This window comes from Lygodium microphyllum, chromosome 7 (genome assembly GCF_053477565.2).
Source record: "Lygodium microphyllum isolate KBCC chromosome 7, Lygodium_microphyllum_v1.1.10, whole genome shotgun sequence".
NCBI lineage: Eukaryota > Viridiplantae > Streptophyta > Polypodiopsida > Schizaeales > Lygodiaceae > Lygodium > Lygodium microphyllum.
In genome coordinates this window covers 164,035,606-164,179,784 of record NC_141141.1, presented here as the reverse complement: position 1 = coordinate 164,179,784, position 144,179 = coordinate 164,035,606, and the positions used below count along the sequence as shown (strand labels likewise).

Here is a 144,179-nt window from a genome sequence, read left to right as displayed (position 1 = left end):
AAAAAGTGAACACATCTTTTCTCTTTGCCTTTGTAAGAGGCATTGAATCTATCATTTTCTTGTAGTCACCCAAAAGCTTCGTGATGTCCAAATTTTTCTTGTGTCTCTCTTTTGGAAGGATCTATGGTGTTGGAAGCATAAGAGCACTTTTGATGATGTTGACAAAGTTTTCTCACCACCACCTTGCTTATTGTTATATACCTTGCTCTACTAATTAGACCATTATCACATGCCTCAAAACTTGATAGGGACTAACTATATTTTGATACTTGTTGTCACTGCTTACTTCTTTCCACAAATCTTTGTATAGAGATGTTGAAGCTAAATGCTTTAACAAATTCATAATACCATTTCTATTTTCATGGGCTATTCATTCCTTGAAATAAAAATATTTCAAATCAAGTTCAACTATATTCTTTTTCATTCATCGCTTGAAGGCTCCATTCTTCAGTGTTAAATTATCCAACCCTTTGATTTTCCTTTATCTAAACCTAAAACCAACTAATGTAAATGACGATTTCAACTTGCCTACCTATTTCTTTTGCAATCTGTTCTCCTCTTTGAGCTTCTCTAATTCTATCTTCACTTATTTCAACTATACATTTACCTCAACCAATGTACCTGCTTGTTGACCATATTCTATCTCCCATGAATAGTGGTTGTGATAAAGTGTTTGCCTCAAATTATGAGTCTGATCTTTATGATAAGGATAGAAACGACTATAATATCCTAGCAATCCATTTTTCCCATCTCCAATAAACCTAATTGTACCATGGGTGTTCGAAATTTGGGAGGTTGATCTATTTCTAGATTTGCTAAATGCACCCCTCCATTAATTCACAAATCATTGTGTTTCTTGCTGTCATCTCTTAGCATTTTGGCTTCATCTAAATCACTAAGAACCTTGTGGTTCTTTCCTCTCCATATGGAGTACCATTCCTCTACTAATATATAGATATGACTCTTTTTATTTGATGGAGCTTCATCCATATTTCCTGAAATGAAAAGAGAAATAAACAAAGAAGTGCAATATTCTAATATATATTTTTTGAGCGAATTCTAAAACAATGCAAGTGTAAATACGATGAAAATTTTAGACATTAGCATATCAATTAACTTGACAAGTTTCTTGTCTCTAAGGATCCAATTGACGCCATACTACTTTCAATCGCATAAACTAATAAACATAGGAGGAAATGTGATAGAAGGAAATGAGACAAAGCATTCAAAAGCATTTTCACACAAAAAAATGTGTGAAATAATACATTGGCAATTTTATTAGCTCTTGCAATAAAAATAGTTTCTCAAGAAGTTGGCATATTGTAAGAGAAAGAAAAAGAAATGTTAAGAAGGCTTCTTCCAATGCTAATACGCAAATGGAACACAAAGAGAAAAAATGAGAGGAAGAAGAAGATAAAAAAGTAAAGAAAACAACAAAAGAATATATTGAAGGTCAAAAGAGATATTTAAGAAAGTTAAGTTCTAAAATAAAATGTGATTAAAATTTAAGTTTGCATTTAGTGGTCATAATCAAATTTCTTGGGAAATGGGACATTACTTTTTAAGTCCTAATCAAAATCTTCAAGAATGGGCTCATTAAACATGAAAGTAAAGGGAAAAGAGTACAGAGAGTTGTCACCCTTATTTAATACAAATTCAACCTTAAAATTAGAGGAAATCAAGCAATTAATAAGGTGTTCTTCCTCCTCTATTTTAATCTAATTGAGATGTGATTGAAAAATTAATCCAAATCCTTAAAGTGCCTTTTTCAACTCAAAATCTCCCATCATGGTTCCTCACTCTCTCACAAGCTCTCTTGCAACTTCAAACTCATACACATTTTCTCACTCATGCAAATGGGATGAAAGAAGAAAAGAAAGAGATTGGGAAGAGTTTTACTATCCTAAGTTCCTCACTCATACACATGCTCTCACTCTCCCTCTCCTTCACTCCTTAAGAGGCCATTGACTTAGCTCCCTAATTTGCAAATTGCAATAGCAACAATACAAAAATAACTATCGATCAAGTTTTAACGGATACAATTAAGGACATTGCTACAATTACTTTGATGTGTTGCTTAAATACAAGGAATGAGGAGACTACTAATGAAAAGTTCCAACTGACACCTAAAAAAATACGAATATGTAAATATAATCATCATAGCATTGCCAATATATTTGCCAATACAAACCTCAATAATAAATATACATCACTAAACACATGGGTGCACATACCAATGGATATATTAGTTCTTTTAAAAATATTCTTCGATACACTTTTCAATGCACATATGGATGTGTATACATGTGCAATTTAAAATATTCTCTGATGCATATTTCAACACATATATGATGCTATTTAGAAATATTTTAACTAAGAGTTATTGTTTTGCTCATTTTGATGCCATCAACCTTGGTAAGCACTCTCCAAGCCCTACTATTCTTTTTTTTTACCCCACTTCCATGATATGGTTTTTCAATGCTTTGAGTATGAATATGGAATGTATGCTTAAATTAATGAAGGTTTAGGTATCTTCTGAAAGCTTTTGTTTAGAGAGAGAGGGGGGAAAAGAAGAGAGAATATTTAGATATAAAAATATTAATCATTTTGATATATAGAATTATTTTGACACAAGCATGCAACGTGATTGGTGAGGTACCTCTTCGAGTGTTTCATTGGAGCAATAAGCATCAGCAAGCATATCCAAGTATGTAAATTAAATATTTTTAAATTATTAGTTTAATGTGAAATGAGTCTTATTTATTAGTTGAATCAATTAACTAATTTTAAATATAAAATAAATGATACATTTTAAATTTTTATGTCATTAATTTAATATGAAATTAATGTTTACTAATTTAATAGATTAAATAATTTATCATGTATTTGGTTAAAAAGTATTTCATATAAATTTTTAAGATGAGTAGAGAGAGAAAAGATGGAGGGGAGAAAAAAGTATAGAGACAGGAGAGTAGAGTGTGTGGAGAAGAGAGAAGTAGAGAGAGGAGAGAGTAAAGTAAAGAGGGAAGAGGGGAGATAAAGTAGAAAGAAGAGAGCATAGAATGAAAGGTGAGGAGGATCGAAGCTTGTACGCGAGCTATGGCAGGAGAGCAAGAGCAAGAAAGAGAGAGACAAGAAACAGGAACTCCAACAGTCACAATGTGTGACCGGGCCTTCCTTTATTTACTAGTCACTAAAATGAATGTAAAGAATAAAGTGACGCGACGGGCGCCCGCCACCTGCAATGTGCAGTGGCAGGTACTGTCAGTGTAGTAATACACGGGGCGGCACGGCGGAGGCGCCTTTACCCAACAACCTCCCACTTAAAGGCGAATCTGCCCCAGTGAGAGAGAAAAGAAAAGAAAAAGACAGTATAACTGTACATAGGTACAAGGGATGAGAAAAGGCAACATCTCATCCAACGCCCATCAATCTCTTGAGGAAGGCAAAGCGCTCAGTAGTGAGGCTTTTCGTGAGCAGATTTGCAGGATTCTCGTCAGTGGAGATCTTGACAAGGTCAACAGACTTGTCCTCCACGACACCACGTATGAAGTGATACCTCACCTCAATGTGTTTCGTCTTCGCATGGAAGGCCGGATTCTTAGCCAACTGAATGACACTCATAGAATCCGAATGCAGTGTAGGTATAGCATCAATCCCAAGGTCAGCAACTAGACGGCCTAGCCATATGGCCTCCTTGCAAGCCTCAGTGGCTGCAACATACTCGGCCTCAGTGGTAGACAAAGCCGTACACTTCTGAACCCTGGACATCCAGGAGACAGCACTTCTAGCATAGGTGAATACATAGCCAGAAGTGGACTTCCTACTATCTGCATGTCCTGCATAATCAGAGTCAGTGTATCCCACGACCCTTGTATCCTGGCTGCCATAGCAAATACGCATATCTGTTGTGCCCTTCAGGTACCTCATGATACTTTTCACGGCATCCCAATGTTTCCTGCCAGGTGTAGCCATATAGCATGCCACAACACCAACTGCAAAGGCAATATCTGGATGAGTGGCTATCATGGCATACATCAAACTACCCACGGCTGAAGCATAAGGGATCTGGGCCATCTTGGCCCTCTGCTCATCTGTCTGCGGACAATCGGCTTGTAATACCTTCACATAAGAAGGCAATGGACAGCCAATAGGCTTTACGTCCTGCATGCGGAAGCGCTCAAGGACTTTATGAATATACTCCCTCTGTGACAAGTAGAGGAGTCCCTGATGTATGTCGCGTGTAATGCGCATACCAAGTATGTGAGAGGCCTGTCCCAAATCCTTCATCTCAAAGCTCTTCTTCAGCTGAGATTTAAGAGCATCTAGCTCATCGTGAGCTTTCCCTGCTATCCGCATATCATCCACATAGAGTACCAAAATAAGCAATGAACCATCACGGGCTTTCTTCGTGTAAAGACACGGATCCATAGCACTCCTGCTGTAGTCCTGTGACTGCATAAAGGCATCAAACTTATGATACCATTCCCTAGGTGCCTGCTTCAAGCCATAAAGACTTTTCTTCAACTTGCACACTAGGTGCTCCCTGTCAGGTTCTGCAAAGCCCTTAGGCTGCTCCATATAGATCTCATCATGCAAGTCCCCATGTAAGAAAGCCGTCTTGACATCCATCTGATATAGATCTAAGTCAAGCTGAGCAACCAAAGCAAAGACCAAGCGCAGGGTGGTCATCTTAACCACAGGAGAAAAGACCTCATCAAAGTCTGCACCATGCTCCTGCTTAAAACCCTTTACTACCAATCTAGCCTTGTATGCCGGCTTGGGGTATCCAGGGGTACTTTTCAGCTTGTACACCCACTTGCATGGCAAAGCCTTCTTGCCCTTAGGCAAGGCAACCAAATCCCAAGTCTCATTCTTATGCAAGGAGTCGATCTCAGATTGCATAGCCCTCTCCTACGAGTGACTGTCACCCCTGCACATAGCCTCATCATAAATGAAAGGCTCTCCTGCATCTGTAACCAAAACATAATGCATAGAGGGTTGAAATCTATCAGGTGGACGTCTGTCTCTAGCAGATCGTCTCACTGCAGGCTCAGTTGCCTACCCAGCTGCCTGTCCAACACCCTGACTATGAGCATTTGCTGCAGCTGTAGGCTGTCCAACTAGCTGTGCAGGAGCTCTAGGCTCTTCCTGAAAGATCACTCTGCGGATCTCAACCACCTTCTCAGGCTGCCTATGGATCTTGTCTTCATGGAATACTACATCATGACTGCGTACTATTTTCCGCGCCTGCGGATCCCATAGGCAATAGCCCATCTCTCTTGAATCACCATAACCAAGAAAGATGCATTTAATGCTCTTTGGATCCAACTTACTCCTCTTGTCCTTGGGCACATGGCAGAATGCCTCACATCCAAAGACACGGAGATGCGCATAAGAGGGTGGCTTACCAGCCTAAACTTCCTCTGCAACCTGGAAATCCAATCCACTAGAAGGCGATCGGTTTATGACATGCACTGCCGTACTAACTGCCTCAGCCCAAAAGCTCTGTGGTAGGCCTGCATGGCTAAGCATAGAGCGGACACGCTCTTGAATAGTCCTGTTCATGCGCTCAACCAAACCATTCTGGGCGGGGGTGTAAGGGGCGGTCAACTGACGCTTAATACCCCTGTCATCACAAAACTTCTCAAAAGCACGTGAGACATATTCTCCCCCATTGTCAGTCCTAAGGCATTTCAGCTTATACCCAGTCTGGTTCTCAACAAGAGCAAGCCAACGCTGAAAGACTGCCAAGACATCGGACTTTTGCTTTATGGGATAAGCCCATACTTTACTAGAAAAATCATCAATGAAGGTAACAAAGTACTTCGCGCCACCCATAGATATACACGGCATGGGCCCACAAACATCTGAATGCACCAAAGCCAAGGGCTCACTTATGCATGGCCTACTCGATTTCTTATGCGTAGACCTATTTTGCTTACCATAAAGACAATGATCACATGAGTCAAAACATGCATAGTCCAAAGGCAAAAGATACTGCAAACCAGATAACATTTTCATTCCCTTCAAAGACATATGCCCCAAATGGGCATGCCAAAGTGATACATGTGGAATAGAGCCCACTGCCAAAACATAGTCTACAGAAGACCCAGATACAACAAGAGGATAGAGGCTGCCAGCCTTGGCGTCTCTAGCAAGCACAAGTCTGCCTCTGGTAATCTTCCAAGCAGAATCCCCAAAACAGACATGAAACCCTGCATCATCCAACTGTCCTGCAGACATAAGACTGCGCGTAAGTGCAGGTACATGATGTACATCCCTGAGCAAAAAGAAACTGCCAGTGGAAAACTACAACTGAATATCTCCACAGTCCACAATATCAAGAGACCTGTCATCTCCAAGTCTGACTGATCTAGATACAAAACGGTAAGAGTAAAACCACTCACGGTAAGGCATCACATGGAATGACGCACCTGAATCCAATAACCATCACTGTGCATATATACTAGGTGTCTCAGTCAAGTGTGAGGCATCAGAAGAACTAGTTGCAAGTATGAACTCATCACTACCATCAGAATCCTTGGTCTGTGTGACTTTAATTTATTCAATCTTGACGCTGGACTTCCCAGGTACTATGCTGCGATCAGAGGACTTCTCCTGCACTTTCTCTTTCCCCTTATCCTTGCGCTTCTCATTGCGCAACTCATGACACTGTGGTGTGATATGACCCTTTTTCCCACAATGATGGCAAGTGACATTAGCGTTGCGCCCACGCGACTTTCCATGAGATTTAGACCGACCCTTCTAAGAGTCATGGCCATGGCCATTCCCACGTTCATTCCTGTCATTCTTGCCTCTAACTGTTAAAGTATGTGAAACAAGAGAGGCATCCAAGTTTTTGCGATTAACCTCTTCCTACAGAAGAGCACTCTCAACATCATTCAGTTTCAGAGTAGCACTAGAGGCACATAGGGCAGTGCGGAATACATCCCATGACTCATTCAGAGTTCCAAGCAAGAAAAGAGGAGTTACTTCCTCTCCAAAGGTGATATCCTGCGAAGTCAGGTTCTTCAGTATAGCATGGAACTGGCTCAAGTGAGCAGACATAGTCGCATTATCCTTCATGCGCAGATCCATAAGCTGCTTCAACCAGTACATATGACTCGCCGGACTTTTCTTATCATAAAGATTCTTGATCTTATTCCATAGATCCCATGCACTATGTGCTTCCTCAAATACATTATAATGTACCTGTTCAGTGAGAGACAATACAATCGTGGACTTGCATAGCTCATCAAGTTCAAGCTAGTCGTCATTGTCCATAGTTTCAAGCTACTCCCCACTCAACCGAAGTGGCTTAATCTGAGATTTCTGCACCAAGACCTGCTAAATTTGACTCTTCCAATAAGAGTAATTGGTACCATCCAACTTTGTGATGTTAAATATGGCATTATCAATCGAAGAGGACGCCATAATGCACCTTGGAAATGCACAGACAATGTAAAACTACTGGCTATTTTACTACAGAAAATGCCCAAAATCCACTGAAATGAGCTCCAAATGGCGAGAAAAGTGTGCCAAAAGATGCTGCCCACTTAGCACTAGGTATAGTACACCAAATCAGAAAATTTCAACATAAAAAAATATTGCTCAGTCCACCAATAAATGCTTGCTGTAATAAATTTCAGAATTGCAATAATGAGAGCAAACTGTCCCAAAGCTGAATCTAATGTCAACTAAACAATGCTAGGTTCAAAGCCGACATAAAAAGGACAAAGAAAAGCCAATTGACAGTGAAAATACATAAGCATAACACCGAGAGATGTCAAATAGCATCTGCCAGTAAGAGGCACACCCCCAGACAATCTAGGCAAAATGTAGAACCAACTGCCAAAACCTGACACAAATAGGTGTTTGCTCAAAAGAAAGCGGATCCAAAACTGAGACTCAGCTTATAAGCATCCTGTGAACCAATACATATACTCAATGCAACATCCAATTGTTGGAGTATAATCCCAAAGTCTCAATACATCTATAACTGCTCAATGACATAGACTGCTCCAATAGCATATAATCCCTGCTCAAGGTCAAGTAAGCATGCAAGATGCTCCCACTGGCACAAAAGATGTACAAACGAGTTAAGGGCTCAAGAAGGGCCTATCAAAGGCCTATGACAAGCCTCTTTGAGCCTTGATAGGTTTAAGGCACAATATGAGGGAAATAAGCTTCAAGGGTTTGAAGCCATGGCTGCCCTTGTTGTTTGCAACTTGTAGACTAAAATAAAACCCTGAAAGAATGATCAAATACCTCAGTACCAATGCCTTGAAGGTGCCTCAATAGGCCGGGAAGGTGGGAAGCCGAGGAGTGACGGGAGCTCGGGGAGATCGGATATGGCTGCCGGGATGGAGATCCAATGCGTGAAGGGAGTCGATGCGAAGATAGAGAAGCACCAAGTTGAGCTCAAGCAAGAGGAAGCCAAGCTCTGATACCAGTTGAAAGGTGAGAAGGATCGAAGCTTGCACGCGAGCTATGGCAGGAGAGCAAGAGCAAGAAAGAGAGAGACAAGAAATGGAAACTCCAACAGTCACAATGTGTGACCGGGCCTTCCTTTATTTACTAGTCACTAAAATGAATATAAAGAATAAAGTGACGCGACGGGCGCCCGCCACTTACAGTGTGCAGTGGCGGGTACTGTCAGTGTAGTAATACACGGGGCGGCACGGCGGAGGCGCCTTTACCCCAACATAGAAAAAAGAGGATAAGAGTAGATAGTAAAGAGTGAGGTAGTAGAGCGATGAAAAAGTAGAGAGGAGAGAGTAGAGAGAAAAGGAAAAGTAGAGAGAGGAGATAATAGAGAGTAAAGAGTAGAGAGAGAAAAGAGAAGGTAGCTAAATGAAGTAGAGTATAGAGATAAAAGAGAGGGGAGAGAAGAGAGAAAGTAGAGAGAGGAGAGTAGAAAGATAATTAAAGGAAGTAAAGAGTGTGAAGTAGAGAGATAAAAGAGGAAGTAGAGAGAGGAGAGAAAAAGTAGAGAGAGAGAGAGAGAGAGAGAGAGAGAGAGAGAGAGAGAGAGAGAGAGAAAGAGAGAGAGAGAGGGGGAGGGGAGGAGAAAATAAAATTAAGAGTATAGAGAGTAAAGAGTAGAGGGGATAAAAACCAAAGAGTTGAGAGGGAAGAGATGAGAGGGTAAAAAGCTAAAGAGATGAGATAGAGACAACAACTAAAGGAAGGAGAAATAGTAGAGAGAGATAAAAGAGGTAAAGGAGAGTAGAGAGTAGAGCAAAGGGAGGAGAGAGTAAAGTAGAGAAAGTAGAGAGAGATAGAAAAGAAAGGAGAGTAGAGAGTAAAGAATAAAGAAAGGAGAGAGTAAAATAGAGAGTAGAGAGTAAAGTAGAGAGTAGAGTGAAAAGAAATAGTAGAAAGAGAGTGGAGAGTAGAGAGAAGGCAGCTCAAGGGAATAGAGAGGGTAGAGTATGGAGATATAAAAGTGAGTAGAGAGAATGGGACTGGAGAGAGGAGAGAGATTTCTATTAGACTTGGGAGTAGGGAGTATGGATAACGTGTAATCAAACTTAGGATTTCCATTCCTCTTTATTATGGTATGGGATTTAACTTGTATAGTCATTTTTGACATGTCTATTCATTGCATGAAGTAACTTTAAATCTTTGGATTTCATGAATTATCTTTAAATCTTGTTTTAAGGATTATAGCATAGAGTGCATACAATTTAAATATTTATGTGACTCTCTTCAATGCAATCTCCATCCTATTATCTTCGTTCCCATAAGATATACTTGGACTATCGATCTCAATTCACATCTAGTTTATGTAAATCCTTATAATTTGGATATGATAACATATTGAAAAGATAATCTAGTCCATCTACATATGCTTGCATATAGTGATGGTAGATCAACCATGCTTTATTTTATTGAGACCTACCATTGGGTGGGTTTAAGCTACTGACGAATCTCACCTTCTATAATAAAGTGCATTGTTAAATCCTTACCCTCTTTCTTGAGTATCAAGAGACAAGGATATGTTGATGATTAGTTAGCTCCTATGATGACTCAAATCTTAAGAAGTGTACATATAGTTTATCGCTACAAAAGAGGACTTTGTTCTCAAAGAGCTACAACATTGGCCATAATTTGTACAGCACATGAAGGTATGAAGGAACACTCTTAGTTCTAGTGTAATTTGGCTCTTGATTGTAATGTTGAAATCTTTGAGCTTATATGCTTCTAGTATTTAGTAACATTATGTGTTTCTAATTATAAGCATTGTGATATTTTTCATATTATTGGTATGTAATATGTTTTATTTATTTATTTATTCAAAAGACATTGAGGGGGGGACTTGGAATTAACGGCAAGTGAATCAAATAGTTTTGGCAAGGATAGTTCTCATATTTTGCATGTAAGCTAAACTTTTTCTTCTAGAGCTTCATCTATACTCATGTACATATTATAATATAAAAAACAATACTTTTTGCTATTTTTGGTTTTTCGTACATTATCCTTTAAGATGGCAATGTGTTATGTTATTGTATATAATTTGTTATAGCATGTGATTGGTCATATTCACACAAATAATAACTAATGATAACTCATATAGGTCCTTTATAGGTCCAAATAGTGGTTCATGTTTGACAGGATAACAAACATGGGCTATAGAATGTAGCCCTTACAAGGGGCTAGATCCTAGCTAATTTTTTTGTCTATATATTTGTTTGTACATGCATCGATTTTTTTCTCTGCACACATCAAAATAATCATCAATATATACCAATGAATATTTTGACATAAATTTTATTATTTATTTCGATATTTATACCACCATATCAAGACCAAAACTCATACCGATGTATATTCCAATGGAGAAACTTGATATTGTGAAACAATTTCACATGAATTTGTCTTAAATTTCCACCGTATAGCCTTCATGTATTGAGTGCTTATCTATGGGTCAAAGAAATTTATATGTATTAGTCTTAATAGCACAAATCCTTTTAAAGTAGCATATACATTCACCATTTTTAACAAAACCATGTAAATGCTTATGAAGCTAGGTTGAGTCCTAGTTATATGAAACATCAGGAAAAAAGTAAACTATCTCTAGGGCCTTTGAGCCCCTCTCCTTAAGATGAGAAAAAGTGGAGAGGAATACTTTACAACACCTTTTCTCCACTTTTTCAATCTTGTTCTATCTTTTTCATATTATCCACAAAGAATTTTCTCAATTTCCTTCTCTCCTCATTTAATAAACCTTTTTTTACAAAATGTTATACGTAGATATAGAATAGTTATGGGAATGTGGTACTTTTAAATGATGTGCTTGGTTATTTGGATATTGTAAATTAGGGTGGTTGTCTCTCAATCCTCACCCTACCATCTCTCCATCCTCATTATAATCTTCTCCTCACATTTATCTCACCTCCATCTCCATGATTGATGCACATCTGTAAGCATCTTTATGGCTAACAACAGCTAGGCTCTCCATGATTGCCAAAATCCTTCTTTTCAATGGCCAACACACAAGTATCCATGACAATTACGTGATTGACTTCCAAAGATAAAACGTATGGTGTTCTCCACACTTGGATACTCACCACATCTCCATGATTACATGCACCTTGCTCTCCATGATTACATGTTCCAATTGACCTACATCACTCCTTGAAGCAATCTTAGCCTTGCTTTCTTTATCATCTCCAAGATTGTTTATTGATGGGTAGAATTGATTGGAGTAATGCTTGAATATCTTGAGTTGCTTCTTGAATTGAAAGTCAACATGTTAGATTGTCATGGAGTATACATTCAATTACTTGGACAATATCATAGTGATTCTTGATGGTTACATCAAATTGCAATGACTTGAGAAGAAGTATGTTGCACAAAAATAGGAATTTGCATTGAATTAGAAAGGGAAATTGAATGCATGGAAAGATTGAAGAGGTTCATGCATCACAAGTACAGTTGGAACGTTAAGGATTAAACACATTTCTCTTAGGACCTTAAAATCAATGCACCCTCAAAGCCATAATGCCTTGCTTTAAGACATAAGCTTTAAAAAAGGAGTTAACCAAGAGAAACCTCAAAGAGTTTATTGAACAACAAACCTCTTGAGTTGATCCTAACGTCAATGACCATAGGCAACAATGGAGGCCTATAATGACCAAGAGAACTCCAAGAACCCACCAAACTATCCTCTTATACTCTCATTAAGAACCTTCAAAAAGCTTCAAAGACCATCATTGATTCGAAACTAAATCAAACAAAGGAGAAAACTAAACCAAATTACAAATTAAATCAAAAAAAGGAGAAAACTAGACCAAAATACTAAGGGGCAAATCTAATCATTGCAAAAGGGACCCTCTTGACATATCTAGCTACTCAAAGCCTAAGACCAATTTGTATTCTTGTGAAGTGGAGGTGATATCAAATCCCAAGTGGCAAGTATATCTCATAGCCTTGTTGTGTTTACCTAATGAATATCGAGAGCATGTATTTTAGTAGCCCATCAAGAAAAATCAAGACTACTACTATTCAAAACTCATTAGAATGATTGAACATTTGTAATCTTGAGGTACTTGAGTCTACCCTACAAGGAAAGCTCTACCTTAACACCATAAGGATTGAGCTAAAAACGAGAATCTAATTTGAAAGCTGTAGTATTCTATCAACCATCTAGCATTAGCTTTTGAGGTGAATGCATTGCTATCATTCCTTAAGCCGAAGCAAATCATTGTCACACTTGGTTCAAAGAGAGTGAGAAATGATGGGGAGCAATGTGTATCAACCCCTCTACTTGTAAGGTAAAGTCTCAACTCTGAGCCCCTTGAAACAACATTGGTTGGGTTCTAATGACGACACAGTAAGATAGTTAGCACGTTCAACCCTTCATAGAGCTGCCTAATCTAATGCTTCAATTGTAATGAAAGCCTCTCGACAAAGAGAGACCACCTTTTCTTTGGCAATACCCGTCAAGGATCTAGCCACATGTTTTTCTCTAAGGTTTCCTTTAGTTTACTAATTAATCCTAGCATGATTGAATTTGACATATAGAAATCATATTCATTAATTAACCCTTTAAAACAATGTTCATTCGCATAAATTAGATACGAACATGAATACAATTTCAAACAATCTTTGAAAATGGTTGCAAACATTATATTTATTCGCTTCTTTTTCAAGGCACAATGCCGTGCTAGCATTTTGTCCCTCACATTGAGATCTATAGCCAAAGTACCTAGATATCCATGCATGGGCACAATCCACCAAACCACTCTTATCTATCATCAGGGCCTTTTGAGAAGACCATCCCAAGCTCGTAGGGGTTTAGGCTCGTCCTTGGTGCCCAAGGAATTTACGACTAGAGTCCCCTTGGTACCCTATCACTCCGTAGCTTAACATTCTTCCTATAGAGAGACCTCTCACATCCTAGGCTACTCCTAACACGCGTTGCAAACAAATTTAGCCCCTTCATGAAGGGCTATGCCAATATCCTTGGGGTAGGCCCAAAGCATATCCAACAATCTGCCCATGTGGGCATAATATCTCTTTTTCCAGAATCCACAAACAAGGTAATCAACCTATTCTTAATAACTAAGAAATCATCTCTTTTCCAAGTACCAAACATATCTTAAAACATTTCGTCGAAACCCAAACAATTTTCCTTAAATACAATTAACAACTTATTTCTCCTTAGAGTACACTTGCGTAAAAGGATACATGACAATCCTCCTTGTGTTTAGGATGCGATACTTCTCAAACCCTCTTCATAATTTTCAAAGGTTATAAGCTTTCCTCTAAATGATACAACACTTTAGCATACAACATATTAACATACATGGGTAAGGCATCTACTTTTACTCCTAGTAGTTTCATCATTTAAGAGATAATCATGATTAGTTCGTAATGGACGATACATTTCTGTAATCTAAGGACATTGTAAGTTGGAACTCCCTCCTAAATGCGCAATAATGTAAAGGATAGTCAAGGATAGACAAAAACTACTCTCTACCCTTTATTGTTGCAAGTAGTAACAATAGCCAATCAATCAATCAATCAATCTACTTAATCAAAACTACTTAATCTGATGGTATCTAAGTAGAAGTTGGTGTGGATGGGGCTTTGTTCACACATGCAACTTATTGTCCCGCTCCAACTTTTTGTCGTTTGTCATATGGGAGGGGGGGTGTGCCATGTCGTGGGGGGTTTGGATGGAGCAGAGTTGGTGGGCCATCGTAGCAAGTGAACTTCTTCTAACACGTTATTTGCTCTATCCCTTCTTCGATCTTTGCAATGCCTCCAACCCATGTCTTTGAAGTAAAGCTTAATGAGATAAAACAAGATATGTAGAGTCTTGACAAAGCACAAGAGTACTTAGGCTTGGAGAAGAGGATAATCTAAGTATTATATTTTCCTCTATTCCCCTATCTCTCCACTATCTCTCTCTAACTCCCTCTCTCTCTCTATACTATTATATATGTATACACACACACACACACACACACATACATACATACATACATACATACATACATTATATATATATATATATATATATATATATATATATATATATATATATATATATATATATATCCTCTCTCTCTCTCTCTCTCTCTCCTAATCACACAAGTAAAAATGTTTTTATGGTAAAGCCTTAATAACTAAGGCTTTTGTTAACCCTCAAACGAACAAAGGTGGAAAATCCGAAAAATCTGAAGCAGAAGACAAGGCCAAGGCAAAAACAAAACAGAAGGTGAAGGCACACCAAGAAGAATCTGAAAATACAAAAAGTGCAGAAAAGTCCTAAATCAAGGAGAAAGGTGCACAAGAGAAGCACAAGTTAATACTCATGTAAAAGAGCCAAGGCGCACCAAGATTTATTTTAAAGAGCGCCGGATTCTCACCCGTGCAAATTGTAAAGGTAGATGAGCGATAGGAAGGAAGCTAGGAAGATAGGAGGACAATGGGAAAAAGGGCCTAGGCCACGACCGGCCATGTAAAAAAGAGGATAAGGGGATGACCGCCCAAAAGGGATTTAGGGTTTTGTATATAAAGTTGAAAAGTGAATGAGAAGCTCATTCTTGTGTGTGGCCAAAAGTGGCTCTCTTTTTCTTCTTCTTCTTGCTTGCTTGAGAGAGGGAGTGTGAGAGTGTGATAAAGTGAGTGTGAGGGTGAGGGACCGGGGAGGAGAAGCTCTCAATCTTCTCCTCTCTTATTCTCTTCTCTTGCTCACGGCAATGGAGCTTGGAGCGGGGATGGAGCTCGCTTGAAGCTTGCACTTGGATTGTGGAGCTACCGGAGTGCTCAGGAGAGGAGGTAACTCGATCGGGCATGGAGGTAACCTTAGTGCGCCTGTAGAGATGGATGGCACGTCGGCTATGTGAGAGATAGCCATTATGCTCGGCTTGGAATGCTTGAAGCAATAAGCGGTCCGTGGGTCTTGGCGGTTGAGCGGGAGCTTCCACATTTTGGTTCCGTTGCCAAGACCAATGGATTCAAGCCTTGAGCACTTGTGTGCTTCGAATCGAGCATTGAAGTAGGGTTTTTCCCGAACCGATGCTTTAGATAGATAGGTAAGAAGCGAGGGAGTTTGAAGAGGTATTCGATCTCCTTAACAAGTAGGCTTTTGGTTTTTGGACTTGGAAAAACATGTTGGAGTAGTGTAGGTATTTCCCTTATGATTTTTTTTTTGCATTTAGAAAGGATAAGAACAAAACATTGGAGCACACAGTAGGGTTTTCTATTACTGTATAACAGGCTGAAACAAAAAAAAGAATGGCAAAAAAAAAAGGATTAAATATTGGTGAGGGGAGCAAGACTAAGGTGAGTGCAGGCCTGGGCAGGGTAATAAGGGGCCAAGAGTGGAAAGGAAGACCACATTTTGCATTGCAAGGTTTTAGGAGAGCTAGAGAGAGGAAGAGAAAGCTTCATTGTATGGACCTGCTTCGATCTTGCCATCGAGTTCTTTGCCAACCACATGTAATTCCACACCTTCCCCTACATGAGTAGCTTGGATTTGGAGATGCTCAACCAGTAGGAAGGCCTCGATCGCTCGACGCAACAAATTATTTGAAGTCTAGTGAAAAGACGCATCGTGCTCAGCCTGTCCAAGTGACGGGGATTCTGGGTCGAGTCCCAGAATTCGCCCTCGGCCCAATGTCCTATATTCGACCCTCGGACCACTCAATCCAATCGTCCACTCGGCCCTCGGCCCACTCAGACAAGTTGCCATTCGACCCGGCCGAATTCACCATTCAGCCCTCGGCCCAACCTGACTCGGCCCTCGGCCCACTCGGCCACTTGGCCCTCGGACACCCATACTTGGACTAGACAAATTTGACATTCGGACCAATTACATTCGGCCCTTGGTCATTTGGACGGACCGAATCGGACATTCGGCCCCTGCAATTCAAACCTATTTGGCCGAATTTGAATTTTTTCAAGATTCTAACCTGTAGATTCTAAAATTGACTAGAGACCACATAGAGCCAAAAGCACATCATAAATCTATTACTAGACTGAAATCTAGAGCAAGTAGTTCAAAACTTGGCTATAAACAATCCTTCAAATCACACATGGTATTTACTGTAACGGCCCTACCAACCGGGGGGAACTGTCCCCTTCCCCCCCCCCCCCCCCTCGTGGACCCCTTCAAAGGGGGCTGCCCCCTCCGCACCCCCCCAAGTAGGTTGGAGAGAAAACACATGCGGCAACAGGTGCTCCAAATTAGATCCTTGTGTAGTAAGGGCTATACACAAGCATAGATCCTCACTTGCAAAACAACAACCAAAAGCCCATGCCCAAACAAAGACAAACAGAGACCCTAGAATCTCAATGGGCCAAGCTAGCCAACAAGGGCAAAAAGGCCACACCGCAAAAACATGTATGTGTTGCATTCGGACTACATCTAGTCAAAGCGAAAAGCAACAACATCAAGCTACAATTGCGAGGATGACTAGACATGATAGTCTTGAAGATGGATGCACTTGAACGACACTGCACAGACGACCCAAGAAATCAGTGGAGAGTCCACATCCGGTCGTGTAATTGGGGACTTAGGGGTGTGTATCAAAAGGCTTGAATTTACAATCTAAGACCCGGAAGACAAAGACATAGTACTACCTACTTATCTTAGGGTCAAACTCACCGCAAAAGGGAGAACTGTGTTGATGCTCTCATCAATGGAGCTGATTTTAATATCTTGACTTATGAAGCATGGACTCTACTAGGCCAACCAGAGCTCACACCGACTCATGCAACTCTTAGTCCTCACGAGAGACACTCCCAAGCACTTATGGGGATGTGCAAAATCCTTGTAACCATTGAAACGGAAAGCTTGCCTATCCTATTCCATGTTCCTCCAAATAGTACTAATTGTGGGAAGGAAACCCTCGGGCGACCAAGTGTGAGGCCGATTATATAGCACAGAGGATATACTTGACACTACTAAGTGTGAGGATAATTGCAACCTTTAGTAAGGGTAACCTCATCGAACCTGGAGGGAAAGGCAAGGAAGGTGCTGACATAACAGTCAAGCCTACTAACGAGAGCAAGGACTTATTGAAAGAGTTAATACAAGCACAGGTTGAACAACGAGAACCAGTGAGTGAGGCTATGCTTGAAACAAGAAGGTTAGGAGACAATGCCAAGGACGGGCTTTGGACTTACAAATATCGTAGAAAACCCCGAAAGAAGCCCAAGCCTTATAGACGAAGGCATCGATGGAGAGCCAGCACAACGCCGAGATGGATATCCAAAGCGTTGCTACGTGCTCAAGGGTATTACGCAGGTAACCGATGGATTTGGATACCAAAACCCCTTGCTAAACCTCATCTATCAGCTGAAGGCCAGATCGTATCAAGAGCAAAGAAGCATAGAAGGAAATCTAAACGAAAAACCAAGTCTCAAGTCAAAAACATTGGAGTGGCTGAGTCCCTCACGATCGAAATCAAAAAACCAAACCGGACTATTCAAAGGGTAGATCCTTAGCCTAGCGTGCTTGATGAGCAGATATTAGATGTAATCGTTGAGGGTAAGAAAAAGTCACTAGTGGCAAAGGAGCCTTTAATTTTCCAAGAGGATAACATGCATCATAGGCACAACATTGCTCATGGCAAGGTTAAATGCTCAACAAAGCAAATGGCAAAATCATCTAACAACCACAAGTAAATCTTCCAGCCAGTGTCAAAGCCACTTAGGAGTCCCAAGTCTCCTACACCCTCTTTCCTGAAACGGACACATGAATCACAACAACAGTCATCAAGTGCAGCTGCTGAATCCCAATCTCTATCTCCATCTAAGCTTCCAAATGTCCAAGAGGTGGGACATGACACCACCCATAGCTCTCGGCCCAAGGATATGCCTATGCAACCTAATGTGACTAGATCAACTGAGACTCAATTTGCACAAGTGAATGCGCAAAGGACAAAAAAAGACACGGCCACTTCTGATATGCTTAAGGACTTGACACTGCAACCTACCAATAATGGCCAGTCCGCTAAACTAGTCGTTGCTACTTCCAATTAGGAACTGCAACAATCACAACCGTTGGCCGTGACGATGCCCCTTGCGGAATGTGTCCTTAGCCATTCACCGGTGGAAGAGGTGTCGCAACCAACATCCTTGATATCTCCAGCACTGCTGAAGCACCTAAACCCTACGCTTAAGGAGAAACCTCTCAAAGATGTGGCCAAGGAGATGGCGCATCCGACCAATCAACCTAGCAACGCTATTCAACAGGTCGCAGCTAAGTCCCATGAGAGCACACCAAAGAAAGAGGATGCTAAGGCCCAACCAAGCATATCAACGATTGACCTAGTTCAGGGTTTTAAGTCCTTAAAGGAGACACCGCAATTTCCCAAGAAAAAGAGGACAAAACAACGGAAACAACAACAGTTGCAAGCGGTGGTAGACGCCAACAAGATCGAGATCAGGAGCACAAAAGAACTTGGGAATAAGGCATCGAGTCCACCCACTAAGGAACCCATTGCCATCTCTCCTAATAGCAGTGAGACCTCAGAAACATCCATATGTTCTGCTAAGTCAAAGTGACCATTACCATCAGCAATTGCTCGCACCACTCAATCCACCGATAACAAAACTTGCATTGACCAATGAAAAGTGGATACAACACTGTCACAAGAGGGTGACAAATCTATACCAGTCACATCCAAGGAGAACCATGACGCAATAACAAAGCCTCAGGAGAAACATGGAAACCCCGAGGACATAAGCAATCCTAGAATTGACCAATCTTGCTTATCTAGGCTTGAGTCCCTCAACCATGCTAAAGCCTAGGGAAACTCCTAGAACCTTGCATGAGATAGCAATTGAGCAAGCCCTCATTGAACATAAAAGTGTCGCAGAATGCTTAACTGAGTTGGATGCTAAGCTCAAAGTGTTCGCACATGTCTACGTCCTAGGAAACATGGGCACATTCCTTAGGGGACAACTGAAAGAATACCTGCCATTTCCCCTATCCTGGGAAGAGCAAGAACATCTTAATGAGCACTATGACAGACTCCTGCATGAACGCATGCGACTTATCTCTGACGAGGAGGCCGACGAACTACGCTTAACTGTGACATTAAATGAGATACTCTGCCAATCAAATTTCTTGGAGATAGCAACTAAAGCGACAATCAAAGTGTCAAAGTCAATTCGAAGAACATTGGTTTGAAAACCGTATTACAATCGTCGAACTAGGAGCCCAGATTATGACAATCTCAGAGGAGAGATTGGTCAAATGGCAGTCTCAAAGAGACCCAACCTATGTGGCACCAACTTCCTTTGGAGTGCTAGCTGCCAATGGGGTACGGACTTAGCTGGAACTAGCCAAGAGAACTCTCTAGCTGATAAGGTTCTCACTGAGGAGGAGTTACATATTGCCAGTAGACTCGGACAAGGTGTCATGCTACTCGATGTTACAAAATATCTATTGTTATTGAGTAATCTGCCACGAGTACTAGATGTGTGTGCCACACTCCAGTACAATCCTGAGTTCTACAATTGGTTTTTATCCTCACAAAGTGACATGGATTTATAAATATGTACATAAATAAACAATGAATTTTGTGACCCTATATAGATAATATCAACACACACAAGCAATGATAGTCAAGCGCAGGGAAAAGAGTTGGGTTTGATAGGCTGAGCTCCTCAGGTCCTCCTCTCACCGCACATCTAGAAGTCCTGTGATCATTCCTGCCTCCAGGTGGAGGGCATGCAGCCCTCATTATCGCCATAGGAAGCCCTGACCAACATCTTTGATGGCGTTACACATTTTTCCTTTTTGGTCTATCCTTTCGAGGACGAGCCTTGCTCCAATCCATGACAACCAGTCCACGCAACTTAGCATAAGCCAAGATCTGCTAATGGTTGGAATACACCCTGCAATCGAAGCATGACGAATATCATCATAGGGGATGTCCCTCTATGACAAACACTGCATGCCTCACCTCACCCCTCCTCATATGCGCTTGATCATCCACTGTTTAATCCCTTTCATGCAAATAATTCTATCCTACCTCAAAGCCACCTTGATTCACATTTTACAGATTTCCCCACAATAGTCGTCATGGAGCACACAATGCAGTTGACATGCAAGGAAGCTCTCCTCCGTAGAAGGGAGCATAAGGCACAAGCGCCTCCACTAGAGCGATGTGCATCTACCCTTAAGAGGTACACACCAAAAGAGACCCTAAGCAACATCGCCTCGGACATAGGCCAAAAACTTCCCAAGCCAAGAAAACAAAGGCTCAAGGGAATGCCCGAGGGGGTAGCGACACCAGCCATGCAGGTGCTCGAAATAGGATAAGGCGGCTAGAAACAAGAGGGAATTTGATGAATTATTTAAAAGCATTCTTGAAACAGCTACGGCCAGGGACTACACTATTTGGGTCCCAGCCAATATATTCCCTGCTCAACCTGATGGGAGCCCCTCACGAGCACATACCCCAGTCGCTCGACCACCCGCACCCGAACTCACCACGCCTCATACAAATAGAATAGCCCCTATGTTCTATAAGCTGCTTAACAAAGGCCATCTTGCCATAACTTTTTGTCCTTAAGTGGTTAAAGAGGCAGACTCCCTAACTTTACAAACCTCCCTTACCTACTACTAATATATGTCATGTCTTTAACGAGCATCAATGATATGCATCGCAGTCAGTACCATAGGATTTTGATAAAGTAATATCTTTTTTTGTTGCGTCTGTTCATTATAATTCATACATGTGACTTGCATATACTCTCACGAAGTATCAAGTGGATGCAGGATGGCACAGGTCTTTGTACGAAAGTGTTCAATGCCCAAGTCACCACAAGACCACCAATCTCACAAAGAGCCATGACGAAGCCACACCGCTGAAAGTGAAAATCACCCTTGTCGATCACCCATATTGCATGGCCCAAAGCATGATTAGTGACCACTCTCTTCTTCTGGGTCAAACTCTACACCTGGTGCTCACGACATCTGTTACCTCAATTGTACCAACATCGCACGTTTCAAAGGGATTTTCCAAAATCTCCAATGTATCTCTCCATCTCAACAACTGTTCCTCTAGCAACAAGACTGGGACACAATCATCGCTGTAATATCTAGTTTTGCAGCCTTTGAATCTTGATATTTCCCAATCCAATTGAAAGGCTAATAGCCTCACAGTATTACAATGGTTGTACTCATATTAATCTTTTTTTTTTAAGGGAAAAAAAAGGAAAGAAAAAAAAGATAAAGAAAAAGAAAAAAAACAAACAAAAAGAAAAGAAAGAAAAGAAGCACCCACGATCACAGCATAGCACCTAGGGGTCCTCAAATTAGGTACGCCCAGTAAGGTCGGCTCGCTCCATCTCTAGTTCCCTACACTACATTGGTTTGTAGCAAAATAAAGCACATGATTGTCTCATCCATTTCGCTTTAGAACTATAAGATGAGCACGAAATATATCCATTGCTGATTCAATAGAAAAATATTTTTTTTATCATTGACAAAATGAAAGTGGAGCATACTAAAGCTGGAAAGATTTCCTATGACTATGATAACTTTAATAATATTCTTGTTGACTTGGTTCTATTGCAATGTAACGTGACTCATTTCTACAAGGTGCAAAGCTCAAAAGATATTGACTTGTCCTAATTTTACGTTATGGATTCAATATAGTACACTTATTTCTACTAAGTTTATGTCAACTATAATTGATAGATTTTGTTTCAACATTGAAGTTTATTATCAAGCTTTATGAATGTCAAATCATAAAGGGATGCAAGTTGGAGAGGGTGGACCTTACATTGATGAGTTACGCCATGGCTTATATAAAAGATAACACGCTTGTCCGACCATTTAGTGTGCGATCGAAAAAGGAAATTTGGTGTGGCTAGTAGCAACCAAAGTGCCCAAGGAGACCCATAATGTTCTCTCTTTAATCTTTCAACATACTCCATATTTGGATATAATTTCCAAGCAAACAAGTAACGAGAAGCTCTAGATGAAAGGAGTCTGATCTCAAGACTTTAAAGTGTATATTCAATTGTGACACTAAAGCATCAACATCATTGTCTCGTCCATTTTGTATAAAACATAGATAATATTGCATGAAAGGAAGCACTGGCCAACAATAAAAAGGCACCACCAAATAAATCACATCTTGATGAGATTTGAAAAGCCATATTTACAATCAACAAGATGAACAATGTCCATCTTTACACTTTGCATTGCCTCATGTGCATATTTGAGAATTTATTAAAGTTGCATATCAATTATGTATACACAATGGAGCCTCCCTCTAGATATGAAGCAAGTATTGAGAACATTGAGCTATTACATTCATTAGATGTACATGGAGGTAATGTAAACATTAAAAAGAACCATAAAACATCATGCCTAACTTATGACATAGCACAAAAATTATCAATGAGTAGAACAAAGGCGAAGAGATTCTTGAGCAATATAACTGTCAAGCCATCAAAGATAAAGTGGGAGCTATGAAAAGATTTATACAAATGCAATATAAATTTGGCAAGAGACCCTAGTCTTAAGAATACACGAGCAAAAAGTTAGCATTCTTTTGTCAAGCTATTGTGTATAATGATAAAATCATCAATAGATCATTCCACTCAAGTTAAATTTCATAGTGGTTAATGATTTTACAAAGCTAGTTGTCAATGCGCAGAGAGAAACCACCATCACACACTACATGGTACACCTTTAAACTAATATTTGGATACTCTAACATTCCAAATCTAATATCAATGCTCCATACCTTTGCAACATATATTATATGTTTATGGATCATATTTTTGGGAGGAATATGGATCTTTGAAAATGTGAAGCACCCAACGAATGAAAAACTCTCATTATCGAGCTTGTAATGCATATTTCAAAAACACTTGACATGGAGGTGGTCATGTTAAGAAAAGCTAGCTTGTAAACATAATCAACTAGTTTTATAGATACACCTTCGATCACTCCATTACATCGAAGAATGCTAAGGCTATTGCATTGACTAAATCTCTCAAGTAACAAATCCCAAAGCGTAATTTCAAAAAGTGGTGAAACACATGTAGTGAATGCATGTGTAGCATGGTCCATGACAAGACAAACAGAAGGTTAAAATGGATACGTATATAAAACTGCGTATGAACCTCCCTTAAACTTTGGCACTAGGTTTCATATAAATAGATCTCTTTTAATTCATTTTCAATTTTTATACTTCTATTGTTGTCTTCTATTCTAATCCACTACCACATGGCCTGCACTAAGTAAACTGTGCAATGATATTCACTACCAAGCAAAGACCAAGGACAAGTTTTCACTTCTCCACCATGGTAAGGCAAAGAGATCCCCAATTTCAACTAACAAGATGACTCCAATAGCAGCACAATCTCGCTGTCTCCATGTCCTTCCCTTGCCCCCATCCCTCCCTCTCGATCCATCCATGGGCTCGAAGACCCTCCCTAAATCGATCTTAGAGACTTTGAAAAGAGCTCACAAGCAAGAAGACTCTTTCAAAGAGAAAAAAGCAAGGATGTGGAAGCTAACAATAACCAGCCAAAGAACAATGAGAGTGACGCTTCTACAGATAAGGAAGATGGAAACAATGATGATAAGGAAAACATTAATGACAATATTAATAGGCCCCATGATAGGATAGAATGGCTCGAGGCTAGTGGAGATGCAATCAAGGAGCACTCAATAGGTGGTAAGGGCCCCATGCGATGTCCCAAGTTAAAAACGAAGTGACCCAAACAACTTTCTCCTCCTCTAGTACCCCTCCTCCCCGTTCCAAAACTAGACCCTATCGAGCAACCCGCACCCCAACCCCAAGCCCAAGCCCAATAAGCACAAGAATGACAACCTTGGTGAGGTTTAGTCGACAAGTAAAGACTAAAGCAAAGGAACAACTATAACTTGATGGCTCTTAGGGAGACCTGCAACTACCACAAGAGCACAGACTTGTTGCTTAAGAAAGTGCCCTTTGCACACTTGGTGAAGGATATCCTTCACTCTTACAGATGTCAATTTCACATGCAAGGGATTGCAATGGAGGCTATCCAAGAAGTCACAGAAGTGTACCTTGTTGCCCTTTTTGAGGACACATATTTGTGAGTGATTCATGCCAAGCAGGTGACCATCTTGCAAGAGACATGCAATGAGCTAGACGGATAAGAGAAGAGACAAATTAGAGATGCCAAGGACCTGGAGTTTTTCTAACACACTGCAATGCAATGTTCTTTGTAAACTTCGATATGTAATGAAAAACCTTTCATTTTATTATGCCTCGGATGTCTCATTATATGCATAATCGTGTAATGATTAAATTTGCAGCATCAATTGAAATCTTGACGATTAAGTAGAATGACCAATCCTTTCTACTTTGCCGAATGACAAGTTAGCATACGTCATACAAGTGACAAAGAACATGGAAATTTTATAAAAAATTTATTGGTAAAAATTTTGTGGTCGATAGGCCATTCTGCTTAGTTTTGCCTCAATATCCCTAAAAATGCAAAAAAAAGGGTGATATGAGTTGTATTGGATGCCCTATATCCATGGTACATGAATGGGTAAAAAAACACGACTCATAACCTTTTTTTACATTTTGGGCATTTTGAGACAAAACTAAGTACTCTGGTATATCAAACCATTAATTTTTCACAAATAAAATTTTAATGATATTTTTAATATCTATTATACTCTGAAAACATTAGCACTTGTATTACGTAACATCAGTTTGTAAAATACTTCAATCCTATCGTAGTTGAATACAAAAAAATAAAAAATATAGTTGAGAGATAGATTACAAGAAAAATACTCATAATATAGTACAAAGTACCAAGGGGCTTTTTCTTTACAAGACTCTACTTGAAATCCTAAGGGTCAATACAAGTTTTTAGGCCATTTTCAAGTGTCTGATATTTTCATGGATCTACTTATGTCTCTTCTTAGCCTCTAGCAACAACCCAACCATGACACTCTCTTGCATGGCCGCTTGGCTGGCTCTTATGGCTATCCCAATAACCACGATCTATAATATCATTTCACATAGACGTGTACCAAAAACGTGCTTTACCAAATGTTTTTTAATAAGAATGATTTTGTGCGCATTCAAGATGATGGATACACATAATCCTTTTAATAAGGACCTTCAGGATAAAGAGCCGAGCCCGTCCATCTGGGGTGAATGTGGCGCGGACCATACCTATATCACTACTGGGAATCCAACTAATGTGGTGCCCTATCAAAAACATCTTTTTCGAACACTCTCCGACCCTTCTGGTAACTTGCAAAATCATCGATGTTGAGCATGGCCTACATTAGCCTGAAGTTAGCTCAAAATAGTACGCATAGTAAAACAAAGTGTCTAGACGAACTATATATACACTGACTTCTTCATTGAGCATTAGTGACATAAAGAATTCATTCTCAGCTAACTCTTGCTTAATTTTCATCGTTTGTAATAATACCTATATTCATACCAAAATTTTATTTTTTGTTTTACACCAAACGTAACATGTCTACCTGACAAACATTGATAGCATGTATTTTAGCAAATAAGTTTTCCTACAACACAGCAATAGGTATGGTCATCGAAGGGCTGTCCTAGGGTATCCTTCAACACAAGTGGACAGTAGGATCAAGAGAGCCTATCCCACAAGGAAAGCTCGGACCGACCTGAAAAACGGTAACCTAATTTGAATGTTATAGTCTTCTATCAATCATCTAGCCTCAAGTTCTAAGGTGACTACATTGCTATCATCCCTCGAGTTGAAAACAAACCATTTTTCACACTTGGTTCAAAGAGATTGAGAAACAATGGGAAGCAATGCACATCAACCTCTCTACTCATAGGGTAAACTCTCAACTCCAACACCCTAAAACAACACTCATTGGATTCTAATGATGATGGCACAATAAGATAATCAATGTTCGGCCCTTTCTAAACTTGTCTAATCTACGCTTGAATTGTGATAAAAGCCTCTCAACAAACCGAGACCACCCTCTTTGGCAAGACCTGCTAGCAACATACTTCCCTCTAGGGTTTTCTTTAGTTTACTAGTCAATCCTAACACAATTTTAATTTAACATATAAAAATTAGCGTCATTAATTAGCCCTTTAAAAGAATGTTCACTCGCGTAAATGAGATACAAAAACAAATACAATTTTAAATAGTCATTGAAAATAGTTGCAAACACGATATTTATCCGCACCTTCTTCAAAGTGCAATGCATGCTACCATTTTATCCCTTACATCGAGATTCATATCCAAAGTACCTAGATACTCATGCATAGGCACAATCCACCAATCCGCCCTTATCTAGCATCTAAGCCTTACGCAAAGACCATCCTAAGCTCACAAACACTAGGTTGGTCCTTGACGCCCAAGGAATTTATGGCTAGAGCCACGATAGCACCCCTATTGCCTCCTAGCCTAACAATCTCCTTACAAAGAGACCTCTCGTATTCAAGGCCAATCCTAGCACCCATTGCGAACACATCTAGTCCCTTGGTAAAGGTTCAATAACTAGTCTTGGGAGACACTTAGGGCTATCCCAAGAATCTGCCCATGTGGACACAATATCTCTTTTTCCAAACTCCATAAACAATGTAATCAATCTATTTTTAACTAAGAAAGCATCTCTTTTCAAGCACCAAGTTTATTTAAAAACATTTCATCAAAAGCCAAATAGTTTTCCTTGTATACAATCCACAACTTATTTCTCTTGAGAGTGCAATCACGTAAAGTGATACACGACATTCCCCCTAGTATTTAAGATGTGATACTTTTCAAATCCTCTTCGTACTTTTCAAAGGTCATAAGCTCTCCTCTGAATGATGTAACACTTTAACATACAATACATTAACATGCATGAGAAATGCATATACCTTTATTCCTAGTAGTTTCATCCATTAAGGAATGATCACAATTAGTTCCTAATGGACAATTCATTTGCATATTCTAAGGATGTAAGTTAAAATTTCCTCCTAAATGTGCAATAATTTATAGATGCTCAAGAATGGACAAAAACTACTCTTTACCCTTCATTTTTGCATTAGTAATAATAGCTAACTAATTGATCTATCTATCTACTTAATCAAACTTACTTTAAATATATCCAATGGTACCTAAGTTGAAGTTCATGCAAATTTCCCTTTGTTCACACGTGCAACTTCTTATCCTGCTCCAACGCTACACCATTTTGCACCCATCATACATAGCAAGTGAACTTCTAACACATTCTTTGCTCTATCCCTTCTTGGACTTTTGCAATGCCTCCAACCCATATGTCTTTGAAGTAATGCTTGATGAGGTAAAACGAGGTACATAGAGTCTTGGCAAAGCACGGGAGTACTTGGGGTACGAGAATAGAACAATACATATGTCTTTGAAGTAAAGCGTGACGAGGTAAAACGAGATACATGAAGTCTTGGCACACAAGAGTACTTGGGCTAAGAGAAGAGGATAATCTAAGTACTATATTTCTGTCTATTATCCTCTCTTCCCACTATCACACACACACACACACACACACACACACACACACTCTCTCTCTCTCTCTCTCTCTCTCTCTCTCTCTCTCTCTCTCTCTCTCTCTCTCTCTCTCTCTCTCTCTAGTAGCGCAAGAAAAAGTCTTCCAAAAGCCTTAATAGCTAAGGCTTTTATAACCTCCTACCAATCATATATACCCTTTGCTTTTAAGAGCCACAGTCGAACTTTGCGCAATTCTAATGGTAATGGAGACTATGTTCACCCCTCTCATGATAAGGACTATGATCGTCCAACAATGCTTTCGAAAGGCTCTTTGATCAATTATGAAGCTACGATGTTGGCATGATTGGTGACAAAATACTTTGGGGCTAACAAAGGATAATGTCGACGACAAGCATGATGATGGGTGCTTTTTCCAAGCGACCACCTCTCCTTTAAAAACAATTTCATTAAGGTTATTACACCATGGCTAGCAATTCCATTCTAGATAAGGTTAACATAAATTGTGATATGGACAACTTTTTCCTAGAAATCAAAGGCATGGCCTTTCCATGTATATCTAAGAGTTGCCCAAACAATCATATTACCCATAATTTTGTCACTTATCATTATTGCCTAGTTCAATGATTGCCTCATAGAAACTCACATTGTCCATTCGCTTCATGTTGTGAAAAAGGACTACACATTGTAGAAAATCACACAATTCCTTCACTTCATGTTGTAGAAAAAGACTACACATTGTGGCATTACTTGGATTTCTTAGAATCATATATATACAATTGACATTGCTAGATTCCTTTTGAGAAGTATATACATTTTTGCATGGCAACCCTCTAATTCAAGCATCATGGTGACATGTGTTTAGCATTGATCAACCCATACGATTGAAATCCTACCTATTGTTAACTCATCTTCTTAGCTCTTAACAAGTGATACTTAAGAAGCCCTCTTGGCATCCCCTAAAATATCAAGTATCAATTGATTCCTTACCAACTAAAATTTTGACGACTTCTAGAATTATTTATTGACATGCGAAAACAACAATCACCCTAGTTCAATGGGATGGCCAAACTTGGTGGTCTTATTGATAATGCATTAAAGCCAGCAAGCAATACTTTGTAATCATCCTTTTCAATGAGAAGGAATTTTCATGCGCCTAGGAATGCCATAATTTATGGAGAATAATTTCAAACTCTTTGCTTGTTTGGCAACCCTTCCCCCATATAGACCTAGAACACCCTCGGCAAGATTCGAAAGTTTTTATACTTAGTTGATCTTAGAGTGAACATTTGCCAATTAGATATACCATTTACTTATCAAGTATTATGCATGGTTAATGGATAAGGGTCATTCCATGGAGGGTCTAAGAGTGCCTTGGTGGAGTGGTGAGAGGTTGGGGAGAGGAGGGAAAGGTCCCAAGATGGTTTACAACGCCCTATCAAGTAAGAGCCTTCTCACAACAATTCTAATTCATTGGCAATGGATTTTTCATGGCACTACTTAGCACTCCACAAGAGAGATTCAGTTTTGGGATGTATATTTTGATATAATGGGAACCTAACTCACGGTGTCATGGTCACCGTCATTCTCCCTTCACTCAAAGTTGTATGAGTGCTCGATATGGGTGCCTTTCCTAAATTTGTCAATATGGCTAGATGACGAGGTGGCCATCATCACGAGCGTTCTTGCTAAGGTCTTGTATGTGCCTTTAATTGCATCAACCCTTGGGACTCTTAAGCACAAAAAAATGTGCATTTTGGGATAGACATAAAAAAGTGCCAAAGTATTTAGAGCTTTTTAATCAAAAGGGATTCGAGGGGGCCATTCAAGTTAAGTTTGGAAGCTTTCCTAATACGCATTCCCTATGTAGGCATTCTAGCCACTTTGCAAAGTATCATCCTAGGAAGGTGGAAGATGTTGGGAAACAAGAAGACACCAAGGCCATGATTGTGGTGCATCACATCGGGCTTCAAAGTCAATAGTAGATTAAGAAGCCTCCTAAACCAGAGAAGGTTAACAAATCTGAAGCAAAAAAAAAAGAAGCGGAATAACACTATCAAACAATTTGCTAGAGGAAACAAGAATACTAAAACAAGTGACAAGGCAAGGTGTCTCTCGAGAAACAAGGCCCCATATGCCACTTCTTGATCGCAATTGTTACACAATCATCGAGGGAAAGGATGAGCTATGTGACGTACCATGCTATTAAAAATGAATTGCACCAAAAAGATCACAACAATCACATGCAATGTTCAAGGCGTATACTCCAAAAAGAGAAATGTGATGTTGCATGGGGTCATAAGGAAAATGAAACTTTAAATCTTGGCCTTGAAGAAAACAAAAATGGATGCAACAAAAGCACGAGGTTTGGATATACTAGGCTATGTTTCTATTGTTAAAGGGTGTGTCCCCAATCGACTAATCAAGGATGCTCTATCCCCAACATTGGGATGGGTTAATCAAGAGGGCTCTATTATCGAGGCCAAGGTCATTATCAAAGGGAAAAGATTATGATGTGTATTGGTCTATGCAACTAATTGCTCTTCTAGTAGACGGAAGTAGCGAAACATCTTGAGTGAAAAAGCTACATACCACTCCATCCATGCTCCTAGTGGATTGGAACATCACAGTTGAAGCAAGCAATCAACCTTATGGTTTGGGACAAGCGTTGGCAATGGAAAAAACTGCTTGGAAAGCTTTAGTCTATACACATTTGCTAGCTAATGTGGCAATGATTGGCAATTGTCAAAGACCATCTACACATGGCACAATCATCATCAGGAGAGTTGCTAGAGGGCAACCAGACTCAATCATGTATATGTCAATGTAAATAACAACGGGGTGTTGGTTGTCCTCTAATAGTCAGATCTCAATACTTTTGAGGTGACATCCTCAAACCATGTTCTAGTCCAAATGAAATTTAGAATGCAATGTAGTGGTGGTACTAAGAACGCCCTTCATGCCCTTTCACGACGACCCCAAGTACTTTTAAAAAATGAGACAAGTGTTGCAAGCTACTAAAGTAAGGTACAAAAACCCTATCAAAGCATGGATCAATTGCAACACCACTGTTATTGAGGCCTCTAAGTGAAGGGAGGTGAGCCTTGAAGTGGAAGCACGAGCGAGAGTAAGCGCTATGGTGGAAGGAGCAAGAACAAGAGAGAGACACACAATATAGGAACTCCAACAGTCACAATGTGTGACCGGCTTTCCCTTAATTCAAATGTCACTGAAAGAATAAAGAATGAAGTGATAGTGATGGATGCCCACCACCTTCAATGTGCAAGCGCAAGTACAGTTAATGTAGTAATACACGAGTGGCTAGGCAAAGGTGCCTTTACCCCCAACACTAAGAAGCATAATAAAGCTACTATGCATAAAAGGAAAAGTGCTATGGATTATGCTTCCAGAGCTAGGGCTACTCTACTTACTATTGTTAGTATTTCTCCTAGCAATCATATCCTTTCTGCTATTTTGCAAGAATCTGAATTTTTCATTAAAGCTCAAGAGGCTACTAGAATTAAGGCTGTAAAAGTTTAGCTCAAAGGCCGATGGGAGGTACATAATTTTATGTCGAGCTTCTCAAGAAAAAAGCTAAAAAGAAGCACACACAATGTATAGAAAATGATGATAGGGTGAGGATTAGTAGTACGAAGGGCCACCTCTCGACAATTGTTGGTCAAGTATCGAAAAGGTGAAGGACTACAATACCAAGCTGGCAACTTTCTTCGAATGCTACAACATAGCTCTCTCGGAGGATATGTGGCACTTAACAAAGCCGTTTTCAAAAGATGAAGTGGAATTCACCTTAAGAGCAATGAAGGATGGCAAGTTACATGGCCCTAATGGACTGCCAGCGGAATTTTACATGGCAATGAAAAGCTGTGGAAAAGATTTCAAAACCTTTTACGATGCTTGCATGAGAGAAGGGAGTGTTCCCATGGAAGTAAATGCTAGTCTTATCCAATTAATCCCCAAAGCTGCTGACAATATTAGAATGAGCCAACGAAGACCCTTAACCATGCTGAATCTGTTATAGAAGATTATGGTCAAAACCATGGCCATGAGATTCAAATTTCTCTTGACCAAAATTATTCATCCAAGGCAATATGGTTTTGTCTATCAAAGGAACATCCAGGATGCGATCCTCAACCTAGCCACCACGGTGGATTAGGCGATTGCAAGTTGTCAAAATGTGTTTTTTGTCAATATGGATTTTGATAAAGCATACGATCATGTTAGCTGGCAATTCATACTGGCAAGTTGCAACCGTGGAGGCTTTAGGCTTCGACTCTGCATGTGTCAGAATGGTCAGTACATTATTCTCCAATGCTACAACACAGGTTTGCATCAATGGCTCACTCTCTAAGGCATTTTGTTTAAGGAGGTCAATTCAACAAGATTACCCGTTGGCCCCCTACTTTCCGCCATAGCAACTAATCCCTTGGTTCAACGCATTGAATGGCAAGTCCAGAGAGGTACCTTATGCCTGTTGATGCTGATCGAGGGGGAATATTTTGTATCTCAGTTCTTTGTAGACAACGATTCAAATGTCGTGGAGGCAAAGGTTCAACTGGTTCATGTGCAAAGCTAAGGTAAAAGTCTACAATTGGATGTTGGAGAAGGCGATCCTGAGAGGCAAGCTGATAATCTTGAATTCAATGCTAATGGCCACGATTAACTTTCTAGTAACAGTGTTTGGTTTCAGCGCCAAGTGCTAGAATGAATTAGAGAAGATGTTTAGGAGCTTCCTGTGGACCTATGGAGAGAACCATCAGTGCCACTGCCACTGAATTCTGTGGGACTTGGTCATAGCTGAAAGAGCAAAGCCCCCGGGGGGCTTGGAGTGGAGCCTCTTAGAGACAAGGCTACAAGGTTTCTCCTGTAAGCCCTCAACAGAATGGACAGAATCCAATCGTAGGCAATTTTAGTTAAGAGGTTGATTGGGTAATATCAAAATCCCTGGTGGCTTTTAACAAGACCTCAAATGGTCTGATGTCCTCTTTTTGCGAGGGCATATAGCCTGAGATCGCATGCTCTGAAATGGTCCAAAGTTCGTTCAGCCGTAGAGGAAGATAATTCAGGATACTGAGCGAGTTGGCAATAAAGGTGGAAGAGGGGACCCTAGCTTGTTAAGGGTCATTCGGCTCTCCCCTACAGCTTACGAAGGAGATTATCTGCCTTTCCAAGAGCGACTGCAGATGGCTTAGCGTATCCACAACAAGGGTCTCAGGAGGCGGTCGTATATGTGGGACTCTAAAGCTTTAGAGTGGTGCCCGACTAAGGAGATGGCTACACAATACGGGTTAGACAGAAATGAAACCATATTACTTAACCTAGTCTTGTGGCAGACCATCGTGAATAAGTGGTCTACAAGGGAGAGATTGTCCAATCTAGGAGATCTTCACCACTATGTGGTATGTGTAAAAGACATGTAAAATCTCTGCAACACTAGTTCAAACAGTACAGAATAAGAGGCTTGTGGGTAGCAAAAACTCATGAGATAGGTTGAAATAGCTTCTGTGGCAAAATCAAGTGCAAAGAGATTCTTTTTGAGGACTCTGGAGATCTAAACGACTCTGTAGCTGAACTGTGCGATATAATTAGAGCAGTATTGATCCGCCACATCTAAAAATTTAGGAACTCGAGGCTATTTAATTAGAAAGGGCTCTTCAACGTTGATTTTGTCCTTTGTAAGGAGGAGATACCGGTAGTCCTTAAGGAGTCGGGGGTGTAAAAGAGCTAGCTATAGGGTTTTCCACAAGTCCTTGAAAGCTTCAAACTGAACTTCAGTTGTTGCATCGCCATAGTGTGGCTGATTTATTTATTTTCACACAATTAATCGAACACCGCACTTTTTTAAAGTTGCCTTGGTGAACGTCTATCACTGGGTTGGCTGAATATAATCTCTTTTATGTGTGAACTGCTCATCTCGCGAATGTTGGTGGGTGCCACTGGATGGTCTCCGATTGCTGCTACCCTATCGAGACACCATTTCAAATGGCTCCTTTTACTGCAGTAGAGGAGACCCCGTCATAGATTTCTAGCTTGCCAGGTTGCTTGCCGCTTACCGTTTCTCCCGTCTTGCATTTATGAGGTCGTCTTCAGTGGCAATTCAGTACCATCAAGGATGCTGGTCTTCTTACTAGGTATGATTTGGCTAACTGGCGTGCTACCATCTCTTCAATCACTCTCTGTCGTGTGACTCTTGGATATTCTTCGTAATTAATACTACTACCCATCACAGAGAGAGAGAGAGAGGGTTATCCATACCAACAATTATGTTTTACACTGAGACATCTGTTACATCCAATGTTTAGAAACGGGTTTCCGACTTTATGGGTCACCTTGAATGCATAGATTTTCTTTCCCCTAATGGAATCGCCTCCACAATATGTTTACACTAGGTGTTTTGCGTTTACAAACTGGTTTCCCGAGTTTATCGATCACCTTGACTGCATAGACGTTTCTTTTTTTTCTCCAATGGAATCACCTCCACTATAATTCACATGTAACAATCTGTGCACTCCTGGAGTTCAAGAACAACGACCTCCGACAACTATTGAGTTATGCCAGTTCCGCCAGCCAATAGTCTTTACAAGTCTATATCAGCAAATGATAAACCTAAGAGAAATTTAGAAGGATATTTCTGCTGTCCTGCAGAATGGTACCTTGAAGTCAAGTTACTGTAGATTACTTATTTTTGAGCTGTTAACAACGTTTGACAAATTATATTTGACAACAAGAGCAGCCCAAAACCAGTAGTTTTGAAATCTTACCATGACTGACGCCAGCTGATTTAGAAGTACCGAAAGAGAGTTCACTACAGAAGTAGATCCCATCAGAGTGCTAGTGCGCAAGTCAATTCATCTTTGCTGTTCAATTCCTCAAGTTGTGCTTTGCTACTTCTCTTCTCCTTCCTAGAAGAGGAGAAAACACATATTTACTCCTTAGGGAGCTGCTGATAGCGTAAAGCTTATTAGACTAAGACACCAGGTAGATTGGCTTTCCATGTCATTTCATTAGCTAAGTTGCTGGGAAAGGAACACACCTTGATAAGTTCTTCCTGCATCTTCAAGTACTCCAACTTGCGCTGGCGCTCTGCAAGGCCATCCTCACTGGGCAGAGCAAAAAGGCCTACTGAATCTACCACCTCAACTGGAAGAGATGAGAGGGTAGCCTGGACAGCCTCTTCAGGCTTCAATTTTCCAGAGACGGTGAAGGTTCTAGAATGCAACAAAGAACAGGACGAATAGTACGACGTAAACGATAGAGCACCTGGAACAAAACTAACTTTGCTCTGTACTAACTTGTATAATAGAACCTAGTACAAATGGCTGATGTAAACAGCTGTGACTTCTTTACAAAATGTGGAGCTTGAGTGCATATGCTTCGTATCTTCAGTAGTTAGTAGAACATCCAAAGCATGTTACCAACAAGTACTACAAGGTTGACTTTTATATCAAAGATTTTCTTACAAAGAAGCGTTTTCCAAACACAACAAAAAAAATCTTAATTATACAAACTAGCATTTCTATGGCATCGGCACATGTGGCCCAAACCAGAGTATGATTAGAACACCATCAAAGTTTCAATAGATATTAGAGTGTCCTAGTATTTTATTGCACGAGGGACCTTGTGTTGGTGGCCCTTTCTGTTCAAAGGCTTGGCCAATATCCTAGCACTACTGTAGGGTGCTCAATGTACAAAGGAGGCTTTTGTATATAACAGCACTAAGGTAAAGGGGATGCCCTCCAAAAGTGAAACTCACCACACCCTAATGTAGTGACAATGTTCCAAAAAAGATGCAACTTTTTAAGCCACTTCATATTATATACAAATTTTTTCATACTATGTATAAGCTTGACATGGGTCAAACAATTGAGCCATGTAAATTTTTTTATATTTTGGACTTCGTGAAACCTCTAAACAATACATCCTTGAGTGTCACTCTATTGGCCCCTCATTGTCACTCTTTTTTAGACCCTTCATTTATAACTAGCTCTACTCGACAAAAATATCAAAATACCCCAAAAGTTTTTTTTATTTGAGCTCCATACATACATACATACATACATACATACATACATATAGTTTGAGTATTATAAAATATCTATGTAACTCATTTGAGAAAAAGAAGTATAATGGGGGACTCTTAGATGACTCTACTGGCCCGCTTACCTTACATACACTCCACTTCAGCTAGTGCAAGTTGTTCATTGTGCGCTTTTATGCTAGAGTGTGAGATTAGCTTTGGAAGGTTAGGGAAATATTCCAATATTTTCCTTACCCTACACACACTCCACTTCAGCTAGCACTACAAGGATATAGCGGAATAGCTATGGCCGTTCGTTAATTTGTATCGCAAACGGCCGTCAAATAGCGACAGTACTCAGACGGAAAAAAACGGGCCAAAACCCAAGCGTGGCATTTTGCCGCAAAAGAGCGAAAGAGAGTGAACTACATCGTGCGTTTGAAAAGAAGAGGGGGAGAGAGAGAGAGAGAAAGAGGAAGAATGAGAGCTTCTCACCGCCACCGCAACCATTCGTGAAGAAGAGGAAGTGCATGAAGGACGAAGAGGAGGCGCCGTCGCGAAGAGAAGCCACCGAATCCATCCTCGAGCCTTTGCAGTGAGTCCATTACTCCCTCTTAGTTTGTTCTTGTTTTTTCTCCTTTTCTTTTGTTTGTTTTTGTTAAGAATGATGTGTATTGAGAGAGAAAGAGAGGAAATGAGAGAGAGAGAGAGAGAAGAGAGAAAAAGGAAGAAAGAACGAGAGAGAGAGAAAGAATAAACATGGAACATAATTTTGAAAAAGAGAAAGAGAGAGAGAGGAGAATGAATGAATGAAAAACAAAGAGAGGGTAAGATCTTGTTCTATAATTTCTTTTTTTTCTGTTTATAGTAGTAGTATTAGTAGCAAAGAGAGAGAGAAAAAGAGATGTTTTATTAAAGGTGCACCTTGGGTGTGTTTGACACTTCAGGAAGGCGAGTAGTAGTAGTGGTAGTAGTAGAGAGAGAGAGGTTTTGTTAAAGGTGCACCTTCGGTGTATTCGACGCTTCGAGAAGGCGAGTGCTACTAGTAGTAGTATGTGTTCGACACTTCGGGAAGGCCAGTACTAGTAGTAGTAGTAGTGGTAGTAGTATAGAGAGAGAGAGGTTTTGTTAAAGGTACACCTTGGGTGTGTTCAACGCTTAGGAAAGGCGAGTAGTAGTAGTAGTAGCAGTAGAGATATTTTTATTTATTTATTTTTATTTTTTTTAGAATATATATTGGGTATGTTCGACGCTTTGGGAAGGCGCGAAAGGCCTGTGTCTCCAAGGCCAGTAAAGTGAAAGAGAGATTGAACTTGAAAGTGAATGGATGGTTTTCTTGACATGCTTTGCGCTACCTCCTCTTACGCTCTGCATATCGAGTCGCACACAAAGGAAAAAAAGTGGCAAGGTCCAATGCAATACCACGGAACGGGGAACACTCCAAGGTAGGGTAGCTAGTCCCTCGCCCCCATGCATAGCATATTAGACTTTACATACTGTAGACCCGTCCATAAGTGGATGGAGAGAAACAAAGAGAGGAGCAACAAAAAGAGAGAGAGAAAGAAAAAGAAAATAAGAGAGGGAGTAGAAAAAAGGAAGAGCAAGAGCAAACGAGAAAGAGAAAATAAACATGAAAGAAAAAGAAAACATAAAAGAGAAAAGGGGAGAGAACATAAAACAAAGAGCACAAAGAAAGGTGCAAAGAAACAGGGAGAAACAAAGAAAGAGGAAGGAAACCGACTTTAATTGACGTTAATTTTGTTGAATCACAAGAGAAAAAATCCATCCTTAAACAATTTAAGAAAGGAAAAAAGAATGATAACAAAAATAATTGTTTGTCGTAACGTTGACCAAATGGAAAACAATGAACGCCGTGATGTTCAAGATCGCGAGGCGTATCTTAATCAGTGTGTCCCATGTCCTTGCTCTCAATGTAAGCTGGCAATTAGACGAAAACGTCGATTGTCTATGGAACACATACGACGCTTCGGCGAGTTTCAATCAAAGATCATTGATCAAGCGATCTCAGATTTTGAGCAAACGGTAAGAAAAGTGTATATCAATCATGCATTGTATTCGCAAACTAATTTAATATCATATACAAAAACATTAGTTGTGGCCGTAAAATTTATTATAAGAAGATATGTCTCGTCCCAAGGAGTGCACCTATTACAGCCAGCTAGAAGAGTTCCTGGGCATGCGATGGATGGAGTGTCTGAGCCAATCCACCACTTAGAAGGCACTACCCAATCTATACCGTCAATACTAGAGAAAACAAGCAATCTTTCAGACTTTCCTACAATCTTGGAGGCCGAGATGAAGGCAATGATCGATACATTGATACCCATGGATGCCGAGACACCTAATCCGCTTAGAGAGAAAACATTCATACCATTATATGATGGGTGCCGAGTATCTCGTCTGAAGACACTGCTTGCACTCCTAAGTGTGCAAGCAAAATACATGTGAAGCAATGCAAGTGTGACCAAGTTGTTTAGGTACCTTCTACATACGCTTTGTTAATTTCTTTTCGATACCATCATAAAAAACAATTGTGCTTTTTCAAGGTGTTTTATGATTTCTTTTCAGGTTGCTAAAGTATCATATATTACCACTTACAAATACCATGCTTGAGTCTCGTGATAATGCGTGACATGTTTTACGAAAACTTGACATGGACTATAACAACATCCATGTATGTGTCAACGATTGCGTACTGTTTCAAGGAGACTACATGACTATAGAGATATGTTCAAAGTGTGGTGCTCACAGATATCGATAAGGCTTGCAAGGGCAAACCATCCCTCAAAAAGTTCTTAGACACTTTCCGCTTATCCCCCGTATGAATCACATGTTTCGTACGTCCAGCATGACGAGCTTGACAACATGGCATGTGCAAAATAAATCCACAGATGGAGTCCAACGAATATCAACGGATTCACACACATGGAGCCACATTGACTCTACCTTTTCAGACTTTACCCGAGAGCCAAGGAATCTTCAGCTCAATCTTGCTACGGATCGCGTGAACCCATTCAGTTTGCGCTCAACTTCTTACAGTGTGTGGCCTCTAGTCCTTGTTAACTACAACATCCCACCATGGCTTTCTACGAAGAAAGGACACCTCATCCTTAGCTTACTCGTTCTTGGCCGCTACAAAGTCAAGAATACGGACGTGTATCTTCATCCATTAATCGATGAGCTTAACATTTTGTGGAAGGAGGGGGTTGCTGTGAAACACATGAGCAAGCGCGATAGTCGATGGTCCGCCAATATACGAGTTATTCTCATGTGGACCATGCATGACTTTCCGGGATTTGGAAAGTGCTCAGGTAAGTAGGCTTCTGTTCTCGTTTGTAATATCTATCATAGCTCGTTCAAGTTTATATTCACTGGATAGAGATGTTGGGACAGGTCTGGTTACCTCAGGTTATCATACATATCCATTGTGTGGGCCATAGTTAGACTCCCGAAGATCACGAACCATGAAGAATATGGTATATCAAGGACACGCCGCTTTCTTACTGAAGGGCCATAAACTGAGAGAAGGTTTTCTTGGACGACCTCCAACACGAATGAATGCCCAAAGCTGATACGAGTTGAAAATGGTCCACACGGAGTCGCATCCAAACGGAATGCGATGGTTCTCAGTTTTCTACGGGTTATCGTATTTGACCCACTTACAAATCAACCACTTGTTGGATCCCATACATATTTTCAAGAATATGGACAGCTTACTATGAGATCACATCATAAGAAAGAGAGACTGCGAGAGCACAAATGGATTTGAAGGAGGTAAACAAGATGGAGGTGCTTTAGCCTCAGTCAAGTGCCGATAGTCGCTTGCAACTATCTCTCGCTCCTTGAGTTTTTTCCACTAAAAAAGAGTGCATTGTGAAACAAATTATCAAGTCTATCCACACTCCGACGAGTACGATGCATTCTCTCAGGTCCACGTTTTCTAAAGACGACCAATTATCATGGCTAAAATCCCATAATTAACATAAGATATGTCAAGTTTGTACTACGAATGGATTGTAAGTGGCATGCGTATTTTGCTATTTGAAATCTAGTCATTGTTCATAATGCTTCTTCATTTGTCGCAATTTGTACTACCAATCGCAATCGCGAGATGCCTTACTCCAAAAATACGTGGGGCGATTTAAAGGTTGTCAAATTTAGTGCAATGGATCTCACAGAAAGAGATCAAGACATCCTCTAATGAATCCGTAAGGCGAGAAGCAGTGAAGACTGTCTGTCTCTTTGAGAAGTACCAGCCCACCAGCATGCTCATAATACAAACCCATCTCCTGGTACATCTTGTAGAGGAAGTGGAGATTACGGGACCTGTCCATACGCAATGGATGTTCTTCTTGGAGCGCTTCATGAAAACCCTAAAAGGCTTTGTGCGGCAACGAGCTCAGTTAGAAGGTAGCATGGCTGAAGGTTGATTGGTGTCTAAGGCATTAGTGCATATTTCAAAGTGGCTACCAACAATGGATTCAAACAATAATATGCTATGGTCTCTGAAGGACGATGATAGATTGACCGAAGATGTGGTGGTTGAAAATGGGATAGAAAAAAGGATGGATGCTATAATGGAGGAGAAAGTGAATCGTTTTTGTATGTTGCATCATTCCTCCATGGAGACGTGGCTCGCTAGGAATGAGCAAACTAAGAAAGATCGGAAAGAAAAGCGATCTAAATTTTGACGTTGTACGCACCATCAACCAATTCGATATCCCGAGGACATGAAGGAGATGCCGTGGTTTATGTCAATGTGATGGTTACATGGAGCTTTGACCGTAGCCTCTCGCGAAGGGGCAGAGGTCTCAACTAAGGAGTGGAAATTCTTGAGGAGATGTAGTTTAAAGGTGACGACGTATTTTATAAGCTCTCGTATGTAGATTTTATATGTGACAACTAATTAACTGTTTCAATGTACAGTACAAAATATATAATGCGGCGTAGTCGCATAGACAACATTTCTGCGTGGAGCGTATCGACAAAATACGATTCACAACGGATTCTGGTATCATGGCAAAGTTCAAGCAAGAGAGCCGATGACGAGTAACGGATCCAAACACCATTATAAATGGGATGGAGTATTTTGGAAACTTGCAAAGTATTATCATAGTGGATTACCGTAGCTTCTCCATGATCCTATTCGATGTGCAGTGGTTCAAAGTGGTACTAGAAGGAGCTAGGACAACAGTTCGACGAGATCCATCTAGTTTTCTCAAAATAGATTCTGAAAAAAAATGGACGGATTTGCGCAACATATTTGTATTGCCGTCTCATTGTGAACAGATCCATAAACTCATGTTTTTTTAATTTTATTACAACATTGTATATGTCACAAAAGTTAAATCTCTTTTGTATGTGATTTTGAACAAGTAATTTTCTATCCAAACCCTCGACAACCTCGATGGTGGTATGTTGTACCTTTAGCTCCCGGAAGTGTGAGAGTATATGATGAAAGCAATGTTCCTAGCGTAAATGAGAACAGTATGCAAATAGAGGGGTTGATATTGCAAGGGATGGAGGTTGCTGAAAGCTTGAAGCATACAGAGGAGACAGAATCGGATAACAATGATGGAAAAACAAGAGGCCAAGAATTCTTTGAGAACGAGGTGGACTAATCCTTTTATGGTAACCTTTCTATCGACCTTCCAATGTATGCGGAGTTGTGTTAGGAGATTGATATGGGACCATAGGATACATCATACTTAGAGCATCCACCTACTCAATTTGTTGATGAATCGCTTATAAGGATACATAAGATATGCGTTTTAAGTAAGATCATTTTTTTTAGATTTATATTACTGTGCTTTGCTTGATTTATATTGATTATACTAACATTAATTTTTATCTATGCAAGTGATCTTTGTGGATATTTGGATCCGCACAATGAGTTGAGGGATAAGATAAGGAGCTACAAGAGATCTTTACACGTATGTCTCCAGATCAGATGGCTCGATTTAAAGATATGGCAGACCAAAAGCTGTCTCGGATACCATTAGGCCGTTCTATTAGATTTATTCGGTACGCTCTGACACTTCGGCTTCCAGTAGACGAGGTCGACGCTCCAGACTTGGGCCGGACAGAGGGAGTGGTTCTGGGAGATGCTACAGAGACGTGGATGCGGTGAGCCCGCGGTCGGCTCGAGATACAAGTACTACTCCTCACTCTCGTACAAGTTCGAGAGAGGGTAGCTCAAGGGATTGTTATGGAGATACCGACGCAGTATCTCCGTCTCATCGTTCTATTGGAGTTGTGTCACCTATGGAATTTATCGCACCTGTGGAGACGTCTACTCCAATCACTCCAGCTTTTTCTTAGCCGTCCACACATGGCATCCCTATGGGTGCTACTCCGAGAGATACCACCCCCGTAAGTACACCAGATGTGCAGGGGTCTCCTGAATATGCCCAAGAGCACAGTCGCAGGTAGAAGAGAACATATCTTAGACATACCCCAGAGGAGTATAGATACCTTGTAGATAATAAGACAAGAGTCATCATCATGAATGATGAGGAGAAAAGGGTGATGGCTCGTATAAGAGAGTTGTGCCAATAAGTTTTTCGACACGTCTTGGATCATTGGAAAAATATACCAGAGAGGAGCAAGGACTACATAGTAGCATCCTTGCATGAGAAGTTTTCAATACCCACCGCAACGATAGGTTTTCCACAGGCTGGATGATGGAGTGCATGCGTGCGTACATGTCACACAGACGACAATCGGATACACACAAGACACTAAAGAATGGAACCTCTAAGCCTGAGTGGCTAGACGCAGATGACTAGTGCCGACTCAGGCATGAGGCAACGAGGGCACGACTGTAGGCAAGAGTGGTCTATCTTAGAAGTGGCGGCCACAGGACCTATCTAGAGGACTTTATAAGTTTTATTTTGTTCTTCTTGCTTCCGCGATCCCACCGACCTAGAGACTCGATATGCAAACAGACACGGTCTCACTACATTGATCGATAGATTATATGCACGCGACGGCCCAGTAGGTCACTCATATTTCTTATCCGTAGTTACTAATTTTAATTAAAATGCATTATTGTATGATGGACTGATATGTAGTTGTTTCTTTTTTTGCAGAGTCCGTTCGATGCTCCTTTGCAACGGGACAAGCTTTCGGATGGCGAGGATCTATAGCTCGCCCTTGGATCTGTGGAGCGCACATCCTCTTCTTTTTTTGTCATGTGATTTATGTAAGCATTTTCTATGCACTATGTTATTATCATCCTTTGTATCTTGCCATGATTCTACCGTCGCTTTCATTACGTAATCTTGTATTTATTTTATGTATCAGTCTTATGGATTCAAGTACGCTTTGCCTTCACTTTGACGAGCATTGTATGCTTTATTGTAATTCTTTTGTATGGCCTCCACAAAAAAAAAAAAAATTCTCTGTAACCGTCACTATTAGCATCGCAAATTTACTGCACGCGTCGCTATTAGCATCGCAGTTTGTGTCGCAAACCGTCGCTATTAGCGTCACATTTGCGACGCTCGTAACGACGCAAATAGCGACGCTTTGTGACGGTTCTATGGCATCGCTAATACTGACGTTTTTAGCGACAACGGAGGCAATTTTCTTTATGAACATTTTCGTCGCTTTGAACATTGGTATGAGGTCTGTATCTTGTAGTGTAGTGCAAGTTGCTCATTGTACTCATGCTAGTGTGAGATTAGCTTTGAAAGGTTGAAAAATATCCCAATATTTGGTAAAATATCTCTCAAATTTCAAACTTACTAAAATATCATTCTATCCTTGATATTTTATGCTTTTCTAGTTAAACAACTGTGACATTGGCCTAGTATATTCATCTCCATTGTCAAGTACTAAAGCTAGACCACTTCTCTCTCTCTCTCTCTCTCTCTCTCTCTCTCTCTCTCTCTCATGCAGCAAATATTTTGGGAAAAAAAATGGTATTATAAAAAAAAAAAGGAGAGAGGGAAGGGATGGTCTATCTCTAACAAAAGTGGTATAATAAAGACCATTGAAATGTGTGATTTTGGAGGGAAATTTGAAATTGGGTTTGGAGCTTTGCTAGGTTCAAGAATAACAAACCTAACAAAAGTGGTATAATAAAGACCATTGATATGTGTGATGTTGGAGTGAAATTTTAGATTTAGAGCTTTGCTAAGTTCAAGTATTATTAAAGCCACAACAATAATAATAATATAGTATAGAAGTATACATATAGGCGTACCCTTGAGCTCACAAAGAACATCACCAATGGCGTGGTACGTGTCTCCATGAATAATGATCCTTTTCAGCTCATTAATATGTAATACATTAAATGCTCTCATTCATTTTAAATTTACGAGCGGTATATGGGTAATTCTTGGTAAAATAAAAAGGCCATTTCAAAAGTTTCATCTAAATAGAATAGGTACATCAGGATATCAGGATTTTGACCGGATTTAAAAGATATGTTGGGTTCTCAAAAGAATTTTAACAGCTACTTTAGAAATTTTCGTTGTGCAACCGTTAATAGATATTTGAGAGAGAGAGAGAGTGCGTGCTCTAGCGTCCACTCCCACATTGCCGCTGACGTCCTGGGCTCATGCCCACCTGTTGACACGTGTTGCTCTGTTGCCGCTGCTTCAGGCTAAAACTACCTCTCCCCCACTGTCAAAACGTGCTGCATTGCCGCCAAAACACTCCCTGCCGCCAGCACCCGACATCCCGCTGACCTTCCAAGCTCGGCCACCACTCCACATCCCATCTACCTCCCACTGCCACTCAAAGAGAGAGAGAGAGAAAGAGAGAGAGAGAGAGAGGAGCAGCTTATCCCCATCTCGCATCACCGGATTTTCCGAGAGAGAGAGAAAGAGAGAGTGAAGCCATGGCTTTACATCAAGATGAACGCTATCCTATCTCTGCCAAAGCCCAAAGTGTGTTAGCTTGCTGCAGTTCATGTCTGCATTTTCACAACATAAAGATAGAGAGAGAGAGAGAGAGAGAGAGAGAGAGAGAGAGAGGAAGGATAGGAAAAACGTGTGCCATAAGAATAAAAAAGTGAGGATTTCAAATTTCAAATTTGGTTTGGGTATGGTTGTAGGTCTGCAGGTTCGGGGCTTCCAAAACCTACAACCAAAATACAAAATAATACGTTAGTGTGTGTATATACACACACAGCAACTTAAGAGTATATAAGGATTCAATAGAGTGTTCAGCTCTAATACAATGAAATCAATTGTGCCGTGTTAAAAAGCATGACACAAATGGCGGTGATACGAAAGCTATGGTAGGCCGAAATGGAAATTTCGCATGGTTATGGGAAGACAGCTTGGACAGGGACCACTTCTGGAAAAGTGCCAAGAGGGTGAAAAGCGTTGGCATAAAGTTTTGCAAAATGAACTGCATGTTACCTACCATTGCTTGATGCAATTAAAAAATGGACAGGGACCGCTTGTGGAAAAGAGCCAAGAGGGTGAAAAGCGTTGGCATAAAGTTTTGCAAAATGAACTGCATGCTACCTACCATTAAGATAAAGGGAATGGGCAGGGAAGCATGGATGTGCAGAAGGCAGAAAACTTTTTCATTTAAACCAATGATGCTTGTGGATCAGCACTTGCAAATGACTGCTCATTTGTGACGGACAGATGTTGTTAGCTTCTTCCATTCTACAGTAGGCTTCGGTTCGGTCTTGTGGAAAAAGGCTTCATAGGTCTTGTTCCATAGTTCATTGTACATTAGTCTGAACCTTACTTGTTCCATAGTTCATTCTACATTAGGCTGGGTTCAGACAGGGCAGCAGAAGATGAGTTCAAAGGGGCGTATGTCCTATACGGCTGGAGGGGATTTGTTTATAAATAGTCAGTGAACTTCCAGACCCACAAAAACTTGGGCAGAAGCTCCCCGTCCGCCTGCCCGCTTCCACCCTACTTTTCAGGTTTGATGCATGGATCCCAACCTTCCAACCAATGAGCATAAACCATAGGCTTTTTCTCATTGGTTGGATATAGAGATATGAGATTCAGTACACAAGCTTCCGCCATCCCTTGTGAACAGCATGGGGTGGAAAAGGTGGAACAGCTACCGCCGTCTTCTGAACCCACCCTTATTAGAACCATTGTGCCTCTTTACCAACAACCATGTCTGACCTAGATACACAGACATACACTTTTCTTTTGGTAATCCTTGTATATTATGGGTAGGAATCCTCAAAGGAGGTGAAAACACACACACACACACACACACACAAACGTGTTTATTTTTGTATTAGTTTATAGTGGGAAACCCTTGCTCATTTCAGAGGCTGAGGATAAGAGGCAAAAATAAAAAACCTGCTTCAATACAAAGGTAGGAAGATAAGAGTTTTCTTGTTAGAAAGTTTACAAGCATTAGTAACTGCATGGGTGAGACACTAGCTTTGCAAAGCTGAATGCAAAGTCAAAGACACCTCAAACAGCGAGGTAGAGTTGTTTCATCACTCGAATCGATCCTATATTTGACCAAGTAGCTAGCATGGGATGTTGAACTCTGAAATAAATCAGAGCTTCGGATGTGTTGCACAACTCAAACAAGCATCAAGAGCAACTATCAACTGTAAAATGCATTGTCCTCTCTAAAGTTTTAATTTTGGAGGGAGACAGTAGCTTTCAATTGTAAAATTCAAAAAGCACTAATCATGTACCTGGAGAGGATTAGCAGTGAAGAGGGCACTGAATGATTTAAAGAGAGATCAAGCCAATTCCTCAGCTGCAAGAATAGTTGAAAGAATAACAGCTCACATCAGAGAAATTTCATCATGTAGTTTTGTAAGGCACCATTCTTGTAAATATATAAAATGAGCTAAAGGTCCTTAAGGTCCTTAACCTGGTCTCTCATGTCCTCCAAAGAAAAAAGGCCCAGCATTCCACGTTCCCTACAAGCAGCCTGCAGTTCAGCTTCTGAAAGAGACTCCAGGCCTTCAGTCTGAATAAGTCTATCATCATTTTTAATCCTAAAACCAAAGAATCCATAACTAAATAAACTTCCTCATTTCCAACCTTCAAAAGCAGTTGTATATGTCTAGTTTGTCTTCAATACACGTCCAAAAAGCATTCACAACAAAGATTCAAATTTTCAAGTGATAATGAAAATGAGCAGAATCAAAGACAATATCCCATGCTTTTATAAGGTAGGGAGTTAAGAAGTGGGAAACCTCAAAGCACCACCTAGATATGAGTTCCGACATCATACAATTTTTACCTCCTCACAAGCCATGTATGTTAGAGTGGTCAACTTCAGTTACTTGAGAAATTTGAAAGCAAGACACATATTATGTGTGGTATTGGAGTGTTTGAATGTAAGATCCAAAGCAATACACATAAATGAAATAACTAAGTTCCCTTCTTTGAAAACTTTGAAGGGAGAAGCCCAAGTGGAAACACGAGCAAGCAGAAGCAAGAGAGGTGTGAGCTATGGCGGATGGAGTAAGAGAGCAAGAGAGAGAGACTCAAGATGTGGGAACTCCAACAGCCACAATGTATGACCGGCCTTCCCTTTATTCAAATGTCACTGAAGAATAAAAAATGAAGTAACAGTGATAGGCGCCCATCACATGCAATGTACAGGTGCGTGTACTATTAGTGTAGTAATACACGTGCAACTAGGCACAGGCGCCTTTATCCCCAATAGCCTCCCACTTAAAGGTGAATGAGCCTGGAGTGAAGAGGGAATAAGAAAAAAAAAGTGACAAATTACAATGTGTACATAGAGTACAACAAGATTAGGAATATAGGTCATCTCATCCAACGCCCATCAACTTCCTAAAGAAGGCAAAACGCTCTGCTGAGAGACTTTTCGTGAGCAGATCTGTGGGATTTTGGTCAGTTGAGATCGTAACAAGGTCAATAGACTTGTCCTCAACAACCTCTCTGATAAAGTGGTACCGCACCTCAATGTACTTCGTCTTCGCATGGAAGACCGGATTCTTGGCTAATTAGATAGCACTTATAGAATCCAAATGCAATGTAGGCACCACGTCAATCATACCAAGGTCTACCACCACACGGCCTAACCAGAGAGCCTCCTTACAAGCCTCAATGGTTGCAACATACTCGACCTCTGAAGTAGAGAGTGCCCTACATTTCTATACCCTGGACATCCAAAAAACAGCACCCCCAACAAAGGTAAACATGTAGCCAGAGGTGGATTTTCTACTATCTGCATATCCTACATAATCAAAGTCAATGTACCCCATGACTCTTGTATCCTAGCCACCATAACATATGCAAATATCTGTTATGTCCTTCACATACCTCATGATACCCTTGACAGCATCCCAATGCCACCTGCCAAGTATAGCCATATAGTATGCCACAACTCCCACTGCAAAAGCTATGTCAAGACAAGTGGCTATAATGGCATACATTAAACTGCCCCGTTGCGGATGCATAAGGGAACTTGGCCATCTCGGCCTTCTGCTCATCAAACTACGGACAATCGGTCTAGCTCACCTTTACATGAGAAGGCAAAGGACAACCAATAGGCTTAACATCTTGCATATAAAACCACTCAATGACCTTTTTGATATACTCCTTTTGTGACAAGTAAAGAAGCCCTTGAGAGCGGTCACGTGTAATGCGCATCCCAAGAATATGTGAGGCCCGTCCCATGTCTTTCATCTCAAAGCTCTTCTTGAGTTGACTTTTCAAAGCATCCAACGTATCAAGAGCTCTCCCAACAATCAACATGTCATCCACATAGAGTTCCAAAATCAAAAGGTTGCCATTACGAGCCTTCTTGGTGTATAAACACGGATCCATATCACTGTGTGTATAACCCTATCAATACATAAAAGCATCAAACTGATACTACCATTCCTTGGGTGCTTGCTTAAGGCCACTAAGGCTCTTTCTCAATCCGCGCACGAGGTATTCCCTGCATTTTTCCTCAAAGCCCTTAGGCTATTGCATATAAATCTCCTCATGCAAGTCCCCATGTAAGAAAGCTATCTTAACATCCATCTGATAAAGATCCAAATCTAACTGAGCAACCAATACTAGTACCAAGCATAGGGTAGTCATCTTGACTACAAGAGAAAAGATTTTCTCAAAGTCAACACTATGCTCCTGTTTAAACCCCTTAGCAACCAATCCGGCCTTATAGACAGACTTGGGGCGTCCAAGGATGCTCTTCAACTTATACACCCACTTGCATGGTAATGCATACTTTCCACCAAGCAAAGGAACCAACTCCCACGTATGATTTTTCTGTAAAGAGTCAAAAACTCTAACTGCATGGCTCTCTCCCAAGAGTGACTATCACCATGACACATGGCCTCATCGTAATTGAGAGGCTCACCTACATCTGTCACCATCACATAATCAACGAAGGGCTCAGCCACTCAAGAGGACATCTTGTTAGCAAAGTATATCAGCTCATGTGTGAGTCTGAGCATGTATTGTGGACTGGGTACATTATGTAGATATTTTAGGCATTTTTATTGTGTAGCATTTTATGCTTTATAGCATTTATTACTGCCAATCGACCAACATTAATGCTGGCCGACCTAACATATTTTATGGCATTATTCATGCATATATATTCTAGGCTGCTCCTCCTCAATCAATCAATTCACCACCTGGAGGTCCCATGGAGAGAGGAGTGGGTGCCAATGCCCATGCAGCCAGTGACTCACTACTGTATGTGACAATCTCATATCTGATCTATAGATTTCATTTCCGGAGCATACATTTGAGTTCTCATCCGTATTGTGTTCTCTCTTTCTTTTCTTCTCTTTTGTATTGTGTTCAACAGTTTAATTCAGCACATGTTTATGCTTCCATTGCTGCACCACTTCTAATATGGTATCAGATTTCAGGATCTATGCTCCTGCTGTATTTTCTTTGCTGATTTTAGGACTGTTTTGACCAATACTGATCAGGCGATTGCTGCTCCAACTAGGCAACTTGTTTTTCTTGCATTTTTGTTGATGACAGCACCCGTACAGCCTGTATCAGCCCCTCTCTTGCTTGCATGTCAATTCTAGCTTGCATTTTGGCATTTCTGCATCTTCTCCTAGCTAGGCGACTACATTATCGGGCCAGTTTTGCTGTTTCAAGCAGTTTTTCGCTGAATTTTTTACTTTTCGCAGCAGTTTTCTTCTTGTTTTGGTCAAATTTTGGTGAATATTGCATGTGAACTCTCATTTTTTGCAATCTGTGCTGGTGGTTTGGCTGTGTTCCCTCCCCAAATACCTTCCTTTCTCTATTTCTCTTCTAAATTCACTACAGACGACTCCTCCGTGCATGTCCATTGATGATAAGTTCCATGGAGATCCTAATGAGGCCCTTGCAGCTTCAAAGAAGGATTCGAAGAAGAAGTCAAAGACCCATTGTTACCATTGTGGGAAGAAAGGTCATTTACAGAAGGACTACAAAGAGTTAGCGGCTTCCAAGAAGAAAAAGGAGCAGAAGACGAAGCAGAATGCGGACTCCTCCGACGAGTCATCATGTGCCTCGAATTCTGACTCAAATCCTCCAGTCAAGGTGAAGTTCAAGGCATGGAAATGGATCCTCTTCTTCAGATCGTGGGAAGGGCTTAGTGGCCCCTTTCTCAGCTGCTTTCTAGTAGTGGTGATGAGATATCCCTCGTGACTCTCCAGTGCTAGAGAGCGAGTGTGAGAGGGGGGTAAGATGGAGCAATCGTGTCTCATCTATATATCTATACAGATGCACATGATCCAGAGAGGGACTTCCCTGATTGATTGAAATCTAGCAAATTCAAATCCTGGAGCTAGGATTGACATCCAGGTTCATGATGGGCTGGTTATTTGACAGAGACTGGGTGGCTTTCGTCTAGAGCTCACATGAGGGGACACTTTGGCGGTTTGGCCAAAGGAGGGGGATCCATGGTCATTTATGCACTGCGACATTGGTAACAAGATGGTCACGTGTGCTACATCAAAGGCATTGTTAACAGACATTGAGAGCTGCTATGATCTTCTCTATCTTCAGGAGCTGGTATGATCGACATCGACATCAGATTCTCTCGGAGGCACCTTGGTGGTGGCTTATATCAAAAGATGACGTACCGGCGAGACAATAGAGTTGGCGGGGAGAAACACGGAGTGAACTCAGCAAACATGGAGAAGAGAAGAGAAGAGAGAAGAAAGTCTGATGAATGGAATGATGAAGATCTGAATCATGGAGTGAATGTGATACAAGGGAACAAGGGTGCCATAGCACAAGAAAAATGATGAAGACAGCCACGAACCACAAACCGTAATGTTCTCCTGAAGGGGTGTGAAGGTAGTGTAGAGGCTGGAGAGAAGAGGTGACGGACTGAATGAATCAACCGTGAGGAATGAATGAGAGAGTGGCCTATAAATAGGCACAGTCTGTTTAGGATGGCGCACCTTTTTGGAGTTGCAAACCCTAAACGCAAACACTAAACACAAAACACAGAAACACAAAAACACAAACTACAGGTGAAGTGTGAAGAGTTTTTTAACACCCCCTCATAGAACCAAAAATAGAAACAAGAGAAGAGTGAGGTGGAGATGCAATGCTACATGTTGAAGAATGCTCATGCAGCACGTGCCACTTGGATAGTGTCCCTCATGGGGAGCAAAGGTTGAAGTCGGCAAGTATCGGTGGTGTGTCCCATGAAGCCAGAGTAGGAGCACCCAGTAGTTTGGTCATCTATTAGTAAAGAAGCCATGGATACTAGTGTGCCTTGCTGAAGAAGGAAGAGGTGGAAGAGGTCAACCATGAACCATGAACCGCAATATCCGTCTCAAGGGGTGTGAGGACAGTGTGAAGCACGAACCGCAATGTCCGCCGCAAGGGGTGGAAGGGCGGTGGAAGGGCTGGAAGTGAGCTGCCAGTGGGAGAAGGATGCTACCAACAATAAGAGGTTGTAACCAGTAAAAAACGCAGGTGAGGAGAGAGAAATACTAAAAGCGCAAGCAGGACAGCCTACAGGAGAGAGAAAGACTAAAAACGCTTGCAAGAGAGAAAGTCTAAAAAGGCAAGCAGCAAGACTGTGATGACGTAGCAGGCTGTACGGCAGCAGGTCTGCACAGGAACAACAGTCACCTAGCTGGAATCAACTCCAAACTACGTGAAGAGGACTGAAAATCAAGCATCAACTGATGGAGACAGCAATGGACAGCTTCGGCTGAGATATCCTCCACGAACGGGGTGTGGACAGCAAGCTGAAACACCTAAAATCTGCAAAAACAAGATTTTGATGCAGTGGAAGAAGAAGAGAAGTGGATGCCGAACCCGCCACGGGTCTTTGCCTTCACTGGAGTGGAGGATCTTTGCCGCTCTTTGAGCAGATCCAGCTCTGATACCATGTCAAAAGATGACGTACCAGCGAGATAGTAGGGTTGGCGGGGAGCAACACGGAGTGAACTCAGCAAACATGGAGAAGAAAAGAGAAGAGAGAAGAAACTTTGATAAATGGAATGATGAAAATGTAAATCATGGAGTAAATGTGATATAAGGGAACAAGGGTGTCGTAGCACAAGAAAAATGAAGAAGACAGCCACGAACCACGAACCGCAATGCCCTCTACGCAATGCCCTCTTGAAGGGGTGTGAGGGTAGTGGAGAGGCTGGAGAGAGGAGGTGACGGACTGAATGAATCAACCGTGAGGAATGAATTAGAGTGTGGCCTATAAATAGGCACAGTCGGTCTAGGATGACGCCTCTTTTTGGAACTATAAACCCTAAACACAAAACGCAAAAATGCAAAAACGCAAACTACGGGTGAAGGGTGAAGGGTTTCTCAACAAGTTGATCACCCACTGCCTGGGTATCCATGGTTCTACTTGGTGGTTCTTTGTTGTATGGACTATGATGAGTCATTTATCATTATATCATTGTATCATTGTATTGTATCAAATCACCCATGATCTGAGAGAGGATGTTAGCAGAGTATGTCAGCTCATGTGTGAGACTGAGCATATATTGTGGGCTGGGCACATTATATAGATATTTTAGGCATTTTTATTGTGTAGCATTTTGTGCTTTATAGCATTTATTGCTGCCAATTGGCCAGCATTAATGCTTAGCATTAATGATGGCCAACCTAACATATTTTAGGACATTATTCATGCCTATATAATTTGGGCTCCTCCTCCTCAGTCAATCAGTTCACCACCTAGAGATCCCGTGGAGAGAGGAGCTAGTGCCAGTGCCCACACAGCCAGTGACTCACTATTGTATGTGACAGTCTCGTGTCTGTTATATGGATTCCATTTCCCGAGCATACATCTAAGTTCTCGTCTATATTGTGTTCTCTCTTTCTTTTCTTTTCTCTTTTGTCTTGTGTTCAACAGTTTATTTCAACAAATGTTTATGCTTCCATTGCCACACCACCTCTGACACGTCTAGCTCTAGCAGAGCGTCTCAAGGTAGACTGAGGAGCCTGCATATTCTGTCTAACATCATGGTCATAGGCTACTGGAGCATCAACTGCTACTGCAGGTTATCTAGCTAGGTGTACGAGAGCAAGAGAATCCTCCTAAAAGATAATCCTATGTATCTCGACTATCCACTCAAGTTGCTTATGCATCTTTTCCTCATGGAAAACTACATCATGGTTTGTTGGCTGCAAATGACTTTCCAAGCCTATGGATCCCATAAGCGATAGCCCATCTCACCTACATTCCCATAACCAAGAAAGATGCATTTCACGGACTTAGGATCCAGCTTTGTGCGGTTGTCCTTCGATACATGGCAAAAAGCCTCACAACCAAAGACACGCAAATCATCATACGAGGGAGATTTTCCAGACCACACCTCCTCTGCAACCTAAAAGTTAATAGAACTGCAAGGAGATCTATTGATCAAGTATATGATAGTAGTCATTTCCATAATCCAAAACTATTGTAGTAAGCCTGCCTGGCTACGCATACTATGGACCCTTTCCTGTATTGCCATGTTCATGCGCTCTCCCATATCATTCCGGGGTGGGGTGTGCGGACAATCAACTAACGCTTAATACCCCTCTCATCGCAAAACTACTTAAATGCTTTAGAGACATACTCATCCCCATTATCTGACCATAGGCATTTCAGCTTATACCCAAACTGGTTCTTCTTAACTAATACAAGCCAACATTGAAAGGTAGCCAAAATATCAAATTTCAGCTTTATGGGATATACCCAAACCTTATGTGAGTAATCATCAATGAATGTGACAAAATACTTCGCACATCCTAACGACTGACAAGGCATAGGTTCACAAACATCGGAATGAACAAGAACCAAAGGCTCACCCATGCGCAAAGTGCCAAATTTCTTATGTGTATTGTGTCTACCTTCTGTACAAACAATGATTACATGACTCAAAATACTTATAGTTAAGGAGTGGAAAATACTGCAAACGAGTAAGCATTTTCATTTTCTTAAAATGTGTCCAAGGCAACGATGCCAAAGAGATACATGTGAAACTATAGTCATAGACAAAACATGACCTATGGATCCAAATACAACCAAGGGATATAAAGTGCCAGACTTGGCACCATGTGCCAGAACAAGGTTCCTACGGGTGATCTTCCAAGAAGAATGCCTAAAGGAAACAAAGTGACCCTCATCATCCAGTGTGCCAACAAAGACAAGACTCTTCGTGAGAGCTGGTACATGTCAAACATTATGCAAAGTAAACATACTATCTGAACCAAATTGCAGTCGAATATCACCAATACCAACTATCTACAATGCCAAGTCATTCTCCAAATGGACAGATCTAGTCATACTGTGATAGGAGTGGAACCACTCTCTATGAGGGGTCACATAAAAAGAAAGCTCCTAAATCTATCAACCAACATTGAGTAAAACCAGGCAAGGCATCAAACAGTTGTGACTCATCCAAAGAAGAAGTTGCAATTACGTAATCACCATCAGAGTCAAGTTGTTGCACTACATTGATCTCTTCGATCTTAACATGAGACTTAGCAGAGACAATATGCTGCAATCATCAGACTTATCCTACGCCTTCTCTTTGCCCTTTTCCTTATGCTTGTCATTGCACATTTTATGGCACTACGACCTGATATGTCCTACTTTCCCACAATAATGGCATGCCAAATCGTACTTACGTCCATGGGACCTATTGCAAGGATGTCCATGGGACTTAGAATGAGACTTTTGCGAGTCTCTACCACAATGATCATTCCCACTCTTACCATCATGGCAACCTTGAACACTCAAAGCATGAGAAGTACGAGAAGCATCCACATTCTTCCTATTGATCTCCTCTGTTAGGAGTGCACCCTCTACATCAGACAATTTCAGCCCATTCTCGCGCATATTTGCACACATAGAAGTATGGAATGTATCCCAAGACTCAGACAATGTCACCAACAAGAACAAAGGTGAAAGATTGTCCCTAAAGCCAATACCCTACGATGACAACTAACCAATGATAACATGAAACTCACTCAAACGCTGAGAAACACTAGTACCTTCCTTCATACAAAGGTCCATAAGCTGCTTTAGCCAATACAAGCAAGGCTCTGCTTATCATAGAGATTATAGATTTTCTCCCAAAGATCCCATGCAAACTGCCATCTGTGAAAACATTATAATAAACCTGCTTGTTGAGAGACAAAATAATCGTGGACCTGTAAAGCTCATCTAAGTCATCCCATACATCCTGATCGTGACCTTCAGGCTTAATGCTTTTACATTTGATTGGCCTAATCTAAGATTTCTGCACCAAAACTTGCCAAATTTGGATCTCCCTATAGCCATAATTGTTACCATCCAACTTTTCAATGTTAAAGATGACACTGTCATTTGAATGGCCAATCATACTACAAGAAAAAAGAGACACAATACAGACCAAACAAGCTATTATATACCTGCAAACAGCCCCAAAACCATTGCCAAAACAAGCTGAAAACAAGAGATACATATCAAATAATGAGCTGTCCATAAACTATGACTAAATTAGCATCAAATGGAGAAGACTGCTCTCATAAATAATACAATAGTCTCCAATTACAACATGCTGAAAACGAGGTACAACATACTCAAGCCCGCTGCTAAAATCCAAAGCTCAATGTGACATCCAAGTATCAAGTAAGCGGCTCCCACTAGAACAAAAGTCAGATGCTAGACAAGCAAACAAAGCTCAAATCTGCATATGAGTGGCTTCCAAGCATCCAAGATACATCAAGTATATAACCGAGAGTATAAGGCCTAATAAAAGCTTCAAGCTTGTAAGGTTATAGATCCCTGAAAAATCCAATGAAGTAATTGACAACCAATGTCAAAAGTCCTAAGCTCAAATGCATTCAATAGCATAACCAAGTATAGAGCTTCAGTGTCATGAACCAATACATCCAAAAGAATACCTGAAAAATAGCATGAAAGAGCATTAGGCATAGACTATTCCTATTAAGAGCTTGCTGTCTACTGTATGTACAGTAGTAAAATGACAATTAAGTTTGAGCAAAAGTAAGCTCAATCGAAGCCCAAAAGTATTCTAGGAGCATGGTCAAGCATGTGGCATTGACCATAGACATCAATGTATCATCCCAAGTAGCCGAGAAGCATCAACAAGCAATAGACATATGCTTTCACTGATAAAATAACCTTTAACCTTGCTTATTACAATAGTAAAAATGACAATGAAACTAAGCCAAATATAGGCTCAAATCAATCCAAAAGCATTCCAATACATTGGCAAACATTCCCCAAGTGTCCAACATCAAATGAGCATCCTGAGAGCATCACATAAGCCAAGAGCATGACATTTCCCAAATATATAGCATTCAACCCTATTATGGCAGCAATGATATCTATGAGAAAACTGGGCTAAAAGAGTGCTCATATTAGTCCGATAGCATCTCAAACCAATGACATATGATCCCCCAAGTATCCAGCAACAAAACATAGGTGTACAAGCATTCCGAGAAGCATATAAAAGCTCCAAACATTGAAGATATGGCTGTCCCTGTTTGCATAGTTTACAGCTGAAGCTCAACGACTCAAAACCAATGCTCAATGTTAATGGTCAATGCCAATAGGAGTGTCAAACAATGCCAAAGTCTTTGTCCAATGCCAGGGAGTGGTTGAGCAAGCACAAGTGCTTGAAAGTGGCCACAACTGAAAAATTATGTTTGTATTTTCAGCCCTGAATATTGAGCTGAATACTTCTTGAAATAAGCTCAATGTAAGCTAAGAGAGTAAGTTGAAATGATATGAATAAGGGATACTCTTGTGTGTAAAAAAAATAGCATTACTTTCTGTTACGATCGTTTCGGATATTCCTTAATGTTGATCTACGCATAAGAGAAACCAATGATTTAGACAATAAAAGATAGATCGGGTGAAAACATGGGGCTCAAGATTTCCTTGAGATAGCCCCAATAGGTCCTAAGAAGTCCTAGAGCAATGAGAGCTCAACATGAACCTCGAGAGAGGGAGCTATAGCTACCAATGGTGAAACCCTGATGTAGGTAACTTGAATGAGAGCTGAAGCAATGCCGGATTGAGCTCAAGCTCACGGAGAACGTAGCTCTAATACCAGTTGAAGTGAGAAGCCCCAATGGAAGTACGAGCACGCAGATGTGAGCTACGGCAGATGGAGCAAGAGAGCAAGAGAGAGACTCAAGATGTGGGAACTCCAACAATCACAATGTGTGACCAGCCTTCCCTTTATTCAAATGTCACTGAAAAAATAAAGAGTGAAGTGATAGTGAAGGGTTCCCGTCGCTTACAGTGTGCAAGGGCGGGTATTGTCAATGTAGTAATACACGGGCGGCTAAGCACAAATGCATTTATCCCCAACAGACTTGAGGTGAGACACTTGCATCATATTGCTAGTTTTCAAGCATGGATCTTCTCATCAAATATCTGCCAAGTTTCTCACTCATACATTGGCACTTTGTTCAAATCAAACAATATGCCTAAAGAATCAAGTGCCTTATGCTTTCTCTCATGATTTCATGCAAGAATGGAGATCTCTTCTCAATTCTACATGAAAATCTATCTAGTGGGATCCACAACAACTTCCTATAGGATGTGGGTCCTCATTGGCATTTTGTATACAAGAGAGCATTCAAAGTTCTTTTTCCTTACCATCATGAAAACCTTTCATGGAGTGTCCAGCGTGCAAGAAGATGACACGGATGTGGATTCATATGCCATCACAGACTGGATACGATACAGCACAAATTCCAGGCAGCAGACTTAATGTCATCATCAATGGAGTTCGGCAAACCTCTTTGCTTTCAAATCAAGACAAATAGACAAATTTCAGAAGCTAAGAATTGTGGTCACATGGCCCTTGAGGAGCAGAAAAATATATGACATTGTAGGGTTTTCCTATAGAAAAGCACTTACGTGTGGAAAAAGTTAGTGATTAAGCCTACCTGAGGTTCAGCCTTGCAAGTTGCATGTTCCCACTATTTTAAATATCTGGCCCTGCATAACATCCTTTGAAGTTTGGTGCATATCTTCATGATTTTAGAGATGTTAGTCTTGAAACACCCTTATGCTGACTTACAGCATGGGATTCCTAGTGATGACCATCAGTTGCAGGTTGAGAACAATAAATGTCAGGCTCTGGATGATGCTAGTCACTTCACAAGAATATTCCAAACTGCTTCTCTTGGTCAAACCATAGCCCTTTATCCCATAAAGAAAATTAGTCCCTCCTCTTAATTACAAGTCCCTAGTGGACATCCAGAGTCCCACTTAAATGGCTTCTTTTTGAAAACAGGACAAATGCCCCCCCAATACTCTGTAAATAGGAGTCTCATGTTTGTGCAACCTTGATTCCACACATTCAAGGTGGCTTCATACATTCGGTACAATAAATTCATTACGTGAATATGTACGGTATGGACCATACACAAAAAATTTAAGATTAAAATATGTTATTTCATACATTCATTAAAAAATACATATAAAATCACGTAAAAAATCAGCCTACACACATGCCATGGCACATGATACCACTCAATGCTCATAAAAGGACTCAAAATGACAAAATACAAAGTGATTCATGACTCATGAGGATGACTCAGCATCAAGCTCAAATACATCGGAAAGTGGAGAGCCACTCTCACCAAAAGAGGCCTCAGACAGCTCACCAAAGCCACCATCACTGATGACATTCCCATCATCATCATACTCATGCTCTCTAATTGGAGTATATCCTCTACTCAAGTTCTCTAATTGAAGAGGCCTGAGCATTGTGGAGAAGAATAAGGAGAAAGGAGGAGAGGGAGAGTGTGTAATAAGTATGAATGAAACTTGAAAAAACGAGAGGGAGAGGGAAAGAGAGAGTAAGAGGGAGAGGAAGAGAACGTGAGGGAAAGAGATAGGGAGAGGGAGAGAGATGGGGAGAGAAGAGGAAGAGAAGGTGAGGGAAAGGTAGAGGAGGAGGGAGAGGGAGTGAAAGATTAGGATGATGAAGCTTGAATGTAGGCTTGAGCTCAACAGAGGGAGATTGAAGAAGATGGAGGCTAATTTGTGTGATGAGATGAGGAGGGGCCTGCCCTTTTATAAGGGCTGAGGGGAGGGGAAAGAAATCAGGGATAAATGTGAAAAAGTAGATAAGGTTCGAAAGAAGAGACAATTTACAAGTTTGAAGTTACAATAGCAAAAAAAATGCCATTTTTTGTTTTAAAAAGCACCAACAGCCAGTTATAATGGTCTTTTTTTTAATAGTCCGAATACACCAACAGCCAGTTATAATGGTCTTTATTTTAAATACAGGCATGGAACCTGTACAGTATGAACATATGGTACTGTACTGTACAAAACATAGTGTACGTGAACAGAATGCAACCCTGCACACATTCTAGCCAGCTACCTTCAACAGTCTCACCTTCCACTGCTGTCCGCACCCCTCCACCCTCCGAGAGGTTCTCTCAGTTTGCCAAGCCTTCCTAAGTGGTGCCCTGCATTGATGTGGCCTTCTCAACCTGACGACCTGGCTTGGAGAGCCCTCCAGATCATTGGCATCATCTTTACCATCTCAACTAGCCTCCTGCAGGCTGTCTACTGCCTAACGAAGTGTTCCAGCACTCCCAGCTGCTGTGGTTATGCGGTCCCAAGATGGCCCAGCATCCTCAACACCCAACTTACACTTGGAGGTGCTCCAAATCTACGAGCAATCTAAGCTCTCGATACATATCACTACCCCTGTACTTGTCTCTTACTTGTATGGTTTATGGGGCCTAATTAGGTGGCTCCTAAGGGCTAGAATTATAGAGAGATAGTTAGTGACATGTGCTTGTGAAGATATGGACCTACGCAACTATCAGATGAGTGGAGTCGAGTAGGTTCCTTCATCTATGGTGGTGGCTTCATCTTTCTTGTCTCTCAGCTACTGCCTTCCAGATCTTATATGCGTTCCCTGCTGCTGATCATCATTGAGCTGCTGTACCTGTGTTTCCTGCCTGTAAAAACCACCTTGCTGGTCACCTGACATTTGGAGGTCATTCCGATGCTGAAGTCATCACACACAGCATCTATGTTTTCAGCCTGGGACAGCTCCCTACACTGCTGCCATCTCCGTCAGACTTCATCAGACTGCTGCTGCTGCATTTCGAGATCCATTTGAGTATGACACATGCTGCCATCTCCTTCAGACACCTCTGGTTCAGTCCTAGAGACACAAGGTTCCAAGCCCCCTAATTGTATCATCTTTATTATTGTTTTATACTTTCTCATTCAGCATTCTACAGATTTTGCTCTAGGTGGTTTTGTCCACTTTGTGTTTCCGTGTTTGCCATATATCACTTCTTTACATGTGGTATTGTAGCATAGGTGCTCAGAGCTCTAAGAGCTAAAGATCTTCACTCTCCATGAAGAACATATCTATGCTCTAAGAGCTAAAGATCTTCACTGACCATGAAGAACAAAGTTTGAACTGCTAGAATGCAAGAACACCTATTGAGATGTCTTTCAGATAATCATTGAAGCAATCTCCCTCCTAGCCTATGACATTGGCTCCAAGCAAATGGTATTCTCAACTGACTCCCAAGTGTTGAGCTATAACACACTTTACAGCTGATTAGCATTTTTAAACAGCCCCAAAACAAGCTTAATTAATGAGAAATGCAAATTTAGTGCATGGTTTGAGAGAGTTTCAGTGGTCCCCCAAAACCCTAATTTTTGGGGCACCCTTCAACATCTATAAATAGACAAGCTGCCCACCATTCAATATCATTCCTTCAGTGTAGGTTCTCACTCTTCTACTGTGTTTAGTCCATTTGCCATCACCAGCCCACAAATTGCCTCCTCCTTCCTATGTTCAGACTCTCCATCAGCCCAAGCGACTAGTGGCAGGCAGACCTCGCTCTTCATCAAGCGTCAGTGTTGCAGTCTGCATTTTGTCTTTTCTGCCCCAGGCGGCATCATTTACCTATTGGTGACCATCTTCCCCCTGCTGGCCACCATCCTATGGCTGCATTTGTAGCTTCCTGCTGCTGCCTACTGCTCCACGCATCATCCCCAGTGTACTCTGTCTTTTGACTTCTTGATGATCAGCATTTGGTGTTTTCCTCATCTTCCACACGCCGACTGGTGGTCACAATACTTGGGGCCCGTCTTCAGCGAACATCACTCTCTGACACTCCATTGCTCTGCCCTTGGGCATTCTATACACTCTACATTCATTCACTTTACAGTTTCTTCTCTCTATGTTTGAGTTTTGAGTTTTGTGTTTGCATTTTATATTTTGCATTTAGGGTTTGAGACTTGCTTGTCTCTTCTAAGTCTGTGTTTCAGTCTTGGTCATACATGTGTTTTCTCAATGCTATCCCTAGAATATCTTCACATGGTATCAGAGCCGATGGTCTTCTAAAGAGCATCTTATGGTGATTGTGGAGGCTAGTCTTTGTGCAAGACTCACAGGTGACTCGATTCTGACTCATAATGTCTCGTGCACCTTCTTCTGGGGATCCTATGATGCCCTATCAAGCTTCTCCATCATTAGAGGCTCTGAGAAAGTATTACTATCTCGAGGAGGAGGTAGACACACCTTCACCTTTACCATCTTCGTCTTCACATTTTGGTCATCTTACAAATGAGGAGTTTGAGAAGTACTTGCACATCACATACAATCAAGTTTACACCCCTCCAATGAGTACTACTACTCCATTTGGACTGATTGGTGAGACTAGCCATCTCCCTGATCTTGGAGGGACAGTGGCATTCCCTACGTCTGGCAATTCATCTCCTTCATCTCAACCAAGCCTTATGTCAAGTTTGTATAACCCTTTTGAGTCACATGAGCCAAAACCCATTTCTATTTCTCCTTTTGGTGTGCAAGATCCAGATGGTTTTCAATATGTTAACTTTAATAGAGGAGGCTCTCGAAGCAGATACCCTTCATCAGATATATCTCTACCATCTATTTCATTTGAGCAAGTAAACCACACTTCTCAACTCCTCCCATCCCATCACTATCTTCTCCACATTCTAATCTACTCACATCTTCATTCCAAAACCTAGGATTACACTCCATTTCCGCTCAAAGCACACTAGGGTTTGGATCTTCCATCTCGGTTCCTAGCACTTTTTCATTTCTCATTCCACCATCTACCTACCTCCATTCACTCCACCTCTTGGTGCATCGTTAGGGAGAATGCCACCCTTTGACACTGTAGCTTCCACATGCCCCCACTTTACCACATCCATTCACTTTGGGACAGTTGTGATGGGCATCCCCCTCAACACCCCCAAACACTCACAACCCTCCCACATGACCTTTTAGACAAGGATTTGCATCCTCTACTTATGGACTATCGTCACACATCCCTTGGGTCACTCCTACGCAAGGATTTCCATCCTCTACTCCATGTGTCCCTATCCCTCCACCATGGGCTCTTCATGAGGTTACCATGCCTATACACCGTATACCCACGCCCACATTTGGAATCACTGTGCACACTTCTTGTATGCATGGTGGGCACTCTAGGATTCCTTCCCACGTGTACTCCACTCCCCCATCTTATCCCCCCTCTCCACCATACCCCCATTACATGCCTTCTCTATCTCCTAGCACTACCACTCCTATCGCAACGGCCAAGAATGCCTTCACGGATAAGACTCATTTTAACAGGTCGAACTTCACCATTTGGTTGAACTTCATGCAACAAGTGCTTGAATCTCGAGGTCTTTGGAACCTCGTCATCGGTACACGGACCCACGATTAGCTTACCTTGATCACATCTGCAATACACCATGCCACAACCAATGTTGAGTTAATGTAAGGGTTACTTCCTGAATTCCACTCATAGTTATAGCATTTTCCCCTCGCATCTAAACATTGGAGTCATCTCATCGACTACTATGTGGCACAAAATCGCACTCAACGTATCAATCTTGATTTTGAGCTTCAAGCAGTTTTCATTAAGGAAGGGGATGACCTGAAAGTTAAGTTGATCGACTATTAACAGTTATCAATGGAGTTTGCCACTACTAACTCCCCAAATTCAGACAATGGTCAGGTCGCATTCTTCTTGAACAAGTTACTCGACAAATACTTCCATTTTACCTAACACATTATCTCCCTATCTATTGCCAAACTTCTACAAGTTTGAGTGCCAGTTCTTGTGTTATGCAAGGCTGCACAATCAAGTCCACAAGAAGTTCTCCATACACATCCATTCAGAGGGACAAGGGTTGGATGTCTCTTCTTTAGAAGGAAAAACTAACAGTGGCAAGAACTCGCAAGATGCAAAGGCAAGCCCAAACAAGGGTGACACCCCTTCCTCCGATGAAAACAAAGAAACACGACCCCTTTGGCAGCAAATTCCTAACAAAACTAGGTTTTGCACACACTGCCAAAGGTCACAAGCCATGTGGACAAGGAGTATCATACCAAGACCTAGGGTCTTTCACCTAGAAAACCACAACGGACCACTACAATTGCCTCCACTTAAGCTAGCCCGTCCAGTGGGGCGACGCCTCCCACTGCTACACCATCTACTCCATTTGTCCCAATGGCTACTCAACATGTGGCACGCAAACAACCTCAGCAACCTATATCTTTCACTACTCTTGAAGGATTAGCTAATTGCTTAGCTAGTGGCTCACCTATTGCACTTTACGCATCCCTTCTTGGGGCATCCACTACACCTTCTAACATCACTTCCCCACCTCAACGTACACAATGATGGCCACACACTAACCTTTCCCATTTTAGACTTCTGGTGCATACTTACATACTCATTGTATTGACTTAGCTTTGCTTTCCTTTATTTTTGGTTTTGTATTTTGGAGTATCTCACTACTCACCTTTGTGCTTGCACATTTTCATCTAACATGCAAGTTTAAATTCTTCCTAAGCTGGAGACAAGGATTGTGTGCCGCTCCTTTCATGGTTCCATCTACTTGGAATTTTACTCTTCTACTAGCATGGACGCTTTTGTCAAAATGTGCAACGTTGCAGAGAGACAATAGGGTCTGTGGAAAAAACACAATGTACGACAAACAATGAGAGAGAAGAAAAACTCAAAAACACAAGAACACAGTAATGATGCATTGAATCATATGCTATGAGAAGAAAAGTTGATACAACGGAGCCGAAGCTCAAAAGATGACTACACTATTCTATCTGAATCAAGCAACAACATCTATGGGAAATCTACACAGTGAAGGGAACAAAATGCAATCCTCCGGATGACGAGCTATTGAAGTAATCACTGAAAGGTGAAAGACTGTTGTCGAGGAAGTAAACTGCAGTCCTTTGATACTATCGGAGATGAAGAACACGATCATCAACCGTCGAGGGAGTGAACCACAGTCCTCGGATACCGAGGAGTGGCCTAGGCAACAAAACGCAAATCCTAGAGTATGTCAGAGCTGTCAAATGCAAGAAAAGCAGTCGAAATATTCATGCCAAGTATTACGTGATACCACCAAATGGAGAGGATGTCCCCATGCTACAAAATGCAAATACATGGGGTCTATCGACTAAAGCCAAGGGTGAGAAGGCAATCGCCAAATACAGAATGCTATCGCCAAGTGTTGAGAGTTGGCACGTAGCAGAGAAAAGGCATCTAGATGCAAAACACAAATGACAGCAAGTCGCTAAGCTAATGGGAGCTGACCTTTGCTGATGGAGAGCCTCCAGACGCAACAAACACAATGATCTAGAAAATGCTTAATGAATGGAGGAGATTCCACTAGCAAGGAAAGAAGGTTGCCAACTGCAAAAGACCTCCCAACACAAACCTGATGATGAGCAAAGAGGGTGTCTGAAGAAGAAGAGGAAGGGTGACCACGAACTGCAATGTCCTCAAGTAGGGGTATGGGCAACTGAAACCGGCCTTACTCCTCAGATAGGGTGATAAATCCCTGATTACAACTTAATTACAGCAGCAAACAATAAATGCAAATCTGAAAATACAAATTTACCTACTAATCTTGGACAATGCATACCCGATTGGCCCCAAAATTAGCGCCCCTTCCGGTATTTCTTTAGCTTTATTGAAGAAAAAGTTGATTTACAATTGAATTCTCCCAATCCCATTCGGTATTTCAACTCCCCTTGCTGTCCAAAGTGACCAGCAAGTCTTCAATCTATTTTGCCCCTTGATTCAGGCACTCAATTGGCCTTCACCCAATTCATAGATGATGGAAATGCCCCAAATTCAATGGCTGGCTAGTCCTCCACCTGAATTCAACTGAAATTCACCTTCAACCTTGTTGAATCCAAGTCTTGGAGCTTCCAATTTCTGGCACGCTTCCTAAGGCTGCCGCTAAACCCTAATTTCTGCTGCAAATTAGGGTTTACAACAGAGAAATTTGCAATATCTCAACCACCAAGGGTCCAAATGCTGAGATCTTCGGAGCAAGGCTGTGAAATGGCTGGGAGATTAGAGAAAAAGCCATAAAGAGAAAATGCAGAGTTTTGTTGCGAAGAATGACTGAAAATCAATTAACTGCAGCTGTTGCCCTGCCACAATACCATGTAGATGCAAAGAACTGAAAAAAATCAATCATTTACTATTGCTGCCCTGCCTCAACAGCCTGTAGATGTTGTTTCCTGCTGTCCATTGGTCTTCTTTTGCCCTTGGCTGCCTCAGAAGGTCCTTCAATGGCTGCAAATCAGACCAGCAGCCTCCCCTCCCTCTCCCTTGCAGGCTAAATTTATAGAAATTCTTTAGACCAGTTTATTTTGGAAGGGCTTGTTTGAGAATATGGATACCACGCTGAAATTCTCATAATCCTTCCATCCGCAGACAGATGGTCAATCTGAGGAAGCAAATTCCACAGTATTAGATCTTTTGAGGTGCTATGTTTCAGACCACAAGACACAGTGGGAGCAGTATTTGCCCTTGGTTGAGTTCGCTTACAACAACACAGTGCATAGTTTTACGGGCAAATCTCCATTTGAGGTGATTGAGGGTGGCAAGAAGATACCACCCATTCTGCAAACTAAGGATAAGATCTTTGAGGTTGATCGTTATGTGGGAAACTTGGATGTAGCCTATGCAAAAATAAAATATGCACTTCAGAGATCGCAAGAAAAGCAAAAGAGGACAGTTGATCGACACAGACGTGCTTTGCAGTTTGCAGAGGGTGATTATATATTGCTGCATTTTGAAAATGCAAGGCTGAAAAAGATGAAAGGAAGAGAAAGATCGTATCTAAAGTTGAGTATGAGATACTATGGGCCCTTCCAAGTATTGGAGAAGATTAGCGATGTGGCATATCGACTGAAATTACCTCCACATTGGCGGATACATAATGCATTTCATGTCACTTTGTTGAGGCCTTTTCATGGGGATGTGCTAGAGGATATGTCTGCTGAAATTCAGCGTGAGGTTGAGAAGCTAGATGAGATTTTGATACCTGAGCAGATTTTGGCACATAAGGGAAGAAAGGTCAAAGGTAAAGTTTCCATGAGATACTTTGTGAAATTTCAAAATTATTCACTAATGGATGCCAAATGGATGGAAGAGGATGACTTAACAGACCATCCTCAGTTGTTGCAACTTTACCTAGATGCCTTTCAGTTAGAGCCGACTTTAGTTCGGGCTCCGTCAGGTTCAGCAAAGCAAGGGTCCGCAGTATTGCCTGATACTCAAGGGAGAGGTAGCACTTCCCCTCCTCCAGTTATGGGGACAGCTCTCGTATATAGTGGATTTGGGATGTATTCAACATGCATCCAAGGTACTGCGCTGACAGTATGTTTGCCATGAGATCACTACTTAGTGTACTAGTCACTGTGAGATGTATGCAGATGAGTATGAGTTTCACCCAAGTACTAGAACTATACTTTTGCATCATTTTATGATCAATTTAGCATAAATTTTGCCTCAATTTTGAAACAAAATTTCTGATCAGTTTCAGCTCAATTTTTTATCAGCTTGAGAACCGTTTATGGTCACTTTTTGGATCAATTGTGCATCAGTTTTTGCACTAATTGTTGGTCAGTTTTTGCAATGAGTTTGTGATCAGTTTGGGGTCACATTTGCAACAGTTTGTGATCAGTTCTCAGATCGGCAAAGTGATCAGTTTGTGATCAGATTATGCTCAATTTTCAATGATTTACATCTAGTTCCATGGAAAACAGCATATGTTATGATGCCATTGATGTTTTAGCCATGGTTTATGCTTGGTTATGCTATGCTATGGTTTGGTTTTGCCAGATGAGTTGAGCTCATGAGAAATAGACATATCACACGGTAATCTGGCAATGTTTTTGAGATTCTTTGTGAGTCTTACGTTATCTTATGTTGGTTGGTAATTTTCAGCATATGTTGGGCATATGGAATGATTGAACAGCAGTGCGCAATGTTGTGTTGACTATGATGCCCTACGGAAATCCCAATATAGTACTTTGCTTTTGATGCATTTGGCAGTGCAATCGAGGACGATTGCAAGGATTTCAAGGGGGAGGGCTATCATGAGGACATGTATTTTTGAAACCTCACTTAACATGTGGATTAGTTTTTAATCACATGATTAAGTAAATGATGCACATGTGAGGTGCGATTGGGGTTAAAGTAAATTTACGAGCTTGGAGCCCGAAGAAATCACAGGATGTCAAAGGCAAAAGTTGCTATAAGTTATGCCGCACAGATACTTGGTGGTATTTGGTGCCAGTTGTTGGTCTAGGTCATCCATTTGGCCATAAGTGTAGTTTTGGTGACACTAGAGAAGTGGCGTCTAATGGTACCTAATGCCAGACTGATGGTTAAAGATGGCGTAGAGACACTCAGGAATGGAAGTTGCCTAGCCAATTTAATTATTGGCTAGTCAAATTATTTTTCAGGGCACCGAAATAATTATTCGATTAATTTCTAATATTTAAACATTAAAATTTAATATTTAATTATGAAAAAGACTAAAAAAAACCATTTGGGAAGACTGTAACTTGTTAAAAACGCCCATGCAAGACTAAAAAACGTATTTAGATGTTGGAGAGAAGCATTTCTATAAATTCAGCCTGCAAAGGAGAGAGAGGGAAAGCTGCTGGTCTGATTTGCAACCATTGAAGGACCTTCTGAGGCAGCTAGGGACAAAAGAAGACCAATCAACAACAGGAGACAGCATCTATAGGCTGTTGAAGCAAGGCAGCAACAGTAAATGATTGATTTTCTTTAGTTCTTTGCATCTACATGCTATTGTGGCAAGGCAGCAGCTGCAGTTGTTTGATTTTCAATCATTCTTCGCAACAAAACTCTGAATTTTCTCTCTATAGCTTTCCCTCTCATCTCCCAGCCATTTCATAGCCTTGCTCCAAAGATCTCAGCATTTGGACCCTTGGAGGCTGAGATTTTGCAAATTTCTCTGTTGTAAACCCTAATTTAAGGCAAAAATTAGGATTTAGCAATAGCCTTGGGAAGCGTGCCAAAAATTGGAAGCTCCAAGACTTGGATTCAACAAGGCTGAGGTGAATTTCAACTAAATTCAAGTGGAGAACTAGCCAGCCATTGAATTTGGGGCATTTCCATCATCCATGATTTGGGTGAAGGCCAATTGAGTGCCGAACCAAGGAGCAAAATAGATTGAAGACGTGCTGGTCGCTTTGAATAGCAAGGGGAGTTGAAATACCGAACGGGATTGGGAGAATCCCATTGTAAATCAACTTTTTCTTCAATAAAGCTAAAGAAATACCGAAAGGGGCGCCAAGTTTGGGACCAATCAGGTGTGCATTGTCCAAGATCAGTAGGTAAATTTGTATTTTCAGATTTGCATTTATTGTTTGCTGCTGTAATTAAGTTATAATCAAGGATTTATCACCCTATCTGAGGAGGAAGATTGGTTTCAGCAATAGTGGAGTGAAGAGAACAAAGTATCAAAATCGCGGAGTGATAGAGAAAGGGAGGTAAAAAATGACTGTGGATGTGGTGAAGAATGAATGAAGTGGCGTCCTATTTATAGACATAAGCTATCTAGGGTGGCGCACCACTGAGTGGGCATCCACTAACGAAATGACCAAAATGTGGAGACCAACCCTTTTTGGGGCTGTCAACGTGAAATCCCAACTGAAGTGGGAAAACGAAAGAAGTGGTTTCTCAACATCCCCTCTCAAGCCCAAAAAGAAATGAAAAAAGAGAAATGAAGATTGAAACAAAGAAGATGTAGAGGATCTTGAAGATCCAATATTTTCACCTGAAAGGTGACTTGTAGTAAGAATTAGTAGACGAGATGAACTATAGAATCCAACTCCACCTTGGGAGAGAAGCCACTAGCTCCATAACTCCATGCTAGAAGGAATTCGATGGCCTTGTCACCAAGTCACAGTTAAACTCCAAGGCCCCCATCTAAGTAGTACCTGAAAATCCTAGGTATCAATAGAAGAAATGATTACTCGTCATCCCCAAAGAGGAAATGGTGGGTGAAGAACTTCATGATGAGTAGGTGCCCTCTCTTGGGGTAGAGATGCAGGGGCCCCCTCTGAAGCCGAAGAAGGAGCCCTTGAGGAGAACAAAGAAAGTACATCCCCCTCTAAACCCCCCTCTACGAGAGTGAGGGAATCTAAAAACTCATGGATCATGGAGTCCAAATCATTAGATGTCGAAGGAAGTGCCGCTAGTTGTACCAAAGAAGGTATCTGGGATATTGAAGATGGCGAAAAACTCCTAGAGATAGCCTCTCAAACCCGAGTAGTTGAGGGTGGGAAAAGGTGAGGCTTCAGCAAAGCCAAGGGTGGGAAACAATCGTTGTCTCTCAATGGAGTGGACTATGGACCTGAAGTAATGGAAGGTATTGAATAGTTGTGAAGGAGCAGACTGACGAGGAGATGGTATCCAACAATCACAGTCTCTCGGTGAAGCAAACTATAGAATCACGCATTGTTGAGGCGGCATTCTTGAAACCCTAGAAGAAGTAGAAGCAACCTCCATAATGCATTGTGACAGTCGCGAGAAGGCCGTGTCGCTTGACGATCCTCCTTTTGCTCAATAGGACTTAGAGCATATCAGATGTGTCTTATTGTCTTGAGCATAAAAATATGAAAGCCGATGCAAAATAAACTCTGTGGCCCAAAGGACAGAGGTGGCACAACAATTGCCTGGGATTAGACGCATATACTCTAGTGGTGTAGGAAGCAAAGATCCATGTCAGCAAGCATCAGTGGGGATTCTAGTGATGCCGAAAAAAGAGCACCCAGTGGTCTATCCATCTACCTGTGAAGAAGGCAAAGCACCTGAGTGTCAATGTGTAATGGGGAGGGTGCGTGGGAGAGGAAGAGAGGGTGTCCTTGTCTCCCAGTGGTGCAACAGAAATGAAGGGGAAAATCAATAGATGATGCCGAATCTGCAACCTGTCTTTCCCTCCTTTGATGAACAGGGTCTTCAGCTCTCTGAGCTCCTGCGCTCTAATGCCACGTGAAAATGTACAACAGTACAAAGAGACAAAAGGATTTACAAGAAAAACACAGAGTGTGTACGGCAAACGCGGAGAGAGAAGAAAAACTCAGAAACACAAGAACACAGTGATGATGCATTGAATCATGCTATGAGAAGAAAAGCTAATATAGCAGAGCCAAAGCTCAAAAGATGATTGCACTATCTTGTTTGAATCAAGTAGTAGTACTTGTGGAGAATCTGCACAATGAAGGGAGAAAAATGCAATCATCCGCGCAGTGAGCTATCGAAGTAATCACTGAAAGGTAAAGGACAATTGTCAAGGGAGTGAACTGCAATCCTCAGATATCGAGGAGTAGCCTGGGCAACAAAACATAAAACCCAAAGTTCAAAGCTATCAAACGCAAGGAAAGAAGCCCAAATACTGATGCCAAGTACTAGGTAATGACGCCAGATGGAGACAGAGTTCCAACACTGCAAAATGCAAATACCTCAAGTGTGTTGGACTAAAACCAAAGATGAGAAGGCAATCACCAAATATAGAATGATGTCACCAAGTGTTGGGAGATGACGCCTGACAAAGGAAAGGCCTCCAAATACAAAACGCAATTGAGAGCAAGTCACCAGGCTGATGGGAGTTGACGCCTATTGATGGAAAGCCTCCAAATAGAGCAAACACAATGATCCAGAAGATGCCTGATGGGTGGAAGAGATGTTGCTAGCAAGGAAAGAAGGTCGCCAGCTACAAACGACCTCCAAACACAGACCTGATGATGAGAGAACATAGTGCTTGAAGGAGAAGAAGGGTGACCACGAACTGCAATGTCCTCCAATAGGGATACAAGCAACAATGAGTGAAGAGGGAAGAGTGTCGGAGTGACAAAGGAAGGGGCAAAGAATGATTGAAGTGGATGCAGTGAAGAATGAATGAAGCGATAACCTATTTGCAAGCATATACTGCCTAAGGTGGCGCACCATTGAGTGGATGCCGGCTAACGAAATGAGCAGAATGTAGATACCAATCTTTTTTGGGGCTATCAATGCGAAACCCTAACTAAAGTGGAAATTTTGAAAAAGTGGTTTCTCAACAACTTTCCCTCCCTCAACAAATCGTGCGATATTTCTCTTGATGCTATCATGGCATTATTTTCTATCCTTGCTCTTCCCATAAAGATGCTTCATAATCTTCATCCACCTAGTTCTCGATACCACACAAAGACTAACATCCTCAGGCTCCTCTTTCTTCTTTGACATCAACATCCAGGTTGAGAGGAGGTTCTACCTTTCTTGGTATTCTACAAGTTTCGACACTTGTCTTCAACATTGGCTATTCCCTTGTATTGTATCTTCCTCTCTGAACATCGCATGATTTCATCATCTTTGTACTAAGGCACTTAGGCAAGTGAATAATTTTCCCATGAGAGACACTGTTCAAGTGGCACCTATACATGAGCATTCTTCAACATGTAGCATCCTATGCATCCCATTGTGCAAAGCACCATTGGATAGATCCTAAGTTGTTTGCACCGATAGATTACACCACCATCCTTCTTTCCATGATACTTCATTACCTTTCCCTCGTCATCGACATCCTCCAATGGATAGGTAAGCTTGTACTATTTTGTGATGTATTGGATATACCATCCCTACTCCCATCTTCTAGGTCACTCTTACTTACTTAATCAGCCGTAGCTTGTAAAATTAACTTTCAACAAACCCACCAAAAAAAAAGTTGAATGTAGTTTCATCCACTTTTGCAGGGCTTGATAGACCACTAGGCAGCCAATGTGCACCCTTTGTATGATGCCTTGTCTTCTCTAGGGTGACTACTTGGACCACCCCTTGGTAAGATAACCATCATTTCTGTAGTCTTAGTAGGCCGCTGGGCAACCGACGTGCACCCTTAGTCTAATGGCCTGGTTGCTTTGGGGTAAACATTACTAGCCTTCCCTTTTCAGCTCAATTTTGGGCCTAAGAGGGGGTGTTGAGATAAAGCACGCTTTACATCTAATTGGCATTTTTAAACATCCCCAAAACACACTTAATTAACAAAAAACACAAATTTGATGTGCGGTTCAAGAGAGTTTCAATAATCCCCCAAAACCCTAATTTTTGGGATATACTTCAACATCTATAAATAGAAAAACTACCCACCATTCAATATCATACCTTCAGTGCAAGTTCTCACTCTTCTATTGTGTTTGGTCCATCTATCATCACCAACACACAAACTGCCTCCTTCCTACATTTGAACTCTCCATCAACCAAGCGACAGGTGGCAGCCCTCCATCAAGCATCAACGTTGCAATCTATGTCGTGTCTTTTCTGCCCCTAGTGACAACTGGCAACCATCATCTACCTTTTGATAATCTTCTTCCTGCTAGCAGCCATTCTACAACTGCGTTTGCAGCTTCCTGTTGTTACCTATTGCTCCAAGCATCATCCCTTGTGTCGCCTCTACCTAGTGATCAATGTTTAGTGTTTTCCTCATCTTCCACACCCTGACTAGTAGTCATGGTACTTGGGATCCATCTCCAATGGATGTCACTCTCCAACACTCCATTGCTCTACCCTTGGGCATTTTGTCCACTCTTACATTCATTTATAGTATTCATTCACTTCAGACTTTCTTCTCTCTGTGTTTGTCTCTATGTTTGAGTTTTGAGTTTTGCGTTTGCATTTTGCATTTTGCATTTAGGGTTTGAGTTTCACTTGTCTCTGTCTAAGTCTTTATGTTTCAATGTTGGTCGTACATACTGAGTCTTCTTAGTGCAAACCCTAGAATATCTTCACACAAAGGACAAAAGAATGGAGCTTCCTCCAAACAAATACCTACTAACCAAAATGGATATGCTCATTTATGAGAAACACAAGTTGGTGCTGAAGGAAAAATTAGAGAAAAATCAACTTGAAGCAAGCTCCTATTGATGCACTTCACACAACAATTTCAACATACTAGGCCACTAACATAGTCTAGAACCCAAAGGATCATGTCAATGGAAGATCCATGTTGGACGGATCACAAACCCCCAATTGAAAGAGGAGGTATTGATTTGGCATACTAGGCCACTACCAAAGTCTAGAACCCAAAGGATCATGTCAATGGAAGATCCATGTTGGATAGATCACAAAGCCCCAATTGAAAGAGGAGGTATTGATTTTGTAAACATGAGCCATTCAATGTCAATCATTCACCAAATATGGTGCAAGGTATCTATGGCACAACTTTTGTAAGTTCTTCTTTCATTCCTCCTAAACCATAGGTAATCAGTGAAAGTTATCATAAGGATCTAAACCCATATCAGTATGTAAATGCAAGAAGAGGTGATTACAGAAGCAAAAGACTATGTAATACCTCTACATCACACGCTTATTCAAATGAATTTACTTTTGGTACTTCGTCTTCATTCAATCAAACTCACTTTCAACGATTTCAATTCCCAGCAAGAATCATGATAGAAAATTCATGGAGACTGATCTGGAGCAATCACACATGTAAACCACACCTAAACTTTGTCCTGGGATCACTTAATTGCCTATTAAGCTACCCATAAAAGGTTCCGACACTTGGCATTTGACATTGAGGTGTGAATCAACTATAAACATCTTGACAATTATTCCTTTCACTTCTGCTGCGTTCTCCGACTCAGCCATTCAATAATTCACCACACCATTAGGCACATATCCCATAGGTCAAATGCATATCCATGCTGGGAGGTGTTGGTGCAGCAATGGTGGGAGTTCCACTCCTAAACCAAGCACAGATGGGGACCTACACCAAGGCCATCCCACCCATGTCTATCAAGCCCCTCCCATTCCTCTTTGTCTCACAGGCGGCCACACAATTTGCCAACACGTCAATGCCTAGTGTGGCATCCTACACTTTTCAGCACATGTACCACACACTCCTTTGGGGCAAACACCTCAAGTCACTGTGTCAGGCACTTCAGCACCACATGTAGCATCTAGTCACCCATGGTGAACCACTAAATTTATGGATTTTACTAACCCATGCTTGAATCTCTCTTTAAACCATTCCCAAAAGTAAACTAGTGTTGAATTATTAAATTAAATGGCTTATTTTGGTAGCAGGTCAAGTGCACCCACAATCCTCTATAATCAGTAGGGGCCTATCTGAGTGCACCCCTATCCCGCTTTCGTTATTTCAGCCAGCTATCATCAGCAATCAGCTCACCCAATGCTGTGGGCAGCAGATGCAAGGCCGGAGAATGTACATGATAGCTGGAAAAATGGTCAACAGGTGCTGGATGGCCTGATTCAGCAGCAAAACACAAGGTATCTGATGAAGAAGAGTAGGTAAGTGACCCCATACAGCTGGCAGCAGTGAAGGATGCTGAAAATGCAGCTAAGAAGTGATCCGGAACAGGTCCCCTGGCAAGAAATAGGTGTGCAACAGCTGATGAGGTGTATCTATCAATGAAGAGCACTCCAAATTGTGTGGCCTAGCTGGCGGACTGCAGAAACGGTTGGGACAGCACTGGGAAGCATCACAAACTGAGGTCTCCACTAATGGAGGGGTGTCAGCATTTCCTAAACTGCTGTCATCTACGTTTTCCTGCTTGGGAGGCTGCCTTGCTGTCACCCAGCCTTCTCCAGTTGATTCGATCAGCTGATGTTGTGAGGATTTCTCCATAACCACCAAAAAGTGATACAATGGCACAACTCAAATGTTGGCAACAAATATAGGTGATCATCATATAACAACATCGTGCTACAAAGTCTTATAGTGCCTCTCTATAGCCAGAAACACATGTAGAGCAGATTATGATGGAGCTCCATATGTAAGGGTGAGTCCGTATACAAAAGCGTACAACTCCGCAAGAAAAGTCACTTCTCAAACCATGACTGAGGTACATGGGATAAACAAGATCAACAAGCACCATATACACAAAAAATGTCTCCTTTTCTGACATGAGAGCTCCTTCCAACTTGGAATCTTGATACAAAAAATGGCAATCCACTACCCAGGGTTGACACACAATCAAGAGGAGCATCTTCAAAGCATACAACAAGAAATCCAACAAGACAATAGCACCAACACAAGAATGCCGCCAGAAGGAGCTTGGGAGCCATTTGAGAAGCCAAACTCTTGATGTGACTCTACAAGCCAAAATTCTTCACAAACACATGAACACAACCCCAAGGAGCAGTTTGAGGTCCAGGAGACCTTTGACCTCAACCTGCAACTTTTCAACAGTCACCAACTTGTCTTCTATGGACTCTCGATTCTTCAAGCTTGATGAAGAAAAGAACCTTATGACCATGAAGGTAGATAGATATAATAGCTTCCTTCTCTCCAAACCCAACAACACTCACCTCATACCTCAACAAGAGGGCAGCTCCCTCACTAGTGCAACGGCATGCCCAAAACACTCCATGAGACCACAAAAAATAGTACTCAACACCTCTCCTCTATATCACAAGAAGAGCAAGCCTTCTCAATGCAAAGAGAACCTCTCTCTCACCTTCAAGAACAGCCTCCATGAGCAGCCACACACACAAAGACTCCTCACTTCCACAAAGCCAAGTCATGGGCAGCTCTCCTATGTCCAAGAAATGAGCGCCCTCTTTCTTTATAGCAGGTGTGGGGACTCCACACTCATTTCCAGCCAATTGTGGGAATATGAAAATCCAAAAACTGATCCTATGATGCTCCAAATCAGTGTACTTAGTGTTGTGGACACTCTTGCAAGCTTTTTTAACATTGCAAGCAACAAACCATTGCATATCCTCATGTAGATTGCGCTTATGCAGGCTACTATAGTACGCACCTGTAGGCCATCTTGAGCCCTACACGTCGATGCCCTTTGCCCTTTGATCCATGATCCAGGCTCCCTAGGCTTTAAACTATCATTAAATGCAATTGTTGCCCCTAGTGTCCTAGCACTAAGTGACGCTAGGGTTAGGGTTTATTTTAGGATTTCCTATGACGGTTAAGTTGTTAGGGTTTCATTTTTTATTATTTAAAGACACCTTGTCCCTCATTTGCACAAGTGTGTGGCATTATTCAGTGTGATCACCCAGAGTGTTGTACTCTCTCTCATTAATTCATTACTTCTTATTCATGATCTAGAATTGCTATGCATTAATTAATTCTTTCATTCTCATTCATTTTCCATTAGATTAATCGCACAATTACTCCATGTCTAGACCAGCAGTGGTATTAGAGCAAAGTTCCTTCATCATGCTTGCCATTGCTCACGATCATTCGCCACTAGCCATAGCCATTAAGCCTCCACTCAACTGGCTACCCCACAAGCCACTGGCCCCTACGCTAGCTCAAGTTTCATTGGCAATTGCACACTTTGTGCCCCCATCTTCGCCCATTGGTTGTCACACAGCACCCGAGAGTCAAGCTCTTACAAGCCTATTCTGAATCGTTGCTTGCGTATTGTTGACAGCCCCTATTGATGCCAATTTCCGCCTAAAGAAAGGCACCCCTAAAGTGGTGTTGGTCACGCCAACCAGTCCGCCTCCCCTCTTCCGGTTGTTGCCTTCACCCACCTGACGAGTGCAAGAACTGCCATGCCCATCGTCACTAGGCCACTGACCTGACCTACCACTAGCCATCATGCCCTACCTGAAGCCCTACCTGCAGCCAACTCCAACTTGCTAATCGTGAGCTGCAACCGACTTGTTGCCACCTTTGGAGTGCCGCCTTGTCATCGTACCTGTTGTGTCCTTGCCGACGTGACCTGCGGCCACTTTCATCACGTCAAACACAAGACAATCTGCCAGTCACCACATTGTCACCGACTCACCGACTCACACCCCGTACCTGGTCACCCCACCAACCTGCCAACCCGTCATCCTTACTACCACACGCCACGATAGCCGCCAACTTTTTCCCACGTCAACACCTTGAGAGAGAGAGAGAGAGATGCCGTCGCCTGTGCATCTGGCCCTAACGCTGCCCGTCTAACTTCCGTGTCGCCTTTTTTCCTGTCGCGAGGAGCTCCATTGACTGTCAGATCGCGCAGGGACTGGTAACGCAAACCTTCTGCCCCTCGTCGCCTGACTGGGCTGCAACAGCGCCCGACAGCCACTCAGCAAGGGAGCACGTGGGCGACAGCTTGGCACCCCCCACTTGAGTCGTTTCGAGATTGCCCTGCCCTGGGGCCCGCGCCTGTTGAATGAACGGCAGGACACCGAGCCAGAGGCACCACTCTTTCTGCGGACCGGCAAGTTCGTCAGCCAACTGTCAGGTAAATTAGGGCAGACCCGTGCAGAACAGGGTAGCAGACACGAGTGGCAGTGCTGACTGCTCGTGCAGATCAGCTTTCGGACTGGGATTGGCATCCGCTGGGTGCAGACCCATACCATACAATCAGTCCAAGGGACTGTGGGCTGTGGGCTGTGGGGAGTGCTGGACCCGACTCTGGGATTGTGCTTCTTGCAGGCTGCTGTGCATAGCCTGGACAGAGAGAGAGAGAGAGGCCTATGCTGGCCTGCGCCGTTTCTACCTCCTGTGAGCTCCTGCCTCGGCATCTGACCGGCACAAATAGTGATACACCATGGCTGGTCTGGATATGGCTTTTATAGACCAAACGATGGCAGCTCTTGGTCCGGATTCTGATACAGAGGAACCATAGGATATGGTTCCTTGCACGGAGGAGATGCCCCCTGGTCCTGACTTCCAGCCTGCGGGCAAACGCACCAAGCATACTTCGGAAGAGATCATGGATCCTTAGGAACGCTCTTATACTCAGGTTGCCTCAGATTCTATGGACTCTCAAGATGTTGACTGGGAACATTTGCTAGAGTTTGCCAACACTCTGCTTGGCGATTATGTTCAGCATAATCATGAAGCGTTTTCTAACTCTACCACTGAAGATGTTCTGGAAGCCACTGTGGACCCGAAAAATGTTTTGCGCTCATTTTCGGTGTTTTATGAACGTGCTGTTATACTCTTCTTCATTGGGAAGCTCCCGGTGCAACCCATATTCGCCAATGGCTGCAGAGTCTGCTACAAGGGGAATGTGTTGAAGAGATTTTTGTTGGGCCTCGAGGCTTTTATGAGGTGCTTTTGAAATCTGAGCACCATCGTGCTGATATCCTGTTTAAACTGCCATTGTTCTTTGATCGCCGTTTGGTCCATGTTGTGCCATGGCGTCCAATGGCAAATTTTCAGCTCTTGGTTCAAAGTGAATGCCCAATGTGGGTTGAAGTGGAAAATTGTTCAACTGTCTATTGGCCACTGTTAAAGGATGCCATGGCTGCGGTGGGCACTGTTCTGGTCCCCCCGAGCCTCAGGGCTGTGAATCGTAACCGTTTGTGTTTGTTATGGGACACTGCTAGGAAAAGGCCTGCTTGGTTACGTCTTAATTGCTCTGGCATGCATCCTTTGCACTTTCGCTTGAAATGGGGTAACTTTGCCAGGCATTGCTTTTCGTGTGGAAAATTGGGGCATTTTATGGCTGAATGCCCAAAGAAGCAACCGACTTCAGATGCTGAGCATGTTGTGCTGCCTATGGAAGATATGGTGCTTGATGCTCCGTCGCAGGCTGCAACCCAACTGCCTAAAGTTCTGGATAAAGGTAAACAACATGTTTCGGGTTTGGATTCCCGTGGCAACGACTAGGTAGATGTACGTGCAAAAAAAGGTAAAAGGTTTAATGCTGGCATGGCACATACTGTGCCTACTGCTTTCCAAGCTTCCATGCGCACTTATATGCGCAGGAAAGAAAGGTTGTCTTTAGAGCACACTGCTCATGCTATGGTTTCTTCTACTCCCCGTGATCAGCCTCCTAGGAAAGTATATACGGATGGTCCAAAGGATCCACCTGCTAAGTTGGCTTTTGATACTAGAGGTAACGTGATTACACCATGGGATCGTCGTTATCCCCGTTCCATCCCCAAGACAATGGATATACCGTCCACCTCCAAATCTGGCCGTCCGAACTCTTTTGCCGTGTTAGCTGATTTTTTGGATGAGGGAGTCCTTGACATTCTAGCAGAAAATGTTAAATCGAGGCAAGCTGTGCCTCATACCTGATTTTCTTTTTGAATACACATGAAGATAGCCACGTGGAATGTGCGAGGCATTTGTTCTCGCCATAAGCAACATGCCATGTGAACTACATTGCATGAGAATCAATGGGATGTCTTGTGTGCTATTGAGCACAAGAGTCATGGTGAAGCAGAAAAAGTTGTGGATTGTCATGGCTTTCGCCTGTTTTATGCGGGGACACATGCCATGCATTATTCTGGTGTACTTATGATTGTACATGAGAAATATCAGCCTGTTCTTCTTAAAAATGATGTACATGGCCGTTTTGTGGTGATTGAAGTTTTATTTGAAGGAGAGATCTTATGGTTACTTGGCCTTTATGCTCCGAATGATCCTTTATCCCGCCGAGATCTTTGGAATACTTTGAAGTCCTCCTTGTCACTTGGCAGACGGGGTTTTTTTATGGGGGATTTTAATATGTGTTGCTTCTTCATAGTCCACATGAGAGCATTCGGTGATGGACGCTCCGGAAAGTCATGTGTGGAATGAGTTTGCTCTTGCCGTACTTAAGCAAGATCTCTGGTCTTGGCTACACCCTTCTTCTACAGGGTTTACTTTCCATTCTGCGCAGTATGCAACTACATGGTCGCGGTTGGACTGCATGTACATCATGCAGAACGATGATTTTCTTCCTGAGATGCTCGAAATGAAAGTGTTACAGCAATATACCTTATCGGACCATTTCCCTCTACAGCTTGAGATGCTTGCACAACCCATTGCACCTTTTAAGCAGTTCTGGATCGACTCCCTTTGCGCTTCAACTCGTCTTATTTGAAGCATTCAATCTTTCAGGATTATATGCAGCAATTGATTGAGAGATTCCTATTGGACTTCTCCTCTGAGAGCAATGCGTCGTTTGAACAATTGCTCTCTAATGTGCAACGGGTTGCTCGGCAGTATGGGATCCATCATGCTTCTCTTTGTCGGCGGCGTCGACAAGCAACAGAGGACTTACTGGCTTTGTTCGTTCTCTACTGGTGGACACTCCAGATGATGTATTTTTGCTGCCACTAGCGATGCGTTTGGCTGATCTTATTAAAGAGTTTCAGTTGAAATCCTATCAGCAGGCCAAATTGCAAAATTTGACGGAGACTTTGCAAGATAGTGCTTGTCAGACTCATGAGTTCTTTCAAGCTCTACATGCATCTCCTGCTCGAGAAAATATGACTAGACTCCAGGATCCAGAAGGTCAAATGGTCATTGATCCTCAGGCTATTGTGAACATGTGCAAGAATTATTTTCTCGACCTTCTTGGTTCTTCTCCTTCACCTTCTGATCAAGTTACTCATGCACGTTTAGTTTTCTATGATTTGGTCCGCAATCAGGTTCCACATGATATACAAACTACTTTGAAGACAGATATTTGTGAGGCAGAGGTTATGGATGTTTTGCTACACCTGCCCAAGGATAAAAGTCCCGGTTGGGATGGTCTCACCAATGAATTCTTTGAGGTTTATGCTACTCAACTGGTGAAACCATTGACGACTATGTTTCAGCAAATTTGGGAAACAGGGTTCATGCCTTCCTCATGGAAAGAAGGTCTTATCAAACTGCTTCCCAAAGTTTCTTCGCCGTCAATGTTGAAACATTGGAGACCAATTTCTTTGATGGGTTCGATGTATAAAATCTTTTCCAAAGTGATGGCGAATCGGCTCCACAAGCATCTTCCGGCCATTGTGCATCCTCTTCAATATGGTTTCATTAAGGGCCAAAACATTTTGCATAATATCTTAAATGTGCAAATGGCTATTGACTATGCAAGGCACTCTAATCAGGAAGTGGTATTGATTCAATTGAACCTGGAAAAGACGTTTGATTATTTAGACTGGTCTTTAATTGCAGATCTTATGTCTACTATGGGTTTTGGCACTCGGATGTCCAGATTGATCTACACTATTTAGTGTTGCGGCTTCTTCACGATTTATGCTAAATGGCGGTGTTACCGAGCCATTTGTCCTTGCACGCTCTATGCGACAGGGTTGCCCTTTGAGTCCTCTCTTCTTTGCCCTTGCGACTCCTCAGGTTCTTTCGATGTTATCTTCTATGGCAGCTTCGACTCATTTGGCCGGATTGTCGCTTCCTTCTGGACAGCACTTCATTAGTCAATCTTTGGCTGATGACAGTTTTATGATTTTGCGGACGGACAAGGATAATCTTCGCAAAGCATTGGATGTTTGGACACTCTTTGGACAGGCGTCTGGTCTTCATATCAATGCTTTAAAATCAGCCATTCTCAGTTGCATGGAGTCAGATTTACAGTCATCGGGCTGACAGGGACTGGTGATTCGCCGTGGTTCCATTGTCAGGCATCTTGGGTACCCTTTGGGTGTTGATGTTAGGCCAAAGTAACTACTAGAGTGGATTTCACAGAAACTGGCAGCTAAGTTTCTGTATTGGAAGTCACAAGCTTCGCCCTTCCATGTTCGCCTCAAAGTGGCTCAGACAATTATGTTGCCAATGCTCACATATTTCTTGCCTTTGCTGCCTTGGACTGCTACTACTTTGAATGCTCTTACTCAATATATTCGTTTCATGTTATGGAAGAAGGACTCCTTGCATGCAGGCATTTCATGGATTTCTTGGTCGCATGCATGTACCCCCAAACACATGGGTGGTGGGGCTATTTTGGATGCTAAAACTCATATGCTGGCTCTTCGTTGGTCTCTCTTTCGTGCCATGTGCTTGGATCATCACCCGTGGGTTGTTATAGCCCGTCATTTTCTTGAGGATCACGGGCTTGTGCATGGTAATACCCAAATTCGGAGCTCCTGGTGGCATGTTCTTAATGCAAACTCTCGATTTTCTAGTCCTTCCTCATCCCTACTTGCTCATTTGGTAGACTCCTGGAAATTAGTCCTCCAAAAGGCTCGGTGGCATCCAACGGAGGACCGCTTACATGCAAACTCTTTTCCATTGGAATTGTTGGCAGCCTCGCGATTACTTTCCTGGGAAGGCAAACATGAGCTCAGGCCAAAATTTAACCGCATGGCACGTTTGGGCTTGACTTCAGTTGCGGATGCCACCCTTGCCAGTCGCACTGTGTTGATATCATTTCGTACAGCCAGGAGGCTTTTCAGAATCCCTCGTGGATACCGTGATTTATGGGAACAGCTTTTGCTAGTGCTCCAGAGCAGACAATCGTTTCCTGCCCTTGCTTTGGATCGTCCTTGGCAGGATTGGGACCTTGCAGGTCGCTTGAATTTGGAAAAAGCCTCAGCTAACCAAGTGTATCATCTTCTGATTAAATATCATCAATGGCTGGTTACTAAAGCTAATACTGTATGGGGATTGCGTAAATCTCAGTCATGGTGGAAGGCAACTGTGATGGAGGGCTGGTTAAACAAGACACCTTTCAAATGCAAGGTCTTTCTTTGGAGGGTCATGATGGGTGGTCTTCCTCTTGCTTCCGCCCTTTCCAAGCATCGCACCTCTAACGGCAACTGTTTCTTTTGCACTACTAATGTGGAATCGGCCCGTCATCGATTTATTTCTTGCCCTCTCAAGAAGAATATCTGGTCACTCATGTCAGTGGTTTGGCGAGCAGTGGTTGGGTTCTCCCTAAGCCCCTTTGATTGGGTTTTTGTATGGCCCAAATACCCCACACCGGCACAGTCGCATATGAAGATCTTGTTTCACTTTCTTGGATACTGGGACTGCTGGCACAATTGGACCACTCGGAATGCCTTTCTTTTTTATTCGGCCTCTAATGTTCCGGGACATATTGCGAGGCTTAGAGGTCTCCTGCATTGGCAGTTGGATCTTATTTGGCACTCTGACTTACTCCCTCAGGAGGACTTACTTCCCTGGCATATGGCAATTTCCTCTGCGTCTTTGTCATGACTTTTTGTAACTCGATGGCTTAGAGCCATCGTGTATCTTGTAATCATGTCAACTTGTACCTTTTTTCGTAATTAATACAATTACCTTTTACGAGAGAGAGAGAGAGAGAGAGAGAGAGAGAGAGAGAGAGAGAGAGAGAAATCAAGCTTCACCACTTGAAGAGACAGAGACCAAGAGGGGGTTCACTAGCATGCCTATCAAATAGATTGGGTAATAGACCATGGCCATGCTCTCATGGAATATTAGAGGTTTCAGCAAACAATTGTTCGATCAAAGGAGGTAGCTTGCTAGAACAAGATCTCCATTGAGCTCTACTGAGATCTATAGAGTTTCTCATGCTTCATGGACTTAGCAAGGTGCATAGCATGTCCCTAAAAGATTTCTCTCATCCTTCATGGATTACTATGATTTCAATTGTTAAGAAAACACCACTCTATACCAAAGGTTACTTGTACTGCATTATGGAGTGTGTTAGGTAGGGCCTTCAGCTCTGTGGTGTATGTGTGCTTTTGAATCAGCCACCCCTAGAAAGCATAGGTCACGAACCACAATTTTGATGGAGAATATGGTTTAGGAAAACATAAACATTCAAAGATCTTTTTGTATCTAAATTTTTCTTACTGTGAATTTCAATGTATTTATACTGGACAGAAGAAACGTGTCTCACTTGTCAACAACTATCAACAAAATGCATGAGGTGTAGACATCTCACACCAAATAGTTGGCAGCTTGAGTCTTTTTAGGGACATCTACATAAAGGTTAGCATTCCCTACCATGCTAGCTTTGAACGAAGCATATAACAAAGATATGCATTGGTCCCATAAGGCTGAATTCCCATATACTTGCACATGCTTATAAGCCTTGGCCTGTTTGCAAAATAAGTAAAATAAAAGCTCATCAAATCTGTAAGTAAGAATCTCAGAAGTTTTTGGCTATTACCATGTCTTTGTGTTTTAACATTATGGACCTGCTCATGTTGTCTAGTGTAAGCTCATCATTGAACAGCTTTGCAAAACCCAAAATATCATCATTGGACACCAGCTCTCCTCTACGGACCTGTTGGGATCAACAAACAAGTAACAAAGTTAATGTATGCTGCAATCTTCTTTAACTACATTCATAGAATATACTGCATGGTTCAGAATGGTATAACTACTAAGGTAATACTTTGCTCATAAATTCATCAAGATCCTCAGCAGTTCTTTTCACATCACCAGTTCCTTTTGTCTTAATTTCCTTAGCCATCTCTGTTACTATATCTTGTAAGAACTTAGCATACTGCAGTCTTGCGTTCACCTTTAGCTTTAATGCCTCCTGTTTAAAGTATACATGGTGATTAGGCCCAAAATATATTGGAAATACAGAAGATTTGCATCGTACGTCACCATCAGATACCATGTTTCATAGATGATGAGCAAATTACAGGAAAGGCCAAAACATTGTTCTTTTTTCAATAATACCCTAGGCAATGTCAGCTGGAAATCAAAATTGGCATATTGCTTATTTGATATGTCAAGGAGTACAATGACCAATGTATGTTGACCCTTGATAGCCCTGAGCATACAAATGAGTCAAGGTAAACTTGTACATCAAGTCCTCTCATATGAAGTCAACACAGATTCAAACCGTTACAAGGATAAGATTTCAGGGGGTGGAGATACTTGTTTGAAGACTGTGTTAGAGGTGGCACCAGAATGTGTGAATGAAACCATCAATTGATAGCTCTCAATCAGTAAATGCTTCAGAAAAAGGCAACTTATAATTCTGAAGATTCATCAGAGATAAAAGGAGGGAGACTAGAATGATTCCTGAAAAACACACCAATACAATGCAATCATTTGGCTCGGCCCAATGCCCCTTATAAGTACTTGTTTGTTGAATACTAGAACAATGACATTTGGCTCTGATAGAAATCCATCAGCCCAGTGCCCTTTAAGAGTGTTTATTTATTGAATTTTCGTGATCAATGACATTAGTAGGCTTCCACTAAACAAATGATCCATGAAATAATGGATGTGAATAGATTATCATTCCTGCAGCAAATAAAAGCATGTCCAAGTAAAGCTTTGCTGTCCAATACTTGGTAATTGCTTACATCCTGCAATTCCAAAATATCATTAGTAAAGAAACATACCACGTGCTTGGTTGCGTATCACCTACCAAAAAAGAGCAAATCTTTGGCAGTTGGGCACAATGGCCTAACCCCATTTTTTTCAACATCTTGACAATTGCTTCTTCATCAAAGATAAGGAAAAAGTCTCAAATTGTAGTTCTATTTTCAAAGAGAAGAAGCTTCTATTAATACCATCTCAAAGAAAATCCCCTAAGGTAAAATATAAAGTACAAAGAACCTTGTAAAATGAAACTAATTGTATCATAAATACAATACTATGTGAACAACCAATCTAGTGGGCTATAATACGATACCATCTGAGGGGCTGTGTGAAAAAAGGTGCCAAAAACCTAGGTCTGCTAGATAGCATTTCCCTTCTTGAGTCCTCACCCTCTTACAGCCACCCTACAGCCTCTCCCACTTTCCACGGTATATGGATGAACTCCATCCAAATCCTCAAAAGAGTGGAGGCCTCCTAGACGTCTATAGCATGGTTGCTGTCCCGAGGACATTAAGTTTTTTAATGCTTTGCTTTTGCTAGAGACATTTGATTAATTGAATAATCAAATGTGTAATGTTGTGATGCACATGTGATGTGCAAGCAAATCTTTTGTGGTAACAAGCCAAGGACCCCAAAAAAGCAATGGGTGTCAAAGGCAAAATTTGCAACAATTTATGTCAGCTGGGTTCTGGGTGATAGTTATTATTAGTTTGGCCCTAGGATAATTAATTGGCCAATAAGGGTCCGTGGCATAGTTACCAGGAACGGGGAACAAGAACGGGAACGGGACCCCCCGAAACGGGGAAAACGCCTAAAGTTAGGGAACGGGAACAAAGGGAACGGTTGGTTTATCTAGTAGCATGGTGGAAGTGAGAAGGGTGGCATGATATGCTAGGTACAATATGGGACAACTAGATTATGGGTAGTAGTATGGTAGGCATTGAAAAGGTCATGTTCGACGTGCCAATTTAGTGACCTAATGGATCACGCTTTTCAAGGGGGGACCAACAACACAATTAGTATCAACATGATTAGTAATCATATGTCACACACACCCACACATGCACACATGTTTGTATATATGTGCGTGTATGTGTATCTAATATCTATCTCGTGTGTGTGTGTCTCACCCACTCACTCACTCAGGCGGGTAGGAGAGGCGGGGGGCCACAAGCCAAGCGGATAGAAGAGGTGGGAGCAGGTAGGGCCCAGGCGAGGTAGGCGGGCAAGGGAGGCAGAGCAAGCGACAGAGGTGGAAGCAGGCGGGTTCCAGGGAACGGCTGTTGGAACGGCCCGGAACGACGTGGAACGGGTAAGAACGGGGCTGGGAACAGGCAAGAACGTTCCATGGGCGTTTTGCTGGTAAACACATGCCGGAACCCGTTAATCCGCTCCTAAGGCAATTAAGATTTGGGACCACTTGGGGTTGCAAATAGCCTAGGCAATTAAATTATGGATGAGACATCTAATTTTGGACAAGGTCAAAAGGACTTAAATTAATTTTCAAAATAAATTGATTCTAAAAATTTATTTAAATGGCTAGGAATTGCTGGAAAATGGGAAAAAAAGGCTACCACTTGGCAAGAGTTCCCACACAATGGAGAAGGTTGTTTGGAGGCTATAGAGACTCATTCAATGTATTCAACTTGTGAGAGGGAGAGAGAAGAAGAACCTACTAATCAAAATTTGCCCTTACGGAGACATTTAGCACGTTGCAAACTACTGCAGGAGACCCTCGAGATGCAAACGACAGCATTTATGATGCCTCAAATACAACCAATAGAAATTCGACACCTTCTTGGCAGCAGGCAACAACATTTGGGATTGATCAGAGCAGACAGCAATCAATTTCAAGGGTTTTCCCACATAAAAACTCAAAAAATTCTCTCATCAACATTCTCTCTCCTTCTCTAGTCCATTCTCTGATTATCTCAGCAAATCTCAGCCATCTGAAAGAGTTCTCAGCCAAATTTGGTGGGCAACAATGGAATTTCTGCTGTAAACCCTAAATTACAACAAAAATCACGATTTACCAACCACCTTGGGACCCATGCCAACAATTGGAGGCATAGTACAATGAAATCAGCAATTGGAATTCAAGGAATTGCCAAGGATTTCAAACACTAACCCGTCCCATTTGTCTTGGGGCAGCATTTGGCCAATCAAGGGTCCAATTTGTACAAGTCCGGGGTGAAGATCAAGGGGCAAATTGCTCGAAAGGCTTGCTATTCATTTATCACAGCAAGGAGCTTCTGAATCAACAGAGGAGATTAAGAAATCTCAGTTGTACTCCATCCAATTGCAATACAAGATAAAGAAATACTGCAAGGGGTGCCAATTTTGGAGCCAATAGGATATCCATTGTCCAAGATTGTAAGGTGTAAAGTGTGCATTTCAGTTTTGTGAATTTGTTAATTGCTGTAATTAAGTGCTTAATCAGGTTTTCACCACCCTCTCCAAGAAGGAAGGCTGATTTCATGGTTCCAATGCCAAGATACCATTAAATCCTTTGACTTGGTGGCCCGAGGCACTTGATTGCAAGCCAAAAGCTTTGTGCTAGTGCTGAATTTGTGCTTAACTGAGTAATTACAACACAATGTCATCATACAGTGAGATAGAATGTAGTAGCACTGTTTTTCATGCAATGGTTAGTCAAGGACCGCATACGAGATTGTATGGCACAACTCATTATAGTATGCAGCAACCTATGCATGGTGTGAAAGACCCAATGTATTTGGATATGGCTGGTAATATGCATAATCCTATGTATGGCAACATTGTTTTGATGCTTGGAGCACAAAGTGGCATATTTAGTAACACATCTACACCCCCAAATGCTAATGGGGCTTAAGAAATGGGTGTTGGTCATGCAAACGCTTCATTTGGTGTTGGTCATGATGAAAATACAGCAAATGCACCGTTTTTGCAACAACCAATATATGACAACTTGACTCCCAAAGAAGCAACAAAAGACAATGATGAGGGTGGAAAAGAGGTGAAGTTTGAGTCCTTCAGTGATGCACAAGATAGGCTGAAAGCTTTGACTTTCATCCAACATTTTGATGCAACCTATTCAAAGGAAAACTTTACTAAATCCTCTAAGATTCGAAAGGCACCCACTTTTTTAAGAGGAATGCATTGCAATGGTGATCCATGCTCTTAATGCAAGGAAGAGCACTGTCAACATGGATACAATTGAAGCAAATGTTTTCATCAAATCAGTTGACTAGTACTTTTGAGGTGGACATCATGACAACTTGAAATAAGCTAGATGCAAAGAAATACAAGAATTTGGAGCAATACAATAAGAAGGTTTAGGATACATTGCTACCTATCACCTCTTATTATCTGGTTCCTCTTCATGAGCAAGTGGAAAAGTATGTATGTGGGCTACCTAAAGAAATCAAGGATTTTTGTTGAATCTACCGTGTCTAGCATGTCTTAGCTCATAGAGACTACTACTACAACTGATGCATGGTTGTGTGGGAAAGATTCAAGCTCCCAAGAGAGTGGAGCGAAGACGAATAAAAAGTTGTCAAAGATTGAGAAAAGGGGCAAATCTGAAAATCAACCTAAAAAGAGGTCAAAACGGCAAAGAAAAGGCTGCATAACATAAGGAATTAAGGCTGCAAACAAATGCTTTGTGTTGAAGGGGAGAGAGTGTGCAATGAAGTGCGAGATAGAGGCATGAGCAACAGAGTTGAGAGTTCGAGAGAGTGAATGCAAAGATAGGTGTACTTTTTTTTAAATGGTACACAAAGAATAAAAGAATGTATTTATATGTTAGGGTACATTAAGGGTGTGTTCACACCCGTAAGTCTACTTACACGGAGACAAAGGGACTTTACACCCAACAACCTCCCACTTAAAGGCCTGAAGTGGTACCTTTAAGCTAACCAACTCTCACTAAATGAATCCAATGCTCATGTTGAGCCTTTGCAAGACACTTAGTGAGAACATCTGCAAGGTTATATTGGGTTTTGACCTTAGTTAGTGTGACAAGACCATCATCCAAGACCTGTCGAATAAAGTGATACCGAACATCTGTGTGTTTGGTGCGTGCATGGAACATGGCATTCTTAGCCAGACATACTGCACTTTGACTGTCACAACCAAGCACTGAGTACATGAAGAAAGACCAAAATCCTTGACCAGACGGCCAAGCCAAATAGCTTCCTTAGAAGCTTCTGTGGCTGAAATATATTCAATCTCTGTAGTACTCAGTGCCACAATTTTTCGCAATCTTGAACACCAAGAGATAGCCCCACCAACCAAAGTAAAAACATACCCACTGGTAGATTTCCTAGTGTCAAGATCTCCTACCATGTCTAAATCACAAAATCCCTACAACTCTAGTGTACCTTTTCCCTAACATATACCCTTTTCTTGTGTATCTTTTAAGTACCTGAAGATACATTTCACTGCTTCCCAATGTGGCTTGCCAAGGTTAGACATGAAATTGCTAACAGCTCCCACTGCATGAGCAATGTCAGGGCGAGTTGCAACCATGGCATATATCAAAGATCCACAAGTTGATGCATAAGGTATACCCTTCATGGCATTAGCAGCTACATTATCCTTAGGGCAATCAGATTTGCTAAGATTTGTATGTGGCAATAAAGGCACACCAAGAGGCTTAGCATCAACCATATTAAACCTATCAAGTACTTTGCTGATGTACTTGTCCTGTGAGAGAAACAACAAATACTGCCCTCTGTCTCTTTTAATGCGCATGTCTGAAATGTGTTCAGCTGCCCCTAATTTTTCATGGAGAAGGCTGAACTTAGCTACCTTTTAAAAGCATTCAAAGTACTCTTATGCAGTCTTGCAATCAACATATCATCCACATATAAAACCAGCACAAAAAGGCTTCCATCATCAACCTTTTTAGTGTATAAGCAATGATCTGCATGACTGCGTTTAAATCCATGGCTGAGCATAAAGGTATAAAATTTTTGTATCATTGTCTAGGGGCTTGTTTCAGCCCATATAAGCTGCGTTTCAGCCCATATAAGCTGTGTTTCAGCTTACAAACCAAATGCTCTTTCCTCGGAATAGTAAATCCTTCTAGGAGCTTCATGTACAGTTCTTCATCCAAGTCACCATGAAGAAAAAGCAATCTTCACATCCATCTAATCCAACTCTAAATCCAAGGATGCAATGAGAGCAAACAAAACACGGAGCGTAGTCATCTTCACTACTGGTGAAAAGACCTCCTGGAAGTCTATGCCTTCCTTTTGTGTATAGCACTTTTAGCAACCAACCGTGCCTTGTACTTGGGCTTCCCATCAATACATTTTACTTTGTAAATCCATTTATTAGGAATAGCTTTCCTATCCTTGGGCAAAGGTACAAGCTCCCATGTGTTATTTGCATATAGAGACTTCATCTCTTCCTGCATAGCAAGCTCCCACTTTCTCTTGTTTTCACATGACTGTGCCTCTTTAAATGTCAGAGGCTCACCCTCATCAGTCAAACAAATGCAATCCAAAGATGGCTGAAACCTCTACGGCTGCCTTCTGACATGTGTAGACCATCTTACCCAATGATCTGTATTATCAAGCAGTGGGCCTACATCCTGAGGAATGTGCACACCATCACCAAGTGACTGATTTTCAGCATTTTCTTCCTGCTGTAATCTGTTTTCAGCATGTTCTTCTTGCTGTCCTATTTCATCATGTGCATCTATTTGTTGTCCATGATCTTCTGGTTGTAGCACAATAGGTTGCTGCTCATTTTCAGCATCAAAAGGGACAGAATTTTCAGCTAATGGCTGCTGAATGGCTAGCTGTTCATGCTGAAATTTGACCTTATTTTTGTCAATTTCACCATGTGTAGCATTTTTCAGTAACTTTGCCTCATTAAATACTACATCTCGAACATCTCGGCTGCGTACTATCTTCCTACCCTGAGAAAGCCAAACTCTATAACCCATCTCTCCCTCATCTCCATATCCCATGAAGATGCCCTTAATGGATTTCATGTCTAGTTTGGTCCTCTATTCTACAAGTACATGCACAAAGGCATCACAGCCAAAGACACACAAATGGTCATATGAAGCAAGTTTGCCAGACCAAACGTCTTCAGGAATGCCATCTTCCAATGCACGATTGGGAGAGCAATTGCATACATGAACTGCAGTTTTAAGAGCCTCTCCCCAAAACTGCTGCAGGAGATTAGCTGTGGACAGCATGCATCTGACTCTCTCATAAAGTGTGCAGCCACGCCATTTGATGCAAGATTATAAGGGGCTGTCAACTCCCTCTTAATGCCATGCATCGCACAAAACTTGTTAAATTCATTTTAGACATACTCACCCCCATTATCTGTTCTTATGGCTTTCAACTTAAGCCATTTTTGTGTGGTAACAAAAGCATGAAACTTTTTAAAAACATCCAACAGATCATTTTTGCTCTTAAGTACGTACACCCATGACTTTCTACTAAAATCATCAATGAAGGTAACAAAGTAGTGTGCACCCCCATATGAATTAGCAAGCATAGCGCACACATCACAGTGTACTAAGTCAAGAGCATTAGACTTCTTAATGACACCTGAGTAATAAGGAGACTTCACTCGTTTTCCATATAAGCAATCATTACAAAATTCGAGACCAAAGCCTTTTACATCAAATCTCCTTGAAGAGGAGAGAACACGAAGGCCTTTCTGGCTCATATGACCAAGTATTTTGTGCCAAAGCTCCATCTGTGAATGGACTTCAGCCACAGCCAAGAACTTGCCAGGTAATGCTTTACAATGCAAATAATATAAAGTCCCCCTTTTGCTGCCTTTAACAATCAGCATAGAGCCCTTATGGACCTTTCAAGTGTTAGAGATCAGGTCATAGCCTGATCAAGGGCAGCAGGCTGGTGCAGTTGAACTGGCAGTCGGACTGCACAATCGGACTGCCACGTGGCAGTCCGACCTGCAGCAGCCAGTCGGCTGCATTTAATGCAGCCGCCTGGCTATTTTTTGACGCCCTATTTCCCCCGGTTTTCCAGCTATTTATACCTAGCACTTTCAGCAGTCTGGTACACTTCTCTGCTCGCAGATTACAGACCGGTGACGCACAGATTCCGTCTCTTCGCAGATTTCAGACAGCAGACAGTGCAGACTGCAACGGACTTCGAGGTGAACAGCAGGTTGCATCGTCGAGGTGGAGACACGCAGTCCTGCGCACTGCACCCGTGTATATATCTGCATATCTTTGTATTCAGCATTCTTTATACAACAAATCTTCATCGTCCACTGTCTCTTTCTCTCTCTTCTCTCTCTGCGTTCTCTCTCGCTCAGTCCTACGCTTCCGCACCGCTGCACTCTGACATGGTATCAGAGCAGTGTTTGAGGGCTGACTGAGTGCAGAATCAACCTGAAGAGGAGTTTCCATCGCGACACAAATTTGTGTTTTTTGCATTTAAGGGTAGACAGGAGGGCTACGCCTTGGAACAAGGCTGAAACGAGTGTGGGCGCACAGGAAAGGAGTACAGGTGGTGGATTTGCTGCTGTTTACTGCTGTTTGACGCGGAGGAAGTTTGAGTTTTCAGCCTACAAGTGCAGGTTTTGCTTTTTCATCACCTCCGGCGGGTGAAGAAGGTTCAGGACGCGGAAGAGCCTTAGCAGGCTGAGTTTTCCCAGTCAGAGGGGGCTGCTTTTGCGTTTGTGAAGGCATTGCAGGTGAAGATGTCTACAGAAATTGACTTGGAGTTCCAGGCGATTATGGACCGGAAGGTGCCTGTCTTACCGGCTCTTCCTGCAAATCAGAAGCTCGACAGCGACAACTACCGCATTTGGCGCGTCATGATGTTGGCCATCCTTGAGTCCTATGATTTGGCGGAGTTGGTACAGGAGGAGATTGACCAGCCCTCGGTAAGAGATGAGTCCAAACTCTCTTCCGATGCTTGTGCGGAGTTGGCCAAGGCTCAATCTCATTGGGACAAACTGAATGCCAGGATTCGATCCTTTCTCTTTCTATCATGCACTACAGCCGTGATAGCTCACATCGAGCACTTGACGGTGGCTCGGGAGATATGGCTGGAGCTTGATCAGATGTATAATCGGATGACCCTAATGAACCGGGTTTCTTTGGAGGTACAGATGCGGACCTTGTCCGTCAATAAGTCTTCTTCACTCCGGGAGCACATTAACAAGCTAAGGCAGCTTCAGATGCAAGTTCAGAATGCGGGGAAGCCGATTTCCTCAAAAGACATGGCGATCACACTCTTGTCCCAATTGCCGCCACAATTCGGTACATTTTACTCTGCCCTTATAGCTTCGAGACGAGAGTCTACTCTTCGGTGGGAAGAGTTGGTTCCTATGGTTTTGGACCAAGAGGAACAGTTAAACGGACAGAATGCTTCCAAGTCGGAGGCGTTGACAGGTCAAGCCTCTCAGAAGAAGAGGAAGGACCAAAAGAAGAAGAAGGGGGATAACAAGTCCAAGAAGGACAAGGATAAGGACAAGGATAAAGACTCCACATGCCATATTTGTGGAAAGACTGGCCATTGGAAGAAGGATTGCCCTGACAAAGACACGAAGGACACCAAGAAGAAGGACACCAAGGATTCTGGAGCGGTGGCTGCACCCTCATCAGCTGCATTTCTTCATCTAGCTGTCATTGAGGACACTTCACCGAATGCTTCTGATGCTGCAATGACGGCTCCCCAGGCTCGAGAGTGGATTGTTGATAGTGGTGCCTCACGGCACATGACTCCTTCATCAGATGGTGTTGCCCAGCTGCGACCCTCACGTGGGCAGATTCTCATTGGAGACAGCTCTTCAATTTCTATTGCAGGTCGGGGTAAGATGCAGCTTATTCCGGATAGACGAGGTGGTACCCATACCTCAGAGGTTTTGCATGTACCAGAATTAGGGTACCATCTCCTTTCAGTTCATAAGATCTGCTCCCTTGGTCTTTTGGTGGAGTTTGACAGTTCTACGGTGCGAGTCCTTGATCGTGGATCGAGGAAGGTTCTCTCATCCGGATATGAGGAGAATGGCATTTACAAACTGAAGTCTTCCACCGCCCTCTCTACTCTTCTTCTTACCTCACAGTCACAGTCAGAGTTATGGCATGCTCGGTTTGGTCACCTGAACTATGACTATCTTCGGAGGGTGTCACGTGGACAGCTTGTTCAAGGGTTGCCGGATATAGTGGTGAGCCAGCAGCCATGTGTCTCCTGCATTCAGGGGAAGCAGCATAGGGATGTCATTCCCCACATAGCTTCGCGGCGGTCTACTTCACCGATGGAGCTAGTATCTACGGATCTATGTGGCCCTATGAGGAATGAGTCCCTGCGTGGGAGCTCGTACTTCATGCTGATCGTGGATGACTACAGCAGGATGACATGGGCCTACTTTTTGGCACTAAAGTCAAAAGCTTTCTCGCACTTCAAGGATTGGCTTCTCTTTGAGGAGAACCGATCGGGCCGGAAGTTGAAGACCTTGCGATCCGACAAGGGAGGTGAATTTGTTTCTAATGAGTTTGCTCGGTTTTGTGCAGATAGAGGAATTCACCAGGAGTTTGCCAATACCAACACTCCTCAAGAAAATGGTATTCTTGAACAAAAGAACCGCAGTGTAATCGAGATGGCACGCACCATGATGGAGCACCGACACACCCCTCAGGTTTTGTGGGCCGAGGCTGTGGCTACTACAGTCCACATCCTTAATCAATTCCCTACTTCGGCCGTGGAAGGGATGACCCCATTTGAGGCTTATTTTGGGATGACGCCAGATGTTTCTTACTTTCGAGTCTTTGGGTGTGATGCCTATGTTCACATTCCCAAGGCTCACCGTGATAAATTTGAAGCAGCTTCCCGAAAACAGGTATTTGTTGGCTACAGCTCCCAGTCCCAAGGCTACCGACTGTATGATCCCGTCAAGCGGGATGTGTACACTAGCCGTGATGTGCGGTTTGTGGAGGTTCCGGCTACTTCACCGGGTGAGGAGCATCCCGTTCTTGGAGATCCAGGGGAGAGTTGGGCTCCTTCTACAGTTCCACTGGAGCCCATGCCTTTTAATTATGATTCTGTTTCTGACACAGAGTCTACTGTTCCACCAGACACCTCTGAGGAGTTACTGCCGGTGGATATTCCAGAGTCTTCTGCTGATGGAGAACGTCAAGGGGAGGTTCGGCCTCCTCCTCGCTGGGCCCGTGACACACTCAGTGATTCAGGGATCGAGGGGGTTCCTGAGGAGTGGGGACCGCAGGATGGTCCGCGACGGTCACGGCGGCACCAGGCACATTCTACGGAGCTTATTTGCTCCAACTATTGTTTGATGACCCGTGTTATGCAAGATCGAGAGCCCACCTCCGTAAAGGAGACTTTACAATCCGCCCCATGGAAAAAAGCTATGGAAGCTCAGTTGGAGGCTATTAAGAGGAATGGCACTTGGTTACTCGTGCCCCGCCCCCCGAAGAAGAAGGTGATTGGAGTCAAGTGGGTCTTCAAGACCAAATACCTAAGCGATGGTACTTTGGATAAGCACAAGGCTCGCCTTGTTGCTAAAGGTTTTGCACAGCGCCCAGGTATTGACTGTCATGATACTTTTGCCCCCACAGCTCGTATGGCGACCATTAGAGCTGTTCTTGCTTTGGCTGGCCATAGGAGATGGCCTGTTTATCAGTTGGATGTGAAGTCGGCCTTCCTCAATGGTGATTTGAAGGAGGAGATCTATGTTGAGCAGCCTCCTGGCTTTGGTTCTTCAGATGGGAAAGTCTACAAGTTGAAGAAGGCCTTGTATGGCCTCAAGCAGGCTCCGCGTGCATGGAACGAGAAGATTGATTCGTTTCTCCAGTCTCAATTGGAATATCGGCGGTCCAAGGCCGATCCGCAGCTGTATGTTCACACTTCCGAGGATGGTTGTGTGCTGTTTGTCTTATATGTTGATGATTTGATTGTCACAGGTGATGATGCATAACAAGTCCAAGAGACGAAGTCAACTTTACATCGGACATTCGAGATGACGGACTTGGGTCTACTACATTTCTTTTTGGGCCATGAGATTTATCAGTCTCAGAGGGGGATCTTTATCTCTCAACAGAGATATGTACAGGAGCTCTTGGTGTCTTTTGAGATGGAGGATTGTCGGGCCCTATCTACTCCTATGGATCCGAACTGGAAGGCCACTTTCCATTCAACTTCTCCTTTGACGGATGCGTCCCGCTATCGACAGTTGATTGGGTCTTTGATTTGGCTTCTCAACACCAGGGTTGATCTATGTTTTGTTGTTGGGCTCTTGGCAGGGTTCATGAGTGAACCTAAGACGGTGCATTGGCAGGCTGCTCAGAGGATACTTCGGTATCTGAGGGGGACGTCTGATTTAGGGATTCATTACCCCGCAGGGACAGATGGGTCAAATCTTGTACTTGCAGGTTGGAGCGACTCGGATTGGGCCGGTGATATGGACCACAGGCGGTCTACTACAGGTTACTGTTTTACTTTGGGTGCCGGTGTTATTTCATGGAGTAGCAAGAAGCAGCCCACGGTAGCCCTTTCGTCTACTGAGGCGGAGTATCGGGCCGCGTCTTTCACCACATGCGAGGTTGTGTGGCTTCGGAGATTATTGGAGGAGCTTGGGTGCCCCCAGACTCGTCCTACATTGCTGCGATGTGACAATGAGAGTTGCATTGCCTTGGCAAGGAACCCTATTTTTCATGCCCGGACGAAGCACATTGAGATCCAGTACCACTTCATCCGAGAAAAGCTTCTGGATGAGACCATCACTGTGGAGTATTGCAAGACGGAGGACAATCTTGCGGATTTGTTTACGAAGGCGCTTCCTCAGGCTCTACTTCGGAGACATTCCAGATCCCTCAGGCTTCTGCCCTGCCCAGGCTCTGAGAGGGGGTGTTAGAGATCAAGTCATAGCCTGATCAGGGGCAGCAGGCTGGTGCAGTCGGATTGGCAGTCGGACTGCACAGCCGGACTGCCACGTGGCAGTCCGACCTGCAGCAGCCAGTCGGCTGCATTTAATGCAGCCGCCTAGCTATTTTTTGGCGCCCTATTTCCCCCGGTTTTCCAGCTATTTATACCTGGCACTTTCAGCAGTCTGGTACACTTCTCTGCTCGCAGATTACAGACCGGTGACACGCGCAGATTCCGTCTCTGTTCGCAGATTTCAAACAGCAGACAGTGCAGACTGCAGCGGACTTCGAGGTGAACAGCAGGTTGCATCGTCGAGGTGGAGACACGCAGTCCAGCGCACTGCGCCCGTTTATATACCTGCATATCTTTGTATTCAGCATTCTTTATACAGCAGATCTTCATCGTCCACTGTCTCTTTCTCTCTCTTCTCTCTCTACGTTCTCTCTCTCTCAGTCCTACGCTTCCGCACCGCTGCACTCTGACATCAAGATCCACCACCAAATGTAGTAAAATACCCTTTAGCATCAAGCTGCCCAACTAATAGTAGACTCTTCTTTATGCCAAGTACAAATCTGACATCCTGCAAAATCAGCTCTTGGCCATTTTCAAGAGCCAAGTGAATGGTGCCAACACCCTCTATCTCACATGCATAGTTATTACCCAAGTAAACCTTGCCTAGGCAACCTGCAGTGTATTCAAAAAATAACTCCAAAGAAGGAGTAACATGAAAGGAGGCACTGCTGTCCACTATCCATGATTGTGACAACCCATCATGAGCTGAAAGTAAGGCATCAATTAACTCCTTTTTGGTGATGTGCATATCACCTGTTGTTGCCATAATATCTACATCATTACATGAGGCTACAACAAGTATCTCTTTAGTGTCAGGAAGCTCTTCAATGTCCATACTAGATGCAACATTTGCCTTTGCAACTTCTTTTGAGGAAGAGTTATCATCATCTTTCTTATCATCCTTCTTTTTCTTACCATGTTGTTTCTTTCTTTCTTGCTCTTTCTTAAAGTACCGGCAATCGGGGGTTTTGTGCCCTTTACGCCCACATTGATAGCATGTAACATCTTGTTGTTTGCCCTTGCTTTTGCTTCTGCTTTTCCCTTTACTGGTTGCATTATCCCTCTTTTCTGCCCTGCCTCTCACATGGTAAGCTGAGCCACTGCTTTCACCACTAGACTTTCTTCTAATTTCTTCATTAAGGATTGAACCTCTTACACCATCAAAAGTCAAAGCAGAATTGTTACTAAGTAACACAACCAAAGACCTCCCAGCTGTCAGGCAAAGTCATCAATAAGAAAATAGCTTTCAATTTATCATTGAAAGCCGTCAAACCAAAGTCCTGCAACTGACTCAAAACCCTTGTGAAAGCACTCAAATGCTCAAATGCTGGCTTAGACTCATCCAACTCCATGTTCACAAGTTTATGCATAACATGCACTTGATTTACAGGAGTTGTATTTTCATAAGTGTCCTTAAGCTTTTTCCATATAGTATAACCTGTGTCAAGACGCTTGATGTCTGTAAGTACATCATCAGACACTGCCATCACCCAATCCACATCTGTCATAGCTGCAAGCTTAGCCTCCAAGAGATCATCTTCACAGTCCTTGAGAAACAAAATGCCTTGCATCCTATCCTTCCAGAAGTCAAAGCCAGTGCCATCAAACCTCTTGATTTCAAAGAGGGATTTAGTATCACTGTTGCTAGAAGCATTTGCAGTCATTTTTCAGCAATAAACCAAAGATTCAATGCTGCAATTTATGACAACAAAAATGAGCTGAATATTCAGCTGATTTCAGCCCAATTTTTCAACAAATAATAGTAAGATTCAGTCCAAGTACACGTACAGCAGTAGAACGAATGACTTTCAGCAGTATGACTGCAATTTCAGCATACATTAAATGCATACATCGCTGCCACGTAACTCCCACTTCAGCAATATCACCAAAAATACATCTACACCAATCCCAGATCTGCAAATGATCACTAAGACTGCTGCAACATGAATAATCAACAATACATCAACTCAATGGGAGCTGTCCAGCAAGTGTACTGCATACATATGTGCTTGTATCATCTTCTGGTACCCAAAACACCAAGAAATCTCTGCAATTTCTCCAAAATCGCACAAGCGGGAGATAAAAACACTCAAATCACTCTCCTTCTAACCACAAGATTGCTTCAGCAATATTCCCAAAGTGCATTTCACGCATTAACTTTGCCAAAATCCACAAATTTCAGCAAAAGCCCCAAAAATTTCACTATGAAATCTGCCCCAATTGAATTAATATATGTTCCCGAGAGCATAAAACGGGCAAATTTAGCAAAATTTCATAGAATTTTGCAAAAGCCCCAAAGTTTCCGGGTCCAAGTGTGCACGAATGTCAACCAATCTAACTCAGCTGAACAAAGTTTCACCAATACAACAAAAGCCCCAAATTTTATGGGTCCAATGTTGAGAAGTTTTACTCAAATGAGCAAAATTTCACTAAATTTGGCAAAATCCCCAATTTAAACGCACACAATGTCTGCAATTTCTGATGTTGATACCTCAGCCTTGCATGAGCAGCACTCAATCTGAAAAAGCCCCAAATTTCTGGGCCTAAATCTACACAAACTTGTGCACTGTGCTTGCACGATGAACCCCCGTCAGTGACCAAGGGGCCTCCTTGTAAAATTAATGAAAATTTGACGAAAATTGCTAATAATGTGACGAAAAACATCAACTGTTGGCCAACCGCTTGTCCCGCGTGCCTGTTGCCCGATGAATCTGCCTGGGACTATCCTCGTGAGCTGTCGCCGCTTGCTGTCGCCGGCCTGCTAGGAGTGACAAAGACTACTGCGCTGACCAGAATCAGCTATCGCCTGCTGTTCAAGATTACACGTGTTGTCGCCACGTGGCTGGGAACTGTCAACCATTTGTCCTAGCAACACACGTGTGTCAAAACAATGACGACCTGACCTGTATTGGCTTGCAAAGGCTGTGTGTGACCTGTCTGGTGACAATCTGAGCAAAAACGAGCTTGAAGCACTGTTGCCTATCTCGCACGTGCTCCCGCCTGACCAGCAAAAATGATGACTTGCTGATTTTTCATGAGCAAAGCGCTGGTGATGTCTCGCACGGGCTCCGAGAAGTGCACACACCTTAGCTATAGCTCTAATATCAGTTTGAAGGAGAGAGAGTGCGCAATGAAGTGTGAGATAGAAGCGTGAGCAGCAGAGTTGAGAGTTCAAGAGAGTGAACGCAAAGATAGGTGTACCGTTTTTTTAATGGTACACAAAGAATAAAAGAATGTATTTATATGTTAGGGTACATTAAAGATATGTTCACACTCGTAAGTCTATTTACACGAAGACGAAAGGACTTTACACCCAACATGTTTGTGAACAAGAGGATCACATAGCTAAGGACTATCCTAATAGGTAACAACCCAAAAAATCATAAAATTAGGAAGCTCTCAAGGGTAAACAACCCAACAAATTAGTGGGATTGGTACCGGATGTTGTTAGGGATCAACCCAATGATGATGCTATTGAGTCATGCAAAGATTATGGGGCAAAATCAGATATCAACACGCTTTGATTATCTTTGATAATAGGGTAAGAGCCAACTTCATCTCTACAAACACGGCAATCCATATAGGCATTAGAGAGGATAAGATGGGATCCTTGGGAGAAGTTGAAATGGCATGCAAGGGCCATGCAAAGCCTGCCACACCACTGATTGAAAAGCTCCATTTGCACATTTAAGGATATATGGAGAGCAAAGAGTTCTCTATTGCTCCACTTGAGGATTGTAATGTCTCGCTTAGTATACCATGGTACCACTACATGCATGCAATGATTGATTAGCATGCTAAAGTGATCACTATTCAGTATAAAGACAAGCCCCACTCTTTGGATGTAAAGTTGAAAGGGAAATTTGTCCCTATTGTATTGGTTGTTGCCATTTCCAAGTAATGAAAATTACCTTTCAACATACTTGGTTTTTACTAAAAATAAGGTTGATAATGAAAATGTTAGAAACATATCCAAACTAGATAAGGATCGCATTTCATTTCTAAAAAAGTATGTTGATTGCTTTCCACAATCACTTTCGAGACAGCTACTGCTTTGAAAGGCCTAAAGATCATGGCATAGAACTTATCCCTAAAAGCAACCCACTAATAAGCCACTCTATAAAGCTAGTTACAACCCAATAGGAGATTATAAGCCAAGTGAATAAGCTATTAGAAAAAGGGCTCTAACTCATCTCCCTTTTGGTCTTCAATGCTTTTGATGCAAAAAAAGAATCACTCATGGCATATGTGCATTTACTATAATGCTTTGCATTCAACTAAATAGATTTGAAAAGTGGGTATCATCAAATACGCATTAGACCAAAGGATATACCTAAGACATCTTTTGGGTTGTATGAGTTTCTTGTCATGCATTTTGAATTTACAAATGTCCTACCACTTTTAATCAGATAATGAATCACATCTTCAAGCCACATATGGGATTTGTGGACATCTTCTTTTATGACATGATTGTCTCCTCTAAGAATGAGTCAAAGCATAGAAAACATTTGGATATTGCATTCAATGAGCCGGGTAAGCACAAGCTGGTCATTAATGATAAGAAAAGTGAATTATTTTTACATAAAATTCACTTTTTGGGGCACATTGTATCCATTGATGGTATTCGTATGGACCCTACAAAGGTTAAGGCAATATGTTCAAAACCACCCTTGAAATATGTACACAAGATCCACAACTTTTGGATCTATGTTCATATTACAAGACATATGTATGCAATTTCACTGAAATTGCATCTCCATTGCATGCTTTGCAAAAAAAGAATATACCATTTAGATGGACAGCAATGAAAATTTCAGTGTTTGATCAGTTAAAAGAAAATATGACTTCAGATCCTGTGCCTATTAGCCTGATCTAAAAAAATCATTTGTGGTTCACTATGATACATGTGGAAATAGCATTGAGATTGTTCTAATGCAAGATGGTCGTACTATGGCTTATGAGAGCCGTCTTCTCTATGGTGTAGAGTGAAATTTACAAGACTATGAGAAAGAGCTCTTAGTTGTAATTCATGCATTATCTACATGGAAACACTATTTGTTGGGAGCTGATTTTATAGTACAAACAGATCATCAGACATTGAGGTAATTTCTAAGTCTGATGTAATTTCTAACGCAAAGAAAGTCGTCAAAGAAGCATATGAGATGGGCAAACTTTCTCTCTATGTTTCATTTTCAAATTGTACAAATTAATGGTAAAAAGAATGTTGTAGCTAATGCCATATCACATGAGCCTCAAATTTCAACTATTGGTATGGTTTATCACACTGAATTGAATGCCATGAAAGATCGGTATGCTACTGATTTGGATTTTGCAAATGTGTATGATCAACTTTACAATGGCTAGAGGCATGAGCACTTTGTACTTAAAGATGGTTTTCTGATGATGCATAGAAGATTACATCTCGCAAAGTAGTTGAAACCTAAAATGATCACTCAGAGTAATGTTCCTCCTTATGTAGGACATAGAGGGATTGATACCACAATCAAAGCAATGGAGCATTTTTTTTATTGACCAGCTTTTTGAGACATGATGTAGAGCAATTTGTTAAGACATGCATCGTATGTCGAAAAGTAAAGTATGATAGAAAAAAGATGTTGGCTTTGTTGCAATTCTTGCTCATTCCAAACAAGCCTTAGCAAAGCATTGCTATGGACTTTATCTTTGAGCTTTCTAGGACACCTACAGGGAATGATGGGATATAGACTATCATTTGTAAATTCAACAAGCACTCCCATTTCAATCCGGTGAGAAAGAAGATAAAGGTTAATCATATGGCACGTTTATTTTTAGAGCATGTATTTAAGTATCATGTTATGCCAGAGTTGATTCGTGATGATCAAGATCCTTGGATGACCAATTTATTTTGAAAGGGGTTGTTTGAGAATATGGATACCATACAAAAATTCTCATCATCTTCCATCTGCAAATAGATGGTTAGTATAAAGAGGCAAATGCCAATGTTAGATATTTTGAGGTGTTATGTATCAAAGCATAAGACACAATGGTAGCAATATTTGCCATTGCTAGAGTTTGTATATAACAATACGATACATAGTTCCACTAGCAAAGCTCCATTTGAGGTTGAAGAGAGTGGCAAGAAGGAAGCACCTATTTTGCACACTAAGGATAGTATCTTTGAGACTGATGTTGTGTGGAAAGCTTGGATGCAACCTATGCAAATATAAATTATGCACTTCAAAGATCTCGAGAAAAACAAAAGAATGCATTTAATCACCATAGACGAGCTTTGCACTTCACAAGTGGTGATTATGTATTGTTGCGTTTTAAAGATGAAAAGTAAAGAAAGGTTGTATCCGAAGTTCAATATGAGATACTATGGGCCCTTCCAAGTGTTGAAAAAGATCAACAATGTTGCTTATCGACTAAAATTACCTTCCACATTGGCGGATACACAATGCGTTTTATGTGAGTCTGTTAAGGCCTTTTCATAGCAACGTACCAAAGAATGTATCTGCTGAAATTCAACTTGACGTTGAGGAACTAGATGAGATCTTTGTAACCGAGAAATTTTTGACACATAAAGCAAGAAAGATCAAGGGTAAATTTTCCAAAAGATATTTGGTGAAGTTCCCAAACTATTCACCGATGGATACTGAGTGGATGGAAGAGGATGACTTAGAAGACCATCCACTTCCATTCAATTAGAGCTGAGTTTGGATTGGCCTCAATTAGGTTCAACAGAGCAAGAATCCAAAGCATTACCCGATACTCAAGGGAAAGGTAACACTTCCACTCCTCTAGTGATAGTCATCTCTCATACATAGTGGATCTTAGATGTATTCAACATGCATCCAAGGTACTATGCTAACAATATGTTTGCCATGAGGTCACTATTTAGTATACTAGCCATTGTGAGATGTATGCAACTAAGCATGGTTGTTACCGCAGCTCTAAGACTATACTTTTGAATCAACTCTTGCATCACTTTCTTATTAATTTTTACATTCAGTTTGAGATCCCTTTGCGATCACGTTTACATCAGTTTGTGATCAGTTTTCAGATTAGCATATGATAAAATTATGATTAGTCTATGCTCAGTTTTCAATGGTTTTCAGTTGGTTCTATGGACAGCACCATGTTTCATAAATGCCATTGACAGTTCAGCCATGGTTTATACTCAATTTATACTTAATTATGGTTCTTTAGTCAAAACAATTGAGAAACATGAGAAATGGATGCAATTTCTAGCAACAATTTTAGAGTATTTTTTAGTTTGATACTATGTTTATATTGGCTGGAAATTTTCAGCAAGTGTTGAGCATGTGGCATGGTTAAACAGTAGTGACCAATGTTGTGTTGATTGTCATGCCTTATGGAAATTCCACTACACTATACTTTTGCTTTGGCACATTGCAATGCAATTGAGGATGATTGCAAGGAGTTCAAGGGGAAGGTCTTTCATAGGGACATGAAATTTTTGGATGCTTTACTTATGCTAAGACATTTGATTAATTTAATAATCAAATGTGCAATGTTGTGATGCACATGTGATACACATGGCAGATATTTCACAATAACAGGTCAAGGGTCTTGAGGAAGCAATGGGTGTCAAAGGCAAAAGTTACAACAAGTCATGCCAATTGGGTTCTAGGTGATAGTTGGTGTCAATTTGGCCCTAAGACAATTAATTGGCCAATAAGTGTCAATGGTGACACTAGGGACTAGACATTAATTAATTAATTAATCCTTGTCAATGGGCCAATTAAGGTTTGGAACCATTTGGGGTTACAAATGGCCTAGACAATTAAATTGTGGATGGGCACATTTAATTTTGGGCAAGGTCAAAAAAACTTAAATTAATTTTCAGAATCAATTGATTCTAAAAATTAATTAAATGACTAGGAATTGCTGGAAAATGAAAAAAGAAGGTTGCCACTTGGCAAAAATTCCCATACAATGGAGGAGAAGACTGTTGAGAAGCTATAGAGGCTCATTCAATGTATTCAGCCACAGAGAGAGAGAGAGAGAGAGAGAGAGAGAAGAGAAGCTGTTGATCAAAATTTGTTGCTATGGAAACATTCAAGAGACTGCCAATTGTTGCAGGAGACCTTGGAGATGTAGACGACAGCATTTATGCTGCCTATAGATATAGCTAACAGCACTTAATGCAAGCGGCAGAAGTTTGACACCTTCTTGGTAACAGATAATAGCCTTTGGGGCTGATCAAAGCAAGCAATAGTCAATTTCAAGGGTTTTCCAACATGAAAAATCTGAAATTTCTCCCTCCTCAGCATTCTCTCTCCTTCTCTAGTCCATTCTCTAATTATCTCAATAAATCTCAGCCATTTGAATTTCTCAGCCAGATTTGCTGGGCAGAAATGGAATTTCTGTTTTAAACCCTAATTTACAATAAAAATTAAGATTTAGCAGCCACCTTGGAACCTATGCCAACAATTGGAGGCCTAGTACACTGAAATCAAGAGCTGGAATTGCCAAGGATTTCAAATGCCAACCCATCCCATTTGTTTGGGGCAGCATTAACCAGTTAAGGGTCCAATTTGTACATGTCTTGGGTGAAGGTCAAGGGACAAATTGCCTGAAAGACGTGCTAATCATTTATGACAGCAAAGGGCTTTTGTATCATGGGAGGAGATTAAGAAATCTCAATTATACTCCATCCAATTGTAATACAAGATAAAGAAATACTGCAAGAGGCTCCAATTTCGGGGCCAACAAGGTGTCCAATCTCTGAGATTGTAAGGTAAAGTGTGCATTTCAGTTTTTGTGAATTTGTTAATTGTTGTAAGTGCTTAATTAGGTTTTCATACCCTCTCCAAGAACGAAGGATGCTTTCAGTTGCACATGGCAAACCTAATGTACCAAGCAATGGTATTGGCAATCAATTCCCATATATGTGAGTGTGCCTAGGTTCACTTTGCCCGTGACTCCCCTGAAAATTTTCATATCCACATAATAGGCCTCTATATGTAACCCCAACTATGTCCCCCCAAGTTGCACCCATGGTCTTTGCTTTGTTGTAAAAGTCCATCTAAATTGAACTCTATCCAATTGCAATATAAGTTAAAGAAATACTGCAAGGGGCGTCAAGCGATGATGATGCCTCTCAATATGAGTATTCCCATGGCAAAGAAGGAAATGCAATGCATGATGTTAGACAAGGCTCACAGCATGGACAACAAGCTGAAAATGTTGTTGATGGTCAAGATGTAGGGCCTTCAAGGCAAAATGATGCTGAGAACCAGAAAGGGGAAGAGGAATTTGATGATTAGTTTAAAACTTGAATGAGGACAGCAACAAATCTCTTTGCTTAATTAGCAAAGGATCCTCGGTTCACTCGATTTTTGAATGCTCCGATGAAGGACAACAAGAGCAAGAAGAAGAAATCATCTTCTACACCTTCAGGGACAGCATGACACACCGAAGAAAATACCAAAGCCTTCTCATAAGGCTCCCAATGATGCTAATGAAGCAAGCAGTTGGTACCAATGGGGCAAGGTATGCAAATGTAAGGCCATTATGGAAGTGCCAATCCGATAGGATTTGGATAGTTGGGCATGCATACAATGATGGGACAGCCAAGATACTTTGCTGATAGTACTATTTTTCATGCAATGGTTGTTCAAGGACCACATACGAGAATATATGGCACAACTCCTTGTGGTATGCAACAGCCTATGCATGGTGTGCAAGGCCCAATGTATTTGGCTATGGCTGGTAATATGCATAACCCTATATATGGTAGCATTGGCTTGATGCCTAGGGTGCAAAGTGAAATGCTCGGTAATGCATCTACATCCACAAATCCTTATGAGGCTCAAGGAATGAGTACTGGTCCTACAAATGCTTCTTTTGGTGTTGGTCATGATGCAAATACAACAAATGCACCCTTTTTGCAACAGCCACTATATGATAACTTGGCTCCCAAAGGAGCAACAAAACATTATGATGATGGTGGAAAAGGGGTGAAGTTTGAGTCCTTCATTGGTGCACAAGATAGGCTCAAAGCTTTGACTTTCATTTAGCAATTTGATGCTAAGATTCAGAAGGCAACCACTTTCTTGAAGGGAAATGCATTGCAATGGCCATCCATGTAGAGCACCGTCAACATGGGTACAATTCAAGCAAATGTTTGCATCAAATTGGTTAACAAGTGGATATCATGACAACTTGGATTAAGCTAGATGCAAAAGAATGCAAAAATTTGGAGCAATATAATGAGAAGTTTTGGGATGCTTTGCTGCCAATAACTTCTTATCGTCCAATTCCTCTTCATGAGCAAGTAGAAAAGCATATATATGAGCTACCTAAAGGAATCATAGATTTTTGCATTAAATCCAATGTCTACATGTCTCAACTCATAGAGACTATTGCTACAACTAATGCATTGCTGGGTGGAAAAGATTCAAGCTTCCAAGGGGGTGGGGAAAAGCCGAATAAGAAGTTGTCAAAGGTTGAAAAAAGGGGTAGATCTAAAAATCAGCCTAAAAAGAGGTCAAAACAACAAAGAAAGGACTGGAAACCACTTGCACAATGTAGGAAATTGATAGTTGCAAATAAATGCTTTGTTTGTGAACAGGAGGGTCACATAGCTAAGGAATATTCCAATAAGAAGAAAGATGAAAAGTCAAAAAATCAAGGAGATCCCAAGGATAAAAAGGTCGGTTTGGTGCCAAATGTTGTTAGCAATCAACCCAATGATGATGTTACTAAGTTATGCAAAGCATGGAGCAAAATTAGAGATCAACGTGCTTTGATTTTCTTTGATAATGGAGCACGAGCAAACTTCATCTCTACACACATGACAGCCTATCTAAGCATCAAGAAGGATGAGATGGGACCAATAGGGAAAGTTGATATGGCATGCAAGGGCTATGCAAAGCATGTCACATTGCTCATTGAAAAGCTTCATTTGCACATTGAGAAATATGTGGACAACAAAGTGTTCTCTATTGCTCCACTTGAGGGTTGTGATGTCTTGCTTGGTATGCCATGGTGCCATCATATGTATGCAAGGTTGATTCACATGCTAAAGTAATCAGTATTCAATATAAGGGGAAGACCCACACTTTGGATATAAAGTTAACAAGGGAATTTGTCCCTATTGTATCGGTTGCTACTATTTCTAAAGTAATGAAAAATCACCTTTCAGTGTACTTGGTTTTTACTAGGGATAAGGTTGATAATGAAAATATTGAAAACATGTCAAAGTTAGAGAAGGATCACATTTCATTTCTGAAAATGTATGTTGATTGCTTTTCTCAATCACTTCCAAGACAACTACCGTCTGAAAGATTGGAAGATCATGGCATAGATCTTATCCTTAGAAGTAGCCCACCTAATAAGCCACCCTACAAAGCTAGTGCAACCCAACAGGAGATTATGAGCCAAGTGAATGAGCTATTAGAAAAAGGACAAATTCAGCCCCAACTCGTCTCTCTTTTGTTCTCCAATGCTTTTGATACTAAAAAAGAATGGCTCATAGTATATGTCCATTGACTGTAATGCTTTGAATAAAATCACAATAAATAATCGGTTTTCGATCCCTCACATCAATGATGTTATGGATAGATTATAAGGGACAATTATATTCAGCTGAATAGATTTGAAAAGTGGGTATCATCAAATATCCATTAGACTAGAGAATGTGCCTAAGACACCTTTCAAGTCATCTTTTGGGTTATATGAGTTTCTTGCCATGACTTTTGGACTTGCAAATGCTCCTACTACTTTCAATCGAATGATGAATCACATTTTCAAGCCACATAGGGGATTTGTGGACACTTTCTTTGATGACATGATTATCTACTCAAATAATGAGGTAGAGCAAAGAAAGCATTTAGACATTGTGTTCAATGAGTTGCATATGCATAGACTGATCATTAATGGCAAGAAAAGTGAATTTTTTTTGCATGAAATCCACTTTTTGCAGCACATTGTATCAGCTGATGGTATTCATATGGACCCTGCAAAGGTTAAGGCAATATACTCATGGCCGCCATTAAGAAATGTACATGAGATCCGTAACTTTTCGGATCTATGCTCCTATTACACAAAGTATATACAAAGTTTTACTGAAATTGTATCTCCATTGCATACTTTGCCAAAAAAAAAAAAAAAACCATTTCAATGGACAACAAATGAAATTTCAGCATTTGACAAGTTAAAAGAGAGGACTTCATATCCTATGCTTATATTGCCCAATCTAAGAAAGTCGTTTGTGGTTCAATCTAATGCACATGGAAATATCATTGAGGTTGTTTTAATGCAAGATGGCCGAGTTGTGACTTATGAGAGCCGTCTTCTCCACAGTGTAGAGAGGAATTTTCAGACCTATAAGAAATTTCTCTTCTCTTGTCTCGCACAACTATGGAGGATGGAGCTTGACGGAGAGGGATTGAGGTTGCTTGAGCTTATCTCAAGAATCGTGGAGCTACCGGAGTGCAAGAAAGAGGAGGGTAATCGATCGAGCATTAAGGTAAGCTCACTACACCCCATAGGTAGGGAGAGCAGATCAGCTATGTGAGAGGTAGCCATTGCCACTCAACTTGAAACGATTGACCAATAAGCGGTTCATAGGTCTCAAGGGTTGAGCGAGAGAGCTCCCTTCATTTTGGTTCCATTGTCGAGACCAACGGATTCGAGTCTTGAGTGCCACGTGCTTCAAATCGAGCATGGAAGTAGGGTTTCATCCCCGAACCAGTGCTTGAGGTAGATAGGAGATTTAGGAGTGTTAATCTTTGAAACAAATAAATATTTTGGGTTTCTGAAGTGTAAACGAGTGGGTTGATTCAGCCCTAGCATTGTCTTGTGATTTTTTTTGCATTAAGGTAGAATAAGACCAAAAGATTGTGAGAAAACAGTAGAGTTTTGCTGCTGTAAACAGGGCACAACCAAGAAAAGAGCTCAAAAAAGATGGGCTTCCAACCCTAATGACTAAGTAAGAGCTCATTTCTGCACACTGAGAGTGAAAGAGAGAGCTTGAGGGAGAGAGAGAGTTGCAAGTCAAAGAAAAGATCCCGCCCATTGATTCAGAGTTTTCCAACCACCCTAGGTAGATGAAAACTTTCCTTGCTATGTATTTGCTCGATTTGGAAAGACCTGTAGGCAACCACAACCAATGTGTGGAGAAATCGGCCAAAATGCATCGCGCCACGCTGACGGGCTCGCAGTCGACCACTGTGTCCTGGTCCGACTCCTAGAATTGGAGAGTCGGACCATTCGACTATCAAAGTTGGACCATCTGACTGGTCCAATCACCACGTGGTCCGATCGGACCTAGACCCCGCGTCCAATCGGACACTCACTTCGATTGGACCACTCGTCCAGTCAAACATCCAATTGTCAGTCAACTCCAGCCCATCAATCAGGCCAGTGTGAACAATCGTACCACACGAAAAATCAAACCAAACTTTTAATTGAATTTTTATGAATTTTTTAATGTTTTTAAGTGTTTGCAGGTAGTTTTTAAATATTTTTCTCGGGTTTGTGGAAAATCAAAAGAGATACCCGGCTGCATGTGAACAGCTATGTGTGCTCGGGGACGACACGCACCACCGCACGGAGAAGACCAAACGCCGTCTTCTCTTCCTTTCCCTTCCTTCCTTCTCAGATTAGTTAACTAACCTTAACTACCCTAATTCATTTAGTTAACTTAATTCACTAACCTAACTACCTTAATTAACCTAACTCACTTAATTAACCTACATAACTTATTAACCTAATACACCTAATCAACTTAATTTAATTAACTCACCTAATTAACTTAACCTAGCCTAACCTAACTTAACTCACCTAATTAACTTACCTAATTGTACTTAGTTCACCTACCTGATTAGCTCCCTAACCTAACCCCAGTTTCCCCCGTTTTAGCCCCCTTTCCTGCCCCTTCTCCACTCTACCCCCACCCTCCACACGCAATGCGGCATCCCAATGTGCCTGCACGTACGGGAGTGGCCAACGGGTGTTCACGCGCAAGACCGATAAGGAAAGAAAGATCAAAAATATAGTTTCCAAAAGTTATCTGGTGAAGTTTCAAATTTGTTCACCAATGGATACTAAATAGATGGAAAGGGATGACTAGGCAGACCATCCTCAGTTGTCCTTGATGCTTTTCAGTTAGAGCTAACTTTGGATTGGGCTCAATCATGTTCAGCAAGACAGAGGTCCAGAGCAATACCTAATGCTCAAGAGGGAGGTAGCACTTCCACTCCCCGCCAAAAATGGACACCTTTCATATGTAGTGGATATCGGATGTATTCAACATGCATCCAAGGTAGTGTGCTGAGAGTATGTCTGCCATGAGATCACTACTCACTATACTAGTTACTATGAGATGTATGCAGATGAGTATGGTTTTTATCACGGCACTAATCTACTTTTGCATCAGTTTGTGATCACATTTACATCAATTTGTGATCAGTTTTCAGATCACCATATGATCAGTTTATGCTCAATTATCAATGGTTTTTAGTTGGCTCTATGAACAACAGCATGTTTAGTCAATGCCATTGATAGTTCAGCCATGGTTTATGCTCAATTTATGCTTTAATATGGTTCTTTAGTCAGAATACTTGAGAAACATAAGAAATGGTTATATCCAATGAGTTTATGGCAACAATCCAAGAGTATTTTTCAATTTGATGCTATGTTTATATTGGCTTGAAATTTTCAGTAAGTGTTGAGCATGTGGCATGGTTAAGCAGCATGGCCAATGTTGAATTGACCATGATGCCTTATGGAAATTCCAATGCAATGTACTTTTGCTTTGGCACATTGCAATGCAATTGAGGACGATTACAAGGATTTCAAGAGGGAGGTCTGTCATGGGGAGGTAAAATTTCTGGATGCTTTGCTTATGTTAAGACGTTTGATTAATTTAATAATCAAATGTGCAATGCTGTAATACACACATGATGCACATGGCAAATATTTCACAGTAACAAGACAAGGACCTCGAGGAAGCAATGGGGTGTTAAAGGCAAAAGTTGCAACAAGTTATTCAAGCAGAGTTTTAAGTGATAGTTGGTATTAGTTTGGCCTTAAGACACTTAGTTGGGCAATAAGAGTCGGTGGTGACACCAAGGACTAGGCACTAATTAATTAATTAATGCCTATCAATGGGTCAATTAAGGTTTGGGACCACTTGGGGTTGCAGTGACCTAGCCAATTAAATTGTGGATAGGCACATCTAATTTTGGGCAAGGTCAAAAGGATTGAAATTCATTTTCAGAATGAATTAATTCTAAAAATTAATTAATTAGCTAGAAATTACTAGAAAATGAAAAAAAAGGCTGCCACTTGGTCAAAATTCCCACGCAATGAAGGAAAAGGCCATTTGGAGGTTGTAAAGGCTCATTCAATGCATTCAAGTTGTGGGAAAGAGAAAAGACAGGCTGCCGATCAATTTGTGCTGTTATAGAGAATCTTCTGGGGCTGCCAACTGCAGCAAGAGACCTAACAAGAGCAGGCGATATCATTTATGATGTCTTCAACAACTAGAAACAGCATTTAATGCAAGCGACAGCAGTTTTGGCTCTTCCATGCAACAGGCGACAACTTCTGGGCTGACCCGAACAGGGCAGCAACCATTTTTGGGATCTCTATGCAAAGAAATTCGGGAATTTTTCTCTCTACAACTTTCTCACACCTTCTCCAGCTTGTGCTCAACCATTCTCAACAGATCTCAACAATTTGTAGCAGATCTCAGTCAAATTTGTTGGACAACAAAGGAATTTCTACTCTAAACCCTAATTCACAACAAAAATTAGGGTTCAGCAATCACCTTGGGACCCATGCCAGCAATTGGAGGCATTGAAGATTGAAATCAACAGCTGGAATTCAAGGAATGGCCAAATATTTCAAATCCCAGCCCATTCCAATTCATTTGGGCCAGCATTTGGCTGGGCAAGGGTCCATTTTGGACAAGTCCTCGGTAAAGATCGACAAGCAAATTGATCAAAAGGTTTGTTGATTATTTGTGGCAGCAAGAAGCATTTGGATCAGTAGAGAAGATTAAGGAATCTCAATTGTATTCCATCCAATTGCAATATAAGTTAAACAAACACCGCGATGGGCGCTAGTTTTGGGACCAATGGGGTGTCCAATGTCCAAGATTATATGGTGAGTACAATTCAATTTTTTGAATTTGTTAATTGCTGTAATTAAGGCTTACTCAAGTTTCATCATCCTCTCCCAAAAGGAAGGTTGGTTTCACCTAGTGTGTAAAATGCCACAGTTGTATGACAAGGTTGCACAAATCACTTATTTTTATAAAAACCAAATCCTAAAACAGCTTAACTGCCACAAAAAACCCTAACCCTAGTATCACTAGGGTCCTACGATACTAAGGGTAATGTTTGCTTTGATAATAGTTTAAATACCTAACAAGCCTAGAACATGGATCAAAGAGCATCAATGAGAAGCCAATGAGATGGCCTACAAATCTCCCTCCATGGAATGGGTGGATTGATCTAGGGATAATTCAAAAATCCTAGTAATTAATGATGAGATATAAGGTCATGGTTGCACATGTTCATCCAAGTTTGATCAAAGAGAACCTTTGTGAAAAAAAATTCCAAGTTGTCTTCACTACGTATGTAAGACAATTATATACCTCCACCTGAATCCGCTCACAAATTCTTGTTGAACCAAGAAAGAAAACGTGTATTCAAGAAGAAGCAATTGCCACTATGAGATACGAGTATCTGAACATCCAACCCATTCACTATCTGCATACCATGCAAAGAAAGTGGAGAATCAACATTGTAGAAAAGACTGAGATCCTAGATGCCTTTAAGTGTAACGTGTCCACTTGTTAACTTCAGGACACATCTTAGCAATCCATCGGAAAGGATGTCTAGAAAACTCCGCCCGGCACTCCCATGGAATGTTACGGGGTTTGCGATCTAGGACTTTCCGTGTCTGCCACGTAGCGGAAGTATTCCGGCCATTCCCACTTAGAACCGACCTGAATTAGGATTTTCCCTATTGGTCATTTCCTAACGGCAACTAGCGTTGAACCCGAGCGAACTACTTTACGCAGAAACACCAGGTTCGAAGCGGATTCACGCTGCACTTGGTTCAAGGAGAATGGGAAACGAGAGGGATGCGAAGCTCAACCTCTCTGCCATAAGCATAGTCCCATTTCGTTCCCCTAAAACAGCGTAAATCGGGATCAGTTATAACTCTAGGTCAACGCTCTTATTGTTCGTGTTCTTTGAACGATCTTCCTGCTGTCCATCTTGATTGAGAAAAGTTCCCGGCCAACCGGGGCCACCCATCCGTAGGACGGACCTATGGCCACATCCACCGCACTTCCCTCAGGTTGTTTTAGTTATTTAATTACCTAACACATTTAGTTGGGCATGTATCAATCAACTTCCTTAATTAGCCCATTAGGCACTCGTTCCTTTACGTAATCATAGCACTTGACATAGAAAAGCAATGTCAAACAAGTTTCTTTTTAACAGGTTATCATATTAACCTTTGAAATACATAAAGTCCAGCCCGTAGGCTTATCCACAATCCGCCCGAAGGCTATCCAGCAATCCACAGGGATCACTAATCCAAGATTCCGCCCGTAGACTAGTATGCGGGTCTCGAGATCCAATCCCGAGTCACGTTAGCCTCTTGTGCAAGGCCTGGAAGGCGAGGGATTTACGGCCAGAGCCCCCCTGGCACCCAAGCGTCCTCCTGCTCCAAGTAGCGCTTAACGGAGAGACCTCTCGTGGCGGGTTCGGTCCACCTTCTCGGCGCGGTTAACAACCCCCTTGGTTAGGGTCAAGCAGGCAGTCGGGGGTAACTGAAGCTGCCTCTCCCTTCAGGCCTTCAACCTGAAGCATTAGATATCCATTTATCATTTAATTCTTTGATCAAACAAAGCAAAACAGTGCTCCTAAATCTGTAACAAGAACAATCATTTCCATTGGTCGTTATTGTTGACCAACTGCTAAGGAGCGAATCCTTTTTTCCGAATGCATTCAGCACTCGATCCGGGATCAATTGCGGTTTGGCAAGATCCCCTATATCCCGGGTTAGGGCGTACCCTATTAACCCGACTTGATCAATCCCTTAAGTTCATATGCTATTTCAATTTATTGGTTGGTCCTTTGCTTCCAAGCGATTATCTTTACCCCAGAAAGATACTATATTAGGACGATTATTCATCCTCTTGCAAGATAACTTGTGTAAGAATCTCCCAATCTCATTCCGAGGAATTGACCATTCCCTTGTGATCCAATCACAAGATCATCCGACTCTGCACTTGTTGCACAAGTGTCGCATCAAACTATGGAACTATTCTTCCCATCAACGGTGTCTTCTAATCACGGTGTCATGATTAGATATAACAACCCGTTCCTGATTACATTAGGCCGACATTGTTGGTCCTAGGGTTTTAAGTTTCATCTTTTTAGCGAGAGACCCTTAGGAAAAAACCTTAGTTTTTTCGCAAGTATGTTTTGTTGTCCCTACATTCCGTGAATGTGGGCAAGTATTTAGGATATAGGAGTTTCGGTTTTTGACAATACGTGTAACTAGGTGAATGTCTTCACCGTGCTAACCCTAGTCAGTTCCTTGGGATACGTTCCATTGAATTAACCCTTTTCTAAACGAGTACTCCGCGGATTTTAGGTGTTTAGGTTTATGCCAATTTAACCTGTTTATTCTTGAAGATAATTACGCTATCATTTCCATAACCACATGACTTATTATCTACGCATAAGTTGATTTTCGAACCCTAACTTTTCGGTTTAAGATCAAGCATAGGTTAGGTTATAGCCTAATCCCAATTAATCATCCTAAACATGCAACAAGATTCATGCAAAAATATGCAACCTTTTCTAATAATTATGCAGTTGAAGAATGATATTTAAATCAATTGACTAGAGTTATGCAACTTAAGAATCATTTCATGCCTTGCAATTTCCTATGGATTATTAGCACTTTCCATAATGACTCATTGCGAAGAAGATATGTCCTAATATTGCGACATGCAATTTATACTTACATGCCTAAACGGAGTGCACTATCTTAATTCTGTTTTGTAAATATAGACATTAATCTAAGTTCAGTTCATTGAAATGCACAAAAACTACTTGCTAGAAACGCATATCAATCTTCTGCTCACTTTATTTTGTTCGTTTTATTAAAAATACTAATGACCGAACTTTTCTATCTCGTGAGCTAATTCTTTCAGAATTAACCCAAGTATTTAAGACGAAAAATGCATCCTATCTCCAAAAATTATCCTCGCACGATTGAATTATAATAACATAAAATAAAAATTAGAAAGGAAAACCTGGACTTGTGGTGAGATGTCCACGTGGATGCTAGGAGACGATCCTCTTGCGGTTTATATGGAAGGGCCTTATGAAAACCCACAAAACAAAGGGGGAAAAAGGGTGTAGAAGACCCCTTTTTGGATATAGGGGATTGTGTGTGGGGGACAAAGGGTATGGAAGGGCTTAAGAAGGAATTTTTGTATGGGGGAAAAAGGGCCTTAAGAGCCACATGAAGGCCCTTCAAGACAACTTGGGGGGGGAAAGGGGGCTTATAAAGCCCTTAGGAGGGAATTTGTGGGGATAGTCTTAAGAGCCACAGGAAGGGGGACTTAGAAGACCCAACGCTTCTAGATAGTTTCAGAGCCCACATGGAAGGAGGCCAGGACTGGTGGCAGCGACGCGTGCTGCACGACTAATGGCGGCAGTTCTTGTGCTAGGTGGCGGCAAGGCAAGCTAGCGAGCGGCAGCCGGCGACGTCTTCTGGCTCCACGGCAGCCGCCAGGAGTCTGACGACTCCTCCCTCCACTCTCAGTGGATGACAGCGGCCTCACGCGGTTGCTGCGGCTCACGGCCCTCTCCCAACCCCAGCTCTTCGACAGCGACGTGATGATGCAGCGCAGAGTGGCAGCTTCTCACGTCCACCCTCTCCTTCTACGATTCCTCACGACTTACAGCCTTAGCCTCTGTACCCTCTCCCATCTCGCGACACGAATTAAATAGGTGAGGAGGGGGATCCTCCCTCCTCTGCGTGACATCTCGCATGCCCTCTTCCCCCCTGCAAGCTCCATCGAGGAGCTTGATCATACCTTCTATTCGCCTCCCCCCTCCAGCACGACAGTCGGCTGGGGAGGTAAGGGAAATATTAATCAAAAAAATGTCATTATCCTAACCTTATAGACTCCTGAGAGAGGATTCGTATGCGGAATGCATGTTTTTATTTCGGAATTGTTACATTAAGATATCACAAGACACACTCTACTGCATGCCAATGAAGTACTGAAGGATTGTGCATAAACCTACTCAAAGACAACAAACTGAAGATCTAGCCTAGTGTGACATAAAAAGATCAAGCATCCGACAGCTTGTTGATATAAAGTAGTATCAAAGAATCTACTACTATCATCAAAAGTGAATCTAAAACCAGGTTCCAAGGAAGTAAATACGACCATCCAATCCTTGAACTAAAAGCATTAAAGAATATATTCAATATATTTAAACTTTACACCACAATTAGATGGAATATGGTATTGTAACTAGCCTTCCTTCAATGGAGGGGTGGTAATTATAACTTAATAACAACAAGCAATAATTAATGAAATGTTGAAACACAAACACTTACCAATCAATCTTGGACTTTGGACACCCTATTGGCCCCAAAATTGATGCCCCTTTCGGTATTTCTTTACCTTTAGTTGCAATTGAGTTCAAATACAATGGGATTCCTTCAATCCCCTTCATAGTCCAAAAGCCCGTTGCTGTCAACAATGACCAGCAAGTCTTCAAATTAATTTGCTTGGTCAATTGGCCTTCACTAACTCCTTGGGAAATAAAATATGCCCCAAATTCGAATGTTGCCTGGTCCCTCACTGAAATCTTGCTCTGAATTAATTCTCAGCCTTGAAAATTCAAGTCTTGAGGCTTCAATCTCCTAGCACATTCCCGAGGTTGTCAAACCCTAATTCCTACTGTAAATTAGAGTTTATAGCAACAAAGAAAAATACAATTTCTCAACCTCCAAGGATTAGAATGCCGAGATCTTCAAAGCGTGGCTGAAAAATGGCCGAAGAATGAGAGAAAATGCTGAATAGAGAGAAAATTCAAACTTCCATCGCAAGAAAATCAAAGAAATAGATTGATGCCCTATCTAGACAACCATAAAGGTTGTCTCCATTGATGGAACACACCAAATATGATGTTTGTTTAGCTCGAACAACCCTCAAACTACTCTCACCTACTACTATAGTCTCTTCAAGGCATGTCACCAGCTCCCGGAGGGTCTCTTGCTGGCTGAAAATGGCCTGTCAATTGTTGTAGCAGCTATGGTAACCTTCTCTCTGTCTCTCTCAGCTTGCACAAGGCTGGAATGAACCTCTCTCTCTCTTCCCCAGCCTCAAAAACATCTTTTCCACTTGTATGGGCAAGTTTTGCTAAGTGGCAACCTGTGAGAGTGCGCAGCGAAAGAAGAACACGAACACAGAGGAGAGGAGAGAGGAAGCAGAGAATGAAGGAAGAAAGTCTGCACTGACTGAGATGAATGCTGAATACACTGGAATGGACAGAACAGTCCCTGCACGCAGCCCAGAGCATCAGTGAGGGAACCAGGACAGACTGGAAGCAGAGGCAGCACCAATGCCGGAGACGGAGACGGAGGGAGCAGTGCTGTACCTGCAGAGAGTGAATGCTGGACTGACTGGGGGGGCTGCTATAAATAGCCCCCAGCCAGCAAACTGGCCGACCTGGCCAGATTTGGCCGACCAGCCAGATCTGGCCGACTATGGCCAGATCTGGTCCGACTGCCCAGAACTGGTCCGACTGCCCAGAAAAATGGGCAGTCAGGGCAAAAAACAGCCCAGTTTGGGCTGGAACAAACCCAGGACTGTATGCTGCCTAGAGCAGCCACAAAACTGTCCTGACAGAGCTCTTCTGTCTCCTGTCAGACTCTGACAGGAGCTCACAACCAGGAGATGACAGACTGAGACTGAAGAAGAGCAGGCTAACACCCCCTCTCAACTCCTGGGAGAGACTGAAGACCCAAGAACCGCATGTGATGAAGCAAAGAAGCCTGAGGCAATGGCTTCGTAAAGAGATCAGCTGCATTGGCCGCCGTAGGACAATAGACCACCACCAGCTCCTAATCCACGATCCGCTCTTGAACATAGTGATACTGAACCTCAATGTGCTTCGTACGAGCATGAAACACCGGGTTCTTGGCCAAAGCAAGAGCACTCTGGTTATCCACACGCAGCTCCGTGGGTCCGGTCTGGAAAAAGCCAACCTCCGCGAGTAAGCAACGGAGCCAGACTGCCGCCATAGCGGTCGAACATAGGGCCCGATACTCAGCCTCTGTAGATGAAAGTGCCACAGTAGGCTGCTTCTTGCTGCTCCAAGAGACAGCACCAGATCCAAGGGTGAAAGCATAACCTGTAGTGGATCGTCTCGAATCCACATCACCTGCCCAATCAGAATCACTCCATCCAGAAAGGGTAATCCCATCTCCATACATGATCCCGAAGGATCGAGTCCCCTGCAAATAGCGAAGAACCCGCAAGGCCGCCTGCCAGTGATCCTGGGTAGGAGTCTGCATAAAGGAAGACAATAAAGCCACCACAAAAGAGATATCCGGCCGAGTGTGAAGCAGCCAGATAAGAGAGCCGACAAGGCACCTGTAACGGGTGGGATCGGTAAGAGGAACTCCAGCTGTCAAAAGCTTGGACTCAGGGTCCATAGGGCATGAGATAGGCCGACACTCAGCCATATCAAACTTCGAAAGAAGCTTGGAGATGTACCTGTGCTGCGAGATAAAAATGCCCTGTGCCATCTGATAGATCTCCAGACCTAGAAAGAAGTGAAGGATCCCTAGATCCGTCATGTCAAACTCCTGCTGTAGAATGGACCGTGTATGCTCCACCTGCTGAGTGTCGCTCCCTGTAATGATAAGATCATCCACATACAAGATGAGGAACACCGAAAGAGAATCCACAACCCGTAAGTAGAGGTTGGGATCATAAGCGGAGCGCACAAAGCCACTCTGTAGAAAGAAGCGGTCAATCCCCTGGTACCAAGCACGAGGAGCCTGCTTTAGGCCATAAAGAGCCTTCCGCAGCCTATAGACATGATCCTCCTTGCACTGCACAAGAAAACCAGGAGGCTGTGAAACATAAATCTCCTCCTCAAGAACGCCATTCAGAAAAGCAGACTTGACGTCCATCTAGTAGACAGGCCAACGGTGGTGAGCAGCAAGAGCCAAAAGCACTCGGATGGTGAACATCCTAGCTGTAGGAGCAAAAGTCTCAAAGTAATCCAACCCTGCACGCTGGGCAAAACCCTTGGCAACAAGCCTAGCTTTATGCTTGTCCAAGGAGCCATCTGCAAGATATTTGGTCTTAAAGACCCATTTCACACCAATCACCTTCCGTTTCGCGGGACGCGGAACAAGCTCCCACGTATGGTTTCGCTCGATGGAATCGAGCTCGGCCTGCATAGCCTGTCACCAAATATCCTGTGCAAGAGCCTCCTCCACAGTGGAAGGCTCGGAATCCTGAAGAATCTGTGACATAAGAGCATAGTTCACACATAGTGAACTGTCCCGCTGGGCCTGTAAACAGGCTGATCGACGTGGACCTGTAGAAGAAGCAGGAAAGTGAGTAACACCTGAATCCTGCATGAGCCGGCGATACCATAAAGGAATCCTGAGAGACTCCTGCTGCTGTGAGGGAGACTGGGGGGTCTCCGGAACCTGTAAAGCACCCAAATCGGAGAGGGACTCCCCCTCACCGAGTGAAGGTAGATCCTCCGCATCTGAAGAAGGCTGTATATCCCGCGAAGATCCCGAAGTGGTGGTAGAAGAGCTCGTAGAAGACGAAGGCACATCCACCAAAGGGGAAAGGGAAGCCGAAGGAGGAGGAATAGGAGGGGTGCGAAGAGGCATCCTGGAAGGAAGTGAAGGGAGAGAAGGTGGGGGAGGGTCCGTCGATGATGAAGAAACATCTGAAATAGAACCATCAATCGGATCCTCAGAGGCCGAAGCCTCATCAAAGATCACATCCCTGCTCACCTCAACCTGCCGCGTCGTCGGGTCGTAGAGCCGATATCCCTTCGTGGTCGTACTATAACCAACGAAGATAAGCTTTCTCGACTTAGAGTCAAACTTCGTCTTCCTCTTCTTCTTGTCCACATGGACAAAAGCATCGCACCCAAAGATGCGAAAATGGGACACGGAAGGCTTCTTCCCAAAGAAAGCCTCATATGGAGTCATGTCCTGTAATGCCGAAGTCGGAGAGCGGTTGCGTATATGCACCGCTGTAGCCACCGCCTCACCCCAAAGGAAATGAGGAAGACTCCTATGCTCCAGCATAGATCGGGCCATCTCAAGCATGGTCCGATTCGCACGCTCCACCACACCATTCTCTGATGGTGTGTTCGGATGGGAATACTCCACCCGAATACCATGATCCCTGCAAAACTGAGAGAAAAGGTGAGAAGTGAACTCTCCACCGTGATCAGCTCGAACACCACGAACCTTGGAAGTTGTTTGGGTCTCCACAAACACCTGCCACTCACAGAAACGGGAGTACGCCTCGCTCTTGTACTCCAAGAAATAAGGCCACACATAACGACTAAAGTCGTCCACAATCAGCATCAAATACTTGGCCTTCCCAAGGAAGGCCGTGCCCATAGGTCCGCAAAGGTCGGTATGAACCAACTCAAGCGGAGAAGTAGCCCGCCTAGAAGCAACCTGCGGGTGAGGCTGCCGGTGCTGGTTGCCCCTCAAGCAGCTAGGGCACAAAGTGTGAAGAGGAGGGAAATCAGGAAGTCCCTCCACCATCTTCCTCCTAGAAGCCCGGCGAAGAGAATCGAGGTTCAAATGACCATACCGAGCATGCCAGAGCAGCCCAAGCTCATGGGAAGTCCGCGCAGCCAAGGCTGTGAGCGTATAAAGCCCACCCTCCTGTGTACTTGTCCAAAGAGCATCACCTGTAGAAGCATCCTCTACTGTGACTGCATCCTGTGAAAAAATGACTCGGGTACCTAACTGAGTAAGACCATGCACAGATAAGAGGTTAAAACCCAAATCAGGCACATAGAGAACTTGGGCGGAGGAAGACCGCCTGTCAGAAAACATAGGTAAAGTCCCCACTCCTCGAACAGGAACTGTAGAATTGTCACCAATGGTGACTGTACCCCCTCTGGAACAAAGATCCTGAAGCCAATCCTGACGGAAGGTCATGTGTGAAGATGCTCCACTATCGACGAGCCAAGGCTTCTCCTGTGTGGTAGAAGCTAGGGCAGTGTCTTCCTCAACAAAGAGATGCACAAACACAGATTCTATTGTGGCTGGGGCCGCCTTCGAGTCCTTCTCCTTAGGCTTCAAATGGGGATACTTCTGCCAACACTTCTCCTCGGGATGAGTGCCCTTCCCACAATGGGAACACTTGGGCTTCTTCTCCTTCGCATCCTTCTTGTCCTCCTCCTTCTTGTCCTTGGCCTTCTCCTTCTTTTGTTTCTTCTTCTTGCCACCACCTGTGCCAGCCGTAAATGCCTTGGTGGAGCCACTGGCTCCCACCTCTTTGAGTCGCTTGTCATGCTCCAAGACAAGCGGGGAAAGCTCCTCCCATAGGAGAGTCTCACGGGTCCTCGAAGTGATGAGGCTGGTGTAGAAGACATCATAACGGGGTGATGGCAGCTGAGTCAACAGAATCATCGCCATATCCTCAGACGATATCAGACGACCAAGAGAGGCTAGCTCGCCTCGCATATCCTCCATCTTCGTGATGTGCTCCTTCATGGAAGAAGAACCATCAAGACTGAGCATCCGCAACTTCTTCTCCAGGGAAATCTTGTGGGCAAATGTCTTGTGCTGATACAAAGACGCAAGCTTTGTCCATACTTCCGCCGCGGTCTGTAACCTGTGAACATGTACAAGAACAGAATCATGGAGACTCATAAAAAGAAAGGAACGGGCTCAAGAGTTGAGCCTATCCCATAAGGCTGCACGGTCCATAGAGGTGCCATCGGACGAATCCACGGGGGGTCGGTCGATGGGCGAAGAAACAAGCTCCCACAGATCAAAGGTATCAAGGATGCAAGCCACCTTGCATGACCATAGGGAGTAGTTGGAACCATCCAACTTGTCTTCCTTCGGAAAGGAAGGGAGAATCGGCACCTGGATAGAGGGAATCAAGGAAGGCATCCGCACATCTGATGCAGTCTTCACTGAAGAAACCTTCGCAGTAGATGGAACCCTCTGAGATGCATGGACTGAAGAAGGACGAGTGCGAGGAGGGTCTTCCCGATGTCGAACTTCACGATAGTCCCGCCTCCGCTCAGAGAAATGATGAGAAAGAAGCTCATCCTCTGAGTCTTCAAAGCCTGAAAACTGGTAAGACATCTTCCAATCTGCAAAATACCAAAAAAAGTTGTGCCGCTGACGAAATAGGACCAGCAATGTGGTCACCAACCACCAAGACGCAGGCAGAGAGTGCCTACAAACACCTGGATCTGCAAAACGCAAATAGATCTGATGTCGAACACCAGAAAAGAGACCACCAGCACCAGGAAACAGCCCGGACAGAGGTCGCCAGCAGGAAAGGAGCAGCCTGGGGTGGAAGCGACCTGCAGAGCAGCAAAACGCAGCCTGTAGGAAGGTCGCCCAGCAGTAGGAGAAGCCGCCTGGCTGCAAATGCAGGGATGCTGCGTCGCTGGATGACGTGGCAGCCCCTGCAGTCAGCGTGGACAGCAAACGCAGGCTGAACAGCCTCCTGATGCAATCGCCTTGCTGTTGTGGATCTGTTGGCAGCCTCCTGAAGCAGTCGCCTGGCTGTTGTGGATCTGTTGGCAGCAGCAGTAAGGTATATCTCTCCTGAAGGTATGTCCTCCGTGCTCTCAATCAGGCAATGATACCATGTGAGAGTGCGCAGCGAAAGAAGAACACGAACACAGAGGAGAGGAGAGAGGAAGCAGAGAATGAAGGAAGAAAGTCTGCACTGACTGAGATGAATGCTGAATACACTGGAATGGACAGAACAGTCCCTGCACGCAGCCCAGAGCGTCAGTGAGGGAACCAGGACAGACTGGAAGCAGAGGCAGCACCAATGCCGGAGACGGAGACGGAGGGAGCAGTGCTGTACCTGCAGAGAGTGAATGCTGGACTGACTGGGGGGGCTGCTATAAATAGCCCCCAGCCAGCAAACTGGCCGACCTGGCCAGATTTGGCCGACCAGCCAGATCTGGCCGACTATGGCCAGATCTGGTCCGACTGCCCAGAAAAATGGGCAGTCAGGGCAAAAAACAGCCCAGTTTGGGCTGGAACAAACCCAGGACTGTATGCTGCCTAGAGCAGCCACAAAACTGTCCTGACAGAGCTCCTCTGTCTCCTGTCAGACTCTGACAGGAGCTCACAACCAGGAGATGACAGACTAAGACTAAAGAAGAGCAGGCTAACACAACCTTCTTCCATTTTTCAGCATTATAAGCATTATTAATTTAATTTTCCACTTTAAAATTCATCTTTTCCACTTGCATGGACAAGTTTTGCCAAGTGACAACATTCTAATCTCATTTTTCAACATGATAAGCATTATTGATTTAATTTTCCACTTTAAAATTCTGAACATTAATTTAATAATTATTTTAGTGCCCAAAAATTTAATTTGATCAACCAATAATTAAACTACTAAGCCAATTCATCTCCCAAGTGTTCCCGAGTGTTCTTTAGCCCCCGAATTAGTATTAAATATCATTAAATGTCAAATCCCTAATGTCACCAACTGACACTTATGGCTAATAAAATGTCTTAGGCCGATTTCTAGCACCAAATACCACCTACTATCTATGCAACATTACTTAAGACAACCTTCGACATCCACTAATTTCCTTAGGTCATTAGCTCGTAAATATAAAATAATCTCAATTGCACTTCATATACACAACACATACTTAGATATTTAATTAGAAATTAATCCAAATGCTAAGTAAGGCAAGTAAAATTTCATGTCCTCATGACAAGTATATAGGAATATTCACAATATATTGAAACTCTTTAAATCGGCTATTTGAAAGAAAATATCCACCACAATTTGAACAGCCGACAAGCACCCTCAAAGCAATGGCATGGCTGCCTTGGAGGCAAGGTCTTTCATGTATTGGAAAGAGTAAAGACTCAATCTCTAGCATAATCCTATTGGGCTTGAGAAAAGATGCTAAGCCATTAAATTTAGGGCTTTCATTAACCCATGATTAAGTCTCTTTAAACCAATCCCAAAAGCCCATTGATGATTAATTTTAATTAACAAATGACTTATTTTTGGCAATAGGTAAGTGCACCTAAATTCTTTATGAAAAAAAGCCCATATGAGTGCATTCCTTATTCCTCACTCATCATTCCATTCAACTACCATTCATTGAAATCGGCCTTCGGAGGTAATCTAAAGAATAATGATCATAAAATAATGTGTACACACATGAAATAATTAGCAAAACAAAATACTCACTAAACAAGAGAACTAGGACATTCTTGCACAATAGATGACACCTGATAGGCCCCAAAGATTGGCATCCCTTTCAACATTTTTTTGCATTATTTGAAGCTTACAACAATTACAAGTGACTTGTCACAAAAATCAGCACTTTCTTGATACCAGTGATTCTCATGTGCCTTGCTCTTGAACTTATCCTAAACTAGTTTCCAACGCAATGTCCTCAGTTGCTATCACCAACCTTGACAAAATGTGCAACAAATCTTTCCATTCACACTCTAATGAGTATAATGCATTTCAATACATGCTATCTTCAATCTAATTCACTTTCAAAAGTGACATCAAAGGTGAAAATCTAGTGTCACTATGCCTTGTACTATAAACAATGTGTAATTCATACAAAACTCAATTCCAAACTAATATGATATGCTTCATGAAAACCTCAACCCTGGTCAAGCATCAATCCCAACACTTTGTCTTGACCTTTGCATATCCAATTCACTATCAAATTAAAGAAATTCAGATCTGAACTTCAGATTTGTATTGCTACCGCAGAAAAATAGCATTCAATCCATGTCAATTGCTCTAATCCCTGCAACACGCATTTCACTAGGTACTACCTTGAATTTTTCTATTTTTCCATGCATTTCCTAAGATAGAATTATTGTATTTCAACAAATTCACACGACACAGCTGATCCATATATACATAATGACCTTGTCACCATCAATGTCGGCCTTCAACCAACTCTAGAGTATTCAAAAATGCACATGAATACTTCACCTTGCCAAACCCTAAAAATGGCAACCAACATTTCAAGCAAATGCGTAACAAATCTATCCATTCACTCTAAAAGGTATAGTACATTTCAATACAAGTTGTCCTCAATCCAATTGACTTTGAAAAATGACATTGGAGGCGAAATCTGGTCCCACATTGCTATGGATTGTAAACAATGTGTACTTTATGCAAAACTCAGTTTCAAACTAATATAATTTGCTTTACAAAGCCTCATCCCTAGTCATGCATCAATCCCAATGCTTTCTCCTAACCTTTACACATCCATTTCACTGTCAAATCGAGCAAATTCAAACCTGCACTTCAAATATGCATTGTTGCCACAATAAACTAACATTCAATCTTACCCAAATACAAATGGCAATTGCTTTCATCCCGTCAATACATTTCATTAGGTACTACATTGTAATAACCTATTTTGCTGAGAATTATATCAAAAATTGTAGCATACCTTGCTGAAAATAGAGTTACAAAACTTCCCAATGGTTTTTTTTCAAAGAAAAGTAAACATTCTATTAACACGCCTCGGAACAAAGTGTCCCAAGGCAAAAGACCAAGTACAAAGTAGTCCTATAAGGGACTTCTGTATCAAGAATTATATAACAAGGGAAGTCCATAACAAAGCTTGAGTGAATAGCCAATCAAGAGATATATAATGCCAGACCATGTGGGTATAATAGAGGAAAAGGATGCCAAAATCCCATGTCTTGAGAAAAGCACCTCTCCTCTTCCTCGTAGTCTCCCAATGGATTCCCCATGCTAAGACGAAAAGATTGGTTGTTGTCGCAACTCTATATGTGCTTTCAATTCATGTTCCAGGGCTGAAAAAAAACTGCAATTTCTGCAGCAAAGAAGAGAAGAATGACTGTCTGCAAACTTGAGCTTCTCAAAATGAGAGAAAAAGACCCCAAATAACCAAGATCAACTTTCTAAATGAGTAACCAACTACATCCAATCTTAATTTTATTAAGGGCTAATTAATGACTTGATCATTAATCATAAGTGAGTTGCTCACTAGACCAAACTTAAAGTCAAAGTTTGCTTTATAACTTAAGTCAATTGTTTACTAGGAGAACTTTAAAATGACCATTAAACCTAAGGTGCAAACTTTCAATTATTGAAGGTTTCACATTGCACCTTTTTTGTTTTGCCCTATCCCTATAACCACATAGCCTATACACTTATCCACTATATGCCCAAATGTCAAATTCTACATTGTTTGTGCAATGATCACGAAAGTCAAATGACAATTAGGTCACTTTCTTCATGAACAAGTTGCCACCTAAATACTTCAATTTTATGCAACAACTTATAACTCATAGCCTCAACTTCCATGAATTTGAATGTCAATTGTTGCATTTCACAAAGTTATTTAATCCATTTAACAAAAAACCCCATCCACCATATTCAAAGGGAACCTTGACTTCCGCCATACAAAACAGGAAACAAGGGGATGGAAAGAACAGCACCAAGTCCCAATCAGATAGTGAATCACAGGCACCCCAACCACTGAAAAAGAAATGCAAGTGTGCCAGTGCTACTGAGAACAAACTCAAACCTCACTGAAAAAGAAATGAATGCATCTAGACTTGGCTAAAATAGTCAAAGCCCCTTTGTCTCTGTTAGCCTCTACCGGAGCTCATAACCAAGAGATAACACACTAATAAAATACAAGCTAACGGCCTCTCTCAAATCCCAGGAGTGTCTAAAGATCCAAAGGCCTCATGTTATAAAGCATAGAAGTCTAAGACAAAGGCTTCCTAAAGAGATCAATTGCATTGTCCTTCATGGGAGAGTAAGCCATTGCTTACTCGAAATCCACAATCTGTCCCCATACAAAGTAGTACTAAACCTCTATATGCTTCGTGTGAACATGAAACACAAGACTCTTCACAAGAGCTAAAGCACTCTAGTTATTCATGCGTAACTGTGTGGATCATGTCTAGGAAAGCCGATCTCTACCAACATAAAACGGAGTCAAAAGTGCTTCCTAAGCAATAAAACAAAGCTCGATACTTAGCCTCCATAGAAGATAATGCTACAGTAGGTTACTTCTTATTGCTCCATGAGATAGCTCTTGAGCCAAGGGAAAAAGCAAAACATGTATTGGAGCATCAAGACTCCACATCACCTATAATGAAGCTTCGAGACTCCATATCATCTACCCAATTTGAGTCACTCCATCCAATGAGAGTAGCCCCCTCTCCATACATGATCTCATGGGATGAAGTCCCTTGTAAATAATGTCTAACCCAGTATAGATAAGCCAAATCAAAGATCCAACAAGACACATGTATTGTGTAGCATAGGCTCGGGGTCCATGGGGCATGAAATAGACTTGCACTCAACCATACCAAACTTGAAAAGAATCTCAAACATATACATGTGCTAGGAAATAAAAATGCCCTATAGCTAATAAATCTCAAGACTAAGGAAGAAGTGTAGAATCCCAAGGTCCATCATCTCACACTCCTATTGCAAGATCTTTCAAGTCCAATCCACCTCCTAAGAGTCGCTTCCTATAATAATGAAGTCATCCACATATAAGATGACCAAAGCACACCTATCACCCTCAACCTTATAATAAAGGTTGGGGTCATGATCAGAACAATGGAAGCCACTTTGTAGAAAGAATCAATCAATCCGCTAGTAACAAGCCCTAGGTCCTAGGAGCATGTTTGAGGCCATAGAGGGCCTTCCACAACCTGCAGACACGATCCTCCTTTCCCTGCACACAAAAACCAGAAGAGGCTAATCAACAAATCTGCTCCTCTGAGATGTTGTTCAAGAAGGCAGACTTTACAGCCATCTAGTAAACTGGCCAACATTGATGAGCTACAAGAGCCAAAACAACCCAAATAGTAGAGATACAGGCTATAGGTACAAACGTTTCAGAATAGTCCAAACCTACCCTCTATGCTTTTAAGCCTTGGCAACAAGCCCTAGCTTTGTGCTTGTCCAAGGTGCCATCAACCAAGTATTTGCTCTTATAGACCCACATCACCTACCACCTTCCACTTCCTTGGATGCAGAACCAACTCCCAATTCTAATCAAAGAATGCTGCCCAACAGAGAGAAGTGGCCACCTGGCTGCTACAGCAGCCTGCCAGTGAAAAACACAGCAAGATATGGGAGGATCTGCTCAAAATGTAGATGGTATATTATCTGTCCTGCACTGCAGAAGGTCATCTGGCAGCATCTAACGCCATCCAGCACACTGAATGTCCCACCCAGCACAAAGCAAGGCTTACAAGTACAAAATGCAAGCTTTGACAGGTGGCATCCTGCAAAATGCAGTAGAGAAAGGGTAGAAAACACGTCCTGGTCAGGAAGAGCTGAAACACAGGGTCTTCAGCACCAGAATCTGTCACCCAGCTGGTTCAATGCAGGCAGCACCTCCACTTCATCGTCTCAGCTTCCACCAAGGGGAATAATACCACGTGAGAGTGCACAACAGAAAGGAAAGTGAACATAGAGAATAGAGAAGGAGATTCAAGGAAACACTAAGAGAGAGAAGGAACAAACTCACTAATGGCTGAAAGATACAAGCCTGCAATGATCAGCCACAACAGGCAGCATTGAGCATCAAAGTGGGCACCTAACAGTAGCAGGGGATGAGAGAAGAATAAGGAGGGCTGGCTGATCTGATGATCACAATGGATGAATGAATGAGGGGGCAGGCTGCCTAAATAGGCAAAATGAGACAATAACTAGTACACAAGTAGTCATGCCCAAGTCAGTCTGCCCAACAGACCAAAATGGTCACAATGCCCAAAACGAAATGCACTTATATATCCTCCATCCAAAGTGTCCAAAACACATAATATGACAAACAACCACAATGTCAGAGCTCCTAAGCTGAGGCTCACAGGGAGGAGATGACTGTACAAGACACATGTCTGCTAACAAGAACCTTGATAGAGTTGCATACTCTAGTTTTCAAAGTAGATATTTTTGCTACTTAAGTAGCAATTAGCAAATGAGCTTCACTCTTTCAATAGTTTCTCGAGGAGTGCTGCAATTGATGACAGTCTCAGTGGAGGAGAGAATATAGTGCACCTATGGCATGGCAGCATTTTCTATGACAACACCAAATGAATGGATGCTTTCAAGTAACATAATGAGCCAAAACCTTGTTAGAAAGGTTCTTAGCCTCAAACACAGAAGATCAATAAAAGCTTTGGATAAGGAAAACAAGGCCCCAAAATCATTTCTAGAGGTGGAAATTTATAAATGTTTGATGAGAAGACCTACCTTGTGACTTATTCAATGGGTTTTGACGATTTGAAGCCGCTCTCAATTTTCTAGGCAACCAATGTCCAATCTTCAATTAAAGGCACTCATGTATACACATGTGAGTATTTTCATAGAAGACTTCGGTTTCAACCCACTCCTGTCCACTCTCCCAATCTCTTCTCTTGCAGGTGTCTTTGGCAGCCATGAATGCACTCAAAGTTCCAGCAGGATTGTGGCCCCTGTCACATGGGCAGGGGATCACAATTTCAGACCATGTGGAAATCAGTTCTGCTGAACCCGAGGCTATCACAGCATCTTAAAGCCAACAAGTTCTGCATTTCGCAAGATGTCATCTAAACTTCCCTGCCTTTGCACAACCTCCCCCTGCATCACAAAAGGGACAGCTGGTATGATCTTCTCAGCCCAGTAGACAATGACTTTAAAATCTCCCTTCTCCAGCTTCAATTGCCCCCCTTTTTTAGCCCTTCACATCACTATTCCCATTTTATTTTTTTCATACCTGCTTTCTGAGTTTCATGTGTGTACCTCCCTATATAGCACCTTAATTTGCAGGATACAAAAAATCAAGCGACCATTTACCAACAGCAAGTATATACCATCACAGAGATTCAAAGACTGAAGCTGATTGCTAACCATATGTCAATTTCACATGTTAGCAAACCAGAAACAACAAAGATATCTGTGCAAGTGAGAAAAAGGTCTAATCTTTCATGTTCACATACTAAAAGGGAAAATTTGATGGTTGTTACAATAAGATACAGATCGATACCTCTTTCTTTGTCTTGTCTTGAAAAGTGGAAGGAAGCATATTTGGAAACACTTTCAAAAGTACTGGAAGCAGAAACTCCATGAAAGGAACGATGATAATGACAGCAAAAGGGACAAGACGAAATATGTCTGCAGTAGTCCTTGTAAGCTGTTGCCTTTCCCTTCGACTAAGACTATGTTCCCTCATCAGTTTAAACAGCAGACGTGATGAAATCCTAATATCTGTCCAAAGAAGCTTGGTCCCTAGCCAATAGTGCTTAATAGTATCCCTGATTTTTCCCTTCCAATGACTCAGCTGTTTCATCCAATCATCCCTACATTATAACACCATGAATAAACCACTGATACTTCTAATTGCAAGTTTAACATGGCTTGACTGTATAAAACCGGGTCAAAATCTTGTCTCAAAGTAACTTTAGTTTGCCAAATAATGAGAAAATTGCATGGACATTACATTGGAACAGAATATCAACGATACACAAAATAGAGCCTGAGTACGCTTTTAACACCTCCGCTAAATTGATCATGAGATGCATCAGCATAAGGATTGTTGATCTGAATGTAGAACAGCGAGAAAGAGGTGAAGGACAGCATACTTCCCCATAGAAGCCATGGACTTGATAGCCATTCTTATCTTCTGAGAGAATCTTTGCGGTGGGATGTCTTCTATGCAAGCAAGGTTTGCTCTAGAAACTTCATTTCTCAGACCCTTGTTCTTTTCCATTTCGTGATAAGACTGCGATGCTGATGTACACGATCCAGAAAACGTTTGAGATGGAGACCTCTTAATGCGTGGTATGTCCTTGGCAGTGTCAGCAACCTGTGCATTTGTCCAGCTTGTACAGCCTTGCACAGGTAGGGGTACTCTCCGTAGCAAGCTGTCCCCTTGTCTTCTCTGTCTGGCAAAAGCCTTGAAGGGCCAAGAATCGGTGGCCGCATTGTGATGATCTATAAATTTTCTGTACTTGGACTCCCGTTGAGATTCGACTGACAGATGATCGTGTTGCAATATTGGCAGCCAGATTGATTGAAAAAATGTTAATGCTGCATTTGCTGTGCCAAAGGAAGACGCAGAGGCCTCGAATTCCACAGAATTGTTGCAGCTCAAGTTACGCCAGGGGACTCGACGAAGACGATGGCGAACAGCTATATACCCTCGGGAAGCCATAGCTTCGTTTGTAATGGATCAAACAACCATCATCGTTACCGGCAACCACTGCGCCATCAGATGTTACCAGCCTCTCCTCCTCCTCCTCCCCCTGCCCCTCTTCCTCCTCCTTCTTCTTGTGCCGCTGCTGTGTCGTCATCCAGTATAAGCATCGGCGACTGCTGGGTTGCATCACTTGGAAGAAGAAAAGGCGCATGGCTGGCCATGTAGCTCTTCCCGGGAACAGGTGTGAATTTATCTTCCCGCCTCCCTTATTAAACGCGAAATGTGACTTAACACTTTGACGTTATTATTTTTCAAGTAGGACGTTGGGACTTCCAGCCTTGTGGAAGCTCAGGTGGAAGACTCAATAACCTTCAAGACCGATGAAGATCGAGTTGCACATTCCAACAAAGGAAGGCCATGTCTAGGCTGAGGATACAACCATTCCAAAAAAAACATCAAAATGTATATATCGAGACTTGCATGTTCTAAGGCTTTTAAATAACTAAAATTAAAAACTCTGAATGTATATCTTGCACATTTATTGGGCTTCTAAATCAAAGTGCATAAGTGTAAAGAGTGATAATCATATACTCTAATTGTGCATTTCGTACATTAAAAGGATCTTAAAGTAGCCTGAGTAAATGTTGTAGATCGTTATAAATAAGCATTGTCTCAAAGACAATGGCCTAGTAGTTGAATGTTGTATACCATTATAAATAAGCATTGTCTCAAAGGTGATGGCCGAGTAGTTGAATACTAGGCTCATGAACATGATCCATGGGGTTGTGAGTTCAACTCTTACTAGGTGCATCACTTTTTTTTAATAATGCGGGTGTGATATTGTACTAATAGGAAACATTTACACCACCATTATGGGTAAACTGATGACCAAGTCATTAAACAAGGGACTTCAACAACTTAGCTATCGGCTTATAGATTGGCTCCTTCTTGACAAGGAGTGAGCTTCCATAAGGACGTTTATGGTAAGATTAGCAAGAACCCCAAAAGGACTACAAAGACCACCAAAAACCAAATTGTTCCTGCAATTCTAGATGTGTTGCAAAGTAATGCCACAAATAACATCCCATATTGTTTCTGACACTTGATTGAGGTTGCCACAATCCCGAAGCAAAATTTGTTTCCAAGTAATATCATGGTGCTAATTTTCCTTATTCGTAACCTTTCTCACCATGCACCATAAGGCTTAAGTGTCCTGGCAATCCCAAAAAACATGCTTGACATTCTTTTCCTTCCTCTTGCAAAAGGCACATATCAGCAATCCTACCCCACATGGCCAACTTGTTAGCTACAATCCGCCAAAGAAGCATGTTGATCTTGAAGGATGGAGTGGCCCACTAGGTTTTCTTCAACCTCTTCTCGCAGGTCGTGTATGTGCCTCTAGGCTCAAACTTCTTCCAAAACTCCATAGTCTTCAGGAACCATCGTGGATTAGGTTCTTGGAAGTCAATCATTTTCTTAGCAATAGTCACTGCCTTTCCTTGAGGATTCAACCAATATTTTAAAAGCTCAACATCATTCCTATGTATTAAAGTAGGCCAACCGTCCTTGATTTTTGACAAAATCTTCTACAATCATGAGGCCTCTTCATCATTCAATCCAAATTGTCCAGTAGCCCTTTCTACACTAATAAGGGATGAACTAGCATTATCCCATATATCAAACTAGCACATGATACATATCCTTCGAATACCATAGCTAAGCATAGGTTTCTAATTAGCTAGAACAAAATCATGCTTAAATGCACATGAAGAAATCCATAAACAAAAAGACAAAGATGCACCTTCTTTATCGCTTATGGCACCACCCAAGAAAAGAGGGGGTAAACTGCTTTTAGGAGTTGAGCTAGTTGTTGTTGAGCAAATTTGGACTACTTAATAGAGATTCTCATAGTGTGTACAAGCAACACATCATGCCATTTTATTGCATTAGGCCAAACTCTACCGTATACTTTTGCCTCGTCCAATCATTTCATGATTATGATAGCCCATGATTGTCCTTCAAGGATCCACTTAATCAAGGAGAAAGAAAGATGTCATGTTAGCCTTTTCCTCGATGGGTTTCAAGACTAGCATTGCCTTTATTTGTGGTGGGGGAGGTCAATTGTTGCATGCCAAAATCCCCAAACAAGAGAGAACCATATGAAAGAGTGCCTCAACCTTTATCCAATCCACAAAGGCAAAAGGGAACAAGGATGTAATAAGTGCCAGCATACAAGAGAGAACCATACATAGAAGCGTAAATATAGTTGCAAAACCAGATGTGAAAGAATGCCTAGCAACAACTTTAGATTGAATTCTAAAGAAGAACCGTTTAAAGCAATCTTTGAGAGTGATGTCAACATCAATAGGAACTCCAAGATAGGTGGACAATATGTCCCTTGGGAAATTTAGTAATTTCAAAAGGAGCTAGCCAAGGTTATCATTCCATGATAGATACAAGAGCTCAAATTTGTGTTTGCTAAACTTGAAACCTAATAGAATAGAAAGTTCTTCATAGATGTCAAGAAGAGATTTCGGAGATGTAGGATCAACATGGGCAATGTTGGAATTATCATAGCTCTAATGGCCTAATTTACACAACACAAAAGTGCATGTGTGCATGCGATAAGAGCAAATAAGTGGGGAGCAATCAAAAAACCTCATTGAATGCTTCTCTTGAGTTAGTAGCAAAACAAATGATGAAAATAGTAACTAAAGTGTTTGAAAACACGGTTTTAATCATCCAATAATAATAATTGTCAAACCTTGCCCTTTCCAATACAACAAACATAAATTCACAAGAAACTCAATCATCAGCCTTTTCTACATCCATGTTGAGAAGGAGATAATCATCATTTAGTGATAGTGCATGATCCATGCCAAGTAAAATATTCAAAATAGCATCTTGAATGTGTCTACCAAAAACAAAGCTATACTACTATCTATGAGCGTGCCTCCTTGGTATGTGCTTGACCCAAGATGTTAGAGCTTTTGCCGTGACTTTGTACAGAACATTAACCATTGTCCATAGATGCCAACAATGACTTGGTCGATGCCTCTCAAATGGCTTTGGAATTAACTTGATGATTCCCTCCTTAGCTTTAGAAGACATAATACCAAAATCCCTAAATTGATCAAGCATTTTGCATAAATCATCAGTGCATGCATCATGTATAGCTTTAAAAATTTCAACAACAAATCCATCCGACTTGGGAGTATGACCTTTTCTCATTGACTTCATAAACATCAATAGCTTATCTTTTGTAAAAGGTACAGATAGAGATAATCCACATCAGTGCTACTGAAGCAATGCTTGTGTTACAAAAATGAGAATAATCTTTGATGCCACCCATCAACAAAGTCAAAAGATGGACTTATAATAGCAACAAATGTCTCTTAAATACAATAGAAATCCCTTTCTCATCAAAATACTTTTTCCCTTCATTGTCCTCCATCATAACAAAAGACTCTTCCTTTTTCTTCGTGTTTAATGCATTAAGATAGATAGGAGTAGAAGCTTCATGCATATGTAGTGTATTAGCTTTCAATTCTACCTTAAGACTTGCAACTCGATGAAGTTCCCAACCCCTAATAAAACGTTCAATGTCTTGTACTTACGAGATGAAGAAGAATAGGATCATCATGTGTGTAAAGTTGAGCAACAACAATATGGTTTCTACATTTCCAAGATAAATTAAATTGCCATCACCCTAATTGCACTTGACACTTCCCATGGTTATTGTAGAATCTAGTAATAGCTTGCATGTGTTGATCCTAATGATCAATAGGAGAGGAGAGGTAGGGTTACAAACATTCCAAATCATGTTGGGATTTTGTAAAAATGCATCATTAACCAGGAATCTTGTGTTGAGCTTGGTTGGGGGGAGGAGCATTATTTATTTTGCTAGACATCATTAGGGTAGCTACATTAGTCAAACCAAATGAGGTTGACATGTCCTTCCAAGGATCCCTTGCTTCTTTGGTCATATGTCCCAATCCATGAGAGATGATCATCACTACATAAGGTCATATTCCAGTCCCCAAATAGTATTGTACTATCATTAGACACATGTGACTTGATCCATTGCTACGTGTGGGCTCTCACTCTGGAGCCATTGGGCGCATACACAAAATAGCAATCAAGTGACTCTCCTAGAACAATAACTCTAAGGCCTAAAACATGACCTAGTTGATCATCAGCAATAAGTTGTGCTTTGAATTTCTCCTTAACAAAAACCAAAAGTCCCATATGACTCTATCATACGTGTTTGAAAAGCAGCGATAATTAGAGAACACAATTGAGGAGGGACCATGTTCATCTAACTTAACCTCAAGAACACCAACCATGTCTAGTTTGCCTCTTTGAACTAATGCAAATAGCATAGTTTGAGTTTCTCTTTAGCAAAGACTCCATGCATTCTAGGTAAGGATTGATATTTTGTACAAAACTTGATGCATTTTTGCTTTACTCAATTGAATCAATATCATCAAGGGGGCATAAAAGTTTGAACCCCCTCTTGCAAGCTTCTTGATGGACACCTTATACTTGGCTTCCTTATCAATAGAGCTACTAGCATGATTTTCCTTACACACAACCTTATCAGTCTTGGCAACCTTCTCTCTATTAGAATATAGGGGATGAAGTACCCAGCTTTCAAACATGGAGACCACATTCTCACCCTTTTCACCTAAGGTCAGGGAGGGCCATGTCTTACTATTTGAGGCAAGGCTAGCAGATTGTGGAACCTTTATTAATAGTATAGTTCTCTTCTTTCATTTGTAATTCACTTTGACCCTTTTTTTATAGTAGCATTATTTTCCATCACCACAGCATAATCCACATGAGCTTGATCCTTGGAAGCTTAGGCTTTAATAGATTTTTGGGGGTATGATTTAGCAAAATATTATAGTTATAGCAGACGTCTAGAAATTTTGAAAACCAAACTTCACATACCAAATCTAGACCTCTCTTATCATTTATCTCAAGTGCATCACGAGACTCAAACCCCCTATCCCACAAAATAAATGCATGCCTTTGACCCTTAGGATTGAGGAGAGGGGGACACAGAGCACCTTTCCAAGAGCTTAGGCAACAACCTCCATTTCAATTTCAAATATTGTATGCAAATGAGGGAATGAAACTTAAAGAAGATAATTAGAAAATAACCCATCTTTAGGAGAGATGGTTGCATACCACGGAAGACAGTGGATTGAATTACCCTAAAAGCCAATCGAGCAAGACAATATCCAAATTCTTTTAGCCCAAGAGCCAATTGAAACTTGGTAAAACCCCTTCCCAACAAACTTGAAATAGACAAGGCTATAATGTGCTTATGGTAGACATTGACAAATCAACGTGAGGACTCATCATGTGTGGTGGGAACATGGCCCACGAAGTAGAGGCAAAGACTAGACAAAGCAAAATCAAAATACATTTGACAACGGTTCTCCATTGGTAATGGAGCCCCAATAGAAACACCAAGGAAAAGGGAATTCTCTTGCAAGAAAATCTATCTTGTAACATCAACAAGCTTTTATTTCATTATTTTGATAACCAAAACAAAGAAAACAACAATTCTTCACGCAGCATCATATTAGATATCTCCCACGGATTTGATAGAATCAACTATAATCTTCAACATCTTCATAGAATCCATCAATATAATAAAGAACACAAAATAATACACCATCTTTGAATGGAAATCAATCACATAATATTCATCTTCAATGTCTTCATAGTTCTCTCTCACTCTCTCATATACAATTACACTGTTTTGATAGAATTGACTATCTCTGGTTCTCTCTCTCTCTCTCTCTCTCTCTATCAATAGTACATCATCTCCTCACTACAATACTCTCATAATAACTCTCAATAATCCTTATTAGGTCGTGGATGCACCTCCCAAGAGGTATGTCTAATACGAAGAGTCACCAGAGCCACTACAATGTCTTTTCACAGCTCACTATTGTCACTGTTACTCAGTCTTCTCTTCAGTCTTCAGCAGCTGCTTCTTTCACTTGTTTTAGCTTTTTTGAACTTAGATTCATCCTTTCCAAAGGTTAGAAAACTTTCCCAAAGTCACACATACTTTCTACATAACACTTATAGAACGTCTATAGAATAGTTATAGTACAGTACCAGAGCAGCTACAGTACAGTTACAGTACAGAGACAGAGGCTCTACAGAAAGGTTTACAGAGGGTTACAGAAGGTCATTAGAACCTCATTACTCATACTCAAACCATTCCATACTATAAAAAACTATTCAATAGGCTTCCAAAATATCTCAATCTTCATCAATCATCAATCCATGCTTCGTACAGAAGAAAATCAGAACAAAACAGAAGCTATACAGAGGGTACACAGAACCAATCAGAACCTCAACAGAACATCATAAAGCTTCCAAAACATAATCAATATCATCCAAAACACTCTCAAACACTTCCATTAACAACCATACATCACTCTAAATCCATAAAAAATCAATCATTTAGACCTCAAAAACAACAAAAATCAGTCAAAATTTCAGTCTTTTTCCACTCTCAATAGGTAACTTCATTTTAACCTCATGATGAAGACCTTGATGCGTCGCCTTGCTCTCATGGAAAAATAGAAAGTCCTAGCAGAAAGCAGAGCAGAGGTAGCCCAAGTGGGCTTTAATACTCAAAAATGAGCTTTCCTCAATCAGTGTGCTTGTGTTGGAGAATGTGGTAGTCCACACCTTAGATGAGGTAGATTGGAACAGCTACGTGTGCAAGACTATAGACCAAGTAGCCAAAGTACTAGCCTTGGGCAACAGGCCGACAAGCGGAGAGTCCCCAGCCTCTAAAAGTGCGGAGAGAAAGAAACCTTTCTCTAAAGCCTCTTTCATCAAATATGGAAGTGTGTTGATATCCATCATCTAGGAGGCTATAAAAGAAACTCAGCAAGGAGAAGAAAGAGAGGATGAGACTCCAGATAGGTCACCGATCCACCAAGAGAAAGAGCCATCGAGCGACAAGATAGAAACTGAGATAGAGAAGGAGGATGAAGAGGCTTAATCCGAAATGAAAAAAGCAAAGAATCCCACTAAAAAGATAGCTTAGAAGAAGAAACAAGATTGTATTAGATGGATGTGAAGAATGCTTTTCTCAATGGTGATTTGGTTGAGGAAGTATACATGGATTAGCCCGAGGGCTATGTACATTCATATTTTCCTACATATGTGTGTAGATTGAAGAAATCATTATATGGGCTAAAGCAAGCACCTAGAGCTTGGAATGCTAAGATAAGTGCATGCTTACAGAAACTTGGTTTCACTATGGGCAAGGCTGATCATAGCCTATTTACAAAGAAGACAAGGGCTGGTTATGTTATATTAGTCATGTATGTGGATGACTTGATCATTACAAGTGAGGATTCTTCTTAGCGTTAATAGAAAATGCTTGTTCCTAGCATTGTTAACTTTGAATATATTAGAAGCAAAGGCTTATGCAATGGCTTGTGATTTAGAACCATTATCTTTGGTGTGAGAGGCATAGGAGTCTACCTTCATAACCCCATCACTAGTGGTCCTAAGGACCTTGGAAGACTTCCCACAACAATGTCTTTTGAATAGTGTTTGGCCTACATGTAGGCCAAGGGGGAGTACCCACACTGAAAGACAAGATGGCAGTTAGAGTTCCTGCTCCTCTCCCAACATGCAAGCTCCCCACCACAAATTACAATGTTGTGCTAGATTATGAATTGAAAGATGATGATGATTCAGCTTTCACTCAACTTAGGTGCATCACTTGATTGGATATGTATGTTTACATGGCATGTGTTAAAAAGATGAATTTAGAGCATGGTAGGAGCTACGGAGGTTGGAAGATGAATACAAGACTCATGATGACATAGACAATGGACTGACTATTACACAAGTGAATTAGGTTCCAAGATGGGATCTTGGCCTCATAAACACAATCTTGTGTAGGAGACTGATAATGACAATGACACTAACTGAAAGAAGAAAGCATCATGATATATTGCATTAAACTCGTTAAAAGTGACGATCAAGTACAATGCTTTATAATAGTTGGATAGTAGCATTCTACCTCATTATGCATATGGGATTTAGGGCATCTCTTCCTAGAGCATACATAAATTTTCATATCTTTCAACACCCACCCTCAAACGATGAGTTTCTACACTTGCTAGTTTTTGCCCCCCCCCCCCCCCCCAACACACATGATAACATGGCCCAGGAGACTAGCTCATAGGCAGCCTAGTCAAGTTAAAGCTTAAAACTTTACATCTTTGGCAAGGGTTTTCTTTCTCAAAGCAAATCCACTGAGGGAATTTTCCACTATGGGAAAACACAAGATCCACTATGGGAAAGATACAATGAAAATTTATTCAAAAGAATCTATTAGAGTTGTTGCTGATAGCATAAGCATCTTCTTCACCTTCTTCATTCATGAACTGATTTTGATGGTTACCATTATGTACCTATTGTGCTCTTTTCCTATGGAAACATTCACTGGCCATGTGCCCAGTCTTACCACAACAATGACATGTGACCCAATCCTTGTTGTTGATGTTAAATCCTCGTCCATGTCCTTTTGCTTTGTAAGTTCCCCTGGTATACAAGAGATTGTCCTTTGAGATTATTTCTTTTGCATCCTTGTTTTTAAATTTACTTTCTCCATCAAGTAGAGAATGCTCAATGTCTTTAAGTGAGAGATTAGAAACATTACCTAGGGTAGACACAAGGTTCTCATATGGTTCTTGATCTACACTTGCTAATAGCACCGCTATGGCTTCATCCTCATCTATATTCTTCTTTAAAATTGCAAGTTGAGTTTTTAGACTCTTAAACTTGTTAATACGCATGGTCATAGAAGAACTATCCTTTACATCTAGATTATAGAACTTCATGAGTAATTTTACTTTTGAGTTTTTAGCTCGAGTTCTAAAGATCCTGTCAATCTCATCCCATTCCTTTTTTGCATATTTGATGTTGGAAATATGGTGCAATGCATCATCAGACAGTCCCTAGGCAACGATGCCTAGAGCTTTGTTATTCATGTTTTTCCACTCTTTTGTCTTAAATTGGACTTCTTCAACAAACCCATCTTCATCACCTTTCTTTTTTCCATTTGCACCTCGTATATCATCCTCAAATAGATCCTAGAGGTTTTTCCTCACGAGATGGTACACTGTATTTTATTTCCAAGCGTGAAAGCCTTCACCATTGAAATTGGCTATTTGCTCAAGTTCAAACATTTTGAAGGAGGTCTTACCGTGAGTATACTCGGGCAATGTCTATCCTTTTACAATGAGATTGAGACTTATAAGGGATTTAATCAATTGGGGATTCAAAATTAAAAAACTTCATGTTTGTCATTGCAAGAATCGAGGTAAAACCAACAAATGAGTTATTCTTGAATGTGCTAAGAACACAAGTGCCAAAAAGCACTAGGTTAGTATCAAGAGACACTAGCTTGATGTCAGGCTTTCTGATGTCTGATTTCAAGTGGTCTTCTAGATCTTCAAGTGGACTGCTTGAGTTCAGGTGGGTTGCTCCAAATCTTTTGCACTGAGGTTTGACTTGCTAGAAACTTCAGATTTGAGTGATAGAACCTTTAGTGTGCTGGAACCAATGAGAAAATGAAGTGAAAAAGAGCTTGAAGAGTACTTGGCTATGGAATCTCTATTTAGGGTTTTCTGTTGATCTAGTTTTTTGCTTGTGGCAAGAGAGCTGTAGTACATCATTTTAAGAACCCTCTAGTGGGGAGAGAGCTCATATAATGGGCTTCAAATGCCCTATACTTGTAGGATGTATTGCAATGTATTGCGACGTGTAGAGGTAGATTAGGCCGCACGACAGTAAACATGCACAAATATGACAACAAAGACAAAATCATGCAATCCTGGTTGCTCCATGCATCAATTGGCTCAATTTTTATAATGAAATGAAGCGCCTTGGACTGAAAGCAACCCTCCAAAAGAAATCGAGCTGAGATATGGCCTGTAGAGAGAGTTATGAAAGCTCCAAGTGCTACTGGTCTAGTTTGGCTATGGCAAACAAGAAGGTAAAGTGGAGATGGAGGTGAGAAATGAAACCATGAGCTAACAATGAACTAACCAGAGGTAAAGAGAGATTGGAGAAGCAGAGTATAGCTAAGCCATGCTTAGCTGAGCTGTGATACCATGTCAAAAAGACAAATCTAGAGCATGAAAGGAGCTATGTAGGTTGGAAGATGAATACAAGACTCATGATGACATACACAATGGATTGACTGTTACACAAGTGAATTAGGTTCCAAGATGGAAGCTTGGACTCATAAACACAATCTTGTGTAGGATACTAACAATGACAATGACACTAACTAAAAGAAGAAAACATCATGATATATTGCATCTTTGAAAGTAATAGTCAAATATAATGCTTTATAGTAGTTGGATAGTAGCATTATGCCTCACTGTGCATATGGGATTCAAGGCATTTGTTCCTCGAGCATACATCATTTGTCATATCTTTCAACAACATGATCATAAAAGTCATGTCAATTGTGTACTCAAACGTTAGATTGGTCCTTCTTGGTAGGGCCATTAAGTAGGATTCATTCCACTTACAAGATATCATTTTATTGCATTGTGCCTCTTTATTCTTGCCACCTAAACTCCCCCCCCGCGGTCTTGTTGCCTTTTTGGGTGTATAATACTTGCCTTATCTCATGAAAACAAAATACATTATAATTATATATTTTTTAAATGTATAAGATAAGTACATATATTGTTACATGTGTATTGCATTTTGATTATGTACTCTCATGTAGTGTCACTATTAGAAATATTTAGGATTTCCATATTGAACAAGATCTGATGTGGAGAATGAGGTCGATAAATTCTTAAGATGATCCTATAAGGGCACGATGTGCTCCATTTTTCAAATTGAGACTATTTTGGACTTTTTTTTTAACCTATAAGTGTTGCGCTAGCTTTTTCATCTTTTTTTATTTGAGATAGTTTTAGAGTCCATTTTTGACTTGTAAGTGTTACATTGGCTATTTTAAAA

At 41.7% G+C, this 144,179-nt stretch overlaps 1 protein-coding gene across 4 annotated transcripts; it reads right to left on the bottom strand.

Moving 5' to 3' along the window:
• Window positions 1–33,541: 33,541 nt before the first annotated feature.
• On the bottom strand, window positions 33,542–133,154 carry LOC148034204 (uncharacterized). 4 transcript variants are annotated; one of them, XM_087682199.1, is made up of 10 exons: window positions 132,583–133,154; window positions 131,988–132,300; window positions 84,801–84,947; window positions 84,601–84,689; window positions 84,407–84,499; window positions 46,847–46,895; window positions 46,665–46,729; window positions 35,018–35,192; window positions 34,746–34,886; window positions 33,542–34,623 (listed from the first exon to the last, which is right to left on the bottom strand). In XM_087682199.1, the coding sequence occupies exons 1-9, from the start codon at window positions 133,152–133,154 to the stop codon at window positions 34,869–34,871; spliced, it is 1,521 nt and encodes a 506-aa protein (XP_087538325.1). In that variant the 3' UTR covers window positions 33,542–34,623; window positions 34,746–34,868. The 4 variants fall into 4 exon arrangements, with proteins under 4 accessions (XP_087538325.1, XP_087538324.1, XP_087538326.1 ...); XM_087682198.1 differs by having other exon boundaries at window positions 33,543–34,623; window positions 46,847–46,973; XM_087682200.1 differs by having other exon boundaries at window positions 33,543–34,623; window positions 46,847–46,973; window positions 84,930–84,947.
• Between the last annotated feature and the right edge of the window lie 11,025 nt (window positions 133,155–144,179).

Excerpts from the sequence above, each read along its gene's own strand:
- LOC148034204 (XM_087682198.1), bottom strand. The coding sequence starts at position 133,154 with ATGGCTTCCCGAGGGTATATAGCTGTTCGCCATCGTCTTCGTCGAGTC. Across the intron at positions 84,690-84,800 it reads TTGATGAATTTATGAGCAAA|GTCCGTAGAGGAGAGCTGGT; the intron begins GTATTACCTTAG and ends TGATCCCAACAG. Across the intron at positions 46,974-84,406 it reads CTTCGTTCAAAGCTAGCATG|GATTAAAAATGATGATAGAC; the intron begins GTAGGGAATGCT and ends CTTTGGTTTTAG.